The 144179-nt window shown below is 48.4% G+C and overlaps 1 protein-coding gene across 3 annotated transcripts; it reads right to left on the reverse strand.

Moving 5' to 3' along the window:
- Nucleotides 1–639: 639 nt before the first annotated feature.
- On the reverse strand, nucleotides 640–77240 carry LOC115120451 (anoctamin-5-like). 3 transcript variants are annotated; one of them, XM_065022220.1, is made up of 22 exons: nucleotides 76983–77240; nucleotides 64372–64451; nucleotides 27589–27696; nucleotides 23804–23872; nucleotides 22864–22986; nucleotides 22426–22587; nucleotides 22076–22189; nucleotides 19280–19395; nucleotides 18698–18832; nucleotides 17413–17518; nucleotides 17213–17273; nucleotides 13773–13924; nucleotides 10409–10483; nucleotides 7926–8154; nucleotides 6622–6797; nucleotides 5245–5342; nucleotides 4837–4967; nucleotides 4055–4260; nucleotides 3370–3566; nucleotides 3146–3251; nucleotides 2507–2626; nucleotides 640–1933 (listed from the first exon to the last, which is right to left on the reverse strand). In XM_065022220.1, exons 1-22 carry the CDS (start codon nucleotides 77059–77061, stop codon nucleotides 1826–1828), a joined length of 2751 nt encoding a protein of 916 aa, XP_064878292.1. In that variant the 5' UTR covers nucleotides 77062–77240; the 3' UTR covers nucleotides 640–1825. The 3 variants fall into 3 exon arrangements, with proteins under 3 accessions (XP_064878292.1, XP_064878291.1, XP_064878293.1); XM_065022219.1 differs by lacking the exon at nucleotides 10409–10483 and adding an exon at nucleotides 10989–11069; XM_065022221.1 differs by lacking the exons at nucleotides 10409–10483; nucleotides 64372–64451; nucleotides 76983–77240 and adding exons at nucleotides 10989–11069; nucleotides 45614–45930.
- Nucleotides 77241–144179: the final 66939 nt, after the last annotated feature.

The following is a 144179-nucleotide window of genomic DNA, read 5'->3' on the forward strand; positions in this document are numbered from 1 at the left end:
TGGTATCAATGGTGACTCCTGTGAAAGAAACCCTGGTATCAATGGTGATGAAAGAAACCCTGGTATCAATGGTGACTCCTGTGAAAGAAACCCTGGTATCAATGGTGACTCCCTGTGAAAGAAACCCTGGTATCAATGGTGACTCCCTGTGAAAGAAACCCTGGTATCAATGGTGACTCCCTGTGAAAGAAACCCTGGTATCAATGGTGACTTCCTGTGAAAGAAACCCTGGTATCAATGGTGACTCCCTGTGAAAGAAACCCTGGTATCAATGGTGACTCCCTGTGAAAGAAACCCTGGTATCAATGGTGACTCCCTGTGAAAGAAACCCTGGTATCAATGGTGACTCCCTGTGAAAGAAACCCTGGTATCAATGGTGACTTCCTGTGAAAGAAACCCTGGTATCAATGGTGACTTCCTGTGAAAGAAACCCTGGTATCAATGGTGACTCCCTGTGAAAGAAACCCTGGTATCAATGGTGACTTCCTGTTTCTGTACAGCACTTTGAGATATCAGCTGATGTACGAAGGGCTATATAAATACATTTGATTTGATTTGAAAACCTCTGACAAGATTGTTTTCATACAACATCATCTGCTTGTTTTGTTGTAGCAACTAATACCAAAGGGGAAACCTGACCTCGATCCTTGATATAGGCTTTATTGCATATTTGTTGAATTATGAACATTTTTTAAAGAAAGATTTAACATATAAGAACACAAAAGATTAAAAAATAAATAAAAAAAACTACTAAAAAAAGACAACCTTTACACAAATAAAAGGGATTGCAGTCAGAGCGCAGTATAACTGCAATCTCTTCTCGCAAAGGGACATTTAACAAACTATAGCCTCTTTACTCAGTTAACAATTAATTTGTAAAATATTAAGGCATTTTTGTCTTTGGTTGCTTATAATAGTGGCACTTATCAACATAACATTACTTATCAACATGAACAGGGTAGTGTGTAGTGGGCTAAGCGCTAGTCATTAACACAGTGTGTAGTGGGCTAAGCGCTAGTCATTAACACAGTGTGTAGTGGGCTAAGCGCTAGTCATTAACACAGTGTGTAGCGGGCTAAGCGCTAGTCATTACCACAGTGTGTAGCGGGCTAAGCGCTAGTCATTAACACAGTGTGTAGCGGGCTAAGCGCTAGTCATTAACACAGTGTGTAGTGGGCTAAGCGCTAGTCATTAACACAATGACTAGCAGAGTATAACTACTTCTTCAGAGTAAAATCACTAAAATAGACAGTGAACAGAGAGAGAGAAAGAGAAAGAGAGAGACATTTAAAATATAAAATGAACGTACGGTAAGAGTATAATAACTAGCAGCAGCCATGTTTCCCTGCTTCCCCCATGCTGTTAGAGTAGATGTAGTGGTTGGCGGGTGGTTGATTGAAGAGAAGATCTGAAATCTATAGACCATGGAAGGACCTAAAGACATACTTGAATGTAGTATCTTCATGTATTTGATGATGATGATGATGATGATGGATTGTATTAGGTGAGGATTGCTCTCCACTCCACCAGCAGACTGAGCCCTTTGTATTACAGATCGCCCACCTCTCAGGGTAGTTTTATAGAGAATCTCCTTAAGACCAGCCCAGGCCCCAGCCCAACCTGAACCAGGGTCCTGTTCATCAGGCACCAAACGGAACAAAACAGATTCAAACAGGGAGTAACTACCTGGATTTGTCCAATGAAAAAAAAAAAAAAAAAACTAATTTAAATTTCCTGTTGAAAAACATTTTAAAACGTTTTCCGTGGTGTGACCTAATGAACACGAGCCAAAATCAAATGAGTGGGCGGAGGGCTCGGACGGGTGCTAGAGACACTCGGACAGCACCACGTGCCGGGATATGTCGGGGTAGATCATAGGGGTGCAGCAGCAGTCGTCGCTCCTCTGGCTCAGCTGGATCTTCAGCTTCTCCACCTGAAGGGGAAAGGAACAAACACCCAGAAAAACACAGGATGAATATATCTGGGGTTTTATTATGCGTTTTGAATGTGTGTGTGTGTGTGTCAGCTTACCTGGTTTTAAATAAAGGCAAATAAATATATGTGTTATTATGTGTTTTGAATGTGTGTGTGTGTGTGTGTGTGTGTGTGTGTGTGTGTGTGAGTGTGTGTGTGTGTATCAGCTTACCTGGTTTTAAATAAAGGCAAATAAATATATGTGTTATTATGTGTTTTGAATGTGTGTGTGTGTGTGTGTGTGTGTGTGTGTGTGTGTGTGTATCAGCTTACCTGGTTTTAAATAAAGGCAAATAAATATATGTGTTATTATGTGTTTTGAATGTGTGTGTGTGTGTGTGTGTGTGTGTGTGTGAGTTGTATCAGCTTACCTGGTTAAATAAAGGCAAATAAATATACACTGCTCAAAAAAATAAAGGGAACACTAAAATAACACATCCTAGATCTGAATGAAATATTCTTATTAAATACTTTTTTTCAAATAAATATATGTGTTATTATGTTGAATGTTTTTATGTGGGGGGAAAAACACCTCGTAGTTGTGGAGGTACTCCTGGATGAGGTAGCGTTCTCGTTTAATCCTGGCCTTCACCTCGGAGGGAACGTCAGGAATCATCCACGCCACGAAGAACTTCACCATAAACGCCACATGCTGAAAAGAGGCGAGAGGAGGAAACAGGAAGTGATGAAACAGGAACTTAAACAGGTCAGTACAGCACCAGCACGGGTTGTAACCTCTGCACCTTTAAAATAAATAAATAATAAATAAATAAAAATAATAATAATAAATAAAATAAAAAATATTGTGGGATTAGATACAAATCCAGAAATAGGCAAATTGACATAGATTCCCCTGCTACATCACAAAAAATCCAGCAACTCCTATTTACTAAGTAAAAAGACAGATCTGTTTTCTATCCGCACTGTAAATATAGACCTGTAAATGTAGATTAAAGATGGTCATGATCGGGGATGTTGAAGGAATTGAAGTATTCCAATGAAGTGACTAGATCTGGTTGAAATGACTGGTGGTTCTATAGAAATAGAATGTATAGATCGGGCCTCCCCATTCAAGAGTTCACCAGCCAAATTGCAAGGGTCAGAGGTTCCAAGTTCTTTTCTATAGGTTGTATTTCTATGGCTGGTTGCAGTAGGGAAGCTACATTCTTACCTCCATGATAATGATGAAGGCCAGTTTGGCAGCCAGGATGTGCCAGAACTGCATGGTGTGAGAGTACTCCTTCTCATGGCCCGATGGGTAGCGGTAGTCACGGTACCTGGAGAACACAGGAAGTAGTAGTAGAGGAGTGGTTATACACTGAAACACACACACACACACACACACACACACACACACACACACACACACACACACACACACACACACACCCCTACCTGCAGGTAGTGATGACTGAGCTGTTGAACCATCCAGGGTTCTCTCCGTCATCAGGCCGGTTGTCCTCAGAGAACCCAGAGATGTTGAACACTGACAGGCTATTGTTGATGTAGCCCTTCATAGAGAGATCGTTGCTGTAGGCATACATGTACACCAGCCGGGGAATCATGTCTGATGTGAAGGCTACGATGAACGCCTGTGGGGGGGGTGAGAAAACAGGGAGATTATTTGTTTATAGATAGACATAGGAGTTGTGACCATGGGACTTGGTAAGACAGTACCAACAGATCTGGGACCAAGCACTCGTTGATTAAGTGTAAACTTCCAGTAACTTTTCCAGAAATCCCAGATGTACAATTCCAGGAATAAGGAGGGAATAAGAAGGAAATCCCTAAAATATCTCCTCTCCTCTCCTCTCCTCTCCTCTCCTCTCCTCTCCTCTCCTCTCCTCTCCTCTCCTCTCCTCTCCTCTCCTCTCCTCTCCTCTCCTCTCCTCTCCTCCCCTCCCCTCCCTCCCCTCCCTCTCCTCGTCTCTCCTCTCCCTCCCCGCCTCTCCTCTCCTCGCCTCTCCTCGTCTCCTCTCTCCTCGTCTCTCCTCTCCTCATCTCCTCTCCTCCCTTCTCCTCCCTTCTCCTCCCCTCCCCTCCTCTCTCCTCGTCTCTCCTCTCCAACAGCCATACTCACGTTGGTGACGACAGACAGGACGGCCACCCCGTTGAGTATTTCCTGCCAGGCACCGATGCTGTGGGCCTTAGATGCTACGGGCCGGCGGAACTGGGTGGTGAACTTCCAGGCGTCCACTCTGACTTCTATGATGTTGTTCAACAGCGCCAGCAGGGGGGCCAGAGGGAAGGAGGCCACGAACAGAGTGATGAAACCAAACTGGATCACTGTGGAGGAGGAGAGGGGATGAGAAAGAGGAGAGGGGAGGGATGGAGAGGAGTGGAGAGGGGATAGGAAAGTGGAGAGGAGAGGGGAGGGGATGGGAAAATGGAGAGGGGATAGGAAAGTGGAGTGGAGAGGGGAGGGATAGAGAGGGGAGGGGAAAATGGAGAAGAAAGGAGAGAAAGTGGAGAGAAGAAGAGAGAGACTATGATGGTAAATTATATGGAAACAGCCGGAAGTAATGCAATGGGTATCTATATGAACGTCTTTGTGGACAGACTACTTAACATAAATGGGTATCGAGCATCTGACCAAATTAAGATTTTATTTCTGGGTTAACAGAGAGATTATATATTTCTATAGAGAGTTCGATTCTTTCTCAATTTGTCAACCCATCTTCTATCCTCACCTCTTTCTTAATAAAACACATTGGAAGGAAAAATCTGTGATTCCTCCCTTCAGACCTCTTCAAATATGTTTTTTAGTAAAGAGGTGAGGAAAGAGAGACAGGAAAGAGAGACAGGAAAGAGAGAAAGCGCCTCCAGGTATTGGTCTGCGTGTCCCTGGCTAAAAAAACTCACCCATCTCCAGGTACTCATAGAAGAGTCCCAGATGTCCAAAGTTCTGCAGGTCGTGGTCCTGCTCCCAGCGACTGTAGCGACTCTCTGGGTGGCTGCGGGCTTTACGGCTCCCCCATCGGTTCATTACCCACCTGGAGGTCCAGTTCAGACACAAAGGGGTCAGAGGTTCTGCACTTCACATTTGTGACAAAATTGTCGAGAAAGTTTTTAAAAAAGGCCTTTCGGCGGAAGTTAAAAATCTTGCGAAATTCAGGTTTTAACACAAATCTTTCATTGACATCAATGCATGATTTAAGCTAAAGTCAGAGGTAAGTTATTTTTTATGAATTTAAATTAGGATTTTGTCTCCAAGAGAACACGTTTACTGACCTTTAGGTAATAGTGACAATGTCAGAATGAACAACTTACGGAACCAGAGCCTCCTGGACGTTACCCCACACCTGTTTCCCTGACATCACTATGACCAGCTGAGTGGTCAGCTCAATCAGGCAGCCACCTGGGTCACACTGCCCAGAGAAACAGAAGGTCAAGTTTTCATCTTACTCACGTCATTTCATCTTAACGTCATTTCATCTTAACGTCATTTCATCTTAATAATGTCATTTCATCTTAACGTCATTTCCTCTTACTCACATCATTTCATCTTACTCACGTCATTTCATCTTAACGTCATTTCATCTTACTCACATCATTTCATCTTACTCACGTCATTTCATCTTAACGTCATTTCATCTTAATAATGTCATTTCATCTTAACGTCATTTCATCTTAACGTCATTTCATCTTAACGTCATTTCATTTTACTCACGTCATTTCATCTTATTAACGTCATTTCATCTTAACGTCATTTCATCTTACTCACGTCATTTCATCTTAACGTCATTTCATCTTAATAATGTCATTTCATCTTAATAATGTCATTTCATCTTAACGTCATTTCATCTTACTCACGTCATTTCATCTTAACGTCATTTCATCTTACTCACGTCATTTCATCTTACTCACGTCATTTCATCTTAACGTCATTTCATCTCAACGTCATTTCATCTTACTCACGTCATTTCATCTTACTCACGTCATTTCATCTTACATCTTAACGTCATTTCATCTTAACGTCATTTCATCTTAACGTCATTTCATCTTAACGTCATTTCATCTTAACGTCATTTCATCTTAACGTCATTTCATCTTAACGTCATTTCATCTTACTCACGTCATTTCATCTTAATAATGTCATTTCATCTAACGTCATTTCATCTCACGTCATTTCATCTTACTCACATCATTTCATCTTAACGTCATTTCATCTTACTCACATCATTTCATCTCACGTCATTTCATTTTACTCACATCATTTCATCTTAACGTCATTTCATCTTAACGTCATTTCATCTTACTCACGTCATTTCATCTCACGTCATTTCATCTTACTCACATCATTTCATCTTACTCACATCATTTCATCTTAACGTCATTTCATCTTACTCACGTCATTTCATCTTAACGTCATTTCATCTCACGTCATTTAATCTCACGTCATTTTATCTTACTCACATCATATTAGTAATGAGACATTATTCTTTTTTTGTTCTGGTTGGAACCAGGACATCTGACCAGATAAAATCCAAAATAGGAAGTATTTTTATTTTATTTTTTCATGCCGTTTTAATCTCGTCGTTACTGGTTGTAACCCGAGAGTAGTTTGTTATAGTCCGGTGACAGGACATCAGCCCTCTGGACTGTGATGAGATTGTGATGTCAGACAGGGAAGGCTAGGCATTCTACCTCCTCGTTCCTCAGCTTGCTCCAGCCGAACATGTAGATGTAGTCTCCGGGATGGCCGACGAACTTCCCCTTGAAGAAGGCCACGTAGAAACAGGAAGAGTAGTAGTTGACGAACTGGAACAGAAACATCTTCACAGTCAGCTTGTTCTCGTACTCCAGGTGTGTTTTGGGGATCTCTGAATGGGATGAAAAAAAAGCAAACATTCACAACAAGGAGAGTCTACAATAAGGAATTGATGAATTAGCTTGTTAGTCATTATGTTCGTAATAGATCCGCATTGATTCACTTAAGCAAATGCTGCAAAATGCTTTTAAAAAACAATGTACGACGTAACTCACAATGTCACGGTCAGATTGCAAACTGGTTATAATTTAAAAAAAACATTTTGTTATTGTCTCTTTAGCAACACCAGAAATAAGTGATCCAGCTGGCCACTATCTTACCCATGTCAGTGATCCAGCTGGCCACTATCTTACCCATGTCAGTGATCCAGATGGCCACTCTCTATCTTACCCATGTCAGTGATCCAGATGGCCACTATCTTACCCATGTCAGTGATCCGGCTGGCCACTATCTTACCCATGTCAGTGATCCGGCTGGCCACTATCTTACCCATGTCAGTGATCCAGATGGCCACTCTCTATCTTACCCATGTCAGTGATCCAGATGGCCACTCTCTATCTTACCCATGTCAGTGATCCGGCTGGCCACTCTCTATCTTACCCATGTCAGTGATCCAGATGGCCACTCTCTATCTTACCCATGTCAGTGATCCAGATGGCCACTCTCTGTCTTACCCATGTCAGTGATCCGGCTGGCCTCTATCTTACCCATGTCAGTGATCCGGCTGGCCACTCTCTATATTACCCATGTCAGTGATCCGGCTGGCCACTCTCTATCTTACCCATGTCAGTGATCCAGATGGCCACTATCTTACCCATGTCAGTGATCCGGCTGGCAACTCTCTATCTTACCCATGTCAGTGATCCGGCTGGCCACTCTCTATCTTACCCATGTCAGTGATCCAGATGGCCACTCTCTATCTTACCCATGTCAGTGATCCAGATGGCCACTCTCTATCTTACCCATGTCAGTGATCCGGCTGGCCACTCTCTGTCTTACCCATGTCAGTGATCCGGCTGGCCACTCTCTGTCTTACCCATGTCAGTGATCCGGCTGGCCACTCTCTATCTTACCCATGTCAGTGATCCGGCTGGCCACTCTCTATCTTACCCATGTCAGTGATCCGGCTGGCCACTATCTTACCCATGTCAGTGATCCAGATGGCCACTCTCTATCTTACCCATGTCAGTGATCCAGATGGCCACTCTCTCATACATCAGATTGAGGATCATGATGATGACGAAGTTGATGCAGGAGGCGGTGACGGAGGTGGCGAGCTGTGGGGTGATGAGGGAGCCCACCATGTGGATGTTATTGGTGGGGCTGTCCTTCATGATGCTAGCGAATGCAGCGTACACCGCCAAACGGTAGGCTATCACCCCGATGATACACGCTATGATCAGGGAGATCTGAGGCAGAGGAGGGGTGGTAGAGAGGAGACAGGAGAAAGAGGGAGGAACGAGGAGAGAGGAGACAGAGGGAGGAACGAGGAGAGAGGAGACAGGAGAAAGAGGGAGGAACGAGGGGAGAGGAGACAAGAGAGAGGGAGGAACGAGGAGAGAAGAGACAAGAGACAGAGGGAGGAACGAGGAGAGAGGAGACAAGAGACAGAGGGAGGAACGAGGAGAGAGGAGACAGGAGAAAGAGGGAGGAACGAGGGGAGAGGAGACAAGAGACAGAGGGAGGAACGAGGAGAGAGGAGACAGGAGAAAGAGGGAGGAACGAGGAGACAGAGAGGGAGGAAAGAGAGAAGAGACAAGAGACAGAGGGGAGAGAGGAGACAAGAGACAGAGGGAGGAACGAGGAGAGAGGAGACAGGAGAAAGAGGGAGGAACGAGGAGACAAGAGAGAGGGAGGAAGGAGGAGAGAGGAGACAAGAGACAGAGGGAGGAACGAGGAGAGAGGAGACAAGAGACAGAGGGAGGAACGAGGAGAGAGGAGACAGGAGAAAGAGGGAGGAACGAGGGGAGAGGAGACAAGAGACAGAGGGAGGAACGAGGAGAGAGGAGACAGAGGGAGGAACGAGGAGAGAGGAGACAGGAGAAAGAGGGAGGAACGAGGGGAGAGGAGACAAGAGAGAGGGAGGAACGAGGAGAGAAGAGACAAGAGACAGAGGGAGGAACGAGGAGAGAGGAGACAAGAGACAGAGGGAGGAACGAGGAGAGAGGAGACAGGAGAAAGAGGGAGGAACGAGGGGAGAGGAGACAAGAGACAGAGGGAGGAACGAGGAGAGAGGAGACAGGAGAAAGAGGGAGGAACGAGGAGACAAGAGAGAGGGAGGAACGAGGAGAGAAGAGACAAGAGACAGAGGGAGGAACGAGGAGAGAGGAGACAAGAGACAGAGGGAGGAACGAGGAGAGAGGAGACACGAGGAGACAAGAGAGAGGGAGGAAGGAGGAGAGAGGAGACAAGAGACAGAGGGAGGAACGAGGAGAGAGGAGACAAGAGACAGAGGGAGGAACGAGGAGAGAGGAGACAGGAGAAAGAGGGAGGAACGAGGAGAGAGGGGAGGAATCTGTCAAGGATGTGGTCACTTTCGTTTCAATGCAGTCAATTCAGGACGTCAACTGATATTTATTGACTGAATTGAATAGGAACTGACCCCAACCCTGACTGTATATACAAATATAACAAACATACTAATACATTACAAATACATATGTTCACAGACACTGACAAATCACCACCAACAACACACTTCAAAACACGACAGTGTGGTGCAAACTCATTAAAAATAAAATCCAGAGAGAGGAGACAGGAGAAGGGAGGAGAGAGGAGACATGAGAAGGGAGGAGAGAGGAGACAGGAGGAGAGAGGAGACAGGAGGAGAGAGGAGACAGGAGAGGGGAGGAGAGAGGAGACAGGAGAAGGGAGGAGAGAGGAGACAGGAGAAGGGAGGAGAGAGGAGACAGGAGAAGGGAGGAGACAGGAGACAGGAGAGGGAGGAGAGAGGAGACAGGAGAAGGGATAGAGAGGAGACAGGAGAGGGGAGGAGAGAGGAGACAGGAGAAGGGATAGGGAGGAGAAAGGAGACAGGAGAAGGGATAGAGAGAGGAGACAGGAGAGGGGAGGAGAGAGGAGACAGGATAAGGGATAGGGAGGAGAAAGGAGACAGGAGAAGGGATAGAGAGGAGACAGGAGAGGGGAGGAGAGAGGAGACAGGATAAGGGATAGGGAGGAGAAATGAGAAGGGATAGAGAGGAGACAGGAGAAGGGATAGGGAGGAGAGAGGAGACAGGAGAAGGGGGAGGGAGGAGAGAGGAGAAGGGAGGAGAGAGGAGACAGGAGAGGGAGGAGAGAGGAGACAGGAGAAGGGGGAGGGAGGAGAGAGGAGAAGGGAGGAGAGAGGAGACAGGAGAGGGAGGAGAGAGGAGACAGGAGAAGGGATAGGGAGGAGAAAGGAGAAGGGATAGGGAGGAGAAAGGAGACAGGAGAAGGGGGAGGGAGGAGAGAGGAGACAGGAGAAGGGATAGGGAGGAGAAAGGAGAAGGGACAGGGAGGAGAAAGGAGACAGGAGAAGGGGGAGAGAGGAGTCAGTAGAAGGGAGTGGGAAGAGACAGGAGAAGGGGGAGGGAGGAGTCAGTAGAAGGGAGTGGGAGGAGACAAGAGAAGGAGGAGGGAGGAGTTAAGATGCAGAGTAAACCATCATGAATAAAAGCTCACCCAGAATATGACGGTGGCTCCAGACAGGAATGTACGAGCACACTGGGATGTTACGGGTAAGTATGGCTCCATCTCCTACAACACCGGACAACAACATGCACAGTCAGTCAGCATGATTACAGCTGTTAGTCTCCAGACCACCAGGGGGCAGTACCAACCAACACATAGCAGCTTGTTGTCATCATCTCAAACCACTGACCTGGGCCCAGACCAGTCCACGGACCACTGCAGCAGTTTCCTGGTGAATCTAGGCTTTTATTAGCCTGTGCCCAGATCAGTTTGTGCTCATAGTCGACATCTATGGTTCTAGTCATTGTTGGTACCATGACCACAACAATTGGCTATACAGCAGAAAAACTGATCTGGGACCAGACTCTAAACACACCAACCACTAAGGTTGTGTTTCTGTTTTAGCATTGTTAATTCATTACAGTTAAGTCCCATGATGCATCAGGTAAAATGATGCAGTCAGCATCAGATATCTTCCATCCAGACATGAGCAATCAACACAAGCCAGGCCTGCCAAATCCCTCCACATCACTTCACACTGGCATTCCTCTTCCCTCTGTGCCAGTCTTACCCACAGCACCACGGTGGCCCAACACAGGAGCATTTTGCCCACTTGTTCAGCTGCTGTCCTGTCAAGGACCAACTCCATTTCCTATAGTACAGTTACAGACAGGGGGGTGAGGAGGTGGAGGGTGAGGAGGGGGAGGAGGTGGAGGGTGCAGAGGATGTGGAGGAAGTGGAGGGTGAGGAGGTGGAGGGTGAGGAGGTGGAGGGTGGGGAGGATGTGGAGGATGTGGAGGGTGAGGAGGTGGAGGGTGAGGCGGTGGAGGGTGAGGAGGATGTGGAGGGTGAGGAGGTGGAGGGTGAGGAGGTGGAGGGTGCGGAGGTGGAGGGTGAGGAGGTGGAGGGTGCGGAGGTGGAGGGTGGGGAGGATGTGGAGGAGGTGGAGGGTGAGGAGGTGGAGGGGAGGATGTGGAGGGTGAGGAGGTGGAGGGTGAGGAGGTGGAGGGTGCGGAGGTAGAGGGTGAGGAGGTGGAGGGTGGGGAGGATGTGGAGGGTGAGGAGGTGGAGGGTGGGGAGGATGTGGAGGAGGTGGAGGGTGAGGAGGTGGAGGGGGAGGATGTGGAGGGTGAGGAGGTGGAGGGTGCAGAGGTAGAGGGTGAGGAGGGTGGGGAGGATGTGGAGGAGGTGGAGGGTGAGGAGGTGGAGGGTGGGGAGGATGTGGAGGAGGTGGAGGGTGAGGAGGTGGAGGGTGAGGAGGTGGAGGGTGAGGAGGTGGAGGGTGCGGAGTTGGAGGGTGGGGAGGATGTGGAGGAGGTGGAGGGTGAGGAGGTGGAGGATGTGGAGGGTGAGGAGGTGGAGGGTGCGGAGGTGGAGGGTGAGAATGTGGAGGGTGAGGAGGTGGAGGGTGCGGAGGTGGAGGGTGAGGAGGTGGAGGGGAGGAGGTGGAGGATGTGGAGGGTGAGGAGGTGGGGGATGTGGAGGTGGAGGGTGGGGAGGATGTGGAGGGTGAGGAGGTGGAGGGTGGGGAGGATGTGGAGGTGGAGGGTGAGGAGGTGGAGGGTGAGGAGGTGGAGGGGGAGGATGTGGAGGGTGAGGAGGTGGAGGGTGCGGAGGTGGAGGGTGGGGAGGATGTGGAGGGTGAGGAGGTGGAGGAGGTGGAGGGTGAGAATGTGGAGGGTGAGGAGGTGGAAGGTGAGGAGGTGGGGGATGTGGAGGTGGAGGGTGGGGAGGATGTGGAGGTGGAGGAGGTGGAGGGAGGATGTGGAGGGTGAGGAGGTGGAGGGTGAGGATGTGGAGGTGGAGGATGAGGAGGTGGAGGGTGAGAATGTGGAGGGTGAGGAGGTGGAGGGTGAGGAGGTGGATGGTGAGGAGGTGGAGGGTGTGGAGGTGGAGGGTGTGGAGGGTCAGGGCCCAGGAACAGACCCCTCTGATATCAGTTGCTAGATCCAGACATAAATCATTGGCTGTGGAATAGTTCCAATACAGGCTGGGCTAACCCCTAACCATAACCCCTAACCATAACCCCTAACCCCCTAACAATACAGGCTGGGCTAACCCCTAACCATAACCCCTAACCATAACCCCTAACCCTAACCCCCTAACAATACAGGTTGGGCTAACACCTAACCCCTAACCATAACCCTAACCCCTAACCATAACCCCCTAACCATAACCCCTAGCCATAACCCTAACCCCTAACCATAACCCTAACCATAACCCCTAACCCCTAACAATACAGGCTGGGCTAACCCCTAACCATAACCCTAACCATAACCCTAACCATTACCCCTAACCCCATAACAATACAGGCTGGGCTAACCCCTAACCATTACCCCTAACCCCTAACCATTACCCCTAACCCCTAACCATAACCCCTAACCATAACCCCCTAACCAGTCTGGACCCCTAACCATTACCCCCTAACCATAACCCCTAACCATAACCCCTAACCCCCTAACCATAACCCCTAACCCCTAACCATAACCCCTAACCCCTAACCATAACCCCTAACCCCTAACAATACAGGCTGGGCTAATCCTAACCATAACCCCTAACCATAACCCATAACCATTACCCTAACCATTACCCCTAACCATTACCCCTAACCATAACCCCTAAACCTAATAACCCCTAACCATAACCCCCTAACCCCTAACCATTACCCTAACCATTACCCCTAACCATAACCCCTAACCATAACCTAAACCTAACCCCTAACCTAACCCCTAACCATAACCCTAACCCTAACAATACAGGCTGGGCTAACCCTAACTATAACCCCTAATCCCTAACCATAACCCCTAACCATTACCCCTAACCATAACCCTAACCCCTAACCATAACCCCTAAACATGACCCCTAACTAACCATAACCCCTAACCATAACCCCTAAACATAACCCCTAACCATAACCCCCCCTAACCCTAACCCCTAACTATAACCCTAATCCCCCCTAACCCTAACCATAAGCCCTAACCCCTAACCATAACCCCTAAACATAACCCCTAACCCATAACCCCTAAACTATAACCCTAACCCCCTAACCCATAACCCCTAACCCCTAACCATAACCCCTAAACATAATCCCTAAACATAACCCTAAACCTAACCCTAATCCCTAACCATAACCCCTAAACATAATCCCTAAACATAACCCCTAAACCTAACCATAACCCCTAATCCCTAACCATAACCCCTAACCATAACCCCTAACCATAACCCTAACCATAACTAAACATAACCCCTAACCCATAACCCCTAACCATAACCCCTAACCATAACCCCTAACCATAACCCCTAACCCCTGACCCCTAACACCATGTTATAATGCAGGTAAGAGACAGAAAAACACCTGTGTGACGCGGTTTAGTCTGCGGGAGGTACACTTGGTCTCGTATTCTGGTCGAAGCTGAAGCTGTTGCTGCTCTTCCTCAAAGTCCACCAGGTCCCACTCGAACTCCAGCCGGGCCTGTCGACGCTTCCAGAACTCCAGGAACAGAGTCACTACAGGAGGATAGGATGAGGAGACAGAGTTAGGCCAAAAGGAGACTCGTACTCCAGAGTCACTACAGGAGGACAGGATGAGGAGACAGAGTTAGGCCAAAAGGAGACTCGTACTCCAGAGTCACTACAGGAGGACAGGATGAGGAGACAGAGTTAGGCCAAAAGGAGACTCGTACTCCAGAGTCACTACAGGAGGACAGGATGAGGAGACAGAGTTAGGCCAAAAGGAGACTCGTACTCCAGAGTAACTACAATGGAGAGTTAGGGAGGTAACTCTTCACAATAAAAAGGTCCATGGCATGATAGTGCAGACAGTAAGAACAGAGTTAAGAGGGAAGGGAAGGGAAGGCAGGAACAGAGTTAAGAGGGAAGGGAAGGGAAGGCAGGAACAGAGTTAAGAGGGAAGGGAAGGGAAGGCAGGAACAGAGTTAAGAGGGAAGGGAAGGGAAGGCAGGAACAGAGTTAAGAGGGAAGGGAAGGCAGGAACAGAGTTAAGAGGGAAGGGAAGGGAGGAACAGAGTTAAGGAGTAAGGGAAGGGAGGAACAGAGTTAAGAGGGAAGGGAAGGCAGGAACAGAGTTAATAGGGAAGGGAAGGCAGGAACAGAGTTAAGAGGGAAGGGAAGGCAGGAACAGAGTTAATAGGGAAGGGAAGGCAGGAACAGAGTTAAGAGGGAAGGGAAGGCAGGAACAGAGTTAATAGGGAAGGGAAGGCAGGAACAGAGTTAAGAGGGAAGGGAAGGGAAGGCAGGAACAGAGTTAAGAGGGAAGGGAAGGGAAGGCAGGAACAGAGTTAAGAGGGAAGGGAAGGCAGGAACAGAGTTAAGGAGTAGCCCTTTTCTGCAGTCAATGGCCAAAAGCGCCCTCTTTGTCCTTTTTAGTAATTTCATAATTAATAACGTTATTTTTTACGACGAAAACTCAGTGTAATATTGGGATGCACACTCAGAATTGAATACACTTCGACACTATATCTGACATCATACATGCATCTTCTTTTGTTAAGCCCATAAACCATGTGTGTGAAGAGTATACTTTCGTTTCAAAGTAGATTTGTTTAAGACCTACCAAGAATTGGCTCAGCTTATCCCATGGTCATTGGCTCAACTTCCCCAAGGCAAACATGTTGACTATATTAACCCACACAGCTACACGGATGGCCTTTTCATTCTAGGTTTAGGGCCTCGTATTGAAGCTGATAGAGACCCCCAGCTGATGTACAGAACAATCTTAAAAGCATCATGAAAACCTCAAACACAATCAATTCCATTTGACTTGGTGATAATCCGTTTTTTTTTACCTAAGTTGCTGACCACTTTTTCCGCCTGGTTTCCTTCTTCACAGACTCCATGAAATGTTGACCCCCTTTTTCCTTTAATACTTTAAATTAATTTTGTATATTTGTTTTCCTAGAAACAAGGGTGGCTCAACTAACCCTTTGGCTCACCTTACCTCCCCCCCTGTCCCTTATAGTATTGAGTAGCTGTCACTCATCCCTTCAGTGTCCACTATATTCAGCAGGAATTCACATTATGGAGTTTTCATAGGGATAGGATCTGATGTTATAAATTACAACAACAAAAAGGTATAAAGTTATACCACAACAATACTTGAAGATCACGCCTGTTTTCCAGTTGTATAGAGACTGGCAGCTTCCTTTAGGTGGAGCTCAGGACTAAGCCTGCACCTTTTTACACTTAATATTCACAGAGACTGTCACTTAATATTCACAGAGACTGTCACTTAATATTCACTGAGACTGTCACTTAATATTCACTGAGACTGTCACTTAATATTCACTGAGACTGTCACTTAATATTCACAGAGACTGTCACTTAATATTCACTGAGACTGTCACTTAATATTCACAGAGACTGTCACTTAATATTCACAGAGACTGTCACTTAATATTCACTGAGACTGTCACTGAATATTCAGAGACTGTCACTTAATATTCACTGAGACTGTCACTTAATATTCACTGAGACTGTCACTTAATATTCACTGAGACTGTCACTTAATATTCACTGAGACTGTCACTTAATATTCACTGAGACTGTCACTTAATATTCACTGAGACTGTCACTGAGACTGTCACTTAATATTCACTGAGACTGTCACTTAATACTCACTGAGACTGTCACTTAATATTCACTGAGACTGTCGCTTAATATTCACTGAGACTGTCGCTTAATATTCACTGAGACTGTCACTTAATATTCACTGAGACTGTCACTTAATATTCACTGAGACTGTCACTTAATATTCACTGAGACTGTCACTTAATATTCACTGAGACTGTCGCTTAATATTCACTGAGACTGTCACTTAATATTCACAGAGACTGTCACTTAATATTCACAGAGACTGTCACTTAATATTCACAGACTGTCACTTAATAGTCACTGAGACTGTCACTTAATAGTCACTGAGACTGTCACTTAATAGTCACTGAGACTGTCACTTAATAGTCACTGAGACTGTCACTTAATATTCACTGAGACTGTCACTTAATATTCACTGAGACTGTCACTTAATATTCACAGAGACTGTCACTTAATATTCACAGACTGTCACTTAATAGTCACTGAGACTGTCACTTAATAGTCACTGAGACTGTCACTTAATAGTCACTGAGACTGTCACTTAATATTCACTGAGACTGTCACTTAATATTCACTGAGACTGTCACTTAATATTCACTGAGACTGTCACTTAATATTCACAGAGACTGTCACTTAATATTCACTGAGACTGTCACTTAATATTCACTGAGACTGTCACTTAATATTCACTGAGACTGTCACTTAATAATCACTGAGACTGTCACTTAATATTCACTGAGACTGTCACTTAATATTCACTGAGACTGTCACTTAATATTCACAGAGACTGTCACTTAATATTCACAGACTGTCACTTAATAGTCACTGAGACTGTCACTTAATAGTCACTGAGACTGTCACTTAATAGTCACTGAGACTGTCACTTAATATTCACTGAGACTGTCACTTAATATTCACTGAGACTGTCACTTAATATTCACTGAGACTGTCACTTAATATTCACAGAGACTGTCACATAATATTCACTGAGACTGTCACTTAATATTCACTGAGACTGTCACTTAATAATCACTGAGACTGTCACTTAATATTCACTGAGACTGTCACTTAATAATCACTGAGACTGTCACTTAATATTCACTGAGACTGTCACTTAATATACACAGAGACTGTCATATAATATTCACTGAGACTGTCACTTAATATTCACAGACTGTCACTTACCCCAAATCCCCATGAATATGGCAAAGAACACCGTCCCCACGTTGTCAAACATATGTGATTGCTGATGGAAGAAAAAAACAAGAGCACGTTCATTGACTTGACCTGAAGTTCTGGTCATAAAATCAACATATCACAACAGTGTCTGTCTGTGTCCAGTCTCATAATCTTCACAGTGCAATTATAAAGCCTGGACTTCTTACCCAAGAGGAGTTACACGTTGAGTTGAGTTTCCAGTAGCCACATTTCTTATCACACAGTGGACACATGATGATGTTGCCTCCAATCTCCTCACTACAGATTTCTTTACTGAAACAAGATGTTATTTTATTTAAAAAAAAACATGATATTCTCATAACAAACTGCAAAATATTTTTTCCAGGAAACATATATTGAGGGACGGATTCCTGGACACGGAATCCCAGACATACAGTAGATTCTCCATTCAGTATGCCTTTCAGTCCAGCCAACAGATTCACTGTGTCTGGGAAACCAGCCTTTCAGTCCAGCCAACAGCTTCACTGTGTCTGGGAAACCAGCCTTTCAGTCCAACCAACAGCTTCACTGTGTCTGGGAAACCAGCCGTTCAGTCCAGCCAATGGCTTCAGTCTGGGAAACCAGCCTTTCAGTCCAGCCAACGGCTTCAGTCTGGGAAACCAGCCTTTCAGTCCAGCCAACGGCTTCACTGTGTCTGGGAAACCAGCCTTTCAGTCCAGCCAACAGCTTAACTGTGTCTGGGAAACCAGCCTTTCAGTCCAGCCAACAGCTTAACTGTGTCTGGGAAACCAGCCTTTCAGTCCAGCCAACAGCTTAACTGTGTCTGGGAAACCAGCCTTTCAGTCCAGCCAACGGCTTAACTGTGTCTGGGAAACCAGCCTTTCAGTCCAGCCAACGGCTTGACTGTGTCTGGGAAACCAGCCTTTCAGTCCAGCCAACGGCTTCACTGTGTCTGGGAAACCAGCCTTTCAGTCCAGCCAACGGCTTCACTGTGTCTGGGAAACCAGCCTTTCAGTCCAGCCAACGGCTTCACTGTGTCTGGGAAACCAGCCTTTCAGTCCAGCCAACGGCTTCACTGTGTCTGGGAAACCAGCCTTTCAGTCCAGCCAACAGCTTCAGTCTGGGAAACCAGCCTTTCAGTCCAGCCAACGGCTTCAGTCGGGGAAACCAGCCTTTCAGTCCAGACTTAATTAACCTGTGTCCGATTTCTAGGCTGGGGGGGTACAGGATAGTGCCTAGGATTTTTAGGCTGGGGGTACGGGATAGTGCCTAGGATTTTTAGGCTGGGGGGGTACGGGATAGGGCCTAGGATTTTTAGGCTGGGGGGTATTGGATAGTGCCTAGGATTTTTAGGCTGGGGGTACGGGATAGTGCCTATGATTTTTAGCCTGGGGGGGGGGGGGTACGGGATAGTGCCTAGGATTTTTAGGCTGTGAGTTAAGGGGTAGGGGATAGTGCCTAGGGGTTGAATTGGGATTCAGGGGCACTCACCTCCAGACGTTGTCATCGAAGGTGAACAATCCATAGAGAAAACAGATCAGGCCGACTACCGCAGCGAAGAACAGCATCTCAGTGTAGAAACCCAGCCAGGCAAAGTAGATCCCAATCTTCTCCCCGTAATACTTCCTGTTATGGGAAATACAACACAACCAATCAAACATCTTCTCCACGTAATACTTCCTGTTATGGGAAATACAACACAACCAATCAAACATCTTCTCCTCGTAATACTTCCTGTTATGGGAAATACAACACAACCAATCAAACATCTTCTCCACGTAATACTTTCTGTTATGGGAAATTACAACACAACCAATCAAACAACAACAAGTCTGTTTAGTGTCTAGAAAAAAAGAGGACGACGTGGAGACTTGATTCAAACAAACGCAGATAAATGACCTGTGCACTGCGCAGTTCACATAGAAAGGGGATTTCTGCTTGAGCTGAAAATCCTTGGAGTTAACAGGCAATGTGAGATCCGCAAACATTAGAGACACTGGCTTAGAAGTACAGTATATCAGTGTGCACAGGTTGTTAATCTGAGTTGGATTGAACGTCTGGCTTGGTTCTCACCGTATCAAGTTGAGGGGCTGCTCTTTGAAGAAACTGAAAAACTGGGCCCAGTGTTTGTAGAGGTTGAATCTCTCACTCTCACTCTTGGAATCCCTGGATGGTTTCCAGTATCGAGACTTTATACAAACAGAGGGAGACAGACCGTTTATCATGTCATGGTCCTACTGTTCATCCTTATCCATAACATGGTTGCAAAATTCAGATAAACCCCCTCCCCCCCAAAAAAATGTATTTGTTTTTTTCTCTCCAGAAAATCCCAGTTGAAAGATTCCCAGAATCAAGAGGTAAATAAGCAGGGAATCTGGAATCCTCTCGCCAGGATTTCTGGAAAACCTGGGGATTCTGGGAAAGTTACCTGGAGTTGTGCAACCTTATGCCTGTTTTATTTTTTATTTAACCTTTATTTAACTAGGCAAATCAGTTAAAGAACAAATTCGTATTTACAATGACGGCCTATCAGGGAACAGTGGGTTAACTGGCTTGTTCAGTAGGCTACCTGCCGCCCCTCCACTCTAACCACTAGGCTACCCGCCACCCCTCCACTCTAACCACTAGGCTACCCGCCGCCCCTCCACTCTAACCACTAGGCTACCCGCCTTACCCCCTCCACTCTTACCACTAGGCTACCTGCCGCCCCTCCACTCTAACCACTAGGCTACCCGCCGCCCCTCCACTCTAACCACTAGGCTACCCGCCGCCCCTCCACTCTAACCACTAGGCTACCCGCCGCCCCTCCACTCTAACCACTAGGCTACCCGCCGCCCCTCCACTCTAACCACTAGGCTACCCTGCCGCCCCTCCACTCTAACCACTAGGCTACCCTGCCGTCCCTCCACTCTAACCACTAGGCTACCCTGCCGCCCCTCCACTCTAACCACTAGGCTACCCTGCCGCCCCTCCACTCTAACCACTAGGCTACCCTGCCGCCCCTCCACTCTAACCACTAGGCTACCCTGCCGCCCCTCCACTCTAACCACTAGGCTACCCTGCCGCCCCTCCACTCTAACCACTAGGCTACCCTGCCGCCCCTCCACTCTAACCACTAGGCTACCCTGCCGCCCCCTCCACTCTAACCACTAGGCTACCCTGCCGCCCCTCCACTCTAACCACTAGGCTACCCTGCCGCCCCTCCACTCTAACCACTAGGCTACCCTGCCGCCCCTCCACTCTAACCACTAGGCTACCCTGCCGCCCCTCCACTCTAACCACTAGGCTACCCTGCCGCCCCTCCACTCTAACCACTAGGCTACCCTGCCGCCCCTCCACTCTAACCACTAGGCTACCCTGCCGCCCCTCCCTCTAACCACTAGGCTACCCTGCCGCCCCTCCCTCTAACCACTAGGCTACCCTGCCGCCCCTCCACTCTAACCACTAGGCTACCCTGCCGCCCCTCCACTCTAACCACTAGGCTACCCTGCCGCCCCTCCACTCTAACCACTAGGCTACCCTGCCGCCCCTCCACTCTAACCACTAGGCTACCTGCCGCCCCTCCACTCTAACCACTAGGCTACCTGCCGCCCCTCCACTCTAACCACTAGGCTACCTGCCGCCCCTCCACTCTAACCACTAGGCTACCTGCCGCCCCTCCACTCTAACCACTAGGCTACCTGCCGCCCCTCCCTCTAACCACTAGGCTACCTGCCGCCCCTCCACTCTAACCACTAGGCTACCTGCCGCCCCTCCCTCTAACCACTAGGCTACCTGCCGCCCTCCCTCTAACCACTAGGCTACCTGCCGCCCCTCCACTCTAACCACTAGGCTACCTGCCGCCCCTCCACTCTAACCACTAGGCTACCTGCCGCCCCTCCACTCTAACCACTAGGCTACCTGCCGCCCCTCCACTCTAACCACTAGGCTACCTGCCGCCCTCCACTCTAACCACTAGGCTACCTGCCGCCCCTCCACTCTAACCACTAGGCTACCTGCCGCCCCTCCACTCTAACCACTAGGCTACCTGCCGCCCCTCCACTCTAACCACTAGGCTACCTGCCGCCCCTCCACTCTAACCACTAGGCTACCTGCCGCCCCTCCCTCTAACCACTAGGCTACCTGCCGCCCTCCACTCTAACCACTAGGCTACCTGCCGCCCCTCCACTCTAACCACTAGGCTACCTGCCGCCCCTCCACTCTAACCACTAGGCTACCTGCCGCCCCTAACCCACTACCTGCCGCCCCCCACACTAACCACTACCACTACCTGCCGCCCCTCCACTCTAACCACTAGACTACCTGCCCCCCTCCACTCTAACCACTAGGCTACCCCCCCCCCCCCCACTCAAACCACTAGGCTACCTGCCGCCCCACAATGTGGAATGTCTCATTCCAAAAGGGGATGATAATAGGGTTCATTTTGATAAAGATACCCCCTTTTTTAGGGGGGGGGGATTACTATATGAACGACACATTGTGCACAAAATAATTCCTTGCCCATTTCCACCACTAGATGAATGACTTCACGGATGTCTGTACGTCGATATGAAACAACCTCACAAGAGCCCAGAGAGTAAAGCTGGTTAAAATGACATCACAACCAGTTTTCCCAGCTAGGAGAGAAGGTCACTTTCAGAGTTTTTTGGGGGGGTCAATTCCATTTCGAATCCAGTCATTTCAGAAAGGAAATCAAATTCCAATTACACATTTTTTTCTCATTTGAAAAAGCATAGAATACAAATTGTAATTGTAATTTCAGTTTCCGTCCTAAATTGTAATTGTAATTTCAGTTTCCGGCCTAAATTGACAGGAATTTAAAACGGAATTGACCCCAACCCTGGTCACTGTTGGACAGTAGCCTCTTACATCATGTAGTGGGAAGGCAGACCCGTAGGTGCCGTTGTTGAGCAGGCGCTTGATGCCCTTCTTGTCCTCTCTGTCCGTCTTGTGGTAGGGACAACGGGCTAAGATGTAGTACACCTGGAGGGAGGAGAGAGAGAAATACATACATAGAGATTCACACTTCTACAAATAGAGAACTGTCTACAAGTCACTATACTGCCATTACTACATTCCAAATTAATTTATAAAGCCATTTTTACATTGACGGTTGCTTCACAGCCAGGAAGAAACCGTGAAGAGAGAACTCAGAAGAGAAGTCAATTCTTCTCCTTTGATTCTCTTATACAAAAAAAACTTTACGTTGGCCTACTTACTATCCTGTTGCGGACGGAAGGTGGGAAGAATGTCTCCTTGTCATCGATGAGGAAGAAGTCAATCTTTCCCTTGTTGAAAGGTGAGGTGAAATAGTCAGGTTCAGGATTCATAATGTGGTCCGGTAGACGGAAAGGAGTGAACAACCAGTCCATGGGAATGTCCTGGATGAAGAACATATTAAGAAAAACAACACTTCACTTTCCAAGCTAGTCTGTTTTGTGCCGTGATGCAAACACCTTGTCACCACAAACATGTTTTCGGATGACAATGACAACAATGTAGTTGGCATGAACACAAACAGATCTGGGATCAGGCTACCGTTTGAACCTACAGTCCAAAGACTGGCCAGATATTTTCTTTCAGTTCTGGTATTGGAATTAATCCGTTTTGCTTGGCCCGCCTCGCTAACCGCTAGGCTACCTGGCTGACTACTGTACCTGGTGAACGGGGATGTCGTTTTCCTTGAAGGGAACCTTGATCTTGAGGACATCGGCGTAAGTGGCCAGAACCTCCCATGGAGCGTGGATCTTCACAAAGTACGTCTTCCTGTCATCTGACACCTGATTGGAGGAGAGAGATGGAGAAATGGAGAGATAGATAGAAGTGGAGATGGATGGACAGACAGGAAGACGGACAGACAAACAGACATAGCCTGTCAATTATTTAACCAATAGCCAAGTTTAGCTACTTAAGTTCACCTCCACCACCACAAACAAACCATTTTCCTGTACTGTGGTATAAAGTTGATAAACCAGAGTATTTCTATTGATCTATTGCCCCCCCCGGTGGTGAGAAAGAGTAATTGGTATCCCCCTGTACAAAAACACTGCCAGGACAGTCTGTCCTTGTATACTAAATATCTCTCCCCCCGGTGGTGAGAAAGAGTAATTGGCATCCCCCTGTACAAAAACACTGCCAGGACAGTCTGTCCTTGTATACTAAATATCTCTCCCCCCGGTGGTGAGAAAGAGTAATTGGCATCCCCCTGTACAAAAACACTGCCAGGACAGTCTGTCCTTGTATACTAAATATCTCTCCCCCTGGTGGTGAGAAAGAGTAATGGCATCCCCCTGTACAAAAACACTGCCAGGGCAGTCTGTCCTTGTATACTAAATATTTCTCCCCCCGGTGGTGAGAAAGAGTAATGGCATCCCCCTATACAAAAACACTGCCAGGACAGCATGTCCCTGTATACTAAAAATCTCTTGTTTCAGACCTATATTCATTCACTAGCCTGGTCTCAGATCTGTTTATGCTGCGTTGCTAACTCCTCTGGTCCAATGGTGTTAGAAACACAGACATATCTGGGACCAGGCTATTTATTCACCAGAACTTGGCTAGATGTAATCAGATAAACCTTCAGGGCAGGAATCTTACCGATTTATCCTCTGTCTCCAGCTCCAGCCCTGCTTTCTGTAGGTTAGCCTCGTACTCCCTCCGCCTCTCCTGTTGACACAACATAGAAGGAAGAAAAGAGAAGAGGAGAGAGAAGCATAGAGGGGAAGAGAGGAGAGGAGAGACAATGAGAGAGGATATGAGAGGAGAGACGATAGGAGAGGAGAGATGATAGGATAGGAGAGAGGATAGGAGAGGAGAGATGATAGGAGAGGAGAGAGGATAGGATAGGAGAGAGGATAGGAGAGGAGAGACGATAGGAGAGGAGAGACGAGAGATGATAGGAGAGGAGAGATGATAGGAGAGGAGAGAGGATAGGAGAGGAGAGACGATAGGAGAGGAGAGGAGAGAGGATATGAGAGGATACCCCAACATGTCTCCCTACTCCCCATCCCATTACCCCAACATGTCTCCCCATCCCATTACCCCAACATGTCTCCCTACTCCCCATCCCATTACCCCAACATGTCTCCCTACTCCCCATCCCATTACCCCAACATGTCTCCCCATCCCATTACCCCAACATGTCTCCCTACTCCCCATCCCATTACCCCAACATGTCTCCCTACTCCCTATCCCATTACCCCAACATGTCTCCCTTCTCCCCATCCCATTACCCCAACATGTCTCCCCATCCCATTACCCCAACATGTCTCCCTACTCCCCATCCCATTACCCCAACATGTCTCCCTACTCCCCATCCCATTACCCCAACATGTCTCCCCATCCCATTACCCCAACATGTCTCCCTACCCCATCCCATTACCCCAACATGTCTCCCTACTCCCCATCCCATTACCCCAACATGTCTCCCTTCTCCCCATCCCATTACCCCAACATGTCTCCCTCCCCATCCCATTACCCCAACATGTCTCCCTACTCCCCATCCCATTACCCCAACATGTCTCCCATTACCCCAACATGTCTCCCATCCCATTACCCCAACATGTCCCATTACCCCCTCTCCCCTCCCCATCCCATTACCCCAACATGTCTCCCTACTCCCCATCCCATTACCCCAACATGTCTCCCATTACCCCAACATGTCTCCCTATCCCATTACCCCAAACATGTCTCCCATTACCCCAACCTCCCATTACATCCCATTACCCAACATGTCTCCCTACTCCCATTACCCCCAACATGTCTCCCCATGTCTCCCTACTCCCATTACCCCAACATGTCTCCCCATCCCATTACCCCAACATGTCTCCCCATCCCATTACCCCAACATGTCTCCCATCCCATTACCCCAACATGTCTCCCCATCCCCCAACATCCCATTACCCCAACATGTCTCCCCATCCCATTACCCCAACATGTCTCCCTACTCCCATTACCCCAACATGTCCCCCTACTCCCCATCCCATTACCCCAACATGTCTCCCTACTCCCCACATTACCCCAACATGTCTCCCTACTCCCATTACCCCAACATGTCTCCCTACTCCCATTACCCCAACATGTCTCCCTACTCCCATTACCCCAACATGTCTCCCTACTCCCCATCCCATTACCCCAACATGTCTCCCTACTCCCCATCCCATTACCCCAACATGTCCCCTACTCCCATCCCATTACCCAACATGTCTCCCTACATCCCATTACCCCAACATGTCTCCCATTACCCCAACATGTCTCACTCTCCCATTCCCCAACATGTCCCCTACTCCCATTACCCAACATGTCTCCCAACATTCCCAACATGTCCTACTCCCCATCCCATTACCCCAACATGTCTCCCTACTCCCCATCCCATTACCCCAACATGTCCCCCTACTCCCCATCCCATTACCCCAACATGTCTCCCTCCCATTACCCCAACATGTCCCCATCCCATTACCCCAACATGTCCCCTACTCCCCATCCCATTACCCCAACATGTCCCCCTACTCCCCATCCCATTACCCCAACATGTCTCCCTACTCCCCATCCCATTACCCCAACATGTCTCCCTACTCCCCATCCCATTACCCCAACATGTCTCCCTACTCCCCATCCCATCCAACATGTCCCCCCTACTCCCCATTCCCCATCCCATTACCCCAACATGTCTCCCTACTCACCCATCCCATTACCCCAACATGTCCCCATCCCATTACTCCCCCATCCCATTACCCCAACATGTCTCCCTACTCCCATTACCCCAACATGTCTCCCTACTCCCATTACCCCATCATGTCTCCCTACTCCCCATCCCATTACCCCAACATGTCCCCCTACTCCCCATCCCATTACCCCAACATGTCTCCCAGTGGCCTCCATAATTATAAAATGAAGAAGTTTGGAACCACCTAAACTTTTCCTAGAGCAGGCTGCCCGGCCAAACTGAGCAATCAGAGGATAAGGGCCTTGGTCAGGGAGGTAACCAAGAACCCGATGGTCACTCTGACAGAGCTCTTTGCAGCACTCCACCAATCAGGCCTTTATGATAGAGTGGCCAGACAGTAGCCCCTCCTCAGTAAAAGGCACATGACAGCCTGCTTTATTTGCTAAAAAGGCACCCAAAGGACTCTCAGACCATGAGAAACAAGATTGAACCCTTTGGCCTGAATGCCAAGTGTCACGTCTGGAGGAAACCTGATACCATCCCTACGGTGAAGCATGGTGGTGGCAGCATCATGCTGTGGGGATGTTTTTCAGCGGCAGGGACTGGGAGACTAGTCAGGATCTAGGGAAAGATGAACGAAGCAAAGTACAGAGAGATCCTTGATGAAAACCTGCTCCAGAGCGCTCAGGATCTCAGACTGGGTCGAAGATTCACCTTCCAACAGGACAACGACCCTAAGTACACAGCCATGAGTGGCTTCGGGACAAGTCTCTGAATGTCCTTGAGTGGCTCAGCCAGAGCCCGGACTAGAACCCGGTCAAACATCGCTGGAGAGACCCTGAAAATAGCTGCGCAGCAACGCTCCCCATCCAACCTGACGGAGCTTGAGAGAATCTGCAGAGTAGAATGGGAGAAATTCCCCAAATACAGGTGTGCCAAGCTTGTAGCGTCAAACCCAAGAAGACTCTAGGCTGTAATCACTGCCAAAGGTGCTTCAACAAAGCACTAAGTAAAGTGTCTCAATACTAAATGTGATATTTCTGGGGTTTTTTTTTTATACATTTGCTAAAATTTCAAAAAAACATTTTTGCTTTTTCATTATGGGGCATTGTGTGTAGATTGATGAGGGAAAAAATACTATTCGATCAATTTTAGAATAAGGTTGTAATATAACAAAATCAAGGGGTCTGATTACTTTCCGAATGCACTGTATATCATTATACACCACTTTATCATGTGGACTTTGTGAAGCTTCACCTCAAAATGGCTACTTCTCCCACACAGCAAATAGTACTCACATATACTTAAATAACAAAGTTACCAAGGAAACTAAGGGTCAATTCAAGGCTAGCTCAAAGCAGGAGGCAGATGATAAGGACATTCCATTCCATGGGGCTCGGTCACTGGCTAGGAATGAGGAATTATAGGTACTGTAGCTTAGCTTAGCTTAAATGTTTCATCTTGTTTCAAGGTATTTGTGTCATGTAGCTTATTTCAGAAATATGAACACTATCAACAGTCAGTGCTTGCTATTATGAACAGCTAGGCAAGAGACATACCTAGCTGGTGCTGACAAGTGAGGTGAGTAAGTAAGGTGAGTCAAGTAAAGTGAGTCAATTACAATGAAACCCCTGCGATGACAATGCACTTGACAACTATTTGCAGTAGAAGGAAGTGTAGTTGATAGTGAGGTGTGTTTCTGAAGGTTGTATTTGACCTGTTTCCTCTCTCCGTCTCGGTCATCCACATAGGACAGGACGAAGTCAATCCTCCTCTTTCCATCCCGGAAGAACACAGAGTCCTTACTCTGCTGATGCTTGTCAACCTGGGAGGAGACAGACAACACACACACAGACAAACAGTCAACACCCCGTCAAAACACCGTCAACACACACCAATACACAGTCAACACACACCAATACACAGTCAACACACACCAATACACAATCAACACACACCAATACACAGTCAACACACAGTCAACACACAGTCAACCACAGTCAACCACAGTCAACACAGACCAATACACAGTCAACACACAAACACAGTCACCTGACATTCCCAGATATAGGGCCCGTTTCCCAGACATAGCTATTTATTCCAGTTCTAGGCTTAATCTATGTAAATGGAGTCTCTGTCTGGGAAAATGGTCCATGAAGTACACCACCACCACACAGGAAAGCCTTGGATGCCTTGAAATGCAAACAGCCTTCAGTTCACTCCAACTTCAAGGTTTGAGTATCTCTCTACACAGGCGTTTCAAGGTAGAACCATAGCTGAACACATTATTGGAAAAAGCCAGACCTCTGAACCGAGCACAGCAACACCACTGCAAATCAATACCGTCACTGTAACAAGATTACATGGAACCAAGATGAAGAATCACACACAGCATCACAGTATTACCGCCCCTGCAGAGCCGGAGCCGGATGATGAGGACATGCAAGGAGCAGGAGCAACGCAATTCAACCATGGCTGAAATGTTCTATGTTCCATTAAGCATTGAGCTTATCAGGAGGTCTGAATCTTGTTTTATCCACATTAGAACTGACCATGGTTTGGTTATTATCTTAATACACTGAGTCATGGTCTGGTTATTATCTTAATACACTGAGACATAGTCTGGTTATTATCTTAATGCACTGAGTCATAGTCTGGTTATTATCTTAATACACTGAGTCATAGTCTGGTTATTATCTTAATACACTGAGTCATAGTCTGGTTATTATCTTAATACACTGAGTCATGGTCTGGTTATTATCTTAATACACTGAGTCATGGTCTGGTCATTATTTTAATACATTTATTTTGGTCTGGCCATTATCTTAAAACATTGATTTTGGTCTGGCCATTATCTTATTACACTGAGTCATGGTTTGGTCATTATCTTAAAACATTTATTATTGGTCTGGTCATTATCTTAAAACATTTATTATTGGTCTGGTCATTATCTTAAAACATTGATTTTGGTCTGGCCATTATCTTAATACACTGAGTCATGGTTTGGTCATTATTTTAATACATTTATTATTGGTCTGGTCATTATCTTAAAACATTGATTTTGGTCTGGCCATTATCTTATTACACTGAGTCATGGTCTGGTCATTATCTTAATACACTGAGTCATGGTCTGGTTATTATCTTAATAAACTGAGTCATGGTTTGGTCATTATTTTAATAAACTGAGTCATGGTTTGGTCATTATCTTAATACACTGAGTCATGGTTTGGTCATTATCTTAATACACTGAGTCATGGTCTGGTTATTATCTTAATACACTGAGTCATAGTCTGGTTATTATCTTAATACACTGAGTCATAGTCTGGTTATTATCTTAATAAACTGAGTCATGGTTTGGTCATTATTTCAATACACTGAGTCATGGTTTGGTCATTATTTTAATACACTGAGTCATGGTTTGGTCATTATTTTTAATACACTGAGTCATGGCCTGGGTCTTCAGTAATCTCGGTTAACCCAAAAATAAAATCATACAGAATCTGTTTACGTAGTATGTCCACGAGAAGTTAGGTCTTGAAAGGTTGGGTCTTAGTCTGTCATGATTATAGGTTGGGCCTGTGTCTCAAGGACATCGGTCTTGACTCTATCTCTGGTTAGTAACAGATTACAGTAGCCTCTGTCCAAGACCGCACACAAAGCATTCCCACTGGGCACACCATGTCATTTCAACATGGATAATATTTGGTTGAGATTACAAACTCTAAGCCTAAAGTTAGTTGAATTTCCTATGCTTTGTCACTATGCTTTCAACCATCTTAAAAACAACAAAATTCCAATGGAAAAAATAGCATCTGATTGTTGGTTTTAGTTCACCGAAATGTCTATCACTGCTAGGGGTGTGCCGAGAATTCAGACAAAATGAGTATCGCATTGGATATGGGTACATTTTTTGGATACGCGTAAGATCCGAGTATATTTTGTAATTATCTGTGATCGTAAAAATAAATAAAAAAAAGAAGTTATTTTCGGGTGCCAGCAAGCATCTTTCTCACGTCAGTCAGTCCCAGAGTTTCTAAAGCGTACTTGTACTGTCTTTGAGTCAGTCACGTGCGAGGTTCTACGTGCACTAGATAACTTAACTGGCTAGTTTGCCTGTCTGTAAAGAGATGGGCGGGTTGTACGTTGATCCTGCCGCTCTGATTGGATAGAGTGAAGCTGTATTTCTCTGTCCACTCGCTTCATCATTTCGATCACTTTTCCTCGCGTGTTTTCAGTCTGATCATTCAGACTGCTGCTGCCTGCTAGTATGATAAATCACAAGGTGAGGGTTTGTTGTCAAGCGATCAATGTGCATAATATCTAACAAGTGGGGCAAAGGGTAGGGAAAACATATGAAACCTCTGACTGAGTGACAGCAAACTTCGCTGCCCGCTGCAAATTGAGGACACACAGACACAACACTCCGCACACGGCTCCTAATTAATCTGCAGCTTTTTTTTTTGCAGTGAGAACGTGAAACTGTCCATTTCTGGAAACGATTATGAATACTAGCATGGCCATGTCGGCACACCCCGAATCATTGCGCTTTCAACCATTTAAAAGCACAGCAAAGTTCGGGGAATACAATGAAAAATCGTGTTTATTTATATAAAAAATTGCCAACTGGGAACACACTGGTTGAAGGCATTTATAGTGACAGTAACCTCAAAATGCCGCCATGCACGTTAACTCATTTTATAGTCCCAACCTCTCGTTATGTGTTGGTCTGGGTCTCAAGGACTTCGGTCTTGATTAGAGGCCATGTGTAACTGGAGAGAGATCTCAATTAAATGTCAACAAGACAAGACTGACTACTGAGCAGTAAAAGAAAACAACAAAGTGAAGTTCCATGACTGGCTGGCTTTGCTACTGACTGATTGTTTCTGTTTCAAAATCCACAGTCTAGTTAGCATATCACTCAGAATGAAGCGAGGTACTGGGCATGGTAGACCAATAGCAACAGTCTAGTTAGCATATCACTCAGAATGAAGCGAGGTACTGGGCATGGTAGACCTATCTATATATTGGAACGTGCTGTAACTTTTTGTAAATCTAGCCTTGTCCCAGAACTGTTTGTGCTGTCTATCTGGAAAGACCGTTCCAATATATAGATCAGAGATCAGGCTGGCCTGATCACCGACGACAATGAGACAGCCTATAGGGAGGGAGGAGGTCAGAGACCTGGCAGTGCTGTGCCATGACAACAACCTCTCCCTCAATGATGAGACAGCCTATAGGGAGGAGGTCAGAGACCTGGTGGTACCAGAACAACAACCTCTCCCTCAACGATGAGACAGCCTATAGGAAGGAGGTCAGAGACCTGGCAGTGTGGTGCCAGGACAACAACCTCTCCCTCAACGATGAGACAGCCTATAGGGAGGAGGTCAGAGACCTGGCAGTGCTGTGCCAGGACAACAACCTCTCCCTCAACGATGAGACAGCCTATAGGGAGGAGGTCAGAGACCTGGCCGTGTGGTGCCAGGACAACAACCTCTCCCTCAACGATGAGACAGCCTATAGGGAGGAGGTCAGAGACCTGGCAGTGCTGTGCCAGGACAACAACCTCTCCCTCAACGATGAGACAGCCTATAGGGAGGAGGTCAGAGACCTGGCAGTGTGGTGCCAGGACAACAATCTCTCCCTCAACGATGAGACAGCCTATAGGAAGGAGGTCAGAGACCTGGCAGTGCTGTGCCATGACAACAACCTCTCCCTCAACGATGAGACAGCCTATAGGGAGGAGGTCAGAGACCTGGCCGTGTGGTGCCAGGACAACAACCTCTCCCTCAACGATGAGACAGCCTATAGGAAGGAGGTCAGAGACCTGGCAGTGTGGTGCCAGGACAACAACCTCTCCCTCAACGATGAGACAGCCTATAGGGAGGAGGTCAGAGACCTGGCAGTGCTGTGCCAGGACAACAACCTCTCCCTCAACGATGAGACAGCCTATAGGGAGGAGGTCAGAGACCTGGCAGTGTGGTGCCAGGACAACAATCTCTCCCTCAACGATGAGACAGCCTATAGGAAGGAGGTCAGAGACCTGGCAGTGCTGTGCCATGACAACAACCTCTCCCTCAACGATGAGACAGCCTATAGGGAGGAGGTCAGAGACCTGGCAGTGTGGTGCCAGGACAACAACCTTTCCCTCACCGTCAGCAAGACAAAGGAGCTGATCGTGGACTACCGGAAACAGAGGGCCTAGCACGCCCCGTTCACATTGACGGGGCTGTAGTGGAGTGGGTTGAGAGCTTCAAGTTCCTCGGTGTCCAGATCACTAAGGAACTATCATGGTCCAAATACACCAAGATAGTCGTGAAGACGGCACGACAACACCTTTTCCCCCTCAGGAGACTGAAAATATTTGGCATGGGTCCTCAGATCTTCCTTAAAGTCCTACAGCTGCACAATTGAGAACATCTTGAATGGCTGCATCACCGCTTGGTATGGCAACTGCTCGGGCATCCAACCACAAGGCGCTACAGAGGGTAGTGCGTACATCATTGGGGCCGAGTTCTCTACGACCCAGGACCTCTATACCAGGCGGTGTCAGAGGAAGGCCATGAAAATAGTCAAAGACGTCAGCCACCCAAGTCATAGACTGTTCTCTCTGCTACCGCACGGCAAGCATAGCAATGTACCAAGTCTGGAATCAACAGGACCCTGAACAGCTTCTACCCCTAAGCCATAAGACTGCTAAATAAAATCTAATCAAATCAAAGTTTATTTGTCACGGTCGCCAAATACAACAGGTAATACCTTACAGTGAAATGCTTACTTACAGGCTCTAACCAGCAGTGCAAAAAAGGTATTAGGTGAACAATAGGTAGGTAAAGAAATAAAAACAACAGTAAAAAGACAGTGAAAAATAACAGTAGACAGGCTATATACAGTAGAGACGCTACATACAGTAGAGAGGCTTTATACAGTAGAGAGGCTATATACAGTAGAGAGGCTATATACAGTAGAGAGGTTATATACAGTAGAGGCTATATACAGTGTAGAGGCTATATACAGTAGAGAGGCTATATACAGTAGAGAGGCTATATACAGTAGAGAGGCTTTATACAGTAGAGAGGCTATATACAGTAGAGAGGCTATATACAGTAGAGAGGCTATATACAGTAGAGAGGCTTTATACAGTAGAGAGGCTATATACAGTAGAGAGGCTATATACAGTAGAGAGGTTATATACAGTAGAGGCTATATACAGTGTAGAGGCTATATACAGTAGAGCGGCTATATACAGTAGAGGCTACATACAGTAGAGGCTACATACAGTAGAGAGGCTACATACAGTAGAGAGGCTACATACAGTAGAGAGGCTATATACAGTAGAGAGGCTACATACAGTAGATGCTATATACAGTAGAGAGGCTATATACAGTAGAGGCTATATACAGTAGAGGCTATATACAGTAGAGGCTATATACAGTAGAGAGGTTATATACAGTAGAGAGACTATATACAGTAGAGAGGCTATATACAGTAGAGAGGCTATATACATTAGAGAGGCTATATACAGTAGAGAGGTTATATACAGTAGAGAGGCTATATACAGTAGAGAGGCTATATACAGTAGAGAGGCTACATACAGTAGAGAGGCTACATACAGTAGAGGCTATATACAGTAGAGAGGCTATATACAGTAGAGAGGCTATATACAGTAGAGAGGCTACATACAGTAGAGGCTATATACAGTAGAGGCTACATACAGTAGAGAGGCTATATACAGTAGAGAGGCTACATACAGTAGAGGCTATATACAGTAGAGAGGCTACATACAGTAGAGGCTATATACAGTAGAGAGGCTATATACAGTAGAGAGGCTATATACAGTAGAGAGGCTATATACAGTAGAGAGGCTATATACAGTAGAGAGGCTATATACAGTAGAGAGGCTATATACAGTAGAGAGGCTATATACAGTAGAGGCTATATACAGTAGAGAGGCTACATACAGTAGAGGCTATATACAGTAGAGAGGCTATATACAGTAGAGAGGCTATATACAGTAGAGAGGCTACATACAGTAGAGAGGCTATATACAGTAGAGAGGCTACATACAGTAGAGAGGCTATATACAGTAGAGAGGCTATATACAGTAGAGAGGCTATATACAGTAGAGAGGCTATATACAGTAGAGAGGCTATATACAGTAGAGAGGCTATATACAGTAGAGAGGCTATATACAGTAGAGAGGCTATATACAGTAGAGAGGCTATATACAGTAGAGAGGCTACATACAGTAGAGAGGCTATATACAGTAGAGAGGCTATATACAGTAGAGGCTATATACAGTAGAGAGGCTACATACAGACAGTTAGTCAGGCTATTGAGGTATTATGTACATGTAGCTATATACAGACAGTTAGAGGCTATTACAGTATGTACATGTAGATATATACAGACACCTGTTAGTCAGGCTATTATACAGTAGAGAGGCTATATACAGACAGTTAGTCAGGCTGATTGAGGTAGTATGTACAGCGAGGCTATATACAGACAGACCGGTTAGAGGCTATTAGGTAGTATGTACATGGCTATATACAGACACCTGTTAGTCAGGCTGATTAGGTAGTATGTACATGAGATATATATACACCGGTTAGTCAGGCTGATTGAGGTAGTATGTACATGTAGATATATACAGACACCGGTTAGTCAGGCTGATTGAGGCTAGTATGTACATGTAGAGGTTAAAGTGAGAGTAGCAGTAGAGTAAAAGAGGGGTTGGTGGGAGGACTACATGCAGGTAGCCCGGCTACATACAGGAGCACTGGAGGCTGCCCAATTGATACATGTACATGAATGTATAGTTAAAGTGACTATGCATATGATAAACAGTAGCAGCAGTGTAAAAGAGGGGTTGGTGGGTGGTGGGACACAATGCAGGTAGCCCGGTTAGCCAATGTGCAGGGGCACTGGTTGGTTGGCCCAATTGAGGTAGTATGTACATGAATGTATAGTTAAAGTGACTATGCATATATGATAAACAGAGAGTAGCAGTAGTGTAAAAGAGGGGTTGGTGGGTGGTGGGACACAATGCAGGTACAGTAGCCAAGCAGGGGCACTATATACATTAGAGATGTTCTGAATGTATAGTTAAAGAGAGCATATATGATAAACAGAGAGTAGCAGTAGTGCTATAAACAGGGGTTGGTGGGAGGCGGAACACAATGCAGTAGACACAAGGCTACATAGTATGTACAGTAGAGGCCCGGTTAGCCAATGTGCAGGGGCTACATACAGTAGTATGTACATGAATGTATAGTTAAAGTGACTATGCATATATGATAAACAGAGAGTAGCAGTAGTGTAAAAGAGGGGTTGGTGGGTGGCGGAACACAATGCAGATAGCCCGGTTAGCCAATGTGCAGGGGCACTGGAGGCTACATACAGTAGATGAATGTATATACAGTGACTATGCATATAGATAAACAGAGAGTAGCAGTAGTGTAAAAGAGGGGAGAGGCACACAATGCAGATAGTCCAGGTAACCATTTGATTACCTGTTCAGAGAGGCTTGGGGTAAAAACTGTTGAGAAGCCTTTGTAATAGACTTGGCAGAGCTTTGCTATATGCGGTAGTAGAGAGATACAGTCTCTGACTGGGGTGGCTGGGGTCATGTGTAGAGGTCCTGGATGGCAGGCAGCTTTGCCCCAGTGATGTACGGGAGGCTACACACTACCTTCTGAGTGCCTATACAGTCGGAGGCTGAGATTGCTACATACAGTGATGCAACCAGTCAGATACTATACAGTAGCAGCTGGAACCTATTGAGGTCTGAGAAGGCTGCCAAATCTTTTCAGTTTCCTGGGGGAAAGAGGCTTTGCCGTGCCCTTTTCACAAGTGTGTTTGGACCATTCTAGTTTGTTGGTGATGTGGACAGAGAACTTGGCTCTATATACAGTCGATGAGAATGGGCTACATACTAGAGGCTATATACAGTAGTCCAGAGAGGCTATATACAGTCTTGGTTACGCTGAGGGAGGCTGTTATACAGTAGAGCCAGGTCTCTGACCATACAGTAGAGGCTATCTCTGACCTCCTCCCAGTTGAGGGAGAGGTTGTTGTCCTGGCACCACCCGGCCAGGTCTCTGACCTCCTCCCTAGAGGCTGTATACAGTTGAGGAGAGGCTGTTATACAGCACCAGCCAGGCTGACCTACAGTATAGGCTGTATATACAGTGGGAGGGAGAGGCTACCTGGCACAGTAGAGGCTATATACAGTATAGAGGCTACATACGTTGAGGAGAGGCTATATGTCCAGTACCAGAGGCTATACCTACTCCCTAGAGGGCTACATACAGTGAGGGAGAGGCTATATGGCAGTAGCCAGGTCTCTGACCTGCTCCCTAGAGAGGCTATATACAGTAGGAGAGGCTGTATACACCCGGCGAGGCTACATACAGACACTCCCTATAGGTTAGTCAGGCTGATTGAGGTAGTATGTCATGGCACCTACATACAGACTGACCGGTTAGTCAGGCTGATTGAGGTAGTATGTGTCATGTAGCTACCACCCGGCCAGACACCGGTTAGTCGATTGAGGGAGAGGTTGTTGCTGACCCGGCCAGGTCTTGACCTCCTCCCTATAGGCTGTCTGTACATGTAGCTACATACAGACACCGGTTAGTCAGGCTGATTGAGGTAGTATGTACATGGCTACATACAGACCAGGTTAGTCAGGCTGATTGAGGGAGTATGTACATGTAGCTACATACAGACACCTGTTAGTCAGGCTGATTGTTGAGGTAGGTTGTATGTACATGGCACCACCCGGCCATACAGACACCTCCCCTTAGTCAGGCTGATTGAGGTTGTTGTATGTACATGTAGCTATATACAGACACCTCCTTAGTCAGGCTGTTGTTGTCCTGGCACCACCCGGCCAGGTCTCTGACCTGGCACCACCCCTATAGGCTGATTGTCTCGTAGTATGTACATGTTGTCCTACCATACAGACAGGTCTCTGACCTCCTAGTCAGGCTGATTGTCGGTAGTATGTACATGTAGCTGGCACCATACAGACAGGTCTCTGACCTCCCTTAGTCAGGCTGATTGTCGTTGAGGGAGAGGTTGTTGTCCTGGCACACACCAGGTCTCTGACCTCCTCAGGCTGCTGATTGAGGGAGTAGGTTACATGTCCTGGCTACACCCGGACAGGTCTTGACCTCCTCAGGCTGATTGTCGTTGAGGGAGAGGTTGTGTCATGGCTACACCCGGCCAGGTCTCTGACCTGTTAGTGAGGCTGATTGAGGAGAGGTTGTTGTCCTGGCACCACCCAGACACTCTGACCTTAGTAGGCTGGCTGATTGAGGAGAGGTACATGTCCTGGCTACCATACAGCCAGGTCCTGACCTCCTAGTCAGGCTGATTGAGGAGAGGTTGTATGTACATGGTAGCCACCCGGCCAGGTCTCTGACCTCCCTCCCTTAGGCAGTCTGATTGAGGGAGAGGTTGTTGTCCTGGCACCACCCAGACACCTGACCTCCTTAGTCAGGCTGATTGAGGTAGTAGGGACAGGTTGTTGTCCTGGCACCACCCAGCCAGGTCTCTGACCTCCTCCCTACAGGCTGTTAGTCTCTGACCTCCTCCCTATAGGCTGCTGATTGAGGGAGAGGTTGTTGTCCTGGCACCACCCGGCCAGGTCTCTGACCTCCTCCCTATAGGCAGGCTGATTGAGGAGAGGTTGTTGTCCTGGCACCAGCCAGGTATACAGACCTCCTGTTAGGCTGTCAGGCTGATTGAGGGAGAGGTATGTTGTCCTGGCACCACCCGGCCAGACTGACCTCCTTAGGCTGTCTCAGGCTGATTGAGGGAGAGGTTGTGTCCTGGCACCACCCGGCCAGACACTCTGACCTGCTCCCTATAGGCTGTCTGATTGAGGAGAGGTTGTTGTCCTGGCTACAGGTCTCTGACCTCCTCCCTATAGGTCGTTGAGGGAGAACCTGAGGGAGAGGTTGTCCTGGCACCACCCGGCCAGGTCTCTGATTGGCTGTAGTATGTGACAGAGGTTGTTGTCCTGGCACCAGACAGGTCTCTGACCTCCTCAGGCTGATTGTCGTTGAGGGAGAGGTACATGTCCTGGCACCACCCGGACAGGTCCTGTTAGTCAGGCTGATTGAGGGAGAGGTTGTTGTCCTGGCACCATGCCAGGATATGATTAAGGCTGTCTCGTCGTTGAGGAGCAGTTGTTGTCCTGGCAAAAGCCAGGTCTCTGGTTAGGTGGGTGAGGGAGAGGTTGGACACAATGCAGATAGCCCGGTTGACCTCCTCCCAAGGCTGTGCAGGGGCACTGGTTGTCCTGGCCCAATTGAGGCTGTATGTCGTTGATGGAGAGGTTGTTGTCCTGACTATGCAGGTCTCTGATAAGGCAGAGAGTAGCAGCAGTGTAAAGGGAGAGGTTGTTGTCCTGGCACCACAATGCCAGGTCCAGGTAACCATTTGATTACCTGTTCAGGAGAGGTCTTATGGCTTGGGGGTAAAAACTGTTGAGAAGCCTTTGTTGAGGGAAGGTTGTAGACTTGGCACTCCAGGTCTCTGACCTGCTCCCATGCGGTAGTAGAGAGGTTGTTGTCCTGGAACAGTCTCTGACTGCTCCCTATAGGGGTGGCTGGGGTCTTGTGTAGAGGTTGGTCCTGGATGGCAGGCAGCTTTGCCCCAGTGATGTCGTTGAGGGAGGGTTGTTGTCCTGGCACCACCCGGCCAGGTCTCTGACCTCCTCTGTAGTGCCTTGCGGTCGTTGAGGCTGAGTTGTTGTCCTGGCACCAGACAGGTGATGCATACCAGTCGTTGAGGATACTATCGATGTTGCAGCTGTAGAACCTTTTGAGGATCTGAGAACCCATGCCAAATCTTTTCAGTTTCCTGGGGGAAATAGGCTTTGTCCTGGTGCCAGGTCTCTTTCTATAGGCAACTGTCTTGGTGTGTTTGGACCATTCTGAGTTTGTTGGTGATGTGGAGGGAGAGGGTTGTCCTGCACCACCCGGCCAGGTCTCAACCTGCTCCACTGCAGCCCCGTCGATGAGAATGGGTGCATGCCAGGTCTCTGACCTCCTCCCTTTTCCTGTAGGTTGTTGTCCCACAATCACCTCTCCTTAGTCTTGGTTACGCTGAGGGATAGGTTGTTGTCCTGGCACCACCCGGCCAGGTTGTCTCTCTGACCTCCTCCCTATAGGCTGTCTCGTCGTTGAGGGAGAGGTTGTTGTCTCCTGGCACCACCCGGCCAGGTCTCTGACCTCCTCCCTATAGGCTGTCTCGTCGTTGAGGGAGAGGTTGTTGTCCTGGCACCACCCGGCCAGGTCTCTGACCTCCTCCCTATAGGCTGTCTCGTCGTTGAGGGAGAGGTTGTTGTCCTGGCACCACCCGGCCAGGTCTCTGACCTCCTCCCTATAGGCTGTCTCGTCGTTGAGGGAGAGGTTGTTGTCCTGGCACCACCCGGCCAGGTCTCTGACCTCCTCCCTATAGGCTGTCTCGTCGTTGAGGGAGAGGTTGTTGTCCTGGCACCACCCGGCCAGGTCTCTGACCTGCTCCCTATAGGCTGTCTCGTCGTTGAGGGAGAGGTTGTTGTCCTGGCACCACCCGGCCAGGTCTCTGACCTCCTCCCTATAGGCTGTCTCGTCGTTGAGGGAGAGGTTGTTGTCCTGGCACCACCCGGCCAGGTCTCTGACCTGCTCCCTATAGGCTGTCTCGTCGTTGAGGGAGAGGTTGTTGTCCTGGCACCACCCGGCCAGGTCTCTGACCTCCTCCCTATAGGCTGTCTCGTCGTTGAGGGAGAGGTTGTTGTCCTGGCACCACCCGGCCAGGTCTCTGACCTCCTCCCTATAGGCTGTCTCGTCGTTGAGGGAGAGGTTGTTGTCCTGGCACCACCCGGCCAGGTCTCTGACCTGCTCCCTATAGGCTGTCTCGTCGTTGAGGGAGAGGTTGTTGTCCTGGCACCACCCGGCCAGGTCTCTGACCTCCTCCCTATAGGCTGTCTCGTCGTTGAGGGAGAGGTTGTTGTCCTGGCACCACCCGGCCAGGTCTCTGACCTCCTCCCTATAGGCTGTCTCGTCGTTGAGGGAGAGGTTGTTGTCCTGGCACCACCCGGCCAGGTCTCTGACCTCCTCCCTATAGGCTGTCTCGTCGTTGAGGGAGAGGTTGTTGTCCTGGCACCACCCGGCCAGGTCTCTGACCTCCTCCCTATAGGCTGTCTCGTCGTTGAGGGAGAGGTTGTTGTCCTGGCACCACCCGGCCAGGTCTCTGACCTCCTCCCTATAGGCTGTCTCGTCGTTGAGGGAGAGGTTGTTGTCCTGGCACCACCCGGCCAGGTCTCTGACCTCCTCCCTATAGGCTGTCTCGTCGTTGAGGGAGAGGTTGTTGTCCTGGCACCACCCGGCCAGGTCTCTGACCTGCTCCCTATAGGCTGTCTCGTCGTTGAGGGAGAGGTTGTTGTCCTGGCACCACCCGGCCAGGTCTCTGACCTCCTCCCTATAGGCTGTCTCGTCGTTGAGGGAGAGGGTTGTTGTCCTGGCACCACCCGGCCAGGTCTCTGACCTCCTCCCTATAGGCTGTCTCGTCGTTGAGGGAGAGGTTGTTGTCCTGGCACCACCCGGCCAGGTCTCTGACCTCCTCCCTATAGGCTGTCTCGTCGTTGAGGGAGAGGTTGTTGTCCTGGCACCACCCGGCCAGGTCTCTGACCTCCTCCCTATAGGCTGTCTCGTCGTTGAGGGTTGTTGTCCTGGCACCACCCGGCCAGGTTGTCTCTGCACCACCCGGCCAGGTCTCTCTGAGGTTGTTGTCCTGGCACCACCCGGCCAGGTCTCTGACCTCCCTATAGGCTGTCTCGTCGTTGAGGGAGAGGTTGTTGTCCTGGCACCACCCGGCCAGGTCTCTGACCTCCTCCCTATAGGCTGTCTCGTCGTTGAGGGAGAGGTTGTTGTCCTGGCACCACCCGGCCAGGTCTCTGACCTCCTCCCTATAGGCTGTCTCGTCGTTGAGGGAGAGGTTGTTGTCCTGGCACCACCCGGCCAGGTCTCTGACCTCCTCCCTATAGGCTGTCTCGTCGTTGAGGGAGAGGTTGTTGTCCTGGCACCACCCGGCCAGGTCTCTGACCTCCTCCCTATAGGCTGTCTCGTCGTTGAGGGAGAGGTTGTTGTCCTGGCACCACCCGGCCAGGTCTCTGACCTGCTCCCTATAGGCTGTCTCGTCGTTGAGGGAGAGGTTGTTGTCCTGGCACCACCCGGCCAGGTCTCTGACCTGCTCCCTATAGGCTGTCTCGACCCCTCCCCTATAGGCTGTCTCGTTGAGGGAGAGGTTGTTGTCCTGGCACCACCCGGTCCAGGTCTCTGACCTGCTCCCTATAGGCTGTCTCGTCGTTGAGGGAGAGGTTGTTGTCCTGGCACCACCCGGCCAGGTCTCTGACCTCCTCCCTATAGGCTGTCTCGTCGTTGAGGGAGAGGTTGTTGTCCTGGCACCACCCGGCCAGGTCTCTGACCTCCTCCCTATAGGCTGTCTCGTCGTTGAGGGAGAGGTTGTTGTCCTGGCACCACCCGGCCAGGTCTCTGACCTCCTCCCTATAGGCTGTCTCGTCGTTGAGGGAGAGGTTGTTGTCCTGGCACCACCCGGCCAGGTCTCTGACCTGCTCCCTATAGGCTGTCTCGTCGTTGAGGGAGAGGTTGTTGTCCTGGCACCACCCGGCCAGGTCTCTGACCTCCTCCCTATAGGCTGTCTCGTCGTTGTCGGTGATCAGGCCTACCACTGTATTTTTTAACATTTTTATAATATGTTTATTATTTTCCAATAAAAAATAAAATAAAAAAGACAGCAATACAAACAATGACATTCATTGTACTGTTGAATGGGGTGGCCAATTTAGAAGACAAAACAAAACTCACATACACAAAATAAAACAAAATCCTATTAGGTGGTACATGTATAAGAAGACAGCATATAGTCATTACAAGCAGTGTAGTTAAGCCAAAAATAAATATTGAGTGGAGTACAGCACAGATTACCACTGTTGGGTCATCTGCAAACTTAATGATGGTGTGGAAGTCGTGCCTGGCCATGCAGTCGTGGGTGAACAGGGAGTACAGGAGGGGACTGAGTATGCACCCCTGAGGGGCTCCATTGCTGAAGATCAGCGTGGCAGATGTGTTGCCACCTGGAGGCGTCCTGTCAGGAAGTCCAGGATCCAGTTGCAGAGGGAGGTGTTTAGTCCCAGAGTCCTTAGCTTAGTAATGAGCTTTGAGGGAACTATGGTGTTGAACGCTGAGCTGTAGTCAATGAATAGCATTCTCACGTAGGTGTTTCAATGGTCCAGGTGGGAAAGGGCAGTGTGGAGTGTGATTGATATTGCATCATCTGTGGATCTGTTGTGGCGGCATGCCCGGAGCACACGTCCTGGTAATCCGTCTGGCCTGCAGCCTTGTGAATGTTGACCTGTTTAAAGGTCTTACTCATGTCGGCTACAGAGAGCGTGATCACACAGTCCTCCGGAACAGCTGATGCTCTCATGCATGCCTCAGTGTTGCTTGCCTCGAAGCGAGCATAGAAGTGATTTAGCTCGTCTGGTAGGCCCGTGTCACTGGGCAGCTTGCGGCTGTGCTTCCCTTTGTAGTCTGTAATAGTTTGCAAGCCCTGCCACATAAGACGAGCGGCTGAGACGGTGTAGTATGATTCAATCTTAGCCCTGTATTGACGTTTTGCCTGTTTGATGGTTCGTCGGAGGGCATAGCAGGATTTCTTATAAGCTTCCGGGTTAGAGTCCCGCACCTTGAAAGCGGCAGCTCTACCCTTTAGCTCAGTGCGAATGTTGCCTGTAGCCCATGGCTTCTGGTTGGGGTATGTACGTACAGTCACTGTGGGGACGACGTCCTCGATGCACTTATTGATGAAGCCATTGACTGATGTGGTGTACTTCTCAATGCCATCGGAGGAATCCCGGAACATATTCCAGTCTGTGCTAGCAAAACACTCCATTTAGCACGATATGTTACATTTGGTATGAAGACCAGGTTGCATATATGGATAAATTCACAATTTTTATGGGGCGAGATTGGTTGGCTTAACAGGGTAGAATGAGGTACGCAAATAAATATTGTAATTTTAATCAATAATCATAAAACAGTCCTGTAGTTTAGCATCTGCTTCATCTGACCACTTTTTTTATTGACAGAGAGCTTTTATTCACTGGTGCTTCCTGCTTTAATTTGAGCTTGTAAGCAGGAATCAGGAGGATATAATTGTGGTCGGATTTACCAAATGGAGGGCGAGGGAGAGCTTTGTAAACTTCTCTCTGTGTGTGGAGTACAGGTGATCTATAATTGTTTTTCCTCTGGTTGCCCATTTAACATTTAACATGTTGATAGAAATTAGGTAGAACTGATTTAAGTTTCCCTGCATTAAAGTCTCCGGCCACTAGGAGTGCCTCCTCTGGGTGAGCGGTTATCCTTTTGCCTGTCTAGTTGTTATGTTGTAGCTGCGTCTCTTCCTCTTGCCAACAACTGTGATGTTGGTCTTGTTATTTTGACTCATCACATACGCTGCTATTACTGTTTATTGTCTATCTTGTTGCCTAGTTACTATTTCCCTACCTATTGTGAGCTCAAAAAGTATTGGGAAGGTGACACATTTTTTGTTGTTTTGGCTCTGCACTTTGGACTTGAAATGATACATTCACTATGAGGTTAAAGTGCAAACGGTCAGCTTTAATTTACACAGACTACCTGTATTGACCCTTTTTGCACTAACCTTTCTTTGACAAATTTGTATTTATTTTATTTCACGTTTATTTAACCAGGTAGGCCAGTTGAGAACAAGTTCTCAATTACAACCCGTGACCTGGCCAAGATAAAGCAAAGCAGTGCGACACAAAACAACAACACAGAGTTACACATGAACAAACGTCAATAACACAAAAGAAAAGAAACATATAAAGATCTATGTACAATGCAAATGTAGAAGAGTAGGGAGGTAAAGAAATAAATAGGCCCTAGAGGTGAAAATAATTACAATTTAGCATTAATACTGGAGTGATGGATGTGCAGATGATGATGTGCAAGTAGAGATACTGGGGAGCAAAAGAGCAAGAGGATAAATAACAATATGGGGATGAGGTAGTCGGGTGTGCTATTTACAGATGGGCTGTGTCCAGGTAAGCTGCTCTGACGCATCACATACGCTGCTGCTACTGTTTACCTTCTTTATTCCTAGTTACATATCTCACGGTTAGTCCACACCCGTTGTTTACCAAGCATGTTGATGAATAACATTTGATTTGATCTCTACAGATGTATTGTTGTTTTTTAGAAACCGGAGCAGTTTTTTTTTTGTTGGAACACTGTCATGGGACAAATGAACCACCGCAATGGGTTAGTGGCCGACCCAGTAAAGCCTGCAGCTCTTCTCATTCATTTTAAATGCATGATTGGGATTCTTACTTCACCCGTCACCCCCCCCCAACCCCCATATCCCTTGTAACGCACCAGGGCCTATGTACTTTCCACTGTCTGACACACACACACACACACACACACACACACACACACACACACACACACACACACACACACACACACACACACACACACACACACACACACACACACACACACACACACACACACACACACACACAGGAAGCCATGTTGAGAAAGAGACCTGTTCCCTGTTCATTGCTGCTACAGCTGTTCATACACCTATAAATAACTAACTGCACCCCGCATATTCTAGAACCGGCCTAGCTGACATTGCTAAAGTAGCTGTCTGGACCATAGCTGCTCTTAGAATTAACACAACATAAAACACTGGGCGTAGTCGTCCCCCCAACACACTAGGTCCAGTCCCACTCTCTGTACCCCCTTACCCCTAAAAAAAAATTGACAGGACTCTAACTGCAGTAGTATTAGCACAACATAACAACAAGACAGGACTCTAGCTGCAGTAGAATGATCACAACAAAACAACTAGACAGGATTAGCTGCAGTAGAATGATCACAACATTTTTAAAAAACTAGACAGGATTAGCGGCAGTAGAATGATCACAACATTTTAAAAAACTAGACAGGACTCTAGCTGCAGTAGAATTAGCACAACATAAAAACTAGACCGGATTAGCTGCAGTAGAATGATTACAACATAAACAACTAGACAGGATTAGCTCCCGTAGAATGATCACAACATAACAACTAGACAGGACTCTAGCTGCAGAGAGAATGATCACAACAAAACAACTAGACAGGACTCTAGCTGCAGAGAGAATGATCACAACATAACAACTAGACAGGACTCTAGCTGCAGAGAGAATGATCACAACATAACAACTAGACAGGACTCTAGCTGCAGAGAGAATGATCACAACAAAACAACTAGACACGACTCTAGCTGTAGTACAATGATCACAACATAAAAACAAGACAGGATTACCTGTAGTAGACTGATCACAACATAACAACTAGACAGGACTCTAGCTACAGTAGACTGATCACAACATAACAACTAGACAGGACTCTAGCTACAGTAGACTGATCACAACAAAAACTAAACAGGATTAGCTGCAGTAGAATGATCACAACATAAAAACTATACAGGACTCTAGCTGCAGTAAAACAATCACGACAAGCACTATAGGCATAGCAGTCCCCACACCCTAGACCTCTCACAAACCTCTCACAAACCTCTCACAAACACATTGTTCTGTCCTGTTTGACCAGTAGCTACGAAGGGGGAGGGCGTGTTCGAATAGAAGAGCACTTTACCTCCTCTTCCATGGCCCTCTCTCCGAATAGTATGTCTGCCAAGCATCAGCTGTGACTCCCGCTATGTCTGCAATGAGCTGAAAGGCAGCAGGGCCTTTTACACAGCCAGAGTGGTTGCTTCTTCCCCGGGTGCACGGACGGACGGACGAGCCCCTAACTCACTTATTTCCTCTCTCTACTCCCTCTCTCCTTTACTCCCTCGTTCACAGTGGGGAGAGGGGCTTCGTCCAGTCCAGTTGCAGCCCAGGACAAGCCCACACTCGCTCAGACATCCAGAGGAAAGAGGGATGAGAGAGCAGAGGAGAGAGAGAGAGCCAGTGAGAGGAGAGATAGAGAGAGAGAGAGAGCCAGTGAGAGGAGAGAGAGAGAGAGAGAGAGAGAGAGAGAGAGAGAGAGAGCAGAGGAGGGGGAGAGCGAGAGAGAGAGAGAGGAGAGAGAGCAGAGAAGGGAGAGAGAGGGGGAGAGCGAGAGAGACACAGAGAGAGAGAGAGCCAGTGAGAGGAGAGAGAGAGAGAGAGAGAGAGCAGAGAAGGGAGAGAGAGGGGGAGAGCGAGAGAGACCGAGGAGGCTCCTAGATGACGTCAGCATATCAGCAGCAGAGCCTCCTGTCTGCCAGTAACCCACTAATGTAATGGTTGAGTTCCTGCCAGACTACAATTGTAGACACGTGTCAGATCTTACAATGGCTGGATAGGTATTTAACATATCAGCTAACCACAACATACGGTGCATTCAGAAAGTATTAAGACCCCTTCACCTTTTTCCACATTTTGTTACGTTACATCCTTATTCTAAAATTGACTAAATACATGTTTTTCCTCATCAGTATACTCTCAATACTCCATAGTGAAAAAACTAAAATACCTTATTTACATAAGTATTCAGACCCTTTGCTATGAGACTCGCTAATTGAGCTCAGGTGCATCCCGTTTCCATTTATCATCCTTGAGATGTTTCTACAACTTGATTGGAGTCCACCTGTGGTAAATTCAATTGATTGGACATGATTTGGAAAGGCACACAACTGTCTATATAAGGTCTCACAGTTGACGGTGCATGTCAGAGCAGAAACCAGGCCTGTCTATAGAAGGTCTCACAGGTGACGGTGCATGTCAGAGCCTAAACCAAGCCTGTCTATAGAAGGTCCCACGGTTGACGATGCATGTCAGAGCAATGTGCTGATGCCGCACTGCACAGTCGATGAAGTGGCATATGCAATCATTGTCTGATACAGTGCAACACAAGTCGACCAATAAACAGCTCTTTGTTTCAACACCAGGGGAGAACACCAGGAAGTGATGTCATAACAGGGGCAGAATGTAGCTAAGACGTCAGGGAGCATCTTAATGTAGAGAATGAAGAGAATACTGAACTGTGAGAGTATAGAGGTATGAAAAATGCATTGCGACTTCTCTGATTTCCTCAATGCATGTAAAAAAAAAAAAAAAAATCTATACATGAAACATCCGTTCACTTCATTCGCCTGATGATAGAAAGCAGAGGATCCCGACAGGGCATCAAAACAGAAAGCCATTTTGTTTTCTTGGAGAGAAAAAAACTCGTTGAGCACTGCAAAATAACCTAGAGGTCCTAGAACTCACTGACAACTCTGTCTGACAACGTTCAGAGATACATGTTGCTGACAAAGCAATTCAAGGAGCCTATATCCGACACTATAGTACACAATGAACACAAACACTATGGCTATTCATCGTTCAACCAAATCAATACAAAAACAAACTTTAAGACCTGAAAACAACACCAGAGAACAAAGTACAGACAGCCGTAGCATCAGACTGATGTTTCTGTTATTGACTGGGTCATGTGTCATGTAATCTACAGATGAACCCTGAGGAGAGTCAACAAACCATACACTCGTGAGGAAACCAATGTGTTCCCTATATTCACGTTTCCCTTGGCCCTAACCCTTCAATGTTTACAGATCTGTAAGGTGGAAATCAATATGGTACAGACAAAAAGGTTCTATCCAGAACAAAAGAGGCGTCTTCGGGTGTCCACATAGGAGAATCTTTTGAAGAACCCTTTTTGGTTCCAGGTAGAACCCGTTCCAGAGTTTTCACACACATGGTACCCAAATGAGTTCTACCCGGAACCAAAAATATATTATACTGTCCTGTATATAGACTTCACCATGTTGTAAATATATTATAATGTATATAGACTTCACCATGTTGTAAATATATTATATACTGTATATAGACTTCACCATGTTGTAAATATAATATATTATACTGTATATAGACTTCACCATGTTGTAAATATATTATACTGTATATAGGCTTCACCATGTTGTAAATATATTATACTGTATATAGACTTCACCATGTTGTAAATATATTATACTGTCCTGTATATAGACTTCACCATGTTGTAAATATATTATACTGTATATAGACTTCACCATGTTGTAAATATATTATACTGTCCTGTATATAGGCTTCACCATGTTGTAAATATATTATACTGTATATAGACTTCACCATGTTGTAAATATATTATACTGTCCTGTATATAGGCTTCACCATGTTGTAAATATATTATACTGTATATAGACTTCACCATGTTGTAAATATATTATACTGTCCTGTATATAGACTTCACCATGTTGTAAATATATTATACTGTATATAGACTTCACCATGTTGTAAATATATTATACTGTATATAGACTTCACCATGTTGTAAATATATTATACTGTCCTGTATATAGACTTCACCATGTTGTAAATATATTATACTGTCCTGTATATAGGCTTCACCATGTTGTAAATATATTATACTGTATATAGACTTCACCATGTTGTAAATATAATATATTATACTGTATATAGACTTCACCATGTTGTAAATATATTATACTGTCCTGTATATAGACTTCACCATGTTGTAAATATATTATACTGTATATAGACTTCACCATGTTGTAAATATATTATACTGTCCTGTATATAGACTTCACCATGTTGTAAATATATTATACTGTATATAGGCTTCACCATGTTGTAAATATATTATACTGTATATAGACTTCACCATGTTGTAAATATATTATACTGTCCTGTATATAGACTTCACCATGTTGTACATATATTATACTGTATATAGACTTCACCATGTTCTACATATATCCTATTTAATTCAGATGTCGACCATGGGTCTATGCCAACACGCCCTGACTGTGGAGGGGAGGGTTGCAGTGTACAGAACATACATAGGGATTCCATATGTGTAATCTATAATTACTGGAAATGAGAGAGAGAGAGAGTTGTTGTAACTAACGACGTCTCGGTCTCAAAGACAGCAGCCTCCCAGCTTCCTCCCTGCCGTGGATAACATAGGCTGGGCCTCCCCATCATGGGTCTCTGGGCTGTTCTAGTGGGTAGCTCAGATAAATGCTTAGAGGAGCTAATTCAGGCACCAGGGAAGGTTAAACAGGGTTAGTGAGGAATTACGGGTAAAAGGCAGTTCTCTTTTCTTTTCCTTCAAAGTAGTAAGGATATGTAATTTTCCCTCTGATGAGATGATGAGCGGTAGCCTAATGTTAACTCCCTGTAAAGATGAGTGAAACCACTGGATCGCACACACTCTTAGAAACAAGGGTTCCAAGAGGGTTGTTAGGTTGTCTCCAATAGGGTAACCCTTTTTGGTTCCAAGTAGAACCCTTTTGTAGTTCTAGGTAGAACTAAACAATTTTGGGCTCCATGTAGAACCCTCTGTGAAAAGGGTTCTACATGGAACCCAAAATGATTATACCTAGAACCCAACAGGTTTTTTTTATACCTGGAACCCAAAGGGTTCTACCTGGAACTGAAAAGGGTTCTTCAAATGCATCTCCTATGGGGACAGCGAAAGAACCCTTTTCGGTACTAAATAGCTCCTTTTTTTTCTAAAAGTGTAGAAGCTATTAGATAACCATACTGCTCATTGGAAGACTGTACAAAACCTACTCTGAAGTGATAGGTTTCTTAACTAGAAAAAAATCTCGCTCTGAAATATAAAATCTAAATTGATTTACAACTTTAGACAACCCTTTCTACGGTATTTTAAGAATTGATCACATAAAGCAAGATTGTCCCGCCCTGATCTGTTTCAACTGTCTTTGTGATTGTCTCCACCCCCCTCCAGGTGTCTCCCGTTTTCCCCATTAGTCTCTGGGTATTTGTTCCTGTGTTCCCTGTTCGTCTGTTGCCAGTTCGTCTCCTCAAGTCAACCAGCGTGTTTTTGCCGTGCTCCTGCTTTTTCCCTTATCTCTGTTTGCTAGTCTTCCCGGTTTTGACCCCAGCCTGCCTTGACTCTGAACCCGCCTGCCTGACCTGACCACGAGCCTGTCTGCCACTCTGTATCTCCTGGACTCTGACCTTGTTATGATCTTTTGCCTGTCCACGACCATTCTCTTGCCTGCCCCTTGGATTATGATAAATATCAGAGACTCGAACCATCGGCCTCTCGTGTCTGCATCTGGGTCTCGCCCTGTGCCCTTAGAGCAGATAACATTAAAAGCCCAGTGCAGTCAGAAATGTGATTTGCCTGTTTTGTGTATATATATGTATATATATGTGTGTATATATATGTATATATATATATATGTCCACACTATGAGGTTGGAATAATACTGAAATTGTGAAGATGATGATAGTGTCCTTTTAGTGTTAAGAGCTGTTTGAAAAGACAGCCGTGAAATGTCAGTCTGTTTTGGTGGGATGGAGCTTTGGGCTGCCTTGTGAAATCACCGGACGGTAAATTAGTTAATAGACCAATAAGAAAGAGCGTTCCGAACCTCTCTGCCAATAACAGCTAGTTTCAAGTTTTTCCCTCCCCACTCAAATCCTTCCCAGACAGTCCCAGCTAAATTCTTGCTTGAGAAAATGCTCTATGCTAAGAAGCTATTTATGATCATTGCAAACAATCACAGTAAGGTACTTAATTGTTACCCAGACATGATTTGATATTGAGATTTTTTTTTTAAATGTCTGCATTGGAGCTTTAAGTAAAGTATGAGTCAAACACGGAAACGTTTTAGAATGCAGTGCAGTGGTCTAATAGGAAGGGGTTTAGAATGCAGTGCAGTGGTCTAATAGGAAGGGGTTTAGAATGCAGTGCAGTGGTCTAATAGGAAGGGGTTTAGAATGCAGTGCAGTGGTCTAATAGGAAGGGGTTTAGAATGCAGTGCAGTGGTCTAATAGGAAGGGGTTTAGAATGCAGTACAGTGGTCTAATAGGAAGGGGTTTAGAATGCAGTGCAGTGGTCTAATAGGAAGGGGTTTAGAATGCAGTACAGTGGTCTAATAGGAAGGGGTTTAGAATGCAGTACAGTGGTCTAATAGGAAGGGGTTTCGAATGCAGTACAGTGGTCTAATAGGAAGGGGTTTAGAATGCAGTACAGTGGTCTAATAGGAAGGGGTTTAGAATGCAGTACAGTGGTCTAATAGGAAGGGGTTTAGAATGCAGTACAGTGGTCTAATAGGAAGGGGTTTAGGATGTAGTACAGTGGTCTAATATGAAGGGTTTAGAATGCAGTACAGTGGTCTAATAGGAAGGGGTTTAGAATGCAGTACAGTGGTCTAATAGGAAGGGGTTTAGAATGCAGTGCAGTGGTCTAATAGGAAGGGGTTTAGAATGCAGTGCAGTGGTCTAATAGGAAGGGGTTTAGAATGCAGTGCAGTGGTCTAATAGGAAGGGGTTTAGAATGCAGTACAGTGGTCTAATAGGAAGGGGTTTAGAATGCAGTGCAGTGGTCTAATAGGAAGGGGTTCAGAATGCAGTGCAGTGGTCTAATAGGAAGGGGTTTAGAATGTAGTACAGTGGTCTAATAGGAAGGGGTTTAGAATGCAGTACAGTGGTCTCATAGGAAGGGGTTTAGAATGCAGTACAGTGGTCTAATAGGAAGGGGTTTAGAATGTAGTACAGTGGTCTAATAGGAAGGGGTTTAGAATGCAGTACAGTGGTCTAATAGGAAGGGGTTTAGAATGCAGTACAGTAGTCTAATAGGAAGGGGTTTAGAATGCAGTGCAGTGGTCTAATAGGAAGGGGTTTAGAATGCAGTGCAGTGGTCTAATAGGAAGGGGTTCAGAATGCAGTGCAGTGGTCTAATAGGAAGGGGTTTAGAATGTAGTACAGTGGTCTAATAGGAAGGGGTTTAGAATGCAGTACAGTGGTCTCATAGGAAGGGGTTTAGAATGCAGTACAGTGGTCTAATAGGAAGGGGTTTAGGATGCAGTACAGTGGTCTAATAGGAAGGGGTTTAGAATGCAGTACAGTGGTCTAATAGGAAGGGGTTTAGAATGCAGTGCAGTGGTCTAATAGGAAGGGGTTTAGAATGTAGTACAGTGGTCTAATAGGAAGGGGTTTAGATTGCCGATTAGATGCTGTTGAAGGGTAGACTGATTAGACATCCTCATAAAAACTGGTCACATGATGCTGAAACCTGACCACTACTGAGAGAGGAAGGAGAGAGAGGCAGTGAGGGGGGATGGGTGACCTACACTACACAAGAAGCAACACACTTCACTGCAGCACTGTCATGACGATAGGACAGGGTCATGAGGATGGGACAGGGTCATGAGGATAGGACAGGGTCATGAGGATGGGACAGGGTCATGAGGATGGGACAGGGTCATGAGGATAGGACAGGGTCATGAGGATAGGACAGGGTCATGAGGATAGGACAGGGTCATGAGGATAAGACAGGGTCATGACGATAGGACAGGGTCATGAGGATAAGACAGGGTCATGAGGATGGGACAGGGTCATGACGATAGGACAGGGTCATGAGGATAGGACAGGGTCATGACGATAGGACAGGGTCATGACGATAGGACAGGGTCATGAGGATAAGACAGGGTCATGACGATAGGACAGGGTCATGAGGATAGGACAGGGTCATGAGGATAAGACAGGGTCATGACGATAGGACAGGGTCATGAGGATAGGACAGGGTCATGAGGATAGGACAGGGTCATGACGATAGGACAGGGTCATGAGGATAGGACAGGGTCATGACGATAGGACAGGGTCATGAGGATAGGACAGGGTCATGAGGATAAGACAGGGTCATGAGGATAGGACAGGGTCATGAGGAAAGGACAGGGGATAGGACAGGGTCATGAGGAAAGGACAGGGTCATGAGGATAGGACAGGGTCATGAGGATAGGACAGGATCATGACGATAGGACAGGGTCATGAGGATAGGACAGGGTCATGAGGATAGGACAGGGTCATGAGGATAAGACAGGGTCATGAGGATAGGACAGGGTCATGAGGATAAGACAGGGTCATGAGGATAGGACAGGGTCATGAGGAAAGGACAGGGGATAGGACAGGGTCATGAGGAAAGGACAGGGTCATGAGGATAGGACAGGGTCATGAGGAAAGGACAGGGTCATGAGGATAGGACAGGGTCATGAGGATAAGACAGGGTCATGAGGATAGGACAGGGTCATGAGGATAAGACAGGGTAATGAGGATAGGACAGGGTCATGACGATAGGACAGGGTCATGGGGATAGGACAGGGTCATGGGGATAGGACAGGGTCATGAGGATAGGACAGGGTCATGAGGATATGACAGGGTCATGAGGATAGGACAGGGTCATGAGGATAGGATAGGGGATAGGACAGGGCCATGAGGATAAGACAGGGTCATGGGGATAGGACAGGGTCATGAGGATAAGACAGGGTCATGAGGATAGGATAGGGGATAGGACAGGGCCTTTAGGATAAGACAGGGTCATGAGGATATGGTAATTTACTGCTACCATAGAGTCATATACTGCTACCATAGGGTATTATACTGTTACCATAGGGTAATATACTGCTACCATAGGGTAATATACTGCTACCATAGGGTAATATACGGCTACCATAGGGTATTATACTGCTACCATAGGGTAATATACTGCTACCATAGGGTAATATATGGCTACCATAGGGTATTATACTGTTACCATAGGGTAATATACTGCTACCATAGGGTATTATACTGCTACCATAGGGTATTATACTGCTACCATAGGGTAATATACTGCTACCATAGGGTAATATACGGCTACCATAGGGTAATATATGGCTACCATAGGGTATTATACTGCTACCATAGGGTAATATACGGCTACCATAGGGTAATATATGGCTACCATAGGGTATTATACTGCTACCATAGGGTATTATACTGCTACCATAGGGTAATATACTGCTACCATAGGGTAATATACGGCTACCATAGGGTAATATATGGCTACCATAGGGTATTATACTGCTACCATAGGGTAATATACTGCTACCATAGGGTATTATACTGCTACCATAGGGTATTATACTGCTACCATAGGGTAATATACTGCTACCATAGGGTAATATATGGCTACCATTGTGTGTGTGTGTGTGTGTGTGTGTGTGTGTGTGTGTGTGTGTGTGTGTGTGTGTGTGTTAGAGGTCGACCGATTAATCGGAATGTCCGATTAATTAGGGCCAATTTCAAGTTTTCATAACAATCGGAAATCGGTATTTTTGGACACCGATTTGGACAATTTTTTTTTTTTACACCTTTATTTAATGTTTATTTAACTTGGCAAGTCAGTTAAGAACACATTCTTATTTTCAATGATAGGAACAGTGGGTTACCTGCCTTGTTCAGGGGTAGAACGACAGATTTTTACCTTGTCAGCTCGGGGATTCGATCTTGCAACCTTACAATTAACTAGTCCAAGGCTCTAACCACCTGCCTCTCATTGCACTCCACGAGGAGCCTGCCTGTTACGCGTATGCAGTAAGAAGCCAAGGTAAGTTGCTAGCTAGCATTAAACTTATCTTATAAAAAACAATCAATCAATCATAATCACTAGTTATCACTACAAATGGTTGATGATATTACTAGTTTATCTAACGTGTCCTGCGTTGCATATAATCGATGCGGTGTGTATTAGCGAAAAAGGACTGTCTTGCTCCAATGTGTACCTAACCAAAAACATCAACGCCTTTCTTAAAATCAATACACAAGTATAGATATTTTTTTTAACCCTGCATATTTAGTTAATATTGCCTGCTAACCTGGCTCGTTGCGAACTGTGTGAAGACTATTTCTTCCTAACAAAGACAGACAACTTCGCCAAAAGGGGGATGATTTAACAAAAGCGCATTTGCGAAAAAAGCACAATCGTTGCACGACTGTACCTAACCATAAACACCAATGCCTTTCTTAAAATCAATACACAGAAACCTGCATATTTTGCTAAAAGAAATCCAGGTTAGCAGGCAATATTAACCAGGTGAAATTGTGTCACTTCTCTTGCGTTCATTGCACACAGAGTCAGGGTATATGCAACAGTTTGAGACGCCTAATTTGCCAGAATTTTACGTAATTATGACATAACATTGAAGGTTGTGCAATGTAACATAAATATTTAGACTTATGGATGCCACCGTTAGATAAAATACGGAACAGTTCCGTATTTCACTGAAAGAATAAACGTCTTGTTTTCGAAATGATAGTTTCCGGATTCGACCATATTAATGACCTAAGGCTCGTATTTCTGTGTGTTATTATGTTATAATTAAGTTAATTAAGTATGATTTGATAGAGCAGTCTGACTGAGCGATGGTAGGCACCAACAGGCTCGTGAGCATTCATTTAAACAGCACTTTCGTGCGTTTTGCCAGCAGCTCTTCGTTGTGCTTCAAGCATTGAGCTGTTTATGACTTCAAGCCTATCAACTCCCGAGATTATGCTGGTGTAAATTATGTGAAATGGCTAGCTAGTTAGCGGGGTGCGTGCTAATAGCGTTTCAAACGTCACTCGCTCTGGGACTTGGAGTGGTTGTGTCACGCCCTGGTCGAAGTATTTTGTGTTTTTCTTTATGTTTTGGTCAGGCCAGGGTGTGACATGGGTTTTTGTATGTGGTGTGTAGCTTAGTGGGATTGTAGCTTAGTGGGGTGTTCTGGGAGAGTCTATGGCTGTCTGAAGTGGTTCTCAATCAGAGGCAGGTGTTTACCGTTGTCTCTGATTGGGAACCATATTTAGGCAGCCATATTCTTTGGTTGTATTGTGGGTGATTGTCCTGTGTGTCTTGATGTCCTTGTTAGAGGTTTGTAGACACATGTATAGGCTGTTTTCGGTTTTCGTTTCGTTTATTGTTTTGTTGAGTTTGTGTGTTGATTCGTGTTAAGTTGTTTTATTAAACATGGATCGAAATCTACACGCTGCAGTTTGGTCCGACTTTCCTTCACCAGTAGAAAGCCGTTACAGAATCCCCCACCACAGGACCAAGCAGCGTGTCAACAGGCAGGAGCCACAGGAGAAGCGACAGGTGCAGCAGGAGCAGCAGCAAAGGCAGCAGCAGGAGAAGCAACAGAAGCAGCAGCAGCAGTGGGAGAGGCTGCACTCTTTGGATAAATGGACTTGGGAGGAGATCCTTGAGGGAAAAGGACCCTGGGCAGAGCCATGGATGGAATTGGAGCTGTCGGCGAAGCAGAGTGCTGAGTCTGAGAGTGTGGAGGATGTAGTGGACAGAGTAGAAAGAAAGCTGTTGGCGTGGCATAGTATGCACGGCATACCAGTGCCAGCACCACGCATCAGGCCTACAGTGCGTCCCGCCTGTCCAGCGCTGCCGGAGCCTCCCGCCTGTCCGGCGCTGCTGCCGGAGCTTCCCGCCTGTCCGGCGCTGTCAGAGCTACCGCCCCTCATGCCAGAGGCGCCAGAGCCCCTCATTCCAGAGGCACCAGTACTCCTCAGTCCAGCGCTGCCAGAGCCTTTTTCTCCAGTCTGCCCAGCGCCGTCTGAGCTACCCGTCTGCCCAGCGCCGCCAGTACCGCCAGTCTGCCCACCGCCGCCAGTCTGCCCTGTGCCACCTCCACACTCCAGTCCTCCGGTAGCAGCTCCCCGCACCAGGCTTCCTGTGCGTGTCCTCGATCCAGTGCCACCAGTTCCAGCACCACGCACCGGGCCTTCAGTGCGGCTCGCCTGTTCAGCGCAGCCAGCGCTTTTCTCCTCTCCTGCGCTGTTGGAGTCTCCCGCCTGTTTAGCGCAGCCAGAGCCTTTCTCCTCTACAGCGCTGCCGGAGTCTCCCGCTTGTTCAGCGCAGCCAGAGCTGTCAGTCTACATGGAGCAGCCAGAGCTGCCAGTCGGCAAGGAGCAACCAGAGCTGTCAGTCAACATGAAGCAGCCAGAGCTGTCAGTCTGCAAGGAGCTGTCAGTCTGCATGGAGCTGTCAGTCTGCATGGAGCTGCCAGTCTGCATGGAGCTGCCAGTCTGCATGGAGCTGCCAGTCTGCATGGAGCAGCCAGTCTGCAAGGAGCAGCCAGAGCTGTCAGTCAACATGAAGCAGCCAGAGCTGTCAGTCTGCAAGGAGCTGTCAGTCTGCAAGGAGCTGTCAGTCTGCAAGGAGCTGTCAGTCTGCAAGGAGCTGCCAGTCTGCCCAGCGCCGCCAGTGCTCCCAGTCTGCCCAGCGCCGCCAGTCTGCCCAGCGCCGCCAGTCTGCCCAGCGCCACCAGTCTGCCCAGCGCCGCCAGTCTGTCAGGATCAGTTAGATCCATCAGTCAGCCAGGATCCGCCAGAAGTGCCAGTCGGCCAGGATCTGCCAGTCGGCCAGGATCTGCTAGTGTGCCAGGATCCGCCAGTCAGCAAGGATCCGCCAGTCTGCCAGGATCCGCCAGAAGTGCCAGTCAGCCAGGATCCGCCAGTCAGCCAGGATCTGCCAGAACCGCCAGTCAGCCAGGATCCGCCAGTCAGCCAGGATCCGCCAGTCAGCCAGGATCTGCCAGAACCGCTAGTCAGCCAGGATCCGCCAGTCAGCCAGGATCCGCCAGTTAGCCAGGATCTGCCAGAACCGCTAGTCAGCCAGGATCCGCCAGTCAGCCAGGATCCGCCAGTCAGCCAGGATCTGCCAGATCCGCTTGTCAGCCAGGATCCGCCAGTCAGCCAGGATCCGCCAGTCAGCCAGGATCTGCCAGATCCGCCAGTCAGCCAGGATCCGCCAGTCAGCCAGGATCTGCCAGATCCGCCAGTCAGCCAGGATCTGCCAGTCGGCCAGGATCTGCCGGATCCGCCAGTCGGCCAGGATCCGCCAGTCAGCCAGGATCTGCCAGTCAGCCAGGATCTGCCGGAACCACCAGCCAGCCAGGATCTGGTAGATCCATCAACCTGCCTGAACTTCCTCTCACTCCTGAGCTTCCTCTCACTCCCGAGCTTCCTCTCACTCCTGAGCTGCCTCCGTCCCGAGCTGTCCTTCAGTCCCGATCTGCTCCTCAGTCCAGTGGGGTTCTGGGTGAGGACTACTAGGCCATGGTCGGCGGCGAGGGTGGACTATCCAGGGACGCGAGGAAGAGGGACTAAGACAGTGTTTGAGTGGGGTCCGCGTCCCGCACCGGAGCCGCCACCATGGACAGACGCCCACCCGGACCCTCCCTGTTGTTTTGAGGTGCGTTCGGGAGTCCGCACCTTGGGGGGGGGTTCTGTCACGCCCTGGTCGAAGTATTTTGTGTTTTTCTTTATGTTTTGGTCAGGCCAGGGTGTGACATGGGTTTTTGTATGTGGTGTGTAGCTTAGTGGGATTGTAGCTTAGTGGGGTGTTCTGGGAGAGTCTATGGCTGTCTGAAGTGGTTCTCAATCAGAGGCAGGTGTTTACCGTTGTCTCTGATTGGGAACCATATTTAGGCAGCCATATTCTTTGGTTGTATTGTGGGTGATTGTCCTGTGTGTCTTGATGTCCTTGTTAGAGGTTTGTAGACACATGTATAGGCTGTTTTCGTTTCGTTTATTGTTTTGTTGAGTTTGTGTGTTGATTCGTGTTAAGTTGTTTTATTAAACATGGATCGAAATCTACACGCTGCAGTTTGGTCCGACTCTCCTTCACCAGTAGAAAGCCGTTACAGGTTGTTCCCTTTGCTCTGCAAGGGCCGGCTTTCGTGGAGCGATGGGTAACGCTGCTTCGAGGGTGGCTGTTGTCGATGTGTTCCTGGTTCGAGCCCAGGTAGGGGCGAGGAGAGGGACGGAAGCTATACTGTTACACTGGCAATACTAAAGTGCCTATAAGAACATCCAATAGTCAAAAGTATATGAACTACAAATCGTATAGAGAGAAATAGTACTATAATTCCTATAATAACTACAACCTAAAACTTCTTCCCCGGGAATATTGAAGACTCGTGTTAAAAGGAACCACCAGCTTTCATATGTTCTCATGTTCTGAGCAAGGAACTTTTTTACACGGCACATATTGCACTTTTACTTTCTTCTCCAACACTTTGTTTTTGCATTATTTAAACCAAATTGAACATGTTTCATTTTATTTGAGGCTAAATTGATTTTATTGATGTATTATATTAAGTAAAAATAAGTGTTCATTCAGTATTGTTGTAATTGTCATTATTACAATTTTTATTAATATTTTTAAATCGGCCGATTAATCGCTATCGGCTTTTTTGGCCCTCCAATAATCGGTATCGATATCGGCGTTGAAAAATCATAATCGGTCGACCTCTAGTGTGTGTGTGAGAGAGAGAGAGCTCATTTATAACATTATGTTATTGCACCTAACCCTGACTGTATAATTACAGGTGAGAACAAAACAACTGTTTTTCATTTTTAATGAGGAACACATGAGTTCATGTCTCATTGTTTCCATGCTCAAGGTCCACAGCAGAAGGGTTTTAGAATACTTTGCAGAATGAGAACACAATATCTTCCACACGTGCACTATTCTAACAGTATGTTGCAAAATAAAATAAAAAATGTCCTAATTTCTCATATGATGTTTTTTCACTAAAAGTCCTGGATAAAAGATTAGGGGAAGGAACGAAGTCAGGGTTGGACCGTTGTTTTACAACAGCTACGTCATTCTAACAGTTGATGCACTATCTGACGTAAGACAACGGAGGAAAACAATGGCGCCACATATACAGTACCGGTCAAAAGTTTGGACACAAGGTTGTTTTTATTTTTATTTTTTACATTGTAGAATAATAGTGAAGACATCAAAACTATGAAATAACACACATGGAATCATGTAGTAACCAAGAAAATGTGTTAAACAAATTCTTCAAAGTAGCCACCTTTGCCTTGATGACAGCTTTGCACACTCTTGGCATTCTCTCAACCAGTCATGAGGTAGTCACCTGGAATGCATTTCAATTAACAGGTGTGCCTTGTTAAAAGTTAATTTGTGGAATTTCTTTCCTTCTTAATGCGTTTGAGCCAATCAGTTGTGTTATGACAAGGTAGGGTTGGTATACAGAAGACAGCCCTATTTGGTAAAAGACCAAGTCCATATTATGGCAAGAACAGCTCAAATAAGCAAAGATAAATGACAGAACATCATTTCTTTAAGACAGGAAGGTCAGTCAATACTGAAAATTTCAAGAACTTTGAAAGTTTCTTCAAGTGCAGTCGCAAAAAACATCAAGTGCTATGATGAAACTGGCTCTCATGAGGACCGCCACAGGAAAGGAAGACCCAGAGTTACCTCTGCTGCAGAGGACAAGTTCACTAGAGTTACCAGCCTCAGAAATTGCAGCCCAAATAAATGCTTCACAGAGTTCAAGTAACAGACACATCTCAACATTAACTGTTCAGAGGAGAATGCGTGAATCAGGCCTTTATGGTCAAATTGCGGCAAAGAAACCACTACTAAAGGACTGTTAGAGCCGATTTGGAAATTTTTGTATGAACGACAGAACATACAGAGCTCCATGTACGTGTGTGTAAATATATTAAATATGAATGTATATGACTAAATATTAGGTACCTTTATGATTTATATTACCTGATTGAGATGTATTCATTTGTTATAAGTGTATCTTAGTTTTTGTCCCCCCCCCATTCATTGTACTGTGGTCAGTGTGTTGTGATAGGATAAAGGCAGGAAGTTGGGGCTTCGGGGGGAGGGGAGACATATATATGTCAAGTAATCTATGATTTAAGTTGAATCATTTTTTTGTTAGATATAAGCCTTTTTGCTGCACCATATCCCTGGATCTCATAGAATGTTTTTGCCGTTTGGGAACTTCAAATGTGGACCGTATGTGTACGAAACAAGCTTCAGGCTCCAACCACCGTGTCTTTGCGAGACGCAGAGTAGGTGAACGGATTATCTCTGCATGTGTAGTTCCCATCGTGAAGCATGGAGGAGGAGGGGGTGTTGATGGTGCTTTGATTTATTTGTAATTCAAGTCACACTTAACCAGCATGGTTACCACAGCATTCTGCAGCGATACGCCATCCCATCTGGTTTGCGCTTAGTGCGACTATCATTTGTTTTTCAACGGGACAATGATCCAACACACCTCCAGGATGTGTAAGGGCTAATTGACCAAGAAGGAGAGTGATGGAGTGCTGCATCAGGCTGAAATAAATACACTCCATTAGTTTTCTTCATCACTCTTCATTTTTCTTCATTTTTTTCATCAGATATACTTGTATTTTCTTTTTTTACATTGTATAACTGATGTGAAACACTGTCTTCACCAAAAAACTTGCATCTGTGAATAAGGGCCTAATGTGCAGTTTCTACGTAACAGGGATTCCCCCGAGAGCGCACGTGCTCAGTTGTTACCCATCTCCACTGCTGTGGCAGTCGGCTACATAAAAAATGAGATAAAATCATCGCATTTCCTGACTCAAAACAGATAGTACTTTGGCAAAAATAGCTAATTCAATCAAAAACAACCGGTTGTCCACACATTGCAGATTTCTGAATCATGAATTCACTGGTAATGGAGCACAGCTAGGCCTGCATCCAGCAATGTCATGAGTCACGTGACCTCCTTTCGCAGCCGTTTCAGTACAGCACTAGAGGGGACAGAAAGTGGGAGAGAGCCAACTCCAATGGACTAATTTCAATGTATGAAATCACTTGGGCGTTTTGGGATTCGGGGTAAACTTCTCCTTTATTAACAATGGTGGAAAGTCCCCCCACCCCCAGTTGAACCATTGAAATCCGCGATGAGAAGTGTAGAGAATCAGGACATAGCCAGCCACACAGGACCGGTAGCAGGAAGAGAACTCTCTGGCAATGACACTCTCATTTCACACAACAACAACAACAACACAGTACTCCCACCAAGTATGGCATGAAAAACATAGGTAAGACAAGCAGCATCCATATCTACTCTATGGCCTTAAGTAAGACCATATGATACGTACCCTCCAATATGTGACTAGCACAAAATAACCACTGGATGCTCCAGTACACACCGACAACAATTACAGCACGTGGTGATGTATGAGTGTGTCAACAACACTCATATACACACAGAGATGATTAGGTATTTAACCGACAGCTGCAGGTTTGTGTAAAGACTGTAAGGCGACGCTAAACAAACAACACAACTTCATTAAATGTATCGAAAATGGAAAAAACACACACACACACAAACACGCACAAACACGCACATGCAAACACAAACGCTCCTGGGCATAGAGGAGTGGTGCTGGGTTAAAGGGGTGGGGTGTTTAAAGGGGTGGTGTGGTTAAAGGGGTGGTGTGGTTAAAGGGGTGGGGTGTTTAAAGGGGTGGTGTGGTTAAAGGGGTGGTGTGGTTAAAGGGGTGGTGTATTTAAAGGGGTGGGGTGGTTAAAGGGGTGGTGTGGTTAAAGGGGTGGTGTGGTTAAAGGGGTGGTGTGTTTAAAGGGGTGGTTAAAGGGGTGGTGTGGTTAAAGGGGGGTGGGGTGTTTAAAGGGGTGGGGTGTTTAAAGGGGTGGTGTGGTTAAAGGGGAGGGGTGTTTAAAGGGGTGGTGTGGTTAAAGGGGAGGGGTGTTTAAAGGGGTGGTGTGGTTAAAGGGGAGGGGTGTTTAAAGGGGTGGTGTGGTTAAAGGGGAGGGGTGTTTAAAGGGGTGGTGTGGTTAAAGGGGAGGGGTGTTTAAAGGGGTGGTGTGGTTAAAGGGGAGGGGTGTTTAAAGGGGTGGTGTGGTTAAAGGGGTGGTGTGGTTAAAGGGGAGGGGTGTTTAAAGGGGTGGTGTGGTTAAAGGGGTGGTGTGTTTAAAGGGGTGTTTAAAGGGGCGGGGTGTTTAAAGTGGTGGTGTGTTTTTAACCACTACTGTACACTGAAAGAGATAATCAGTGTTGCTATGACACTTCAGGAAGGGAAAGAAACGAAGGACATTCCTAAACACAAACATCCCAAGAGACATCATGAAAATCACAACTGCCTGTTGCCGGGTGTTGACTCAAACTGGTCAGGACAACATGTTTAAGTTTTACACTGTGGACTGGAAAATGTAACAAGTGAGTTGGAAAGCCCATTAGACAATGGAAATTAAATGACTGCACCTTAATACATTTGCATAAACCCAATAACATGCAAACTGGTCTAGCGCAGGAAGGAGAAGAAGCAACACAGCACTGAATAGACTTGTACTGGGGTATATGCACACTACACACGACACACTACACACTACACACTACACACTACACAGCACTGAATAGACTTGTACTGGGGTATATGCACACTACACACTACACACTACACACTACACAGCACTGAATAGACTTGTACTGGGGTATATGCACACTACACACTACACACTACACACTACACACTACACAGCACTGAATAGACTTGTACTGGGGTATATGCACACTACACACTACACACTACACACTACACACTACACAGCACTGAATAGACTTGTACTGGGGTATATGCACACTACACACTACACACAGCACTGACATACACTTGCACTACACACTACACACTACACACTACACACTACACAGCACTGAATAGACTTGTACTGGGGTATATGCACACTACACACTACACACTACGCACTACACACTACGCACTAACACACTACACACTACACACTACACACTACGCACTACGCACTGCACACTACACACTACACACTACACACTGCACACTACACACTACACACTACACAGTATTGAATAGACTTGTACTGGGGTATATGCACACTACACACTACACACTACACACTACACACTACACAGCACTGAATGGTGAACAACTGGTGTAGAGGAGAGGACACACTGTTACCATGACACCCCGGCAGATGTAACAGCATTTTGAAGATCAACACACTGTTACCATGACACCCCGGCAGATGTAACAGCATTTTGAAGATCAACACACTGTTACCATGACACCCCGGCAGATGTAACAGCTGTTTGAAGATCAACACACTGTTACCATGACACCCCGGCAGATGTACCAGCTGTTTGAAGATCAACACACTGTTACCATGACACCCCGGCAGATGTACCAGCTGTTTGAAGATCAACACACTGTTACCATGACACCCCGGCAGATGTAACAGCTGTTTGAAGATCAACACACTGTTACCATGACACCCCGGCAGATGTAACAGCTGTTTGAAGATCAACACACTGTTACCATGACACCCCGGCAGATGTACCAGCTGTTTGAAGATCAACACACTGTTACCATGACACCCCGGCAGATGTAACAGCTGTTTGAAGATCAACACACTGTTACCATATCAAACTGTACCGTTTTGGTCTTTTATATTATGTATTGTGTACATCCCACTCAATCAATCAATCAATCAATCAATCATCAAAATCTATCAAATCAATCCATATTCCCACTCAAGATCCCATTCTTCAATTGATATTTCAATGATTAGCGAAGTGTCTCCACATCTACAGTGTGATTGAAGTGAGAACTGAACCCTTGCAGGAGAATGTGGTGTGTCTGTCTGTCTGTGTGTGTGTGTGTGTGTGTGTGTGTGTGTGTGTGTGTGTGTGTGTGTGTGTGTGTGTTTACCTCTGAAGGGTCAGGCTGGGAGTGTGGATACTCGTCAAGGTCGATGTCATGGTGATGATGGTGGCAGCCGTTGTTGTCCTCTGAAACGCATAGAGAACCAATCAATCAATTATTGAGGGGATAACCCTGTCAATCTCACTAGCTGATAACACTGCTGAGCGAATAACCCAGGTAGCATGTGTCCAGCTGGCATAGTCCCTATCTATGTTAATCTATAGTCCCTTGTGTAAAATATAACCAATCAATGAAATGTTTTTAGAAAGCCGTTTTAACATCCTTTTCAGAAAGCCCTTTTTACATCCTTTTTAAAAAGCCCTTTTACATCCTTTTTAAAAAGCCTTTTTACATCCTTTTTAAAAAGCCCTTTTACATCCTTTTTAAAAAGCCCTTTTACATCCTTTTTAAAAAGCCCTTTTACATCCCTTTTGAAAGCCCTTTTTACATCATTTTTTTGAAAGTCCTTTTTACATCCTTTTTAAAAAGCCCTTTTTACATCCTTTCTAGGTTTCTCTTATAACAGAAACCCTGCCTAAAACCCCAAACAGCAAGTAATGCAGATGTAGAAGCTTGGAAGAACGGCATTTCACTGTACTTTTGTATGTGACATCAGAACCGGAAACTCAAGATGTTCAAATGTTCATAGATGACTAGCAGGGTCAAATGATAATAATCACAGTGGTTATAGAGGTTGCAACAGGTGTACTTTTCAAAGCGGAGCATTCAGAGGTCAAGACAGCAGGTGTGGTAGTAGGAGCAAGAGAGAGGGAGAGAGAGAGGGAGAGAGAGAGAGTGAGAGAGGGAGAGAGAGAGGGAGAGAGAGAGCGAGAAAGAGAGGGAGAGAGAGAAGGGGAGAGAGAGAGAGAGAGAGGGAGAGAGAGAGAAGGAGAGAGGGAGGGAGAGCAAGAGAGAGAGAAGGAGAGAGCGAGGGAGAGCAAGCAAGAGAAAGAGAGAGAGAGAGAGAAGGGGAGAGAGAGAGAGAGAGCGAGACAGAGAGAGATGGTCGTAACAGCAGGCGAATGTCTGGTGAACCACCATGCTCTGTGCCAGGCGGAAGGATATCCCAGTAGTGAGTCAGTCTAATATAGTCCCTAAACTAAAGCAGGGTTCCCCAACTGACAGCCCTAATTTGGCCTGCGGTTGATTTGATTTGGCCCCCCAAGTTTTAAGACTGTAAAAACACCAGTAAATCAGCGCAGAGTGATTTTAATTCAGGAAATCGGTTCCAAAGTATTCCCACGCATAATAAAGAGACACATGGGGAATTAACGGAATTGGACTGAAGGGGACTGAAGGGGATGTTTACATGGAAAATGATACAACTTCAGACAGTCTGTCTTCAGTCAGTCCCGTAATCAATCAAAATCATTACTAGTCAGTCCCATAATCAATCAAAATCATTACCAGTCAGTCCCATAATAAACCAGAATCATTACCAGTCAGTCCCATAATAAACCAGAATCATTACCAGTCAGTCCCATAATAAACCAGAATCATTACCAGTCAGTCCCGTAATAAACCAGAATCATCATTACCAGTCAGTCCCATAATAAACCAGAATCATTACCAGTCAGTCCCATAATAAACCAGAATCATTACCAGTCAGTCCCATAATAAACCAGAATCATTACCAGTCAGTCCCATAATAAACCAGAATCATTACCAGCCAGTCCCGTAATCAATCAGAATCATTACCAGTCAGTCCCATAATAAACCAGAATCATTACCAGTCAGTCCCATAATAAACCAGAATCATTACCAGTCAGTCCCATAATAAACCAGAATCATTACCAGTCAGTCCCATAATAAACCAGAATCATTACCAGCCAGTCCCGTAATCAATCAGAATCATTACCAGTCAGTCCCATAATAAACCAGAATCATTACCAGTCAGTCCCGTACCATAATCAATCAGAATCATTACCAGTCAGTCCCGTAATCAACCAGAATCATTACCAGTCAGTCCCATAATCAGAATCATTACCAGTCAGTCCCGTAATCAACCAGAATCATTACCAGTCAGTCCCATAATCATTATCGGTCAGATAAAGTGCTTACACTCCTAATATAACACAAACACTGGATGCCTCTATAAATAAACCATGTAAACTCAATCAAAACAATGTAACAGATATACCTACTCAATCAAAACAATGTAACAGATATACCTACTCAATCAAAACAATGTCAATAGATCAATCAAAACAATGTAACTAAAATCAAAACAATGTTAAACCAATCTAAAGAATGTCAAAGATATCTAAAAGTTTTCTCAAGTAGTTCAAATGAATAGAGAGTGGAGAGTGTTTCTACGGCAACAGTTGCGTAACGTATCTCGTCAGCCAACCCGCTACTCAATGGTGTAAAGTACTTCAATCAAAAAATACTTTAAAGTACTACTTAAGTATTTTCTTTTGTGTATCTGTATTTTACTATTTATATTGTTGTACTTCAGTACATTCCTAAAGAAAATAATATACTTTTTTTCTCCGTTCATTTTCCCCTGACACCCAAAAGTAGTCGTTACAAACTGTGGTTGAATGGTGAGTTATTAAGGATTAGGAGATTAAGAATAAAAAATTGGTATTCTGTCATTTAACTAAACAGCAGTAGGGATTTACTGGAGTAATTATCTCAAAATATGTTTTTGGGGGGCATTGTTGTAACATGGCATATTGTGTCATGTAGAGTGTAGACACACACACACACGCACACACACACACACACACACACACACACACACACACACACACACGCACACACACACACACACACACACACACACACACACACACACACACACACACACACACACACACACACACACACACACACACACACACACACACACTTCAGAAGCTAGAGAGAAGGTGTCTGCCATTCAACTGGAGTGACACTGTTTTCAACCAATCACATTTTGAATTGCAATCACTACTGAGCGTTCAAAGGAAAGGTATCAGTGATGCAAGCAGTAGTTTTCCCATGCTAAGTTAGTAATGCTAGCTAGTTTGTGTTGTAGCAGTGTGGCGGCTGCAGTAGTTTTCCCATGCTAAGTTAGTAATGCTAGCTAGTTTGTGTTGTAGCAGTGTGGCGGCTGCAGTAGTTTTCCCATGCTAAGTTAGTAATGCTAGCTAGTTAGTGTAGTAGTAGTGTGGTAGTGTAGTAGTGTGGCGGCTGCAGTAGTTTCCCCATGCTAAGTTAGTAATGCTAGCTAGTTTGTGTTGTAGCAGTGTGGCGGCTGCAGTAGTTTTCCCATGCTAAGTTAATAATGCTAGCTAGTTTGTGTTGTAGCAGTGTGGCGGCTGCAGTAGTTTTCCCATGCTAAGTTAGTAATGCTAGCTAGTTTGTGTTGTAGTAGTGTGGCGGCTGCAGTAGTTTTCCCATGCTAAGTTAGTAATGCTAGCTAGTTTGTGTTGTAGCAGTGTGGCGGCTGCAGTAGTTTTCCCATGCTAAGTTAGTAATGCTAGCTAGTTTGTGTTGTAGCAGTGTGGCGGCTGCAGTAGTTTTCCCATGCTAAGTTAGTAATGCTAGCTAGTTTGTGTTGTAGCAGTGTGGCGGCTGCAGTAGCTGATAGGTGCATTTTGTTGCTCATTTGTTAGCATCACTCTTTTCAAGATTAACTTTCAAACTTCTTTTAAAACTTCATTTACAAATTATCATCATCTAGTGGCACTTGTTTTTGTTGCATCTTGCTTGCTGTTAGCTATCTCTTCGAAAATAAAGACTGTGAAACATTTGTTGCATCTCATTTGCTGTTAGCTATCTCTTCGAAAATAAAGACTGTGAAACATTTGTTGCATCTCGTTTGCTGTTAGCTATCTCTTCAAAAATAAAGACTGTGAAACATTGTTGCAGCTCGCTTACTGTTATCTATCTCTTAGAAAATAAAGACTGTGAAACATTGTTGCAGCTCGTTTGCTGTTATCTATCTCCTAGAAAATAAAGACTGTGAAACATTGTTACAGCTCGCTTACTGTTATCTATATCTTAGAAAATAAAGACTGTGAAACATTGTTGCAGCTCGCTTACTGTTATCTATCTCTTAGAAAATAAAGACTGTGAAACATTGTTGCAGCTCGCTTACTGTTATCTATCTCTTAGAAAATAAAGACTGTGAAACATTGTTGCAGCTCGCTTACTGTTATCTATCTCTTAGAAAATAAAGACTGTGAAACATTGTTGCAGCTCGCTTACTTTTATCTATCTCTTAGAAAATAAAGACTGTGAAACATTGTTGCAGCTCGCTTAGTGTTATCTATCTCTTAGAAAATAAAGACTGTGAAACATTGTTGCATCTATCTCTTAGAAAATAAAGACTGTGAAACATTTTTATCTATCTCTCTAGAAAATAAAGACTGTGAAACATTGTTGCAGCTCGCTTACTTTATCTATCTCTTAGAAAATAAAGACTGTGAAAGCTCGCTTACTGTTATCTATCTTGAAAATTGAAACAGCTCGCTTACTGTTATCTATCTCTTAGAAAATAAAGACTGTGAAACATTGTTGCAGCTCGCTTACTGTTATCTATCTCTTAGAAAATAAAGACTGTGAAACATTGTTGCATCTCGCTTACTGTTATCTATCTCTTAGAAAATAAAGACTGTGAAACATTGTTGCATCTCGTTTGCTGTTAGCTATCTCTTCGAAAATAAAGACTGTGAAACATTGTTGCAGCTCGCTTACTGTTAGCTATCTCTTAGAAAATAAAGACATTGTTACAGTCTAAACTGTTTTTTTGTTTGTTGTTTTTGTTTTGCTGGTGGCATTATTGAATGTGTCACATGACGGTTCTGTCTCTGTGTGTACGCCGGTCCAAAGCGTGACCAGGCCTGTTTGATTCATTCATAATGTCATCAAAAAGCATTGCTCCTCCTGCACTACAACTACAGTGGCCCGACTACAGACCATATAAATGTCGGGCGCATCTAGTGATGCTATGTTTTCTGTTATTTTCATGATTTTTTTGTTCGATTTTTTTGTTCCCTCTGAAAGCCTAGGTCCTAAGGTCAAAGTTCACCACTGGTGGAAACAGTTCGGATTGGCAGGCTGCTACTGCAGTGCTTCAGTAGCCGGTATTCTACTTGAAGATAATCTACTCAGCAACTCTTGGTAACGCAACAAAAGTTTGCTTTAAAACTGTTGTTCTACTGAGCAGGCTGAGCCCTCAAAACACTTATTTTACCACTTTAGGAAAGAGATGTGTTGTGTACCCTGACCTGTTTTCATGTCACAGTGAGTCTGGGACATCTACTTCTACGATTCCCTTTTACTCTACAGCTGCTGGCAGACTCAGTGGAATAGAGTACTGGACCACTACTACAGTACTAACTCTGCTCTGCTGCAACAGATAGCTCCTTATTCTCTATGACTGACTCTCTACTCAACAGGATGGACTTTCTATCCACCACCAAAACACCAGAGTACTGAGATAGAGTAGCTAGCTCCTTTTGCCCAGAGCTGCTCAGAGCCCCCAGACAACCTCCGGAACAGCCTCCCACAGAACAGTCTTTGTTCCCCACAGTGAACAGCTGATTACTAGGGAAATAACACAAGGACACTGGCCTCTCAAGACTCTCTGATTAACACAAGGATATGTCTGACTCCATAGAGTTTTCTATCGCTACGCATGACGCTCTACTCAACAGGCTCTTATAGGCTCCTATAAAGGAGTGGGCAGTGGGTTATCTATAGACTAACGATGGTAAATAGGCTCCTATAAAGGAGTGGGTAGTGGGTTATCTATAGACTAACGATGGTATATAGGCTCCTCGTGTATCTTAAAGCATAATTGAGAAATAATTAAATCAAAGTTGGCCTTTCCCAGGCCTCCTTTAAGACACCATAGTTTTCAACCGTAAGGCTCTCCAGAGGGTAGTGAGGTCTGCACAACGCATCACCGGGGGCAAACTACCTGCCCTCCAGGACACCTACACCACCCGATGTTACAGGAAGGCCATAAAGATCATCAAGGACATCAACCACCCGAGTCACTGCCTGTTCACCCCGCTATCATCCAGAAGGCGAGATCAGTACAGGTGCATCAAAGCTGGGACCGAGAGACTGAAAAACTGCATCTCAATGCCATCAGACTGTTAAACAGCCACCACTAACATTGAGTGGCTGCTGCCAACACACTGACACTGACACTGACTCAACTCCAGCCACTTCAATAATGGGAATTGATGGGAAATGATGTAAATATATCACTAGCCACTTTAAACAATGCTACCTTATATAATGTTACATACCCTACATTATTCATCTCATATGCATACGTATATACTGTACTCTATATCATCTACTGCATCCTTATGTAATACATGTATCACTAGCCACTTTAACTATGCCACTTTGTTTACATACTCATCTCATATGTATATACTGTACTCGATACCATCTACTGTATCTTGCCTATGCTGCTCTGTACCATCACTCATTCATATATCCTTATGTACATATTCTTTATCCCCTTACACTGTGTATAAGACAGTAGTTTTGGAATTGTTAGTTAGATTACTTGTTGGTTATTACCGCATTGTCGGAACTAGAAGCACAAGCATTTCGCTACACTCGCATTAACATCTGCTAACCATGTGTATGTGACAAATAAATTTGATTTGATTTGATAGTGTTTAATCTGTAGGTGCTACAGGCCTCCTTTAAGACTCCATAGTGTTTAATCTGAAGGTGCTACAGGTCTCCTTTAAGACTCCATAGTGTTTCATCTGTAGGTGCTACAAAGCCAAAATTGGTGTCATATGAAGCTTTACCGCTTGCTCTGTAATACGAGTAGTATTTTTGATTTGAATAACATTTTATTTACATTAATTTATAATATTCATTTTTCAATACATTGATGAACATTCACTGAACAAAAATATAACATGCAAGTATAGTAGAATAGTGAACTACTTTTGACCAAAGGCCAAGCAGGGCTGGCATAATTACCGTGTAACTGATGGTTACGGATGAAGACTGTCATGAAACAAAATAACTGTCATAGCTGTAAAAAAAAAAAAAAGTTTTACATTTTATATATATATATATATATATATGGCATTGGTGTGGTTGAGTCCGACTCTGAACAACGTGATGAAACTCTGTCGCTGAAAAAAGCAAAGGAGTCTTTGATTCCCTAGGACCTGGGCAACACCCCCCACAATGCAACAGCAGCACACATAGAAATACCATGAATAAAACAGGCTTGGAACCTCTAACCCTGGTAATATGACTGGTAAATAGAATGAATAGAACCTCTAACCCTGGTAAATAGAATGAATAGAACCTGTAACCCTGGTAATATGACTGGTAAATAGAATGAATAGAACCTCTAACCCTGTTAATATTACTGGTAAATTGAATGAATAGAACCTCTAACCCTGGTAATATTACTGGTAAATAGAATGAATAGAACCTCTAACCCTGGTAATATGACTGGTAAATAGAATGAATAGAACCTCTAACCCTGGTAATATTACTGGTAAATAGAATGAATAGAACCTCTAACCCTGGTAATATGACTGATAAATAGAATGAATAGAACCTCTAACCCTGGAAAATAGAATGAATAGAACCTCTAACCCTGGTAATATGACTGGTAAATAGAATGAATAGAACCTCTAACCCTGGTAATATGACTGGTAAATAGAATGAATATAACCTCTAACCCTGGTAATATGACTGGTAAATAGAATGAATAGAACCTGTAACCCTGGTAATATGACTGGTAAATTGAATGAATAGAACCTCTAACCCTGGTAATATGACTGGTAAATTGAATGAATAGAACCTCTAACCCTGGTAATATTACTGGTAAATAGAATGAATAGAACCTCTAACCCCTGGTAAATAGAATGAATAGAACCTCTAACCCTGGTAATATGACTGGTAAATAGAATGAATAGAACCTGTAACCCTGGTAATAAGACTGGTAAATAGAATGAATAGAACCTCTAACCCTGGTAATATGACTGGTAAATAGAATGAATAGAACCTCTAACCCTGGTAATATGACTGGTAAATAGAATGAATAGAACCTGTAACCCTGGTAATATGAAAAAGGTAAAAGTCATATATTAGGGTTAGAACTTCTACAGTAATTACTGCACTAGGGTTAGAACTTCTACAGTAACTACTACACTAGGGTTAGAACTTCTACAGTAACTACTGCACTAGGGTTAGAACTTCTACAGTAACTACTACACTAGGGTTAGAACTTCTACAGTAACTACTACACTAGGGTTAGAACTTCTACAGTACCTACTACACTAGGGTTAGAACTTCTACAGTAACTACTACACTAGGGTTAGAACTTCTACAGTAACTACTGCACTAGGGTTAGAACTTCTACAGTAAACTACTGCAGTAACTACTGCACTAGAGTTAGAACGTCTACAGTAACTACTACACTAGGGTTAGAACTTCTACAGTAACTACTACACTAGGGTTAGAACTTCTACAGTAACTACTACACTAGGGTTAGAACTTCTACAGTAACTACTGCACTAGAGTTAGAACTTCTACAGTAACTACTGCACTAGAGTTAGAACGTCTACAGTAACTACTACACTAGGGTTAGAACTTCTAAAGTAACTACTGCACTAGGGTTAGAACGTCTACAGTAACTACTGCACTAGAGTTAGAACGTCTACAGTAACTACTACACTAGGGTTAGAACTTCTACAGTAACTACTACACTAGGGTTAGAACTTCTACAGTAACTACTACACTAGGGTTAGAACTTCTACAGTAACTACTACACTAGGGTTAGAACTTCTACAGTAACTACTGCACTAGAGTTAGAACGTCTACAGTAACTACTACACTAGGGTTAGAACTTCTACAGTAACTACTACACTAGGGTTAGAACTGCTACAGTAACTACTACACTAGGGTTAGAACTTCTACAGTAACTACTACACTAGGGTTAGAACTTCTACAGTAACTACTACACTAGGGTTAGAACTTCTACAGTAACTACTGCACTAGGGTTAGAACTTCTACAGTAACTACTACACTAGGGTTAGAACTTCTACAGTAACTACTACACTAGGGTTAGAACTTCTACAGTAACTACTGCACTAGAGTTAGAACGTCTACAGTAACTACTACACTAGGGTTAGAACTTCTAAAGTAACTACTGCACTAGGGTTAGAACTTCTACAGTAACTACTGCACTAGAGTTAGAACTTCTACAGTAACTACTACACTAGGGTTAGAACTTCTACAGTAACTACTGCACTAGAGTTAGAACGTCTACAGTAACTACTACACTAGGGTTAGAACTTCTAAAGTAACTACTGCACTAGGGTTAGAACTTCTACAGTAACTACTACACTAGGGTTAGAACTTCTACAGTAACTACTGCACTAGAGTTAGAACTTCTACAGTAACTACTGCACTAGAGTTAGAACGTCTACAGTAACTACTACACTAGGGTTAGAACTTCTAAAGTAACTACTGCACTAGGGTTAGACCTTCTACAGTAACTACTACACTAGGGTTAGACCTTCTACAGTAACTACTGCACTAGGGTTAGAACTTCTACAGTAACTACTACACTAGGGTTAGCACTTCTACAGTAACTACTACACTAGGGTTAGCACTTCTACAGTAACTACTACACTAGGGTTAGACCTTCTACAGTAACTACTACACTAGGGTTAGACCTTCTACAGTAACTACTACACTAGGGTTAGAACTTCTACAGTAACTACTACACTAGAGTTAGGACTTCTACAGTAACTTCTACACTAGGGTTAGAACTTCTACAGTAACTACTACACTAGGGTTAGAACTTCTACAGTAACTACTACACTAGGGTTAGAACTTCTACAGTAACTACTACACTAGGGTTAGAACTTCTACACTAGGGTTAGAACGTCTACAGTAACTACTACACTAGGGTTAGAACTTCTACAGTAACTACTACACTAGGGTTAGAACTTCTACAGTAACTACTACCCTAGGGTTAGAACTTCTACAGTAACTACTGCAGTAGGGTTAGAACTTCTACAGTAACTACTACACTAGGGTTAGAACTTCTACAGTAACTACTACACTAGGGTTAGAACTTCTACAGTAACTACTGCACTAGGGTTAGACCTTCTACAGTAACTACTACACTAGGGTTAGAACTTCTACAGTAACTACTACACTAGAGTTAGGACTTCTACAGTAACTTCTACACTAGGGTTAGACCTTCTACAGTAACTACTACACTAGGGTTAGAACTTCTACAGTAACTACTGCACTAGGGTTAGACCTTCTACAGTAACTACTACACTAGGGTTAGAACTTCTACAGTAACTACTACACTAGAGTTAGGACTTCTACAGTAACTTCTACACTAGGGTTAGACCTTCTACAGTAACTACTACACTAGGGTTAGACCTTCTACAGTAACTACTACACTAGTTAGACTTTAGAACTTCTACTAGGGTTAGTAACTACTACACTAGGGTTAGACACTTCTACAGTAACTACTACACTAGGGTTAGACCTTCTACAGTAACTACTGCACTAGGGTTAGAACTTCTACAGTAACTACTACACTAGGGTTAGAACTTCTACAGTAACTACTGCACTAGGGTTAGAACTTCTACAGTAACTACTGCACTAGGGTTAGAACTTCTACAGTAACTACTGCACTAGGGTTAGAACTTCTACAGTAACTACTGCACTAGGGTTAGAACTTCTACAGTAACTACTACACTAGAGTTAGAACTTCTACAGTAACTACTGCACTAGGGTTAGAACTTCTACAGTAACTACTGCACTAGGGTTAGAACTTCTACAGTAACTACTGCACTAGGGTTAGAACTTCTACAGTAACTACTACACTAGGGTTAGAACTTCTACAGTAACTACTGCACTAGGGTTAGAACTTCTACAGTAACTACTGCACTAGGGTTAGAACTTCTACAGTAACTACTGCACTAGGGTTAGAACTTCTACAGTAACTACTGCACTAGGGTTAGAACTTCTACAGTAACTACTACACTAGGGTTAGAACTTCTACAGTAACTACTACACTAGAGTTAGAACGTCTACAGTAACTACTACAGTAACTTCTACAGTAACTACTGCAGTAGGGAACATGGTTACAGACGGCCATCTAAAAGAATGCTGGGGATTCGGGGCAACAGTCAAAGTAATCCATCTCTTTTGATATAGAACCATAGATGTTAGACTGTAAAACAGTTCTTTGCTCAGCTGTACTGCTATTTGTATTGTAGTCACTCTAAGGCTAACGCAGGCAGAGTATTTCTCCCAGCTCAGAGAGAGAGAGTGACATTTAGGTAGGTCCCTCCCTGTCAACTGAGTCTGAACGGAACGGATACACCCCTGGATGCCCTCCTTCAGTTTCCACAAGCCGAGGCCAGCTGTCCTGACGGGAGGCTGGGGGCGGAAGGGCCTAGGCTGTGTGTATGAGGGAGGGAGGTTAACACAGAGAGAGAGAGAGAGAGAGGGATGGAGGTAACAGAGAGAGAAAGAGAGAGGGAGGTTAACAGAGAGAGAGAGAGAGAGAGGGAGGTTAACAGAGAGAGAGAGGGAGGTTAACAGAGAGAGAGAGAGAAAGAGAGAGAGAGAGATAGAGAGAGGGGGAGAGGGAGGTTAACAGAGAGAGAGAGAGGGAGGGAGGTTAACAGAGAGAGAGAGAGAGAGAGAGGGAGGTTAACAGAGAGAGACAGAGAGAGAGAGAGAGAGAGAGAGATAGAGAGAGAGGGGGAGAGGGAGGTTAACAGAGAGAGAAAGAGGGAGGGAGGTTAACAGAGAGAGAGAGAGAGAGAGAGACAGAGAGAGAGAGAGAGAGAGAGAGAGAGAGGTTAACAGAGAGAGACAGAGAGAGAGAGAGAGAGAGAGGGGGATAGGGAGGTTAACAGAGAGAGAAAGAGGGAGGGAGGTTAACAGAGAGAGAGAGAGAGAGACAGACAGAGAGAGAGAGAGAGAGAGAGAGAGAGAGAGGAGGTACTGACTAACATATTCAATCTAAAGTGGAGTCCCAAGTCAGGCCATGAGGCAGAGACTATTAGGATGAAAGGAGAAGTTGAATAAAGCAACACTGTACTCTCTGGATGGATTTATCCATGACTATTGTCTTACTAAAACATACACCTGGGGTCAGTAAGGTTATTGATGGATTGAATAAACACCATTAGGATGTGATATATTGGTATATCACTTTAAGTATCCTGTACTTGTATTTTTTAAATCATGAAGAAATTACTGAGATTATGAGTGGGTCTACAGATCTTCAACGGAGCTTTAACTATTCTTCCATAATTGTCATGGACCAATCATATGGATTTGTGGTGACAAAAATGTTTTAGAAAATTGTTATTGATTTTGACTAACCGAATATTGTCTGTGAGCTTATTATTTTTTCCGTCAATAGTACAGAGTGAGCTAAATTGTTTCTATGTGTAAACAAGTCATACAACAATTCCTATGAATAATCATCCACCCGACCTCATATCTAAAGACAATTTATAGCCTTTCATAATTGTATTATCCTGACGAAGTTGTAGCATAAACAAGCAAGACAATCGAACATAAAGCGGTTCAATGCAACGCATCATAAATGGTCTGACACAAGTAGCCGAACAATTTACCATCACAGAGGGAATCCGGGCTCATCTCTATCAAAGTTGCGTCTCCAATCTTTCCCGTTAGTCGACTCATGTCACTCATGATGCCGAGCCCGTGCGGGTCGCCGGTCGGCCCGGTAAAAACAAGGAGGCTGGAGCGGGTACAAGGGCACTCTGTTCGTCTCAGCCCACGCCCTTGGCTACGGACTCACTTTAAGAGGGAAACGTAGCGCTACCTTCACACGACGAATGTTGAAACTGTGCTCAAGATACATCACCAAACCCACAACGTCCACTGAGGGAAAACTCGTCATTAAAGGGGAGGGGTTTGAATCCAACAACTCAGTCGGCGAACTGCTACTACAGCGGATGGTTACAGTACATCCTAATGATGATAGTATGATATTATTAGGTCTACTATATAGAATCATTGCAATTGTCATTTTTTAAAGTGGCAAAAAATAACATTTATATGACAGCATTTGCGATTTAATCTGCTTGGAAATGAATTGGCATTTACTTATTATATTCCACTTATTATATTCTAGGCTATATTCTAGGCTATTCTATTCTATTCTAATCCGGTTTTACTGTATTCTCCGGTTTTACTGTATTCTGCAATAGGCTACTGCGTTTACACAGGCAGCCCAATTCTGATGTTTTGCCAATTATTTGCATATCTGATACTTATCTGATCTTTCCCCTAATGAGTAAACAGCATAAAACCACTTGGAATCTGATCTTAATGATTTAAACCACCTCAAAATTGTGGATCCGAATCCTGATACTAACCCCATTCGCCATATCTGACCTCTGTCTGGAAGCTCAGGTCAGATTTTTTTTTTGCACGTGACCTGGCGTTACCGTGACAACCACCACAAAATTTTAATGAATAGTAACTAAGTTTCCATCCACAGTTTTTAATGTGACTAAAGTCATATTGTATTAAAACATATATATAACGACAGCTGTGATGGAAACAGGTAGTTTCGGTAAAATTGTATAAATGTCGACAGATATTTAGTTTGTTTTTTTCGACATGATGGGATTTCTTTTGTGTCTGTAAAATTATTTATGCGAGAAATGGTGGTGGAAGCGCAATAATAAATAACGAAGTCAACTTGGAATCACACGATGCCATGATGTGTGGTCTTCCCACTGTGACTTGGGAAACAATGCAGTTTATAAGGCTACAGATGCAGTATGATGAACTTCACAGGGTGGTGAAAGTGCACGGTGGCGATCTTGATGCTCCTTTACAATAAATATACAGGGTCTTATTCTGGTGACCAGATGATCGATGTCTGACGGCCCTTTCGACAAATACAAATAATTCTCACTCTTATCCATAATAATGTCATCGTGTAGAATAGCCTACACACACACACTGTATCTGCCAGCTGTTGGCTAGAAAGCAAGTGTCCAGACCAGAGGAGACACATTTGCTATTCAACGCACCAGTTTTTTGTGACAAAACTATCCGTAGAGTTGAAAATGCGATGGGAGGCACATTGAACTATCGATTTTTATTCGGTACATAACTTACATTTTGTGTGCACTATGTCATCACGTACTGATATACATTTTGTGTGCTCTACGTCATCACGTACTGATATACATTTTGTGTGCACTACGTCATCACGTACTGATATACATTTTGTGTGCTCTACGTCATCACGTACTGATATACATTTTGTGTGCTCTACGTCATCACGTACTGATATACATTTTGTGTGCACTACGTCATCACGTACTGATTTACATTTTGTGTGCACTACGTCATCACGTACCAAACATACCACTGGCGACAAAAATGCACATATTCCCTTATATGCAATTGTTTTTGAATATTTGCATGAAAAAAATCTGGTTGCCAATTTGATGGAAACCTAGCTAGTGATAGGACATGAGCATTTAATCTGTGTGCCCCTTCAAAGGCTACGGAATAATCTCATTATTATAATAATCTAATTTGCATACTCCTGGTGATAGAGGAGAAAGAACGTGAGGAGTTTGCGAATTTTGAGATTCCCCCTACATCAGCGTGAATGTGCCAATCGGATATGGGCCACATGTAAAAACTCAGTGTGGACAACCCAGAAGAAGAAAAAAGATTTGGATGTAAAATCCTGGTTGACAACTCCATTGTGTTCATGCCTCCTCCCAGAGAGCGCTCACAGGAAAGTCCTAATCCAGGCAATGCCTGGCCATTAAACCCCTACAATTATTTTAAAAATCAGATGTGGGTTGTTAGGGTGTGAACACAGCCTTTCATAAGGTCTTCGAGTGTTAAAGGTTTATTTATTATATATTATATTATATATATTATTTATTTTATTTTAAGGGTGGCTGTGTAAACAGATAAGTGAGAAATAGACAGGTTAGATTCAAGCAGGGATGTTTTAGTCCCACGAGGGCGGGAGATAAATGGAGGAGAATGAGCCGGTTTGGAAGCTGGATGTGTAGGCCTTGGCTGTGACAGGGCCTAGGTACTTCTTCCTTCTGTTGCTTAGCCTTTCATGGATGTGTAGGCCTTGGCTGTGACAGGGCCTAGGTACTTCTTCCTTTTGTTGCTTAGCCTTTCATGGATGTGTAGGCCTTGGCTGTGACAGGGCCTAGGTACTTCTTCCTTTTGTTGCTTAGCCTTTCATGGATGTGTAGGCCTTGGCTGTGACAGGGCCTAGGTACTTCTTCCTTCTGTTGCTTAGCCTTTCATGGATGTGTAGGCCTTGGCTGTGACAGGGCCTAGGTACTTCTTCCTTCTGTTGCTTAGCCTTTCATGGATGTGTAGGCCTTGGCTGTGACAGGGCCTAGGTACTTCTTCCTTCTGTTGCTTAGCCTTTCATGGATGTGTAGGCCTTGGCTGTGACAGGGCCTAGGTACTTCTTCCTTTTGTTGCTTAGCCTTTCATGGATGTGTAGGCCTTGGCTGTGACAGGGCCTAGGTACTTCTTCCTTTTGTTGCTTAGCCTTTCATGGATGTGTAGGCCTTGGCTGTGACAGGGCCTAGGTACTTCTTCCTTCTGTTGCTTAGCCTTTCATGGATGTGTAGGCCTTGGCTGTGACAGGGCCTAGGTACTTCTTCCTTTTGTTGCTTAGCCTTTCATGGATGTGTAGGCCTTGGCTGTGACAGGGCCTAGGTACTTCTTCCTTCTGTTGCTTAGCCTTTCATGGATGTGTAGGCCTTGGCTGTGACAGGGCCTAGGTACTTCTTCCTTCTGTTGCTTAGCCTTTCATGGATGTGTAGGCCTTGGCTGTGACAGGGCCTAGGTACTTCTTCCTTTTGTTGCTTAGCCTTTCATGGATGTGTAGGCCTTGGCTGTGACAGGGCCTAGGTACTTCTTCCTTCTGTTGCTTAGCCTTTCATGGATGTGTAGGCCTTGGCTGTGACAGGGCCTAGGTACTTCTTCCTTCTGTTGCTTAGCCTTTCATGGATGTGTAGGCCTTGGCTGTGACAGGGCCTAGGTACTTCTTCCTTTTGTTGCTTAGCCTTTCATGGATGTGTAGGCCTTGGCTGTGACAGGGCCTAGGTACTTCTTCCTTCTGTTGCTTAGCCTTTCATGGATGTGTAGGCCTTGGCTGTGACAGGGCCTAGGTACTTCTTCCTTTTGTTGCTTAGCCTTTCATGGATGTGTAGGCCTTGGCTGTGACAGGGCCTAGGTACTTCTTCCTTCTGTTGCTTAGCCTTTCATGGATGTGTAGGCCTTGGCTGTGACAGGGCCTAGGTACTCTTCCTTCTGTTGCTTAGCCTTTCATGGATGTGTAGGCCTTGGCTGTGACAGGGCCTAGGTACTTCTTCCTTCTGTTGCTTTAGCCTTTCATGGATGTGTAGGCCTTGGCTGTGACAGGGCATCTAAATCTTTTAAGGGGGGTGAGAAGGTACTTTATCCTTCCTAGGTATTTTTGTTTTGCTTAGCCTTTCATGGATGAGTTTGTTAGGCAGAGCAGCGAACAGTTTGGACTGTGACAGGGCCTCAGTGGTAGGGACGAGCAGGCCAGAGGTTCCTTCTGTTGCTTAGCCCTTTCATGGATGTGTAGGCCAACTGGAAGCCTGTGACAGGGCCTAGGTACTTCTTCCTTCTGTTGCGTTTGGATGAGTTGTAGGGGTTTAATGGCACATGGATGTGTAATCCAGACTGGAGATGACGCTTCCTGTGTGGCAGGGTTACTCATGCGGATGTTGTAGAGCATGAACCTGTGACAGGGCCCTAGGTACAGGGTTTTCCTTTTGTTGCTTAGCCTTTCATGGAGTTGTAGGCGTTGGCTGTGACAGGGCCTAGAGCAGTACTTACTTCTTCCTTTTGTTGCTTAGCCTTTCATGGATGTGTAGGCCTTGGCTGTGACAGGGCCTAGGTACTTCTTCCTTTTTGTTTTAGCCTTTCATGGATGTGTAGGCCTTGGCTGTGACAGGGCCTAGGTACTTCTTCCTTTTGTTGCTTAGCCTTTCATGGATGTGTAGGCCTTGGCTGTGACAGGGCCTAGGTACTTCTTCCTTCTGTTGCTTAGCCTTTCATGGATGTGTAGGCCTTGGCTGTGACAGGGCCTAGGTACTTCTTCCTTCTGTTGCTTAGCCTTTCATGGATGTGTAGGCCTTGGCTGTGACAGGGCCTAGGTACTTCTTCCTTCTGTTGCTTAGCCTTTCATGGATGTGTAGGCCTTGGCTGTGACAGGGCCTAGGTACTTCTTCCTTCTGTTGCTTAGCCTTTCATGGATGTGTAGGCCTTGGCTGTGACAGGGCCTAGGTACTTCTTCCTTCTGTTGCTTAGCCTTTCATGGATGTGTAGGCCTTGGCTGTGACAGGGCCTAGGTACTTCTTCCTTCTGTTGCTTAGCCTTTCATGGATGTGTAGGCCTTGGCTGTGACAGGGCCTAGGTACTTCTTCCTTCTGTTGCTTAGCCTTTCATGGATGTGTAGGCCTTGGCTGTGACAGGGCCTAGGTACTTCTTCCTTCTGTTGCTTAGCCTTTCATGGATGTGTAGGCCTTGGCTGTGACAGGGCCTAGGTACTTCTTCCTTCTGTTGCTTAGCCTTTCATGGATGTGTAGGCCTTGGCTGTGACAGGGCCTAGGTACTTCTTCCTTTTGTTGCTTAGCCTTTCATGGATGTGTAGGCCTTGGCTGTGACAGGGCCTAGGTACTTCTTCCTTCTGTTGCTTAGCCTTTCATGGATGTGTAGGCCTTGGCTGTGACAGGGCCTAGGTACTTCTTCCTTTTGTTGCTTAGCCTTTCATGGATGTGTAGGCCTTGGCTGTGACAAGGCCTAGGTACTTCTTCCTTCTGTTGCTTAGCCTTTCATGGATGTGTAGGCCTTGGCTGTGACAGGGCCTAGGTACTTCTTCCTTCTGTTGCTTAGCCTTTCATGGATGTGTAGGCCTTGGCTGTGACAGGGCCTAGGTACTTCTTCCTTCTGTTGCTTAGCCTTTCATGGATGTGTAGGCCTTGGCTGTGACAGGGCCTAGGTACTTCTTCCTTTTGTTGCTTAGCCTTTCATGGATGTGTAGGCCTTGGCTGTGACAGGGCCTAGGTACTTCTTCCTTTTGTTGCTTAGCCTTTCATGGATGTGTAGGCCTTGGCTGTGACAGGGCCTAGGTACTTCTTCCTTTTGTTGCTTAGCCTTTCATGGATGTGTAGGCCTTGGCTGTGACAGGGCCTAGGTACTTCTTCCTTCTGTTGCTTATCCTTTCATGGATGTGTAGGCCTTGGCTGTGACAGGGCCTAGGTACTTCTTCCTTCTGTTGCTTAGCCTTTCATGGATGTGTAGGCCTTGGCTGTGACAGGGCCTAGGTACTTCTTCCTTCTGTTGCTTAGCCTTTCATGGATGTGTAGGCCTTGGCTGTGACAGGGCCTAGGTACTTCTTCCTTCTGTTGCTTAGCCTTTCATGGATGTGTAGGCCTTGGCTGTGACAAGGGCCTAGGTACTTCTTCCTTCTGTTGCTTAGCCTTTCATGGATGTGTAGGCCTTGGCTGTGACAGGGCCTAGGTACTTCTTCCTTCTGTTGCTTAGCCTTTCATGGATGTGTAGGCCTTGGCTGTGACAGGGCCTAGGTACTTCTTCCTTCTGTTGCTTAGCCTTTCATGGATGTGTAGGCCTTGGCTGTGACAGGGCCTAGGTACTTCTTCCTTCTGTTGCTTAGCCTTTCATGGATGTGTAGGCCTTGGCTGTGACAGGGCCTAGGTACTTCTTCCTTCTGTTGCTTAGCCTTTCATGGATGTGTAGGCCTTGGCTGTGACAGGGCCTAGGTACTTCTTCCTTCTGTTGCTTAGCCTTTCATGGATGTGTAGGCCTTGGCTGTGACAGGGCCTAGGTACTTCTTCCTTCTGTTGCTTAGCCTTTCATGGATGTGTAGGCCTTGGCTGTGACAGGGCCTAGGTACTTCTTCCTTCTGTTGCTTAGCCTTTCATGGATGTGTAGGCCTTGGCTGTGACAGGGCCTAGGTACTTCTTCCTTCTGTTGCTTAGTTGCTTAGCCTTTCATGGATGTGTAGGCCTTGGCTGTGACAAGGCCTAGGTACTTCTTCCTTCTGTTGCTTAGCCTTTCATGGATGTGTAGGCCTTGGCTGTGACAGGGCCTAGGTACTTCTTCCTTCTGTTGCTTAGCCTTTCATGGATGTGTAGGCCTTGGCTGTGACAGGGCCTAGGTACTTCTTCCTTCTGTTGCTTAGCCTTTCATGGATGTGTAGGCCTTGGCTGTGACAGGGCCTAGGTACTTCTTCCTTCTGTTGCTTAGCCTTTCATGGATGTGTAGGCCTTGGCTGTGACAGGGCCTAGGTACTTCTTCCTTCTGTTGCTTAGCCTTTCATGGATGTGTAGGCCTTGGCTGTGACATGGCCTAGGTACTTCTTCCTTCTGTTGCTTAGCCTTTCATGGATGTGTAGGCCTTGGCTGTGACAGGGCCTAGGTACTTCTTCCTTCTGTTGATACAGATCACCTCAACATCCTAAAATAGCCTACTGCTTTTTTTTTTGCATATGAAGTTACAGTAGTATCTATAGGCTGCTTTGTTACCTTCAGCACATCATTATAGCTCAGAACTACACCAACAAGTCTTCTGTTGATCTAGTGAGGTATTTACATCCAAAAGGGAAATATCACAGACTATTATGACATTGTCAAGGCAGCAGTGTCAGAATGGAAAGCAGCAACATCGTGCATTCACTGTTTGTTACAACTTTAAAGGGCGCTGAAATATCAGAACGTGACTGAGAGAGTTCCTCCTCAAAACACACACACACACACTGCTCTCTCCCCCTCAACCCAGAAACATCTGTCCGCCTGCCCTCTCCCAGCCACATCTCTGTTCAAGACGCTCCCGTCCCGTCTGGTCAGATGTAGTACCAGTTGGCTCCCAGAACCCTTCAAGTGGTCTGCCCGGTCCCTCGGACTTATAATTATCCTTCCAGGCTGGGCGCGGCAACAGGCAGAAAATACATCTGCTTATTTCCTCTGACCACTTTTCCTTACAGCCTCATGCCTCTCCTCTGCCTCAGCGTTGTCATTATATTGACATTTTAGTCATTTAGTCTTATCCAGAGCCATTTACAGTTAGTGCATTGATCTTCAGATAGCTAGGTGAGCCAACTACATATCACAGTAGTCAGTACATTCATCTTAAGATAGCTAGGTGAGCCAACTACATATCACAGTAGTCAGTACATTCATCTTAAGATAGCTAGGTGAGACAACCACATAGCCCAGTAGTCAGTACATTCGTCTTAAGATAGCTAAGTGAGACAACCACATAGCCCAGTAGTCAGTACATTCATCTTAAGATAGCTAGGTGAGCCAACTACATATCACAGTAGTCAGTACATTCATTTTAAGATAGCTAGGTGAGACAACCCGATATCACAGTCACAGTGTCACAAGAAGCAGACCAAGGTGCAGCGTGGTTAACATATTCCTTTTTATTTGAATGTCGCCAACAAAAACAATACGACCGTGATGCTTAACAGGGCTAGGATGCCTCTAACAAAGTCAACTACCCACAAAGAAAGGAGGGAAAAAGGGCTGCCTAAGTATGATTCCCAATCAGAGACAACGATAGACAGCTGTCCCTGATTGAGAACCATACCCGGCCAAAACATAGAAATAAAGAAACATAGAAATCAAAACATAGAATGCCCCCCCCACATCACACCCTGACCTAACCAATCAGAGACAACGATAGACAGCTGTCCCTGATTGAGAACCATACCCGGCCAAAACATAGAAATAAAGAAACATAGAAATCAAAACATAGAATGCCCACCCTAATCACACCCTGACCTAACCATATAGAGGAATAAAATGGCTCTCTAAGGTCAGGGTGCGACAAATAGTCAGGACATTTTTCCTCAATAAAGACGTTATCAGCAAAGTTAGTGTTAGTAGGGAAAGAGAAGTATAATTATATATATATATATATATATATATATATATCTACAGTATCTGTATTTTTTTCTCATGCGGAGGGTGTAGGTTTGGGTTGGGTGTGTTCTGTTGCTGTTACCACTACTTCTTTAGACTTGGGAAGTCCAAATGAATGGTGTCGCCTGTAATAACAGGGCATCGGGTGGTCCCACTTTGACCCAGTTTTTTGATTAAAGAGGGGCATGGAGAAGATGAGATGTCACTTCATGGTATAAATACACATGTATGCCTTCTGATTAGGTAGAAGTCATATCTTCAAACACCGTCTCAGAAGGCCAAGTCATGGAAACTGGGCCGATGTCTGAACCGTAACGTACCTGTTGTAGACTGGGCCGATGTCTGAACCGTAACGTACCTGTTGTAGACTGGGCCGATGTCTGAACCGTAACGTACCTGTTGTAGACTGGGCCGATGTCTGAACCGTAACGTACCTGTTGTAAACTGGGCCGATGTCTGAACCGTAACATACCTGTTGTAAACTGGGCCGATGTCTGAACCGTAACATACCTGTTGTAGACTGGGCCGATGTCTGAACCCAAACATACCTGTTGTAACCTGGGCCAATGTCTGAACCCAAACATACCTGTTGTAGACTGGGCCGATGTCTGAACCGTAACATACCTGTTGTAAACTGGGCCGATGTCTGAACCGTAACGTACCTGTTGTAGACTGGGCCGATGTCTGAACCGTAACATACCTGTTGTAAACTGGGCCGATGTCTGAACCGTAACATACCTGTTGTAACCTTGAATAGTAGACTAGCCTATATTTATGCTGTTATTCACAACCACAATCCATCCCGATGTCAAAGGTCGGCAGCAGAGCAAGAGAGAGCAATAAAAAAAAACATAGGTCATAGGTCATAGGTCTAGTGTTAATGTCAATGTGGCCTTGTGACATCATTGTGTAACAGGTAACATAGGTCATAGGTCATAGGTCACAGGTCTAGTGTTAATGTCAATGTGGCCTTGTGACATCATTGTGTAACAGGTAACATAGGTCATAGGTCATAGGTCACAGGTCTAGTGTTAATGTCAATGTGGCCTTGTGACATCATTGTGTAACAGGTTTACCAAACACGGTGTTTGAGTTCCTTGCTTTAAGGACGGCCCTAATTGTTAGCTACGCTATCCCTGATGCAGTAAAAAAAATAATGTTTCAACATAAAATAATGAGAGTAACCTTTATGGTACATATGTTAGAGTGCGAGCCCATTCCATCTCTTTGTCTGTGTGAATTGTTTGGTTTTACTCACAAGCCAGTGTTCTGGGAGAGCGCCATGCATCTCCTTCACCTACTAGTTAGCTGTACATGAAAAAGACATCGTTATGAGTTTTTCGTTTGCATTCTTTGGCATAACTTTGTGAAGGTCGTTCACATTGGTGATTGATTATTTGAGTAAATTTCGGTTAAGTGTAGACCTTACCGTGAAATGCTGTCTTACAAGCCCTTAACCAACAGTGTAGACCTTACCGTGAAATGCTGTCTTACAAGCCCTTAACCAACAGTGTAGACCTTACCGTGAAATGCTGTCTTACATGCCCTTAACCAACAGTGTAGACCTTACCGTGAAATGCTGTCTTACATGCCCTTAACCAACAGTGTAGACCTTACCGTGAAATGCTGTCTTACAAGCCCTTTAACCAACAGTGTAGACCTTACCATGAAATGCTGTCTTACATGCCCTTAACCAACAGTGTAGACCTTACCGTGAAATGCTGTCTTACATGCCCTTAACCAACAGTGTAGACCTTACCGTGAAATGCTGTCTTACATGCCCTTAACCAACAGTGTAGACCTTACCGTGAAATGCTGTCTTACATGCCTTTAACCAACAATTCAGTTCAAGAAGAATTAAGAAATATTTACCAAATAGACTAAAGTAAAAAATAGTAATAAAAAGTAACACAATAAGAATAACAATAACGCGGCTATATTCAGGGTGTTACGGTACAGAGTCAATGTGGAGGCTATATACAGGGGGTACCGGTACAGAGTCAATGTGGAGGCTATATACAGGGTGTTACGGTACAGAGTCAATGTGGAGGCTATATACAGGGTATTACGGTACAGAGTCAATGTGGAGGCTATATACAGGGTGCTACGGTACAGAGTCAATGTGGAGGCTATATACAGGGTATTACGGTACAGAGTCAATGTGGAGGCTATATACAGGGTGCTACGGTACAGAGTCAATGTGGAGGCTATATACAGGGTATTACGGTACAGAGTCAATGTGGAGGCTATATACAGGGTATTACGGTACAGAGTCAATGTGGAGGCTATATACAGGGTGCTACGGTACAGAGTCAATGTGGAGGCTATATACAGGGTATTACGGTACAGAGTCAATGTGGAGGCTATATACAGGGTGTTACGGTACAGAGTCAATGTGGAGGCTATATACAGGGTGTTACGGTACAGAGTCAATGTGGAGGCTATATACAGGGTGTTACGGTACAGAGTCAATGTGGAGGCTATATACAGGGTATTACGGTACAGAGTCAATGTGGAGGCTATATACAGGGTGCTACGGTACAGAGTCAATGTGGAGGCTATATACAGGGTATTACGGTACAGAGTCAATGTGGAGGCTATATACAGGGTGTTACGGTACAGAGTCAATGTGGAGGCTATATACAGGGTGTTACGGCACAGAGTCAATGTGGAGGCTATATACAGGGTATTACGGTACAGAGTCAATGTGGAGGCTATATACAGGGTGCTACGGTACAGAGTCAATGTGGAGGCTATATACAGGGTATTACGGTACAGAGTCAATGTGGAGGCTATATACAGGGTGTTACGGTACAGAGTCAATGTGGAGGCTATATACAGGGTATTACGGTACAGAGTCAATGTGGAGGCTATATACAGGGTGTTACGGTACAGAGTCAATGTGGAGGCTATATACAGGGTATTACGGTACAGAGTCAATGTGGAGGCTATATACAGGGTGTTACGGTACAGAGTCAATGTGGAGGCTATATACAGGGTATTACGGTACAGAGTCAATGTGGAGGCTATATACAGGGTGTTACGGTACAGAGTCAATGTGGAGGCTATATACAGGGTATTACGGTACAGAGTCAATGTGGAGGCTATATACAGGGTGTTACGGTACAGAGTCAGTGTGGAGGCTATATACAGGGTGTTACGGTACAGAGTCAATGTGGAGGCTATATACAGGGTGTTACGGTACAGAGTCAATGTGGAGGCTATATACAGGGTGTTACGGTACAGAGTCAATGTGGAGGCTATATACAGGGTGTTACGGTACAGAGTCAATGTGGAGGCTATATACAGGGTATTACGGTACAGAGTCAATGTGGAGGCTATATACAGGGTGTTACGGTACAGAGTCAATGTGGAGGCTATATACAGGGTATTAAGGTACAGAGTCAATGTGGAGGCTATATACAGGGTATTACGGTACAGAGTCAATGTGGAGGCTATATACAGGGTGTTACGGTACAGAGTCAATGTGGAGGCTATATACAGGGTATTAAGGTACAGAGTCAATGTGGAGGCTATATACAGGGTATTACGGTACAGAGTCAATGTGGAGGCTATATACAGGGTATTACGGTACAGAGTCAATGTGGAGGCTATATACAGGGTGTTACGGTACAGAGTCAATGTGGAGGCTATATACAGGGTATTACGGTACAGAGTCAATGTGGAGGCTATATACAGGGTATTACGGTACAGAGTCAATGTGGAGGCTATATACAGGGTGTTACGGTACAGAGTCAATGTGGAGGCTATATACAGGGTATTAAGGTACAGAGTCAATGTGGAGGCTATATACAGGGTATTACGGTACAGAGTCAATGTGGAGGCTATATACAGGGTATTACGGTACAGAGTCAATGTGGAGGCTATATACAGGGGTGTTACGGTACAGAGTCAATGTGGAGGCTATATACAGGGTATTACGGTACAGAGTCAATGTGGAGGCTATATACAGGGTATTACGGTACAGAGTCAATGTGGAGGCTATATACAGGGTATTACGGTACAGAGTCAATGTGGAGGCTATATACAGGGGTACCAGTACAGAGTCAGTGTGGAGGCTATATACAGGGGTACCAGTACAGAGTCAATGTGGAGGCTATATACAGGGTATTACGGTACAGAGTCAACGTGGAGGCTATATACAGGGTGTTACGGTAGAGAGTCAATGTGGAGGCTATATACAGGGTATTACGGTACAGAGTCAATGTGGAGGCTATATACAGGGTGTTACGGTACAGAGTCAATGTGGAGGCTATATACAGGGTATTACGGTACAGAGTCAATGTGGAGGCTATATACAGGGTATTACGGTACAGAGTCAATGTGGAGGCTATATACAGGGTATTACGGTACAGAGTCAATGTGGAGGCTATATACAGGGTGTTACGGTACAGAGTCAATGTGGAGGCTATATACAGGGTATTACGGTACAGAGTCAATGTGGAGGCTATATACAGGGTATTACGGTACAGAGTCAATGTGGAGGCTATATACAGGGTATTACGGTACAGAGTCAATGTGGAGGCTATATACAGGGGGTACCAGTACAGAGTCAGTGTGGAGGCTATATACAGGGGGTACCAGTACAGAGTCAATGTGGAGGCTATATACAGGGTATTACGGTACAGAGTCAACGTGGAGGCTATATACAGGGTGTTACGGTAGAGAGTCAATGTGGAGGCTATATACAGGGTATTACGGTACAGAGTCAATGTGGAGGCTATATACAGGGTGTTACAGGGTACAGAGTCAATGTGGAGGCTATATACAGGGTATTAAGGTACAGAGTCAATGTGGAGGCTATATACAGGGTATTACGGTACAGAGTCAATGTGGAGGCTATATACAGGGTGTTACGGTACAGAGTCAATGTGGAGGCTATATACAGGGTATTAAGGTACAGAGTCAATGTGGAGGCTATATACAGGGTATTACGGTACAGAGTCAATGTGGAGGCTATATACAGGGTATTACGGTACAGAGTCAATGTGGAGGCTATATACAGGGTGTTACGGTACAGAGTCAATGTGGAGGCTATATACAGGGTATTACGGTACAGAGTCAATGTGGAGGCTATATACAGGGTATTACGGTACAGAGTCAATGTGGAGGCTATATACAGGGTGTTACGGTACAGAGTCAATGTGGAGGCTATATACAGGGTATTAAGGTACAGAGTCAATGTGGAGGCTATATACAGGGTATTACGGTACAGAGTCAATGTGGAGGCTATATACAGGGTATTACGGTACAGAGTCAATGTGGAGGCTATATACAGGGTGTTACGGTACAGAGTCAATGTGGAGGCTATATACAGGGTATTACGGTACAGAGTCAATGTGGAGGCTATATACAGGGTATTACGGTACAGAGTCAATGTGGAGGCTATATACAGGGTATTACGGTACAGAGTCAATGTGGAGGCTATATACAGGGGGTACCAGTACAGAGTCAGTGTGGAGGCTATATACAGGGGGTACCAGTACAGAGTCAATGTGGAGGCTATATACAGGGTATTACGGTACAGAGTCAACGTGGAGGCTATATACAGGGTGTTACGGTAGAGAGTCAATGTGGAGGCTATATACAGGGTATTACGGTACAGAGTCAATTTGGAGGCTATATACAGGGTGTTACGGTACAGAGTCAATGTGGAGGCTATATACAGGGTATTACGGTACAGAGTCAATGTGGAGGCTATATACAGGGTGTTACGGTACAGAGTCAATGTGGAGGCTATATACAGGGTGTTACGGTACAGAGTCAATGTGGAGGCTATATACAGGGTGTTACGGTACAGAGTCAATGTGGAGGCTATATACAGGGTGTTACGGTACAGAGTCAACATGGAGGCGATATACAGGGTGTTACGGTACAGAGTCAATGTGGAGGCTATATACAGGGTGTTACGGTACAGAGTCAATGTGGAGGCTATATACAGGGTATTACGGTACAGAGTCAATGTGGAGGCTATATACAGGGGGTACCAGTACAGAGTCAGTGTGGAGGCTATATACAGGGGGTACCAGTACAGAGTCAATGTGGAGGCTATATACAGGGTATTACGGTACAGAGTCAACGTGGAGGCTATATACAGGGTGTTACGGTAGAGAGTCAATGTGGAGGCTATATACAGGGTATTACGGTACAGAGTCAATTTGGAGGCTATATACAGGGTGTTACGGTACAGAGTCAATGTGGAGGCTATATACAGGGTATTACGGTACAGAGTCAATGTGGAGGCTATATACAGGGTGTTACGGTACAGAGTCAATGTGGAGGCTATATACAGGGTGTTACGGTACAGAGTCAATGTGGAGGCTATATACAGGGTGTTACGGTACAGAGTCAATGTGGAGGCTATATACAGGGTGTTACGGTACAGAGTCAACATGGAGGCGATATACAGGGGGTACCGGTACAGAGTCAATGTGGAGGCTATATACAGGGTGTTACGGTACAGAGTCAGTGTGGAGGCTATATACAGGGGGCACCGGTACAGAGTCAGTGTGGAGGCTATATACAGGGGGCACCGGTACAGAGTCAATGTGGAGGCTATATACAGGGTGTTACGGTACAGAGTCAATGTGGAGGCTATATACAGGGGGTTACGGTACAGAGTCAATGTGGAGGCTATATACAGGGTGTTACGGTACAGTGTCAATGTGGAGGCTATATACAGGGTATTACGGTACAGAGTCAACGTGGAGGCTATATACAGGGTGTTACGGTACAGAGTCAATGTGGAGGCTATATACAGGGTATTACGGTACACAGTCAATGTGGAGGCTATATACAGGGTATTACGGTACACAGTCAATGTGGAGGCTATATACAGGGTGTTACGGTACAGAGTCAACGTGGAGGCTATATTCAGGGTGTTACGGTACAGAGTCAATGTGGAGGCTATATACAGGGTATTACGGTACAGAGTCAACGTGGAGGCTATATACAGGGTGTTACGGTACACAGTCAACGTGGAGGTGATATACAGGGGGTACCGGTACAGAGTCAATGTGGAGGCTATATACAGGGTATTACGGTACAGAGTCAACGTGGAGGCTATATACATTTACATTTAAGTCATTTAGCAGACGCTCTTATCCAGAGCGACTTACAAATTGGTGCATTCACCTTATGACATCCAGTGGAGCAGCCACTTTACAATAGTGCATCTAAATCTTTTAAGGGGGGGGGGGGTGAGAAGGATTACTTTATTCTATCCTAGGTATTCCTTAAAGAGGTGGGGTTTCAGGTATCGGTACAGAGGTACAGAGTCAATGTGGAGGCTATATACAGGGTGTTACGGTACAGAGTCAATGTGGAGGCTATATACAGGGTTTTACGGTACAGAGTCAATGTGGAGGCTATATACAGGGTGCTACGGTACAGAGTCAATGTGGAGGCTATATACAGGGTATTACGGTACAGAGTGGAGGCAATGTGGAGGCTAGGCTATATACAGGGTGTTACGGTACAGAGTCAATGTGGAGGCTATATACAGGGTATTACGGTACAGAGTCAATGTGGAGGCTATATACAGGGTGTTACGGTACAGAGTCAATGTGGAGGCTATATACAGGGTATTACGGTACAGAGTCAATGTGGAGGCTATATACAGGGTGTTACGGTACAGAGTCAATGTGGAGGCTATATCTGTGTGGGGGTACAGGGGGCATTACAGAGTCTGTGGAGGTACAGAGTCAATGTGGAGGCTATATACAGGGTGTTACGGTACAGAGTCAATGTGGAGGCTATATACAGGGGTGTTACGGTACAGAGTCAGTGTGGAGGCTATATACAGGGTGTTACGGTACAGAGTCAATGTGGAGGCTATATACAGGGTGTTACGGTACAGAGTCAATGTGGAGGCTATATACAGGGTGTTACGGTACAGAGTCAATGTGGAGGCTATATACAGGGTACCAGGTACAGAGTCAATGTGGAGGCTATATACAGGGTATTACGGTACAGAGTCAATGTGGAGGCTATATACAGGGTGTTACGGTACAGAGTCAATGTGGAGGCTATATACAGGGTATTAAGGTACAGAGTCAATGTGGAGGCTATATACAGGGTATTACGGTACAGAGTCAATGTGGAGGCTATATACAGGGTATTACGGTACAGAGTCAATGTGGAGGCTATATACAGGGTGTTACGGTACAGAGTCAATGTGGAGGCTATATACAGGGTGTTACGGTACAGAGTCAATGTGGAGGCTATATACAGGGTATTACGGTACAGAGTCAATGTGGAGGCTATATACAGGGTGTTACGGTACAGAGTCAATGTGGAGGCTATATACAGGGTGTTACGGTACAGAGTCAATGTGGAGGCTATATACAGGGTGTTACGGTACAGAGTCAATGTGGAGGCTATATACAGGGTATTACGGTACAGAGTCAATGTGGAGGCTATATACAGGGTGTTACGGTACAGAGTCAATGTGGAGGCTATATACAGGGTATTATCCGGTACAGAGTCAATGTGGAGGCTATATACAGGGTATTACGGTACAGAGTCAATGTGGAGGCTATATACAGGGTGTTACGGTACAGAGTCAATGTGGAGGCTATATACAGGGGTATTAAGGTACAGAGTCAATGTGGAGGCTATATACAGGGTATTACGGTACAGAGTCAATGTGGAGGCTATATACAGGGTATTACGGTACACAGTCAATGTGGAGGCTATATACAGGGTGTTACGGTACAGAGTCAACGTGGAGGCTATATTCAGGGTGTTACGGTACAGAGTCAATGTGGAGGCTATATACAGGGTATTACGGTACAGAGTCAACGTGGAGGCTATATACAGGGTGTTACGGTACACAGTCAACGTGGAGGTGATATACAGGGGGTACCGGTACAGAGTCAATGTGGAGGCTATATACAGGGTATTACGGTACAGAGTCAACGTGGAGGCTATATACATTTACATTTAAGTCATTTAGCAAACGCTCTTATCCAGAGCGACTTACAAATTGGTGCATTCACCTTATGACATCCAGTGGAGCAGCCACTTTACAATAGTGCATCTAAATCTTTTAAGGGGGGTGAGAAGGATTACTTTATCCTATCCTAGGTATTCCTTAAAGAGGTGGGGTTTCAGGTATCGGTACACCCTGTATATAGCCTCCACATTGACTCTGTAACAGGGTGTTACGGTACAGAGTGAATGTGGAGGCTATATACAGGGTATTACGGTACAGAGTCAATGTGGAGGCTATATACAGGGTGTTACGGTACAGAGTCAATGTGGAGGCTATATATAGGGTGTTACGGTACAGAGTCAATGTGGAGGCTATATACAGGGTGTTATGGTACAGAGTCAATGTGGAGGCTATATACAGGGTATTACGGTACAGAGTCAATGTGGAGGCTATATACAGGGTATTACGGTACAGAGTCAATGTGGAGGCTATATACAGGGTGTTACGGTACACAGTCAACGTGGAGGTGATATACAGGGGGTACCGGTACAGAGTCAATGTGGCGGCTATATACAGGGGGCACCGGTACAGAGTCAGTGTGGAGGCTATATATAGGGGGCACCGGTACAGAGTCAATGTGGAGGCTATATACAGGGGGCACTGGTACAGAGTCAATGTGGAGGCTATACACAGGGGGCACCGGTACAGAGTCAATGTGGAGGCTATATACAGGGGGCAACGGTACACAGTCAATGTGGAGACTATATACAGGGGGCACCGGTACAGAGTCAATGTGGAGGCTATATACAGGGGGCAACGGTACAGAGTCTGTGTGGAGGCTATATACAGGGGGCATCGGTACAGAGTCTGTGTGGAGGCTATATACAGGGGGTACCGGTACAGAGTCAGTGTGGAGGCTATATACAGGGGGTTCCGGTACCGAGTCAGTGTGGAGGCTATATACAGGGGGTACCGGTACCGAGTCAGTGTGGAGGCTATATACAGGGGGTACCGGTACAGAGTCAGTGTGGAGGCTATATACAGGGGGTACCGGTACCGAGTCAGTGTGGAGGCTATATACAGGGGGTACCAGTACAGAGTCAATGTGGAGGCTATATACAGGGGGTACCGGTACCGAGTCAGTGTGGAGGCTATATACAGGGGGTACCAGTACAGAGTCAATGTGGAGGCTATATACAGGGTGTACCGGTACAGAGTCAATGTGGAGGCTATATACAGGGGGTACCTGTACAGAGTCAATGTGGAGGCTATATACAGGGGGTACCTGTACAGAGTCAATGTGGAGGCTATATACAGGGGGTACCGGTACAGAGTCAATGTGGAGGCTATATACAGGGGGTACGGGTACAGAGTCAATGTGGAGGCTATATACAGGGGGTACCTGTACAGAGTCAATGTGGAGGCTATATACAGGGGGTACCTGTACAGAGTCAATGTGGAGGCTATATACAGGGGGTACCGGTACAGAGTTAATGTGGAGGCTATATACAGGGGGTACGGGTACAGAGTCAATGTGGAGGCTACAGTGAGGCAAAAATGTATTTAGTCAGCCACCAATTGTGCAAGTTCTCCCACTTAAAAAGAAGAGAGAGGCCTATAGGTACACTTCAACTATGACAGACAAAATTAGAAAAAAAATCTAGAAAATCACATTGTAGGATTTTGAATGAATTTATTTGCAAATTATGGTGGAAAATAAGTACTTGGTCAATAACAAAAGTTTATCTCAATACTTTGTTATATACCCTTTGTTGGCAATGACAGAGGTCAAACGTTTTCTGTAAGTCTTCACAAGGTTTTCACACACTGTTGCTGGTATTTTGGCCCATTCCTCCATGCAGATCTCCTCTAGAGCAGTGATGTTTTGGGGCTGTTGCTGGGCAACACGGACTTTCAACTCCCTCCAAAGATTTTCTATGGGGTTGAGATCTGGAGACTGGCTTGGACACTCCAGGAACTTGAAATGCTTCTTACGAAGCCACTCCTTCGTTGCCCGGGTGGTGTGTTTGGGATCATTGTCATGCTGAAAGACCCAGCCACGTTTCATCTTCAATGCCCTTGCTGATAGAAGGAGGTTTTCACTCAAAATCTCACTATACATGGCCCCATTCATTCTTTCCTTTACACGGATCAGTCGTCCTGGTCCCTTTGCAGAAAAACAGCCCCAAAGCATGATGTTTACACCCCCATGCTTCACAGTAGATATGGTGTTCTTTGGATGCAACTCAGCATTCTTTGTCCTCCAAACACGAGTTGAGTTTTTACCAAAAAGTTATATTTTGGTTTCATCTGACCATATGACATTCTCCCAATCTTTTTCTGGATCATCCAAATGCTCTCTAGCAAACTTCAGACGGGCCTGGACATGTACTGGCTTAAGCAGGGTGACACATCTGGCACTGCAGGATTTGAGTCCCTGGCGGCGTAGTGTGTTACTGATGGTAGGCTTTGTTACTTTGGTCCCAGCTCTCTGCAGGTCATTCACTAGGTCCCCCCATGTGGTTCTGGGAATTTTGCTCACCGTTCTTGTGATCATTTTTACCCCACGGGGTGAGATCTTGCGTGGAGCCCCAGATCGAGGGAGATTATCAGTGGTCTTGTATGTCTTCCATTTCCTAATAATTGCTCCCACAGTTGATTTCTTCAAACCAAGCTGCTTACCTATTGCAGATTCAGTCTTCCCAGCCTGGTGCAGGTCTACAATTTTGTAGACCTGGGTGTCCTTTGACAGCTCTTTGGTCTTGGCCAGAATTGAGTTTGGATTGTGACTGTTTGAGGTTGTGGACAGGTGTCTTTTATACTGATAACAAGTTCAAACAGGTGCCATTAATACAGGTAACGAGTGGAGAACAGAGGAGCATCTTAAAGAAGGTAGGTAGGTCTGTGAGAGCCAGAAATCTTGCTTGTTTGTAGGTGACCAAATACTTATTTTCCACCATAATTTGCAAATAAATTCATAAAAATCCTACAATGTGATTTTCGGGATTTTTTTTCTAATTTTGTCTGCCATAGTTGAAGTGTACCTATGATAAAAATTACAGCCTCTCTCATTGTTTTAAGTGGGAGAACTTGCACAATTGGTGGCTGACTAAATACTTTTTTGCCCCACTGTATATACAGGGGATACCGGTACCGAATCAGTGTGGAGCCTATATACAGGGGGCATCGGTACCGAGTCAGTGTGCTGGGGGTACAGGCTAGTTGAGGTAATATGTACATGTAGGTGGGGGTGAAGTGACTATGCATAGATAATAAACAGTGAGCAGCAGTAGTGTACAAAAGGGAGGGGGGGTCAATGTAGATAGTCCAGTGGCGATTTTATGAATTGTTCAGCAGTCTTATGGCTTGGGGGCAGAAGCTATTGAGGAGCCTTTTGGTCCTAGACTTGGCGCTCCGGTACCGTTTGCCGTGTGATAGCAGAGAGAACAGTCTATAACTTGGGTGACTGGAGTCTCTGACAATTTTATGGGCTTTCCTCTGACACCGCCTATTATATAGGTCCTGGATGGAAGGAAGCTTGGCCCCAGTGATGTACTGGGCTGTACGCACTACCCTCTGTAGCGCCTTCAGATCCCGAGAAGTTGCCATAGCAGGCGATGATGCAGCCAGTCAGGATGCTCTCGATGGTGCAGCTGTAGAACCTTTTGAAGATCTGAGGACACATGCCAAATATTTTCAGTCTCCTGAGAGGGAAAAGGTTTTTTAGTGCCCTCTTCACGACTGTCTTGGTATGTTTGGACCATGATAGCTCGTCGGTGATGTGGACACCAAGGAACTTGAAACTCTCGACCCGCTCCACTCCTATTCGGCCCGCCTTTTCCTTTTGTCCACGATCAGCTCCTTTGTCTTTCTCACAAGCAGGACCACCTTGCTTTGTGGTCCTGAGTTCTCATCCTGTGGTAGGCCAGCATTGAACTCCTGGAGCTGATTGGTAGGCTAGCAACGAATTCCTGGAGCTGATTGGTAGGCCAGCATTGAACTCCTGGAGCCGATTGGTAGGCCAGCATCGAATTCCTGGAGCTGATTGGAGTGTTGAAGAAAAACGGGTGCCATTCTGAAAGTCATCACCTCCACTTCCCACCAGTGGCCCATGTTGACTCCAACGCTTCACACTGTTGTGTCAAGTTGGCGGGATGTCCTTTGGGTGGTGGAGTTCACCCACAGGGCTGTAAAACCCACCAGCAGCCCAGGTGACAGGCTCAGACCGATAGTGGTCAAGTTCCTGAGGTTCAAGGACAAGGTAGCTGTTCTGGAAAGAGCCAAGAACTTGAGAGGAACGTATATCTTCCTCAACGAGGACTATCCTGAAGCTGTGCGCCAGAAGAGGACAGAACTGATCCCAGCCATGAAAGCTGCCAGAACGAGTGGGGACATTGCTTACATCCGCTATGACAGGCTCATTGTCCACCCTCCCTCCCAGAAGCCTGGAAGAGACGGGAGAGCCAAGCCTATGGGTTCGTAGCTTCAACCCCGCAGCACACACACACACACACACACTTACACACAACTAATTAATGGACTGCTGACTGTATAATCCATCCATCCCCCTCCTCCTCTTCCTCATTCATTCATCCATCCTCCCTCCTCCTCCTCATCCATCCATCCTCCCTCCTCCTCATCCGTCCATCTTCCCTCCTCCTCATCCGTCCCTCCTCCTCATCCGTCCATCCTCCATATCTGTCCATCCTTCCTCCTCCTTATCCGTCCATCCTGACAGAGAACCTGTGGGAACTCATGAAGAAGAACGTGTTTGAAGCATGAGGTAAAGACAGTAGTCTACTGTAGAACTACTTGAATGCTAAAAAGAACATGCTTCTTGTCCCATTTTCCTGGGACCATAGGACCCTGGTGAAAAGTAATGCAATATGTCTGGTAAACAGCTTCTATCTCCAGGCCATCAGACTAGCCAGCTTCTGCCCAGTACTCTGCCCTGAACCTTAGTCACTGTTACTAGCCGGCTACCACCCGGTACTCTACCCTGAACCTTAGTCACTGTTACTAGCTGGCTACCACCCGGTACTCTACCCTGAATCTTATTCACTGTTACTAGCCGGCTACCACCCGGTACTCTACCCTGAACCTTAGTCACTGTTACTAGCCGGCTACCACCCGGTACTCTACCCTGAACCTTAGTCAATGTTATTAGCCGGCTACCACCCGGTACTCTACCCTGAACCTTAGTCACTGTTACTAGCTGGCTACCACCCGGTACTCTACCCTGAAACTTAGTCACTGTTACTAGCTGGCCACCACCCGGTACTCTACCCTGAAACTTAGTCACTGTTACTAGCTGGCCACCACCCGGTACTCTACCCTGAACCTTATTCACTGTTACTAGCCGGCAACCACCCGGTACTCTACCCTGAACCCTAGTCACTGTTAGTTTGAGCACACCTACTCATTTCAGGGTTTTTCTTTATTTTTAATACTTTCCACATTGTAGAATGATAGTGAAGACATCAAAACTATGAAATAACACATATGGAATCATGTAGTAACCAAAAAAGTGTTAAACAAATCAAAATACATTTTAGATTTGAGATTCTTCAAAGTAGCCACCCTTTGCCTTGATGACAGCTTTGCATAAACATGGCATTCTCTCAACCAGCTTCACGAGGAATGCCTTTCCAACAGTCTTGAATGAGTTCCCACATATGCTGAGCACTTGTTAGTTGCTTTTCCTTCTCTCTGTGGTCCAACTCATCCCAAACCATCTCAATTGGGTTGAGGTCGGGTGATAGTAGAGGCAAGGTCATCTGATGCAGTACTCCATCACTCTTCTTCTTGGTCAATTAGCCCTTTACACAGCCTGGAGAAGAGTAGCTAAAGTGCCTGGCTGGCAGTGATCCAAGGGTTCAATCAAACGAGCCACTGATTTACAAAAGTCACCCGTGCCCTCATACGACTTATTGTGAAAAGTAAAGGCATACCTGTGAGGGAGAGTCTACCTGGTCGTTTAAAGGCATACCTGTGAGGGAGAGTCTACCTGGTCATTTAAAGGCATCCCTGTGAGGGAGAGTCTACCTGGTCGTTTAAAGGCATACCTGTGAGGGAGAGTCTACCTGGTCATTTAAAGGCATACCTGTGAGGGAGAGTCTACCTGGTCGTTTAAAGGCATACCTGTGAGGGAGAGTCTACCTGGTCGTTTAAATGCATACCTGTGAGGGAGAGTCTACCTGGTCGTTTAAAGGCATACCTGTGAGGGAGAGTCTACCTGGTCGTTTAAAGGCATACCTGTGAGGGAGAGTCTACCTGGTCATTTAAAGGCATACCTGTGAGGGAGAGTCTACCTGGTCATTTAAAGGCATACCTGTGAGGGAGAGTCTACCTGGTCGTTTAAAGGCATACCTGTGAGGGAGAGTCTACCTGGTGGTTTAAAGGCATACCTGTAAGGGAGAGTCTACCTGGTCATTTAAAGGCATACCTGTGAGGGAGAGTCTACCTGGTCGTTTAAAGGCATACCTGTGAGGGAGAGTCTACCTGCTCATTTAAAAGCATACCTATGAGGGAGAGTCTATCTGGTCGTTTAAATGCATACCTGTAAGGGAGAGTCTACCTGGTTGTTTAAAGGCATACCTGTGAGGGAGAGTCTACCTGGTCATTTAAAGGCATCCCTGTGGGGGAGAGTCTACCTGGTCGTTTAAAGGCATACCTGTGAGGGAGAGTCTACCTGGTCGTTTAAAGGCATACCTGTGAGGGAGAGTCTACCTGGTCGTTTAAAGGCATACCTGTGAGGGAGAGTCTACCTGGTCGTTTAAAGGCATACCTGTGAGGGAGAGTCTACCTGGTCATTTAAAGGCATACCTGTGAGGGAGAGTCTACCTGGTCGTTTAAAGGCATACCTGTGAGGGAGTGCCTACCTGGTCGTTTAAAGGCATACCTGTGAGGGAGAGTCTACCTGGTCGTTTAAAGGCATACCTGTGAGGGAGAGTCTACCTGGTCGTTTAAAGGCATACCTGTGAGGGAGAGTCTACCTGGTCATTTAAAGGCATACCTATGAGGGAGAGCCTACCTGGTCGTTTAAATGCATACCTGTAAGGGAGAGTCTACCTGGTCGTTTAAAGGCATACCTGTAAGGGAGAGTCTACCTGGTCGTTTAAAGGCATACCTGTGAGGGAGAGTCTACCTGGTCATTTAAAGGCATACCTGTGAGGGAGAGTCTACCTGGTCGTTTAAAGGCATACCTGTGAGGGAGAGTCTACCTGGTCATTTAAAGGCATACCTGTGAGGGAGAGTCTACCTTGCCGTTTAAAGGCATACCTGTAAGGGAGAGTCTACCTGGTCATTTAAAGGCATACCTGTAAGGGAGAGTCTACCTGGTCATTTAAAGGCATACCTGTGAGGGAGAGTCTACCTGGTCATTTAAAGGCATACCTGCGAGGGAGAGTCTACCTGGTCGTTTAAAGGCATACCTGCGAGGGAGAGTCTACCTGATCATTTTTAAATGACACCCTATTCTCTATATAGTGGCTCTTGGCAACGTGTGTGGACTATATAAGGCAGGGTTAGGGTCAATTCCATTTCAATTCCTGTCAATGTCTATGTTCCAAATTACAATTATACATTTGCCTCATTGAAAAGCACTGTAGATGACTGGAGTTGGTGTGCTTTCTGAACTGCCCCTAACCCTGACATTAAGAATAGGTGCCGTTTGGGATGTAGACTATACAAGATCAGTCTGAGTTTATCCAATGTGGTTAACAAGCCTCTGTGTAAATACTGAAGGTCCCATCACCTCGCTACAAAAAGACGCCTCACAATTTTATCCAATCACAACACTTTTTTTACAGTATGAAAATCGCTCAATCAAGAAACCTGTTTTGGGGAGCGAGGAATTGAGAATGTGGAGTTCTACTACCTGGGCTGGTTAGAAGGTGGAGCTCTACTACCTGGGCTGGAGAGAAGGTGGAGCTCTACTACCTGGGCTGGAGAGAAGGTGGAGCTCTACTACCTGGGCTGGTTAGAAGGTGGAGCTCTACTACCTGGGCTGGAGAGAAGGTAGAGCTCTACTACCTGGGCTGGAGAGAAGGTGGAGATCTACTACCTGGGCTGGAGAGAAGGTGGAGCTCTACTACCTGGGCTGGAGAGAATGTGGAGCTCTACTACCTGGGCTGGAGAGAAGGTGGAGCTCTACTACCTGGGCTGGAGAGAAGGTGGAGCTCTACTACCTGGGCTGGAGAGAATGTGGAGACCTACTACCTGGGCTGGAGAGAAGGTGGAGCTCTACTACCTGGGCTGGTTAGAAGGTGGAGCTCTACTACCTGGGCTGGAGAGAATGTGGAGCTCTACAACCTGGGCTGGAGAGAAGGTGGAGCTCTACTACCTGGGCTGGAGAGAATGTGGAGCTCTACTACCTGGGCTGGTTAGAATGTGGAGCTTTACTACCTGGACTGGTTAGAAGGTGGAGCTCTACTACCTGGGCTGGAGAGAAGGTGGAGCTCTACTACCTGGGCTGGAGAGAATGTGGAGCTCTACTACCTGGGCTGGAGAGAATGTTGAGATCTACTACCTGGGCTGGAGAGAAGGTGGAGCTTTTCTACCTGGGCTGGAGAGAAGGTGGAGCTCTACTACCTGGGCTGGAGAGAAGGTGGAGCTCTACTACCTGGGCTGGAGAGAATGTGGAGCTCTACTACCTGGGCTGGAGAGAATGTTGAGATCTACTACCTGGGCTGGAGAGAAGGTGGAGCTTTTCTACCTGGGCTGGAGAGAAGGTGGAGCTCTACTACCTGGGCTGGAGAGAAGGTGGAGCTCTACTACCTGGGCTGGAGAGAATGTGGAGCTCTACTACCTGGGCTGGAGAGAATGTTGAGATCTACTACCTGGGCTGGAGAGAAGGTGGAGCTCTACTACCTGGGCTGGTTAGAAGGTGGAGCTTTTCTACCTGGGCTGGAGAGAAGGTGGAGATCTACTACCTGGCCTGGTTAAAAGGTGGAGCTCTACTACCTGGGCTGGAGAGAATGTGGAGCTCTACTACCTGGGCTGGTTAGAATGTGGAGCTTTACTACCTGGACTGGTTAGAAGGTGGAGCTCTACTACCTGGGCTGGAGAGAAGGTGGAGCTCTACTACCTGGGCTGGAGAGAATGTGGAGCTCTACTACCTGGGCTGGAGAGAATGTTGAGATCTACTACCTGGGCTGGAGAGAAGGTGGAGCTTTTCTACCTGGGCTGGAGAGAAGGTGGAGCTCTACTACCTGGGCTGGAGAGAAGGTGGAGCTCTACTACCTGGGCTGGAGAGAATGTGGAGCTCTACTACCTGGGCTGGAGAGAATGTTGAGATCTACTACCTGGGCTGGAGAGAAGGTGGAGCTTTTCTACCTGGGCTGGAGAGAAGGTGGAGCTCTACTACCTGGGCTGGAGAGAAGGTGGAGCTCTACTACCTGGGCTGGAGAGAATGTGGAGCTCTACTACCTGGGCTGGAGAGAATGTTGAGATCTACTACCTGGGCTGGAGAGAAGGTGGAGCTCTACTGCCTGGGCTGGTTAGAAGGTGGAGCTTTTCTACCTGGGCTGGAGAGAAGGTGGAGATCTACTACCTGGCCTGGTTAAAAGGTGGAGCTCTACTACCTGGGCTGGAGAGAAGGTGGAGCTCTACTACCTGGGCTGGAGAGAATGTGGAGCTCTACTACCTGGGCTGGAGAGAAGGTGGAGCTCTACTACCTGGGCTGGAGAGAAGGTGGAGCTCTACTACCTGGGCTGGAGAGAAGGTGGAGCTCTACTACCTGGAATGGAGAGAAGGTGGAGCTCTACTACCTGGGCTGGAGAGAAGGTGGAGATCTACTACCTGGGCTGGAGAGAAGGTGGAGCTCTACTACCTGGGCTGGAGAGAAGGTGGAGCTCTACTACCTGGGCTGGAGAGAAGGTGGAGCTCTACTACCTGGGCTGGAGAGAAGGTGGAGCTCTATCATGTTAAACACTATTATTTTACAAAGAGTGAGTCCATGCAACTTATTATGTGACTTGTTAAGCACATTTTTACTCCTGAATTAATTTAGGCTTGCCATAACAAAGTGGTTGAATACTTGTTGACTCAAGACAGTTCAACTTTTAATTGTTATTCATTTTTATTTAAACATAATTCCAGTGTAAAAAAAAATATCTAAATGTAATCAACTTTAAATTCAGTCTGTAACACAACAAAATGTGGAAAAAGTCAAGGGATGTGAATACCTTCTGAAGGCAGTGTGTGTGGTCCCCGTATAGTCCGACCACAGTGGCTGCCTCCCATCCAGATGGCCATCATTATGCTTCTGAAATAAACCATCAGCCAATGTCTTGGAGGTCAGAGGCCCGTAAATCTATACAGTGTTGCATTGATACAGTGTTGATGAGGGAAAATGGTTACCCTTCTCTCAATTTTATGGACACAGACATAGAGCGCACAGACACAGACAGAGAGGCACAGGCAGAGAGGCACAGACAGACAGACAGACAGACAGACAGACAGACAGACAGACAGACAGACAGACAGACAGACAGACAGACAGACAGACAGACAGACACAGACAGAGGCAGAGAGACACAGACAGAGGCACAGACAGAGAGGCACAGACACAGACAGAGAGGCACAGACACAGAGGCACACACACAGAGACAGACACAGAGAGGCACAGACAAAGACAGACACAGAGGCACCGACGGAGACAGACACAGGGGCACAGACGGAGACAGACACAGGGGCACAGACAGAGACAGACACAGAGAGGCACAGACACAGGGGCACAGACAGAGACAGACACAGAGGCACAGACAGAGACAGAGAGACACATAGCTTCTTTCCCAGTTTATGATTTCCAACAGCTAAAGACCTACTATCCTTCACACTACTCAACACTTGACAGAGTTCAAATGTCACGTTCACAAGACGCAAGGCTTTCACATTTACACATTTTATTGTAGAAGATAATCATGGAATAATTCACATTGGGGACGATATCAAGCATGTTTTGGGAGCCCGTACGACTATTGGAAGTCAAACACTGCTTTCACATTTCACAAATTCTTCACTGATATTCCTATAGAGGAATCCCCGAACTTCCTGATAATATAAGGATGTCACACCCTGACCTGTTTCACCTGCCTTGTGCTTCTCTCCACCTGCCACCAGGTGTCGCACCCTGACCTGTTTCACCTGCCTTGTGCTTCTCTCCACCTGCCACCAGGTGTCGCACCCTGACCTGTTTCACCTGCCTTGTGCTTCTCTCCACCTGCCACCAGGTGTTTCACCCTGACCTGTTTCACCTGCCTTGTGCTTCTCTCCACCCCCCACCAGGTGTCTCACCCTGACCTGCTTCACCTGCCTTGTGCTTCTCTCCACCTGCCACCAGGTGTCGCACCCTGACCTGTTTCACCTGCCTTGTGCTTCTCTCCACCTGCCACCAGGTGTCGCACCCTGACCTGTTTCACCTGCCTTGTGCTTCTCTCCACCTGCCACCAGGTGTCGCACCCTGACCTGTTTCACCTGCCTTGTGCTTCTCTCCACCTGCCACCAGGTGTCGCACCCTGACTTGTTTCACCTGCCTTGTGCTTCTCTCCACCTGCCACCAGGTGTCGCACCCTGACCTGTTTCACCTGCCTTGTGCTTCTCTCCACCTGCCACCAGGTATCGCACCCTGACCTGTTTCACCTGTCTTGTGCTTCTCTCCACCTGCCACCAGGTGTCGCACCCTGACCTGTTTCACCTGCCTTGTGCTTCTCTCCACCTTTCACCAGGTGTCACACCCTGACCTGTTTCACCTGCCTTGTGCTTCTCTCCACCTGCCACCAGGTGTCACACCCTGACCTGTTTCACCTGCCTTGTGCTTCTCTCCACCTGCCACCAGGTGTCGCACCCTGACCTGTTTCACCTGCCTTGTGCTTCTCTCCACCTGCCACCAGGTGTCACACCCTGACCTGTTTCACCTGTCTTGTGCTTCTCTCCACCTTTCACCAGGTGTCACACCCTGACCTGTTTCACCTGTCTTGTGCTTCTGTCTACCCCCACCAGTTTAAAAAAAACTTTATTTAACCAGGTAGGCTAGTTGAGAACACCTTTATTTAACCAGGTAGGCCAGTTGAGAACAAGTTCTCATTTACAACCCGTGACCTGGCCAAGATAAAGCAAAGCAGTGCGACAAAAACAACACAGAGTTACACATAAACAAACATACAGTCAATGACACAACAGAAAAATATATGTACAGTGTGTGCAAATGTAGAAGTGTAGGGAGGTGAGGGCCAGCCAACGAGAGCATACAGGTCGCAGTGGTGGGTAGTATATGGGGCTTTAGTAACAAAATGGATGGCACTGTGATGGCACTACATCCAGTTCGCTGAGTAGAGTGTTGGGGGCTATTTTGTAAAAATGAGAGTTTACAGTCTAACCAGACACCTATATATTTGTAGTTGTCCACATATTCTAAGTCAGAACCGTCCAGAGTAGTGATGCTAGTCGGGCTTGCGGGTGTGGGCAGCAATCGGTTGAAGAGCATGCATTTAGTTTTACTAGCATTTAAAAGCAGTTGAAGGCCATGGAAGGAGAGTTGTATGGAGTTGAAGCCCGTTTGGAGGTTAGTTAACACAGTGCAGGGAAGGTGTCTCTCAGGTATCCCAGGTATCTCCTGTGTCAGTGGACTGACCCCACTCTATCTCTTGTGTCAGTGGCCTGACCCCACTCTATCTCCTGTGTCAGTGGACTGACCCCACTCTATCTCCTGTGTCAGTGGACTGACCCCACTCTATCTCCTGTGTCAGTGGACTGACCCCACTCTATCTCCTGTGTCAGTGGACTGACCCCACTCTATCTCTTGTGTCAGTGGCCTGACCCCACTCTATCTCTTGTGTCAGTGGACTGACCCCACTCTATCTCCTGTGTCAGTGGACTGACCCCACTCTATCTCTTGTGTCAGTGGACTGACCCCACTCTATCTCCTGTGTCAGTCTCCTATCTGTGTCAGTGGACTGACCCCACTCTATCTCCTGTGTCAGTGGACTGACCCCACTCTATCTCCTGTGTCAGTGGACTGACCCCACTCTATCTCCTGTGTCAGTGGACTGACCCCACTCTATCTCCTGTGTCAGTGGACTGACCCCACTCTATCTCCTGTGTCAGTGGACTGACCCCACTCTATCTCCTGTGTATTTATACCTGCGTTTTCTGTTTATCTGTTGCCAGTTTGTCTTGTCCCGTCAAGTCCTACCAGCGTGTTCCCGTGTTCCCTGTGCTCTAGTTTTTCCTAGTCTTCCCATTTCTGACCTTTCTGCCTGTCCTGATCCTACCTGCCTGTCCTGAACCTGCCTGTCCTGATCCTACCTGCCTGACCTGATCCTACCTGCCTGTCCTGATCCTACCTGCCTGTCCTGATCCTACCTGCCTGTCCTGAACCTGCCTGTCCTGATCCTACCTGCCTGTCCCGAACCTGCCTGACTCTAATTTGGATCTCAACTCTTTGCCTGCCTTGACTTACCTTTTGCCTGCCCCTTGTTCTATAATAAACTCTGAGACTCGTACTATCCACCTCCTGTGTCTCCATCTGGGTCTTAGCCTGAGCCGTGATACAGGATTTCAAACAAACATGAATACAATGCAGTGTGAAAGAAGTCACAGAGAGAATGCAGGGTTAGGGGCAGGGTCAGGTCAGGGTCAGGGTCAGGTCAGGGTCAGGTCAGATCAGGGTCAGGGTCAGGGTCAGGTCAGGGTCAGGTCAGGGTCAGGTCAGGTCAGGTGCAGGATCAAGGTCAGGGTCAGGGTCAGGTGCAGGGTTTAGCCAGTTGAGAGAATGCTTTAAAGGGTCAGTCTGCGATTGCTACATCAATGTTTTTTTTAAAACTATTAAATGAATGATATATATACCCATTGTTTCTTGAAGAATATAGTGTTGTTTCTTGATTGTTTTTTGTTATTTCAGTGTTCAGTTTAGATTTTTATTAAATAAGATGAACACGCAGCGCTTTGGTCCGATCCCTGCTACACCTCCTCAGACGAAGAGGAGGAAATCCGTTACAGAAACACCCACCACCAAAGGACCAAGCAGCGTGGTAACGGGCAGCACAAGCAGCAATCGCAGGACTCCAGGACATTGGAGGAGATTCTGGACGGCAAGGGACCCTGGGCAAGCAGGGGATTATCGCTGCCCCAAAGCAGAGCTGGAGGCAGCGAAAGCAGAGAGGCGCCGGTATGAAGAGGCAGCACAGCAGCGCGGCTAGAAGCCCGAGAGGCAGCCCCAAAAATGTATTGGGGGTGGCACACGGGGAGTGTGGCAGAGTCAGGAGTCAGACCTGAGCCAACTCCCCCTGCTTACCGTAAGGAGCCAAGGATGGAACTTGAGCCGGTCAGGGCGGTATTGGAGGTGAGCGAAGGGAGCGAAGCAGAGACAGTGAAGGAGTTAATGGGGAGATTGGAGGAGAGAGTTATGAGGGAGTTGCTGTGTTGGTGCATGAGGCACGACATCCGCCCAACGGAGCGTGTCAGGGATTTAATGTCACCTGGGTCAGCTCTCCATACTCGTTCTGAGGTACGGGCAAGCTTCTGGTGAAGACTGTGCCAGCCCCACGCACCAGGCCTCCTGTGCGCCTCCCTAGCCCTGCACGTCCTGTGCCAGCTCGGTGCTACAGCTCTCCAAGCCGTGCTTACCGTGGCGGGCATCGTACTGGTCAGGCACCATGTTATGCGGTGGAGCGAACGGTGTCCCCAGTATGTGTGCTTAGCCCGGTGCGCTACATCCCAGTTCCCCGCATCTGCCGAGCTAGGGTGAGGATCCAGCCAGGGAGGATGGTGCCTGCCCTGCTCTCCAGACCTCCAGTGCGCCTTCACGGTCCGGTCTATCCAGTGCCACCTAAACGCACCAGCCTTCCGATGGCAGCCCCCCGCACCAGGCTGTCTCTCCGTCTCCTCCCTCCAGGTTCTCCTGCCTGTCCAGCGCTTCCAGAGTCTCCCTCCAGCCCAGAGCTGCCAGAGTCTCCCTCCAGCCCGGAGCTGCCGGAGTTTCCCTCCAGCCCAGAGCTGCCGGAGTCTCCCGTCTGTCCTGAGCCGCCGGAGGCTCCCGTCTGTCCTGAGCCGTCGGAGTCTCCCGTCTGTCCTGAGCCGCCTGAGCCGCCAGTCTGTCCTGAGCCGCCAGCGCCGCCAGTCTGTCCTGAGCCGCCAGAGCCGCCAGTCTGTCCTGAGCTGCCAGAGCCGCCAGTCTGTCCTGAGCCGTCAGTCAGCCAGGAGCTGCCAGAGCCGTCAGTCAGCCAGGAGCTGCCAGAGCCGTCAGTCAGCCAGGACCTGCCAGAGCCGTCAGTCAGCCAGGAGCTGCCAGAGCCGCCTGTCACTCCGGAGCTGCCGGAGTCTCCCGCCTATCCGGAGCTGCCGGAGTCTCCCGCCTGTCTGGAGCTGCCGTAGTCTCCCGCCTGTCCGGTGCTGCCGGAGTTGTCTTTCACTCCGGTGCTGCCAGAGTCTCCCTCCTGTCCAGCGCTGCTGGAATCTCCCGTCCATTCGGGACCCGTGGCGAGGGTCCCGAATGGTCCCTTCGTTTTGTCTTTATTTAGTATGTTCAGGGCGTGAGTTGGGGTGGGCAGTCTACGTTATTTTTTCTATGATTTTCTATTTCTGTGTTTGGCCTGATATGGTTCTCAATCAGAGGCAGCTGTCAATCGTTGTCCCTGATTGAGAACCATATTTAGGTAGTCTGTTTTCAATTGTGTTTTGTGTGTGGTTGTTTTCAATTGTGTTTTGTGGGTGGTTGTTTTCAATTGTGTTTTGTGGGTGATTGTTTTCAATTGTGTTTTGTGGGTGGTTGTTTTCAATTGTGTTTTGTGGGTGGTTGTTTTCAATTGTGTTTTGTGGGTGGTTGTTTTCAATTGTGTTTTGTGGGTGGTTGTTTTCAATTGTGTTTTGTGGGTGGTTGTTTTCAGTCTTTGTTTCTTTGTTGTTATTGTTATTACAGTCTGGATTTTTATGAAATAAGATGAACACCAACCACGCTGCGCTTTGGTCCTCTCCTTCCACCGACGACACCCTTACGAAAGGCTACTCTCCTCAATGTTATCCTCACAAATAATCTTGATAGGTATCAGTCTGGTGTTTTCTGTAATGGCCTTAGTGATCACTGTTTTAACAGCCTATGTTCATAATGGCTGCTCAGTGAAACGACCTGGCCTGATTTGTCATAGACGCTTGCTAAAAAACTGATGAGCAAGCCACCCTTCATGACCTGGCCTCTGTAAAATGGTATAGAATCAGCGTGATCCCCTCTGTCGAAGACGCTTGGACCTTATTTTTTAATATTTTCAGTGGTATTGTTAACAAACACGCCCCCATAAAGAAAATTTGAATTAAAAACAGGTTCAGCCCCTGGTTTGACCGTGATCTTGCAGAGTTACTCCACCTCAAGAATTGCATTTGGCAAAAGGCTCAGCACAAGCATACTCAGGTTAACTGGCTCTTGTTCAGGCAAATGAGAAAGAAGTGCACTCAGGCTATCCGGAAGCCCAAAGTTAGTTACTTTCAGGAGCAGTTCTCTCTCTGTAGGTCTAACTCCAAGAAGTTCTGGAAAAAGGTTAAAGACCTGGAGAATAAACACTCCTCCTCACAGCTGCCCTTGTCCCTTAATGTTGACGATGTGGTTGTTACTGACAAGAAGCAAATGGCTAGGCTCTTTAATCACCACTTCATTAAGTCAGGATTCCTATTTAACTCAGCCATGCCTCCTTGCCCGTCCAATTTTTCCTCATCTCCCACCCCTTCTAATGCGACTATCCCCAATGCTTCTCCCTCTTTCTCCCTTGCCCCACTACAAAGTTTCTCCCTGCAGGCAGTCACTGAGTCCGAGGTGCTAAACGAGCTCCTGAAACTTGCCCTCAAAAAACCATCTGCGTCAGATGGTTTAGACCCTTTCTTCTTTAAGGTTGCTGCCCATATCACTGCCAAGCCTATCTCTGACCTTTTTTAAAAACAGGGGCACAAACTATGCAGTTGTTGAACTACTGTATTTTTTTTAAAGGGGCATTATACTGAAGTTCTGCACTTTAATATGTTGTTCAGTACTGTAAAGAGCACTTAATCTAATTTAATAACAGGCTTTTAAAATATAATATACAGTGCATCATTTCTACTTAAAATGTCAAAGGGACGCAAAAGGCACCCATTTTGTGGAACGGACCTTTAACATTTGCATCACAGTGGTGGGGAAAGTACGCAAATGTCATACTTGAGTAAAAGTAAAGATACCTCAATAGAAAATTACTCAAGTAAAGGTGAATCACCCAATAAAATACTACTTGAGTAAAAGTCTAAAATGTACTTAAGTATAAATAATTTCAAATTCCTTATATTAAACAAACCAGATGGTGCCATTTTCTTGTTTTTAATTTTTTTATTTACGGATAGCCAGGGACACACTCCAACTCTCTGACAATCTACAATTGAAACGTTTAGTGAGTCCGCCAGATCGGAGGCAGTAATGATTACCGGGATGTTCTCTTAATTAATGCGTGAATTGGACCATTTTCCTGTCCTGTTAAGCATTTGATGTTCTCGTTCACACAGGAGAGATACATGACTATCGTGGATCCTCTGGGGAGCCTCAACAACCTCATGATGCTGAAGAGGCAGAGAAGAGTCTCTCCAGATCAGAACACCAGATGGTACAGCTTGGTCTGGTCTAGCATACAGCTTGCTCTATCGGGCTCTGGGCTGGATTTCTGTAAAGCACTTTGTCAACAGTGACATCAGCATCCATAATGATATGTGTCTGTGTCCCCTCTTTATGGTTACCAGGACAACGCTAGCCCTTCCTCCCTCCCAGAGTCCCCGTGTTATGCCTCTCCCGGTGGCGCCTCACTGCTGGGTATGAAGAGGTTGTCTGTGCAGCTGGTGGACTGCAGGAAAACAATGGGGCTGAGTGGAACTGTGAGAGGAGGAGAAGAGAAGAAAGGATCAGATTTGACACATCAAAGTAAGTGCTGTAGTTTAGTTTGAACAAATACAATAGATCTTCCCACTGGTATCTGTTACTAGGACAACCAGCAGAGTTCTGTTAGTTGATATGAAGATGGACTAATAAAAATCTTGTTTGACTTAGTCACCTGTTCTTTTGACCAATCGATTGGTACACATTTAAAACGTGTATTTCTATATATACACTACTTTTGAAAAGTTTGTGGTCACTTAGAAATGTCCTTGTTTGTGAAAGAAAAGCACATTTGTTGTCCATTAAAATAACATCAAATTGATCAGCAATACAGTGTAGACATTGTTAATGTTGTAAATGACTATTGTAGCTGGAAACTGCAGATTTGTTAATGGAATATCTAAATAGGCGTACAGAGACCCATTATCAGCAACCAGTGGGAGGCCCCGGTGCACAACTGAGCAAGAGTACAAGTACATAAGTGTCTAGTTTGAGAAAGACGCCTCACAACTGGCAGCTTCATTAAATAGTACCCACAAAACACCACCCTCAACGTGAGAGTTCCTCTGTCCAGTCTCAACATCAACAGTGAAAAGGCAACTCCAGGATGCTGGCCTTCTAGGCAGAGTTGCAAAGAAAAAGCCTTATCTTAGTCTGGCCAATAAAAATAAAATATTAAGATGGGCAAGACAACACAGACACTGGACAGAGTAACTCTGCCTAGAAGGCCAGCATCCAGGAGTCGCCTCTTCACTGTTGATGTTGAGACTGGACAGAGTAACTCTGCCTAGAAGGCCAGCATCCCGGAGTCGCCTCTTCACTGTTGATGTTGAGACTGGTGTTTTGCGGGTACTGTTGAGGACTTGTGAGGCGTCTGTATCTCAAACTAGACACTCTAATGTACTTGTGCTCTTGCTCAGTTGTGCACCGGGGCCTCCCACTCCTCTTTCTACTCTGGTTAGAGTCAGGTTGTGCCGTTTTGTGAAATGAGAAGTACACAGCTATGTACGAGAACTTCAGTTTCTTGGCAATTTCTCGCATGGAATAGCCTTTATTTCTCAGAACCAGAATACACTGACAAGTTTCAGAAGAAAGTTATTTGTTTCTGGCCATTTTGAGCCTGTAATCAAACCCACAAATGCTGATGCTCCAGATACTCAACTAGTCTAAAGAAGGCCTGTTTTTAACTGTGCTAACATAATTGCAAACGGGTTTTCTAATGATCAATTGCCTTTTAAAATGATAAACTTGGATTAGCTAACACAACGTGCCATTGGAACACAGGAATGATGGTTGCTGATAATGGGCCTCGGTAGATAATAATGGGCCTCTGTAGATAATAAATGGGCCTCTGTAGATCATAATGGGCCTCGGTAGATAATAATGGGCCTCTGTAGATAATAAATGGGCCTCTGTAGATCATAATGGGACTCTGTAGGTAATAATGGGTCTTACAGAACACCTTCAGGTTGTCTTACAGAACACCTTCTGTCTCTACACAGGGCCTTGTAGACTGGCCTAACCAGTCTCTACACAGGGCCTCGTAGACTGGCCTAATCAGTCTCTACACAGGGCCTTGTAGACTGGCCTAACCAGTCTCTACACAGGGCCTCGTAGACTGGCCTAATCAGTCTCTACACAGGGTCTTCTGTAGACTGGCCTAATCAGTCTCTACACAGGGCCTTGTAGACTGGTCCAATCAGCACTATGGGGACATGGTCAGTGATTGGGTGGATAAAGAGAGCACTCTTGTCTGGGTTTTTGCCTTTATTAACACTTGTAATACAGATGTATAGATTTATTACTGCATTATTATAAGATGAAACGTCAGATGCTGGCTGGAATGATTTCTGGCCCTAGATAGAGTGATTTCTTATGATGGCAGGAGACTTTTAAAAGTACATTTTTATTTTATATGAAGTTACGCTGTTGTATTTCTGCTTAATCGCCGCAGGTTGAATTATAAATCGCAAGTCACATGATGTTTTGTCATATTATGATAGGCCTATGTAATGTTATGTTTTGTTTTATGTTGTGTTTGTTAATTGCGGATGTGGAATGCAGTAGCCTAGCGATTAGAGCTTTATGCCAGTAACCAGGAAGGTCACTAGTTCAAATCCCTATGCCAACAAGGTGAAAAATGTGTCGATGTGCCCTTGAGCGAGGCACTTAACCCTGATTTCTCCAGGGTCGCAGGTTGATAATAATGTCTGACCCTGGCCATGACCCCACTCTCTGAGGGTGTACCAGGGGGAGTTGGGATAATGACTGACCCTGGGAGTGACCCCACTCCCTGAGGGTGTCTCAGGGGGAGTTGGGATAATGTCTGACCCTGGGAGTGACCCCACTCTCTGAGGGTGTACCAGGGGGAGTTGGGATAATGTCTGACCCTGGGAGTGACCCCACTCTCTGAGGGTGTACCAGGGGGAGTGGGGTAATGTCTGACCCTGGGAGTGACCCCACTCTCTGAGGGTGTACCAGGGGGAGATGGGATAATGTCTGACCCTGGGAAAGACCCCACTCTCTGAGGGTGTCTCAGGGGGAGTTGGGATAATGACTGACCCTGGGAGTGACCCCCACTCTCTGAGGGTGTACCAGGGGGAGTGGGGTAATGTCTGACCCTGGGAGTGCCCCCACTCTCTGAGGGTGTACCAGGGGGAGTTGGGATAATGTCTGACCCTGGGAGTGACCCCACTCTCTGAGGGTGTACAAGGGGGAGTTGGGATAATGTCTGACCCTGGGAGTGCCCCCACTCTCTGAGGGTGTACCAGGGGGAGTTGGGATAATGTCTGACCCTGGGAGTGACCCCACTCTCTGAGGGTGTACCAGGGGGAGTTGGGATAATGTCTGACCCTGGGAGTGCCCCCTCTCTCTGAGGGTGTACCAGGGGGAGTTGGGATAATGGCTGACTCTGGGAGTGACCCCACTCTCTGAGGGTGTCTCAGGGGGAGTTGGGATAATGAATGACCCTGGGAGTGACCCCCACTCTCTGAGGGTGTCTCAGGGGGAGTTGGGATAATGTCTGACTCTGCGAGTGACCCCACTCTCTGATGGTGTCTCAGGGGGCGTTGGGATAATGACTGACCCTGGGAGTGACCCCCACTCTCTGAGGGTGTACCAGGGGGAGTTGGGATAATGTCTGACCCTGGGAGTTACCCCACTCTCTGAGGGTGTCTCAGGGGGAGTTGGGATAATGACTGACCATGGGAGTGACCCCCACTCTCTGAGGGTGTCTCAGGGGGAGTTGCGATAATGTCTGACCCTGGGAGTGACCCCCACTCTCTGAGGGTGTACCAGGGGGAGTTGGGATAATGTCTGACCCTGGGAGTGACCCCACTCTCTGAGGGTGTACCAGGGGAGTTGGGATAATGTCTGACCCTGGGAGTGACCCCACTCTCTGAGGGTGTACCAGGGGGAGTTGGGATAATGTCTGACTCTGGGAGTGACCCCACTCTCTGAGGGTGTACCAGGGGGAGTTGGGATAATGTCTGACCCTGGGAGTGACCCCACTCTCTGAGGGTGTACCAGGGGGAGTTGGGATAATGTCTGACCCTGGGTGTGACCCCACTCTCTGAGGGTGTACCAGGGGAGTTGGGATAATGACTGACCCTGGGAGTGACCCCACTCTCTGAGGGTGTCCAGGGGAGTTGGGATAATGACTGACCCTGGGAGTGACCCCACTCTCTGAGGGTGTCTCAGGGGAGTTGGGATAATGTCTGACCCTGGGAGTGACCCCACTCTCTGAGGGTGTACCAGGGGAGTTGGGATAATGTCTGACCCTGGGAGGACCCCACTCTCTGAGGGTGTACCAGGGGAGTTGGGATAATGTCTGACCCTGGGTGTGACCCCACTCTCTGAGGGTGTACCAGGGGAGTTGGGATAATGTCTGACCCTGGGAGTGACCCCACTCTCTGAGGGTGTCTCAGGGGAGTTGGGATAATGACTGACCCTGGGAAAGACCCCACTCTCTGATGGTGTCTCAGGGGAGTTGGGATAATGACTGACCCTGGGAGTGACCCCACTCTCTGAGGGTGTACCAGGGGAGTTGGGATAATGTCTGACTCTGGGAGTGACCCCACTCTCTGAGGGTGTACCAGGGGAGTTGGGATAATGTCTGACCCTGGGAGTGACCCCACTCTCTGAGGGTGTACCAGGGGAGTTGGGATAATGTCTGACCCTGGGAGTGACCCCACTCTCTGAGGGTGTACCAGGGGGAGTTGGGATAATGACTGACTCTGAGGGTGTACCAGGGGAGTTGGGATAATGACCCCTGGGTGTGACCCCACTCTCTGAGGGTGTACCAGGGGAGTTGGGATAATGTCTGACCCTGGGAGTGACCCCACTCTCTGAGGGTGTCTCAGGGGAGTTGGGATAATGGACCCTAAGACCCCACTCTCTGATGGTGTCTCAGGGGCGTTGGGATAATGACTGACCCCCCACTCTCTGAGGGTGTCCAGGGGGAGTTGGGATAATGTCTGACCCTGGGAGTGACCCCACTCTCTGAGGGTGTACCAGGGGAGTTGGGATAATGACTGACCCTGGGAGTGACCCCACTCTCTGAGGGTGTCCAGGGGAGTTGGGATAATGTCTGACCCTGGGAGTGACCCCTCTCTGAGGGTGTCTCAGGGGAGTTGGGATAATGACTGACCCTGGGGTGACCCCACTCTCTGAGGGTGTCTCAGGGGAGTTGGGATAATGACTGACCCTGGGAAAGACCCCACTCTCTGAGGGTGTCTCAGGGGAGTTGGGATAATGTCTGACCCTGGGAGTGACCCCACTCTCTGAGGGTGTACCAGGGGAGTTGGGATAATGTCTGACCCTGGGAGTGACCCCACTCTCTGAGGGTGTACCAGGGGAGTTGGGATAATGTCTGACCCTGGGAGTGACCCCACTCTCTGAGGGTGTCTCAGGGGAGTTGGGATAATGACTGACCCTGGGAGTGACCCCACTCTCTGAGGGTGTCTCAGGGGAGTTGGGATAATGTCTGACCCTGGGAGTGACTCTCTGAGGGTGTACCAGGGGAGTTGGGATAATGACTGACCCTGGGAGTGACCCCACTCTCTGAGGGTGTACCAGGGGAGTTGGGATAATGTCTGACCCTGGGAGTGACCCCACTCTCTGAGGGTGTCTCAGGGGAGTTGGGATAATGACTGACCCTGGGAGTGACCCCACTCTCTGAGGGTGTCTCAGGGGAGTTGGGATAATGACTGACCCTGGGAGTGACCCCACTCTCTGAGGGTGTACCAGGGGAGTTGGGATAATGTCTGACCCTGGGAGTGACCCCACTCTCTGAGGGTGTACCAGGGGAGTTGGGATAATGTCTGACCCTGGGAGTGACCCCACTCTCTGAGGGTGTCTCAGGGGAGTTGGGATAATGACTGACCCTGGGAGTGACCCCACTCTCTGAGGGTGTCTCAGGGGAGTTGGGATAATGACTGACCCTGGGAGTGACCCCACTCTCTGAGGGTGTACCAGGGGAGTTGGGATAATGTCTGACCCTGGGAGTGACCCCACTCTCTGAGGGTGTACCAGGGGAGTTGGGATAATGTCTGACCCTGGGAGTGACCCCACTCTCTGAGGGTGTACCAGGGGAGTTGGGATAATGTCTGACTCTGGGAGTGACCCCACTCTCTGAGGGTGTACCAGGGGAGTTGGGATAATGACTGACCCTGGGTGTGACCCCACTCTCTGAGGGTGTACCAGGGGAGTTGGGATAATGTCTGACCCTGGGTGGACCCCACTCTCTGAGGGTGTCTCAGGGGAGTTGGGATAATGACTGACCCTGGGAAAGACCCCACTCTCTGATGGTGTCTCAGGGGCGTTGGGATAATGACTGACCCTGGGAGTGACCCCACTCTCTGAGGGTGTACCAGGGGAGTTGGGATAATGTCTGACCCTGGGAGTGACCCCACTCTCTGAGGGTGTACCAGGGGAGTTGGGATAATGTCTGACCCTGGGAGTGACCCCACTCTCTGAGGGTGTCCAGGGGAGTTGGGATAATGTCTGACCCTGGGAGTGACCCCACTCTCTGAGGGTGTACCAGGGGGAGTTGGGATAATGACTGACCCTGGGAGTGACCCCACTCTCTGAGGGTGTCTCAGGGGAGTTGGGATAATGTCTGACTCCTGGGAGTGACCCCACTCTCTGAGGGTGTACCAGGGGAGTTGGGATAATGACTGACCCTGGGAGTGACCCCACTCTCTGAGGGTGTCTCAGGGGAGTTGGGATAATGTCTGACCCTGGGAGTGACCCCACTCTCTGAGGGTGTACCAGGGGGAGTTGGGATAATGTCTGACTCTGGGAGTGACCCCACTCTCTGAGGGTGTACCAGGGGGAGTTGGGATAATGACTGACCCTGGGTGTGACCCCACTCTCTGAGGGTGTCCAGGGGGAGTTGGGATAATGACTGACCCTGGGAAAGACCCCACTCTCTGAGGGTGTCTCAGGGGGAGTTGGGATAATGACTGACCCTGGGAAAGACCCCACTCTCTGATGGTGTCTCAGGGGGCGTTGGGATAATGACTGACCCTGGGAGTGACCCCCACTCTCTGAGGGTGTACCAGGGGGAGTTGGGATAATGTCTGACCCTGGGAGTGACCCCACTCTCTGAGGGTGTACCAGGGGAGTTGGGATAATGTCTGACCCTGACTCTCTGAGGGGTACCAGGGGAGTTGGGATAATGTCTGTGACCCCACTCTCTGAGGGTGTCCAGGGGAGTTGGGATAATGTCTGACCCTGGGAGTGACCCCACTCTCTGAGGGTGTCTCAGGGGAGTTGGGATAATGACTGACCCTGGGAGTGACCCCACTCTCTGAGGGTGTCTCAGGGGGAGTTGGATAATGACTGAATGACCCCACTCTCTGAGGGTGTCCAGGGGGAGTTGGGATAATGACTGACCCTGGGAAGTGACCCCACTCTCTGAGGGTGTACCAGGGGAGTTGGGATAATGTCTGACCCTGGGAGTGACCCCACTCTCTGAGGGTGTACCAGGGGAGTTGGGATAATGACTGACCCTGGGAGTGACCCCACTCTCTGAGGGTGTACCAGGGGAGTTGGGATAATGTCTGACCCTGGAGTGACCCCACTCTCTGAGGGTGTCTCAGGGGAGTTGGGATAATGACTGACCCTGGGAAAGACCCCACTCTCTGATGGTGTCTCAGGGGGCGTTGGGATAATGACTGACCCTGGGAGTGACCCCACTCTCTGAGGGTGTACCAGGGGGAGTTGGGATAATGTCTGACCCTGGGAGTGACCCCACTCTCTGAGGGTGTACCAGGGGAGTTGGGATAATGTCTGACCCTGGGAGTGACCCCACTCTCTGAGGGTGTCCAGGGGAGTTGGGATAATGTCTGACCCTGGGAGTGACCCCACTCTCTGAGGGTGTCTCAGGGGGAGTTGGGATAATGACTGACCCTGGGAGTGACCCCACTCTCTGAGGGTGTCTCAGGGGGAGTTGGGATAATGACTGACCCTGGGAGTGACCCCACTCTCTGAGGGTGTCTCAGGGGGAGTTGGGATAATGACTGACCCTGGGAGTGACCCCACTCTCTGAGGGTGTCCAGGGGAGTTGGGATAATGTCTGACCCTGGGAGTGACCCCACTCTCTGAGGGTGTACCAGGGGGAGTTGGGATAATGTCTGACCCTGGGAGTGACCCCACTCTCTGAGGGTGTACCAGGGGGAGTTGGGATAATGTCTGACCCTGGGAGTGACCCCACTCTCTGAGGGTGTACCAGGGGGAGTTGGGATAATGTCTGACCCTGGGAGTGACCCCACTCTCTGAGGGTGTCTCAGGGGGAGTTGGGATAATGACTGACCCTGGGAAAGACCCCACTCTCTGGGTGTCTCAGGGGAGTTGGGATAATGACTGACCCTGGGAGTGACCCCACTCTCTGAGGGTGTACCAGGGGAGTTGGGATAATGTCTGACCCTGGGAGTGACCCCACTCTCTGAGGGTGTACCAGGGGGAGTTGGGATAATGTCTGACCCTGGGAGTGACCCCACTCTCTGAGGGTGTCTCAGGGGGAGTTGGGATAATGACTGACCCTGGGAGTGACCCCACTCTCTGAGGGTGTACCAGGGGGAGTTGGGATAATGTCTGACTCTGGGAGTGACCCCACTCTCTGAGGGTGTACCAGGGGGAGTTGGGATAATGACTGACCCTGGGAGTGACCCCACTCTCTGAGGGTGTACCAGGGGGAGTTGGGATAATGTCTGACCCTGGGAGTGACCCCACTCTCTGAGGGTGTCTCAGGGGGAGTTGGGATAATGACTGACCCTGGGAAAGACCCCACTCTCTGATGGTGTCTCAGGGGGAGTTGGGATAATGACTGACCCTGGGAGTGACCCCCACTCTCTGAGGGTGTACCAGGGGGAGTTGGGATAATGTCTGACCCTGGGAGTGACCCCCACTCTCTGAGGGTGTACCAGGGGGAGTTGGGATAATGTCTGACCCTGGGAGTGACCCCACTCTCTGAGGGTGTACCAGGGGGAGTTGGGATAATGTCTGACCCTGGGAGTGACCCCACTCTCTGAGGGTGTACCAGGGGAGTTGGGATAATGTCTGACCCTGGGAGTGACCCCACTCTCTGAGGGTGTCTCAGGGGAGTTGGGATAATGACTGACCCTGGGAGTGACCCCACTCTCTGAGGGTGTACCAGGGGGAGTTGGGATAATGTCTGACCCTGGGAGTGACCCCACTCTCTGAGGGTGTCTCAGGGGGAGTTGGGATAATGACTGACCCTGGGAGTGACCCCACTCTCTGAGGGTGTCTCAGGGGGAGTTGGGATAATGACTGACCCTGGGAGTGACCCCACTCTCTGAGGGTGTACCAGGGGGAGTTGGGATAATGTCTGACCCTGGGAGTGACCCCACTCTCTGAGGGTGTCCAGGGGAGTTGGGATAATGTCTGTCTGGAGTGACTCTCTGGTGTCTCAGGGGAGTTGGGATAATGACTGTGACCCCACTCTCTGAGGGTGTCTCAGGGGAGTTGGGATAATGTCTGACCCTGGGAGTGACCCCCACTCTCTGAGGGTGTCTCAGGGGAGTTGGGATAATGACTGACCCTGGGAGTGACCCCACTCTCTGAGGGTGTCTCAGGGGAGTTGGGATAATGTCTGACCCTGGGAGTGACCCCACTCTCTGAGGGTGTACCAGGGGGAGTTGGGATAATGTCTGACTCTGGGAGTGACCCCACTCTCTGAGGGTGTACCAGGGGGAGTTGGGATAATGACTGACCCTGGGTGTGACCCCACTCTCTGAGGGTGTACCAGGGGGAGTTGGGATAATGTCTGACCCTGGCCGTGACCCCACTCTCTGAGGGTGTCTCAGGGGGAGTTGGGATAATGACTGACCCTGGGAAAGACCCCACTCTCTGATGGTGTCCAGGGGCGTTGGGATAATGACTGACCCTGGGAGTGACCCCACTCTCTGAGGGTGTACCAGGGGATAATGTCTGGGATACTCTCTGAGGGTGTACCAGGGGAGTTGGGATAATGTCTGACCCTGGGAGTGACCCCACTCTCTGAGGGTGTACCAGGGGAGTTGGGATAATGACTGACCCTGGGAGTGACCCCACTCTCTGAGGGTGTCTCAGGGGAGTTGGGATAATGACTGACCCTGGGAGTGACCCCACTCTCTGAGGGTGTACCAGGGGGAGTTGGGATAATGACTGACCCTGGGAGTGACCCCACTCTCTGAGGGTGTCTCAGGGGGAGTTGGGATAATGACTGACCCTGGGAGTGACCCCCACTCTCTGAGGGTGTCTCAGGGGGAGTTGGGATAATGTCTGACCCTGACCTCTGAGGGTGTACCAGGGGAGTTGGGATAATGACTGACCTGGGAGTGACCCCACTCTCTGAGGGTGTACCAGGGGAGTTGGGATAATGTCTGACCCTGGGAGTGACCCCACTCTCTGAGGGTGTACCAGGGGAGTTGGGATAATGTCTGACCCTGGGAGTGACCCCACTCTCTGAGGGTGTCCAGGGGAGTTGGGATAATGACTGACCCTGGGAGTGACCCCACTCTCTGAGGGTGTCTCAGGGGGAGTTGGGATAATGTCTGACCTGGGAGTGACCCCACTCTCTGAGGGTGTCTCAGGGGAGTTGGGATAATGACTGACCCTGGGAGTGACCCCACTCTCTGAGGGTGTCTCAGGGGAGTTGGGATAATGACTGACCCTGGGAAAGACCCACTCTCTGAGGGTGTACCAGGGGAGTTGGGATAATGTCTGACTCTGGGAGTGACCCCACTCTCTGAGGGTGTACCAGGGGGAGTTGGGATAATGACTGACCCTGGGAGTGACCCCACTCTCTGAGGGTGTACCAGGGGAGTTGGGATAATGTCTGACCCTGGGAGTGACCCCACTCTCTGAGGGTGTCTCAGGGGAGTTGGGATAATGACTGACCCTGGGAAAGACCCCACTCTCTGAGGGTGTACCAGGGGAGTTGGGATAATGTCTGACCCTGGGAGTGACCCCACTCTCTGAGGGTGTACCAGGGGAGTTGGGATAATGTCTGACCCTGGGAGTGACCCCACTCTCTCAGGGGGAGTTGGGATAATGTCTGACCCTGGGAGTGACCCCACTCTCTGAGGGTGTCTCAGGGGAGTTGGGATAATGACTGACCCTGGGAGTGACCCCACTCTCTGAGGGTGTCTCAGGGGAGTTGGGATAATGTCTGACCCTGGGAGTGACCCCACTCTCTGAGGGTGTCTCAGGGGAGTTGGGATAATGACTGACCCTGGGAGTGACCCCACTCTCTGAGGGTGTCTCAGGGGAGTTGGGATAATGTCTGACCCTGGGAGTGACCCCACTCTCTGAGGGTGTACCAGGGGAGTTGGGATAATGTCTGACCCTGGGAGTGACCCCACTCTCTGAGGGTGTCTCAGGGGAGTTGGGATAATGTCTGACTCTGGGAGTGACCCCACTCTCTGAGGGTGTCTCAGGGGAGTTGGGATAATGACTGACCCTGGGAGTGACCCCACTCTCTGAGGGTGTCTCAGGGGAGTTGGGATAATGTCTGACCCTGGGAGTGACCCCAGGTGTCTCTCTGAGGGTGTCTCAGGGGAGTTGGGATAATGACTGACCCTGGGAAAGACCCCACTCTCTGAGGGTGTACCAGGGGAGTTGGGATAATGTCTGACTCTGGGAGTGACCCACTCTCTGAGGGTGTACCAGGGGAGTTGGGATAATGACTGACCCTGGGTGTGACCCCACTCTCTGAGGGTACCAGGGGAGTTGGGATAATGTCTGACCCTGGGAGTGACCCCACTCTCTGAGGGTGTCTCAGGGGAGTTGGGATGTGACCCTGGGGACTCTCTGAGGGTGTCTCAGGGGAGTTGGGATAATGACTGACCCTGGGAGTGACCCCACTCTCTGAGGGTGTACCAGGGGAGTTGGGATAATGTCTGACCCTGGGAGTGACCCCACTCTCTGAGGGTGTACCAGGGGAGTTGGGATAATGTCTGACCCTGGGAGTGACCCCACTCTCTGAGGGTGTACCAGGGGAGTTGGGATAATGTCTGACCCTGGGAGTGACCCCACTCTCTGAGGGTGTCTCAGGGGAGTTGGGATAATGACTGACCCTGGGGTGACCCCACTCTCTGAGGGTGTACCAGGGGAGTTGGGATAATGTCTGACCCTGGGAGTGACCCCACTCTCTGAGGGTGTCTCAGGGGAGTTGGGATAATGACTGACCCTGGGAGTGACCCCACTCTCTGATGGTGTCTCAGGGGAGTTGGGATAATGACTGACCCTGGGAGTGACCCCACTCTCTGAGGGTGTACCAGGGGAGTTGGGATAATGTCTGACCCTGGGAGTGACCCCACTCTCTGAGGGTGTACCAGGGGAGTTGGGATAATGTCTGACCCTGGGAGTGCCCCCACTCTCTGAGGGTGTACCAGGGGAGTTGGGATAATGTCTGACTCTGGGAGTGACCCCACTCTCTGAGGGTGTCAGGGGAGTTGGGATAATGACTGACCCTGTGACCCCACTCTCTGAGGGTGTCCAGGGGAGTTGGGATAATGTCTGACTCTGGGAGTGACCCCACTCTCTGATGGTGTCCAGGGGAGTTGGGATAATGACTGACCCTGGGAGTGACCCCACTCTCTGAGGGTGTCTCAGGGGAGTTGGGATAATGACTGACCCTGGGAGTGACCCCACTCTCTGAGGGTGTACCAGGGGGAGTTGGGATAATGTCTGACTCTGGGAGTGACCCCACTCTCTGAGGGTGTACCAGGGGGAGTTGGGATAATGACTGACCCTGGGTGTGACCCCACTCTCTGAGGGTGTACCAGGGGGAGTTGGGATAATGTCTGACCCTGGAGTGACCCCACTCTCTGAGGGTGTCTCAGGGGGAGTTGGGATCATGACTGACCCTGGGAAAGACCCACTCTCTGAGGGTGTACCAGGGGAGTTGGGATAATGTCTGACTCTGACCCCACTCTCTGAGGGTGTACCAGGGGGAGTTGGGATAATGACTGACCCTGGGTGTGACCCCACTCTCTGAGGGTGTACCAGGGGGAGTTGGGATAATGTCTGACCCTGGCCGTTACCCCACTCTCTGAGGGTGTCTCAGGGGGAGTTGGGATAATGACTGACCCTGGGAAAGACCCCACTCTCTGATGGTGTCTCAGGGGGCGTTGGGATAATGACTGACCCTGGGAGTGACCCCACTCTCTGAGGGTGTACCAGGGGGAGTTGGGATAATGTCTGACTCTGGGAGTGACCCCACTCTCTGAGGGTGTACCAGGGGGAGTTGGGATAATGTCTGACCCTGGGAGTGCCCCCTCTCTCTGAGGGTGTAACAGGGGGAGTTGGGATAATGTCTGACTCTGGGAGTGACCCCACTCTCTGAGGGTGTCTCAGAGGGAGTTGGGATAATGAATGACCCTGGGAGTGACCCCCACTCTCTGAGGGTGTCTCAGGTGGAGTTGGGATAATGTCTGACTCTGCGAGTGACCTCACTCTCTGATGGTGTCTCAGGGGGCGTTGGGATAATGACTGACCCTGGGAGTGACCCCACTCTCTGAGGGTGTCTCAGGGGAGTTGGGATAATGACTGACCCTGGGAAAGACTCCACTCTCTGAGGGTGTACCAGGGGGAGTTGGGATAATGTCTGACTCTGGGAGTGACGCCACTCTCTGAGGGTGTACCAGGGGGAGTTGGGATAATGACTGACCCTGGGTGTGACCCCACTCTCTGAGGGTGTACCAGGGGGAGTTGGGATAATGTCTGACCCTGGAGTGACCCCACTCTCTGAGGGTGTCTCAGGGGAGTTGGGATAATGACTGACCCTGGGAAAGACCCCACTCTCTGATGGTGTCTCAGGGGGCGTTGGGATAATGACTGACCCTGGGAGTGACCCCACTCTCTGAGGGTGTACCAGGGGGAGTTGGGATAATGTCTGACCCTGGCCGTGACCCCACTCTCTGAGGGTGTCTCAGGGGGAGTTGGGATAATGACTGACCCTGGGAAAGACCCCACTCTCTGATGGTGTCTCAGGGGAGTTGGGATAATGACTGACCCTGGGAGTGACCCCACTCTCTGAGGGTGTACCAGGGGAGTTGGGATAATGTCTGACCCTGGGAGTGACCCCACTCTCTGAGGGTGTACCAGGGGAGTTGGGATAATGTCTGACCCTGGGAGTGACCCCACTCTCTGAGGGTGTCTCAGGGGAGTTGGGATAATGTCTGACTCTAGTGACCCCACTCTCTGAGGGTGTCTCAGGGGAGTTGGGATAATGACTGACCCTGGGAGTGACCCCACTCTCTGAGGGTGTACCAGGGGAGTTGGGATAATGACTGACCCTGGGAAGTGACCCCACTCTCTGAGGGTGTCTCAGGGGAGTTGGGATAATGTCTGACCCTGGGAGTGACCCCACTCTCTGAGGGTGTACCAGGGGAGTTGGGATAATGTCTGACCCTGTGACCCCACTCTCTGAGGGACCCCAGGGGACTGACTGACCCTGGGGTGACCCCACTCTCTGAGGGTGTACCAGGGGAGTTGGGATAATGTCTGACCCTGGGAGTGACCCCACTCTCTGAGGGTGTACCAGGGGAGTTGGGATAATGTCTGACCCTGGGGTGACCCCACTCTCTGAGGGTGTACCAGGGGAGTTGGGATAATGTCTGACCCTGGAGTGACCCCACTCTCTGATGGTGTCTCAGGGGCGTTGGGATAATGACTGACCCTGGGAGTGACCCCACTCTCTGAGGGTGTACCAGGGGAGTTGGGATAATGACTGACCCTGGGAAAGACCCCACTCTCTGAGGGTGTACCAGGGGAGTTGGGATAATGTCTGACTCTGGGAGTGACCCCACTCTCTGAGGGTGTACCAGGGGAGTTGGGATAATGACTGACCCTGGGTGTGACCCCACTCTCTGAGGGTGTCTCAGGGGAGTTGGGATAATGTCTGACCCTGGGAGTGACCCCACTCTCTGAGGGTGTCTCAGGGGAGTTGGGATAATGACTGACCCTGGGAAAGACCCCACTCTCTGATGGTGTCTCAGGGGAGTTGGGATAATGACTGACCCTGGGAGTGACCCCACTCTCTGAGGGTGTACCAGGGGAGTTGGGATAATGTCTGACTCTGGGAGTGACCCCACTCTCTGAGGGTGTACCAGGGGAGTTGGGATAATGTCTGACCCTGGGAGTGACCCCCTCTCTGAGGGTGTACCAGGGGAGTTGGGATAATGTCTCTGACCCCACTCTCTGATGGTGTCTCAGGGGCGTTGGGATAATGACTGACCCTGGGAGTGACCCCACTCTCTGAGGGTGTACCAGGGGAGTTGGGATAATGTCTGACCCTGGGAGTGACCCCACTCTCTGAGGGTGTACCAGGGGAGTTGGGATAATGTCTGACCCTGGGACCCCACTCTCTGAGGGTGTACCAGGGGAGTTGGGATAATGTCCCCCACCTCTCTGAGGGTGTACCAGGGGAGTTGGGATAATGACTGACCCTGGGTGTGACCCCACTCTCTGAGGGTGTACCAGGGGAGTTGGGATAATGTCTGACCCTGGAATGACCCCACTCTCTGAGGGTGTCTCAGGGGAGTTGGGATAATGACTGACCCTGGGAAAGACTGACGCCACTCTCTGAGGGTGTACCAGGGGAGTTGGGATAATGTCTGACTCTGGGAGTGACCCCACTCTCTGAGGGTGTACCAGGGGAGTTGGGATAATGACTGACCCTGGGTGTGACCCCACTCTCTGAGGGTGTACCAGGGGAGTTGGGATAATGTCTGACCCTGACCCCACTCTCTGAGGGTGTCTCAGGGGAGTTGGGATAATGACTGACCCTGGGAAAGACCCCACTCTCTGATGGTGTCTCAGGGGAGTTGGGATAATGACTGACCCTGGGAGTGACCCCACTCTCTGAGGGTGTACCAGGGGGAGTTGGGATAATGTCTGACTCTGGGAGGACCCCACTCTCTGAGGGTGTCTCAGGGGAGTTGGGATAATGTCTGACCTGGGAGTGACCCCACTCTCTGAGGGTGTCTCAGGGGAGTTGGGATAATGACTGACCCTGGGAGTGACCCCCACTCTCTGAGGGTGTCTCAGGGGGAGTTGGGATAATGACTGACCCTGGGAAAGACTCCACTCTCTGAGGGTGTACCAGGGGGAGTTGGGATAATGTCTGACTCTGGGAGTGACGCCACTCTCTGAGGGTGTACCAGGGGGAGTTGGGATAATGACTGACCCTGGGTGTGACCCCACTCTCTGAGGGTGTACCAGGGGGAGTTGGGATAATGTCTGACCCTGGCCATGACCCCACTCTCTGAGGGTGTCTCAGGGGGAGTTGGGATAATGACTGACCCTGGGAAAGACCCCACTCTCTGATGGTGTCTCAGGGGGAGTTGGGATAATGACTGACCCTGGGAGTGACCCCACTCTCTGAGGGTGTACCAGGGGAGTTGGGATAATGTCTGACCCTGGGAGTGACCCCACTCTCTGAGGGTGTCTCAGGGGAGTTGGGATAATGTCTGACCCTGGGAAAGACCCCACTCTCTGAGGGGTGTCTCAGGGGCGTTGGGATAATGACTGACCCTGGGAGTGACCCCACTCTCTGAGGGTGTACCAGGGGAGTTGGGATAATGTCTGACCCTGGAGTGACCCCACTCTCTGAGGGTGTCTCAGGGGAGTTGGGATAAATGACCCTGACCCCACTCTCTGATGGTGTCCCTGGGGACTGACCCTGGGAGTGACCCCACTCTCTGAGGGTGTACCAGGGGGAGTTGGGATAATGTCTGACCCTGGGAGTGACCCCACTCTCTGAGGGTGTACCAGGGGGAGTTGGGATAATGTCTGACCCTGGGAGTGACCCCCACTCTCTGAGGGTGTCTCAGGGGGAGTTGGGATAATGTCTGACTCTGCGAGTGACCCCACTCTCTGATGGTGTCTCAGGGGGCGTTGGGATAATGACTGACCCTGGGAGTGACCCCCACTCTCTGAGGGTGTACCAGGGGAGTTGGGATAATGTCTGACCCTGGGAGTGACCCCACTCTCTGAGGGTGTACCAGGGGAGTTGGGATAATGTCTGACCCTGGGAGGACCCCACTCTCTGAGGGTTACCAGGGGAGTTGGGATAATGTCTGACTCTGGGAGTGACCCCACTCTCTGAGGGTGTACCAGGGGAGTTGGGATAATGACTGACCCTGGGTGTGACCCCACTCTCTGAGGGTGTACCAGGGGAGTTGGGATAATGTCTGACTCTCTAAGGGTGTCTCAGGGGAGTTGGGATAATGACTGACCCTGGGAAAGACCCCACTCTCTGAGGGTGTACCAGGGGAGTTGGGATAATGTCTGACCCTGGGAGTGACCCCACTCTCTGAGGGTGTACCAGGGGAGTTGGGATAATGACTGACCCTGGGTGTGACCCCACTCTCTGAGGGTGTACCAGGGGAGTTGGGATAATGTCTGAGGGTGACCCCACTCTCTGAGGGTGTCTCAGGGGAGTTGGGATAATGACTGACCCTGGGAAAGACCCCACTCTCTGATGGTGTCTCAGGGGCGTTGGGATAATGACTGACCCTGGGAGTGACCCCACTCTCTGAGGGTGTACTAGGGGGAGTTGGGATAATGTCTGACTCTGGGAGTGACCCCACTCTCTGAGGGTGTACCAGGGGGAGTTGGGATAATGACTGACCCTGGGTGTGACCCCACTCTCTGAGGGTGTACCAGGGGGAGTTGGGATAATGTCTGACCCTGGGAGTGACCCCACTCTCTGAGGGTGTCTCAGGGGAGTTGGGATAATGACTGACCCTGGGAAAGACCCACTCTCTGGGATGTCTGGTGTGACACTCTCAGGGGGGGAGTTGGGATAATGACTGACCCTGGGTGTGACCCCACTCTCTGAGGGTGTACCAGGGGGAGTTGGGATAATGTCTGACCCTGGCCATGACCCCACTCTCTGAGGGTGTCTCAGGGGGAGTTGGGATAATGACTGACCCTGGGAAAGACCCCACTCTCTGATGGTGTCTCAGGGGGCGTTGGGATAATGACTGACCCTGGGAGTGACCCCACTCTCTGAGGGTGTACCAGGGGGAGTTGGGATAATGTCTGACTCTGGGAGTGACCCCACTCTCTGAGGGTGTACCAGGGGGAGTTGGGATAATGTCTGACCCTGGGAGTGCCCCCTCTCTCTGAGGGTGTACCAGGGGGAGTTGGGATAATGTCTGACTCTGGGAGTGACCCCACTCTCTGAGGGTGTCTCAGAGGGAGTTGGGATAATGAATGACCCTGGGAGTGACCCCCACTCTCTGAGGGTGTCTCAGGGGGAGTTGGGATAATGTCTGACTCTGCGAGTGACCCCACTCTCTGATGGTGTCTCAGGGGGCGTTGGGATAATGACTGACCCTGGGAGTGACCCCCACTCTCTGAGGGTGTCTCAGGGGGAGTTGGGATAATGACTGACCCTGGGAAAGACTCCACTCTCTGAGGGTGTACCAGGGGGAGTTGGGATAATGTCTGACTCTGGGAGTGACGCCACTCTCTGAGGGTGTACCAGGGGGAGTTGGGATAATGACTGACCCTGGGTGTGACCCCACTCTCTGAGGGTGTACCAGGGGAGTTGGGATAATGTCTGAGTGACCCCACTCTCTGAGGGTGTCTCAGGGGAGTTGGGATAATGACTGACCCTGGGAAAGACCCCACTCTCTGATGGTGTCTCAGGGGAGTTGGGATAATGACTGACCCTGGGAGTGACCCCACTCTCTGAGGGTGTACCAGGGGGAGTTGGGATAATGTCTGACCCTGGGAGTGACCCCACTCTCTGAGGGTGTACCAGGGGGAGTTGGGATAATGTCTGACCCTGGGAGTGACCCCACTCTCTGAGGGTGTACCAGGGGGAGTTGGGATAATGTCTGACCCTGGGAGTGACCCCACTCTCTGAGGGTGTACCAGGGGAGTTGGGATAATGTCTGACCTGGGAGTGACCCCACTCTCTGAGGGTGTACCAGGGGGAGTTGGGATAATGACTGACCCTGGGTGTGACCCCACTCTCTGAGGGTGTACCAGGGGGAGTTGGGATAATGACTGACCCTGGGAAAGACCCCACTCTCTGATGGTGTCTCAGGGGGCGTTGGGATAATGACTGACCCTGGGAGTGACCCCACTCTCTGAGGGTGTACCAGGGGGAGTTGGGATAATGTCTGACTCTGGGAGTGACCCCACTCTCTGAGGGTGTACCAGGGGGAGTTGGGATAATGTCTGACCCTGGGAGTGACCCCACTCTCTGAGGGTGTACCAGGGGGAGTTGGGATAATGTCTGACTCTGGGAGTGACCCCACTCTCTGAGGGTGTCTCAGAGGGAGTTGGGATAATGAATGACCCTGGGAGTGACCCCCACTCTCTGAGGGTGTCTCAGGGGGAGTTGGGATAATGTCTGACTCTGCGAGTGACCCCACTCTCTGATGGTGTCTCAGGGGGCGTTGGGATAATGACTGACCCTGGGAGTGACCCGCACTCTCTGAGGGTGTCTCAGGGGGAGTTGGGATAATGACTGACCCTGGGAAAGACTCCACTCTCTGAGGGTGTACCAGGGGGAGTTGGGATAATGTCTGACTCTGGGAGTGACCCCACTCTCTGAGGGTGTACCAGGGGGAGTTGGGATAATGACTGACCCTGGGTGTGACCCCACTCTCTGAGGGTGTACCAGGGGGAGTTGGGATAATGTCTGACCCTGGCCGTGACCCCACTCTCTAAGGGTGTCTCAGGGGGAGTTGGGATCATGACTGACCCTGGGAAAGACTCCACTCTCTGAGGGTGTACCAGGGGGAGTTGGGATAATGTCTGACTCTGGGAGTGACCCCACTCTCTGAGGGTGTACCAGGGGGAGTTGGGATAATGACTGACCCTGGGTGTGACCCCACTCTCTGAGGGTGTACCAGGGGGAGTTGGGATAATGTCTGACCCTGGCCGTTACCCCACTCTCTGAGGGTGTCTCAGGGGGAGTTGGGATAATGACTGACCCTGGGAAAGACCCCACTCTCTGATGGTGTCTCAGGGGGCGTTGGGATAATGACTGACCCTGGGAGTGACCCCACTCTCTGAGGGTGTACCAGGGGGAGTTGGGATAATGTCTGACTCTGGGAGTGACCCCACTCTCTGAGGGTGTACCAGGGGGAGTTGGGATAATGTCTGAGTGCCCCCCACTCTCTGAGGGTGTAACAGGGGGAGTTGGGATAATGTCTGACTCTGGGAGTGACCCCACTCTCTGAGGGTGTCTCAGGGGAGTTGGGATAATGAATGACCCTGGGAGTGACCCCCACTCTCTGAGGGTGTCTCAGGGGAGTTGGGATAATGTCTGACTCTGCGAGTGACCTCACTCTCTGATGGTGTCTCAGGGGGCGTTGGGATAATGACTGACCCTGGGAGTGACCCCCACTCTCTGAGGGTGTCTCAGGGGGAGTTGGGATAATGACTGACCCTGGGAAAGACTCCACTCTCTGAGGGTGTACCAGGGGGAGTTGGGATAATGTCTGACTCTGGGAGTGACGCCACTCTCTGAGGGTGTACCAGGGGGAGTTGGGATAATGACTGACCCTGGGTGTGACCCCACTCTCTGAGGGTGTACCAGGGGGAGTTGGGATAATGTCTGACCCTGGTAGTGACCCCACTCTCTGAGGGTGTCTCAGGGGAGTTGGGATAATGACTGGGACTCTCTGATGGTGTCTCAGGGGAGTTGGGATAATGACTGACCCTGGGAGTGACCCCACTCTCTGAGGGTGTACCAGGGGAGTTGGGATAATGTCTGACCCTGGGAGTGACCCCACTCTCTGAGGGTGTCTCAGGGGAGTTGGGATAATGACTGACCCTGGGAAAGACCCCACTCTCTGATGGTGTCTCAGGGGAGTTGGGATAATGACTGACCCTGGGAGTGACCCCACTCTCTGAGGGTGTACCAGGGGGAGTTGGGATAATGTCTGACCCTGGGAGTGACCCCACTCTCTGAGGGTGTACCAGGGGGAGTTGGGATAATGTCTGACCCTGGGAGTGACCCCACTCTCTGAGGGGTGTCCAGGGGAGTTGGGATAATGTCTGACTCTGGGAGTGACCCCACTCTCTGATGGTGTCTCAGGGGGAGTTGGGATAATGACTGACCCTGGGAGTGACCCCCACTCTCTGAGGGTGTACCAGGGGGAGTTGGGATAATGACTGACCCTGGGAAAGACCCCACTCTCTGATGGTGTCTCAGGGGGCGTTGGGATAATGACTGACCCTGGGAGTGACCCCACTCTCTGAGGGTGTACCAGGGGGAGTTGGGATAATGTCTGACCCTGGCCGTGACCCCACTCTCTGAGGGTGTCTCAGGGGGAGTTGGGATAATGACTGACCCTGGGAGTGACCCCACTCTCTGAGGGTGTACCAGGGGGAGTTAGGATAATGTCTGACCCTGGGAGTGACCCCACTCTCTGAGGGTGTACCAGGGGGAGTTGGGATAATGTCTGACCCTGGGAATGACCCCCACTCTCTGAGGGTGTCTCAGGGGGAGTTGGGATAATGTCTGACTCTGCGAGTGACCCCACTCTCTGATGGTGTCTCAGGGGGCGTTGGGATAATGACTGACCCTGGGAGTGACCCCCACTCTCTGAGGGTGTACCAGGGGGAGTTGGGATAATGACTGACCCTGGGAAAGACTCCACTCTCTGAGGGTGTACCAGGGGGAGTTGGGATAATGTCTGACTCTGGGAGTGACCCCACTCTCTGAGGGTGTACCAGGGGGAGTTGGGATAATGACTGACCCTGGGTGTGACCCCACTCTCTGAGGGTGTACCAGGGGGAGTTGGGATAATGTCTGACCCTGGCCGTGACCCCACTCTCTGAGGGTGTCTCAGGGGGAGTTGGGATAATGACTGACCCTGGGAAAGACCCCACTCTCTGATGGTGTCTCAGGGGGCGTTGGGATAATGACTGACCCTGGGAGTGACCCCACTCTCTGAGGGTGTACCAGGGGGAGTTGGGATAATGTCTGACTCTGGGAGTGACCCCACTCTCTGAGGGTGTACCAGGGGGAGTTGGGATAATGTCTGACCCTGGGAGTGACCCCACTCTCTGAGGGTGTACCAGGGGGAGTTGGGATAATGTCTGACCCTGGGAAAGACCCCACTCTCTGATGGTGTCTCAGGGGGAGTTGGGATAATGTCTGACCCTGGGAGTGACCCCCACTCTCTGAGGGTGTACCAGGGGGAGTTGGGATAATGTCTGACCCTGGGAGTGACCCCACTCTCTGAGGGTGTACCAGGGGGAGTTGGGATAATGTCTGACCCTGGGAGTGACCCCACTCTCTGAGGGTGTACCAGGGGGAGTTGGGATAATGTCTGACTCTGGGAGTGACCCCACTCTCTGAGGGTGTACCAGGGGGAGTTGGGATAATGACTGACCCTGGGTGTGACCCCACTCTCTGAGGGTGTACCAGGGGGAGTTGGGATAATGTCTGACCCTGGCTGGGAAAGTGACCCCACTCTCTAAGGGTGTCTCAGGGGGAGTTGGGATAATGACTGACCCTGGGAAAGACTCCACTCTCTGAGGGTGTACCAGGGGGAGTTGGGATAATGTCTGACTCTGGGAGTGACCCCACTCTCTGAGGGTGTACCAGGGGGAGTTGGGATAATGACTGACCCTGGGTGTGACCCCACTCTCTGAGGGTGTACCAGGGGGAGTTGGGATAATGTCTGACCCTGGCCGTGACCCCACTCTCTGAGGGTGTCTCAGGGGGAGTTGGGATAATGACTGACCCTGGGAAAGACCCCACTCTCTGATGGTGTCTCAGGGGGCGTTGGGATAATGACTGACCCTGGGAGTGACCCCACTCTCTGAGGGTGTACCAGGGGGAGTTGGGATAATGTCTGACTCTGGGAGTGACCCCACTCTCTGAGGGTGTCTCAGGGGGAGTTGGGATAATGTCTGACTCTGCGAGTGACCCCACTCTCTGATGGTGTCTCAGGGGGAGTTGGGATAATGACTGACCCTGGGAGTGACCCCCACTCTCTGAGGGTGTCTCAGGGGGAGTTGGGATAATGACTGACCCTGGGAAAGACCCCACTCTCTGAGGGTGTACCAGGGGGAGTTGGGATAATGTCTGACTCTGGGAGTGACCCCACTCTCTGAGGGTGTACCAGGGGGAGTTGGGATAATGACTGACCCTGGGTGTGACCCCACTCTCTGAGGGTGTACCAGGGGGAGTTGGGATAATGTCTGACCCTGGGAGTGACCCCACTCTCTGAGGGTGTCTCAGGGGGAGTTGGGATAATGACTGACCCTGGGAAAGACCCCACTCTCTGATGGTGTCTCAGGGGCGTTGGGATAATGACTGACCCTGGGAGTGACCCCACTCTCTGAGGGTGTACCAGGGGAGTTGGGATAATGTCTGACCCTGGGAGTGACCCCACTCTCTGAGGGTGTCTCAGGGGGAGTTGGGATAATGACTGACCCTGGGAAAGACCCCACTCTCTGATGGTGTCTCAGGGGGCGTTGGGATAATGACTGACCCTGGGAGTGACCCCACTCTCTGAGGGTGTACCAGGGGGAGTTGGGATAATGTCTGACCCTGGGAGTGACCCCACTCTCTGAGGGTGTCTCAGGGGGAGTTGGGATAATGACTGACCCTGGGAAAGACCCCACTCTCTGATGGTGTCTCAGGGGGCGTTGGGATAATGACTGACCCTGGGAGTGACCCCACTCTCTGAGGGTGTACCAGGGGGAGTTGGGATAATGTCTGACCCTGGGAGTGACCCCACTCTCTGAGGGTGTACCAGGGGGAGTTGGGATAATGTCTGACCCTGGGAGTGACCCCCACTCTCTGAGGGTGTCTCAGGGGGAGTTGGGATAATGTCTGACTCTGCGAGTGACCCCACTCTCTGATGGTGTCTCAGGGGGCGTTGGGATAATGACTGACCCTGGGAGTGACCCCACTCTCTGAGGGTGTACCAGGGGAGTTGGGATAATGTCTGACTCTGGGAGTGACCCCACTCTCTGAGGGTGTACCAGGGGAGTTGGGATAATGTCTGACCCTGGGAGTGACCCCACTCTCTGAGGGTGTACCAGGGGGAGTTGGGATAATGTCTGACTCTGGGAGTGACCCCACTCTCTGAGGGTGTACCAGGGGAGTTGGGATAATGACTGACCCTGGGAGTGACCCCACTCTCTGAGGGTGTACCAGGGGAGTTGGGATAATGTCTGACCCTGGGAGTGACCCCACTCTCTGAGGGTGTCTCAGGGGAGTTGGGATAATGACTGACCCTGGGAAAGACTCCACTCTCTGAGGGTGTACCAGGGGAGTTGGGATAATGTCTGACTCTGGGAGTGACCCCACTCTCTGAGGGTGTACCAGGGGAGTTGGGATAATGACTGACCCTGGGTGTGACCCCACTCTCTGAGGGTGTACCAGGGGAGTTGGGATAATGTCTGACCCTGGGTGACCCCACTCTCTGAGGGTGTCTCAGGGGAGTTGGGATAATGACTGACCCTGGGAAAGACCCCACTCTCTGATGGTGTCTCAGGGGCGTTGGGATAATGACTGACCCTGGGAGTGACCCCACTCTCTGAGGGTGTACCAGGGGGAGTTGGGATAATGTCTGACTCTGGGAGTGACCCCACTCTCTGAGGGTGTACCAGGGGAGTTGGGATAATGACTGACCCTGGGTGTGACCCCACTCTCTGAGGGTGTACCAGGGGGAGTTGGGATAATGACTGACCCTGGGTGTGACCCCACTCTCTAAGGGTGTCTCAGGGGGAGTTGGGATAATGACTGACCCTGGGAAAGACTCCACTCTCTGAGGGTGTACCAGGGGGAGTTGGGATAATGTCTGACTCTGGGAGTGACCCCACTCTCTGAGGGTGTACCAGGGGGAGTTGGGATAATGACTGACCCTGGGTGTGACCCCACTCTCTGAGGGTGTACCAGGGGGAGTTGGGATAATGTCTGATACCCCACTCTCTGAGGGTGTCTCAGGGGGAGTTGGGATAATGACTGACCCTGGGAAAGACCCCACTCTCTGATGGTGTCTCAGGGGGCGTTGGGATAATGACTGACCCTGGGAGTGACCCCACTCTCTGAGGGTGTACCAGGGGGAGTTGGGATAATGTCTGACTCTGGGAGTGACCCCACTCTCTGAGGGTGTACCAGGGGGAGTTGGGATAATGTCTGGGGAGTGCCCCTCTCTCTGAGGGTGTACCAGGGGAGTTGGGATAATGTCTGACTCTGGGAGTGACCCCACTCTCTGAGGGTGTCTCAGGGGAGTTGGGATAATGAATGACCCTGGGAGTGACCCCACTCTCTGAGGGTGTCTCAGGGGAGTTGGGATAATGTCTGACTCTGGGAGTGACCCCACTCTCTGATGGTGTCTCAGGGGAGTTGGGATAATGACTGACCCTGACCCCACTCTCTGAGGGTGTCTCAGGGGAGTTGGGATAATGACTGACCCTGGGAAAGACTCCACTCTCTGAGGGTGTACCAGGGGGAGTTGGGAAAATGTCTGACTCTGGGAGTGACCCCACTCTCTGAGGGTGTACCAGGGGGAGTTGGGATAATGACTGACCCTGGGTGTGACCCCACTCTCTGAGGGTGTACCAGGGGGAGTTGGGATAATGTCTGACCCTGGCCGTGACCCCACTCTCTGAGGGTGTCTCAGGGGGAGTTGGGATAATGACTGACCCTGGGAAAGACCCCACTCTCTGATGGTGTCTCAGGGGGCGTTGGGATAATGACTGACCCTGGGAGTGACCCCACTCTCTGAGGGTGTACCAGGGGGAGTTGGGATAATGTCTGACCCTGGGAGTGACCCCACTCTCTGAGGGTGTACCAGGGGGAGTTGGGATAATGTCTGACCCTGGTAGTGACCCCACTCTCTGAGGGTGTACCAGGGGGAGTTGGGATAATGTCTGACTCTGGGAGTGACCCCACTCTCTGAGGGTGTACCAGGGGGAGTTGGGATAATGTCTGACTCTGGGAGTGACCCCACTCTCTGAGGGTGTACCAGGGGGAGTTGGGATAATGACTGACCCTGGGTGTGACCCCACTCTCTGAGGGTGTACCAGGGGGAGTTAGGATAATGTCTGACCCTGGAGTGACCCCACTCTCTGAGGGTGTCTCAGGGGAGTTGGGATAATGACTGACCCTGGGAAAGACCCCACTCTCTGATGGTGTCTCAGGGGGCGTTGGGATAATGACTGACCCTGGGAGTGACCCCACTCTCTGAGGGTGTACCAGGGGGAGTTGGGATAATGTCTGACTCTGGGAGAGACCCCACTCTCTGAGGGTGTACCAGGGGGAGTTGGGATAATGTCTGACCCTGGGAGTGCCCCCTCTCTCTGAGGGTGTACCAGGGGGAGTTGGGATAATGTCTGACTCTGGGAGTGACCCCACTCTCTGAGGGTGTCTCAGAGGGAGTTGGGATAATGAATGACCCTGGGAGTGACCCCCACTCTCTGAGGGTGTCTCAGGGGGAGTTGGGATAATGTCTGACTCTGCGAGTGACCCCACTCTCTGATGGTGTCTCAGGGGGCGTTGGGATAATGACTGACCCTGGGAGTGACCCCCACTCTCTGAGGGTGTCTCAGGGGGAGTTGGGATAATGACTGACCCTGGGAAAGACTCCACTCTCTGAGGGTGTACCAGGGGGAGTTGGGAAAATGTCTGACTCTGGGAGTGACCCCACTCTCTGAGGGTGTACCAGGGGGAGTTGGGATAATGACTGACCCTGGGTGTGACCCCACTCTCTGAGGGTGTACCAGGGGGAGTTGGGATAATGTCTGACCCTGGCCGTGACCCCACTCTCTGAGGGTGTCTCAGGGGGAGTTGGGATAATGACTGACCCTGGGAAAGACCCCACTCTCTGATGGTGTCTCAGGGGGCGTTGGGATAATGACTGACCCTGGGAGTGACCCCACTCTCTGAAGGTGTACCAGGGGGAGTTGGGATAATGTCTGACCCTGGGAGTGACCCCACTCTCTGAGGGTGTACCAGGGGGAGTTGGGATAATGTCTGACCCTGGTAGTGACCCCACTCTCTGAGGGTGTACCAGGGGGAGTTGGGATAATGTCTGACTCTGGGAGTGACCCCACTCTCTGAGGGTGTACCAGGGGGAGTTGGGATAATGTCTGACTCTGGGAGTGACCCCACTCTCTGAGGGTGTACCAGGGGGAGTTGGGATAATGTCTGACCCTGGGTGTGACCCCACTATCTGAGGGTGTACCAGGGGGAGTTGGGATAATGTCTGACCCTGGCCGTTACCCCACTCGCTGAGGGTGTTTCAGGGGGAGTTGGGATAATGACTGACCCTGGGAAAGACCCCACTCTCTGATGGTGTCTCAGGGGGCGTTGGGATAATGACTGACCCTGGGAGTTACCCCACTCTCTGAGGGTGTACCAGGGGGAGTTGGGATAATGTCTGACTCTGGGAGTGACCCCACTCTCTGAGGGTGTACCAGGGGGAGTTGGGATTATGTCTGACCCTGGGAGTGCCCCCTCTCTCTGAGGGTGTACCAGGGGGAGTTGGGATAATGTCTGACTCTGGGAGTGACCCCACTCTCTGAGGGTGTCTCAGAGGGAGTTGGGATAATGAATGACCCTGGGAGTGACCCCCACTCTCTGAGGGTGTCTCAGGGGGAGTTGGGATAATGTCTGACTCTGCGAGTGACCCCACTCTCTGATGGTGTCTCAGGGGGCGTTGGGATAATGACTGACCCTGGGAGTGACCCCCACTCTCTGAGGGTGTCTCAGGGGGAGTTGGGATAATGTCTGACCCTGGGAGTGACCCCCACTCTCTGAGGGTGTACCAGGGGGAGTTGGGATAATGACTGACCCTGGGAGTGACCCCCACTCTCTGAGGGTGTACTAGGGGGAGTTGGGATAATGTCTGACCCTGGGAGTGACCCCACTCTCTGAGGGTGTACCAGGGGGAGTTGGGATAATGTCTGACCCTGGGAGTGACCCCACTCTCTGAGGGTGTACCAGGGGGAGTTGGGATAATGTCTGACTCTGGGAGTGACCCCACTCTCTGAGGGTGTACCAGGGGGAGTTGGGATAATGACTGACCCTGGGTGTGACCCCACTCTCTGAGGGTGTACCAGGGGGAGTTGGGATAATGTCTGACCCTGGCCGTGACCCCACTCTCTAAGGGTGTCTCAGGGGGAGTTGGGATAATGACTGACCCTGGGAAAGACTCCACTCTCTGAGGGTGTACCAGGGGGAGTTGGGATAATGTCTGACTCTGGGAGTGACCCCACTCTCTGAGGGTGTCTCAGGGGGAGTTGGGATAATGACTGACCCTGGGAAAGACCCCACTCTCTGATGGTGTCTCAGGGGGCGTTGGGATAATGACTGACCCTGGGAGTGACCCCACTCTCTGAGGGTGTACCAGGGGGAGTTGGGATAATGTCTGACTCTGGGAGTGACCCCACTCTCTGAGGGTGTCTCAGGGGAGTTGGGATAATGTCTGACTCTGGGAGTGACCCCACTCTCTGAGGGTGTCTCAGGGGGAGTTGGGATAATGTCTGACCCTGGGAGTGCCCCCTCTCTCTGAGGGTGTACCAGGGGGAGTTGGGATAATGTCTGACTCTGGGAGTGACCCCACTCTCTGAGGGTGTCTCAGAGGGAGTTGGGATAATGAATGACCCTGGGAGTGACCCCCACTCTCTGAGGGTGTCTCAGGGGGAGTTGGGATAATGTCTGACTCTGCGAGTGACCCCACTCTCTGATGGTGTCTCAGGGGGCGTTGGGATAATGACTGACCCTGGGAGTGACCCCCACTCTCTGAGGGTGTACCAGGGGGAGTTGGGATAATGTCTGACCCTGGGAGTGACCCCACTCTCTGAGGGTGTACCAGGGGGAGTTGGGATAATGTCTGACCCTGGGAGTGACCCCACTCTCTGAGGGTGTACCAGGGGGAGTTGGGATAATGTCTGACTCTGGGAGTGACCCCACTCTCTGAGGGTGTACCAGGGGGAGTTGGGATAATGTCTGACTCTGGGAGTGACCCCACTCTCTGAGGGTGTACCAGGGGGAGTTGGGATAATGACTGACCCTGGGTGTGACCCCACTCTCTGAGGGTGTACCAGGGGGAGTTGGGATAATGACTGACCCTGGCCGTGACCCCACTCTCTGAGGGTGTACCAGGGGGAGTTGGGATAATGACTGACCCTGGGAAAGACTCCACTCTCTGAGGGTGTACCAGGGGGAGTTGGGATAATGTCTGACTCTGGGAGTGACCCCACTCTCTGAGGGTGTCTCAGGGGGAGTTGGGATAATGACTGACCCTGGGAAAGACCCCACTCTCTAATGGTGTCTCAGGGGGCGTTGGGATAATGACTGACCCTGGGAGTGACCCCACTCTCTGAGGGTGTACCAGGGGGAGTTGGGATAATGTCTGACTCTGGGAGTGACCCCACTCTCTGAGGGTGTCTCAGGGGGAGTTGGGATAATGTCTGACTCTGGGAGTGACCCCACTCTCTGAGGGTGTCTCAGGGGGAGTTGGGATAATGTCTGACCCTGGGAGTGCCCCCTCTCTCTGAGGGTGTACCAGGGGGAGTTGGGATAATGTCTGACTCTGGGAGTGACCCCACTCTCTGAGGGTGTCTCAGAGGGAGTTGGGATAATGAATGACCCTGGGAGTGACCCCCACTCTCTGAGGGTGTCTCAGGGGGAGTTGGGATAATGTCTGACTCTGCGAGTGACCCCACTCTCCGATGGTGTCTCAGGGGGCGTTGGGATAATGACTGACCCTGGGAGTGACCCCACTCTCTGAGGGTGTACCAGGGGGAGTTGGGATAATGTCTGACCCTGGGAGTGACCCCACTCTCTGAGGGTGTACCAGGGGGAGTTGGGATAATGTCTGACCCTGGGAGTGACCCCACTCTCTGAGGGTGTACCAGGGGGAGTTGGGATAATGTCTGACCCTGGGAGTGACCCCACTCTCTGAGGGTGTACCAGGGGGAGTTGGGATAATGTCTGACTCTTGGAGTGACCCCACTCTCTGAGGGTGTACCATGGGGAGTTGGGATAATGACTGACCCTGGGTGTGACCCCACTCTCTGAGGGTGTACCAGGGGGAGTTGGGATAATGTCTGACCCTGGCCGTGACCCCACTCTCTAAGGGTGTCTCAGGGGGAGTTGGGATAATGACTGACCCTGGGAAAGACTCCACTCTCTGAGGGTGTACCAGGGGGAGTTGGGATAATGTCTGACTCTGGGAGTGACCCCACTCTCTGAGGGTGTCTCAGGGGGAGTTGGGATAATGACTGACCCTGGGAAAGACCCCACTCTCTGATGGTGTCTCAGGGGGCGTTGGGATAATGACTGACCCTGGGAGTGACCCCACTCTCTGAGGGTGTACCAGGGGGAGTTGGGATAATGTCTGACTCTGGGAGTGACCCCACTCTCTGAGGGTGTTTCAGAGGGAGTTGGGATAATGAATGACCCTGGGAGTGACCCCCACTCTCTGAGGGTGTCTCAGGGGGAGTTGGGATAATGTCTGACTCTGCGAGTGACCCCACTCTCCGATGGTGTCTCAGGGGGCGTTGGGATAATGACTGACCCTGGGAGTGAGCCCCACTCTCTGAGGGTGTACCAGGGGGAGTTGGGATAATGTCTGACCCTGGGAGTGACCCCACTCTCTGAGGGTGTACCAGGGGGAGTTGGGATAATGTCTGACCCTGTGAGTGACCCCACTCTCTGAGGGTGTACCAGGGGGAGTTGGGATAATGTCTGACTCTGGGAGTGACCCCACTCTCTGAGGGTGTACCAGGGGGAGTTGGGATAATGTCTGACTCTTGGAGTGACCCCACTCTCTGAGGGTGTACCATGGGGAGTTGGGATAATGACTGACCCTGGGTGTGACCCCACTCTCTGAGGGTGTACCAGGGGGAGTTGGGATAATGTCTGACCCTGGCCGTGACCCCACTCTCTAAGGGTGTCTCAGGGGGAGTTGGGATAATGACTGACCCTGGGAAAGACCCCACTCTCTGAGGGTGTCTCAGGGGGAGTTGGGATAATGACTGACTCTGGGAGTGACCCCCACTCTCTGAGGGTGTCTCAGGGGGAGTTGGGATAATGTCTGACCCTGGGAGTGACCCCACTCTCTGAGGGTGTACCAGGGGGAGTTGGGATAATGTCTGACCCTGGGAGTGACCCCACTCTCTGAGGGTGTACCAGGGGGAGTTGGGATAATGTCTGACTCTGGGAGTGACCCCACTCTCTGAGGGTGTACCAGGGGGAGTTGGGATAATGACTGACCCTGGGTGTGACCCCACTCTCTGAGGGTGTACCAGGGGGAGTTGGGATAATGTCTGACTCTGGGAGTGACCCCACTCTCTGAGGGTGTACCAGGGGGAGTTGGGATAATGACTGACCCTGGGTGTGACCCCACTCTCTGAGGGTGTACCAGGGGGAGTTGGGATAATGTCTGACCCTGGCCGTGACCCCACTCTCTGAGGGTGTACCAGGGGGAGTTGGGATAATATCTGACCCTGGCCGTGACCCCACTCTCTGAGGGTGTCTCAGGGGGAGTTGGGATAATGTCTGACCCTGGGAGTGCCCCCTCTCTCTGAGGGTGTACCAGGGGGAGTTGGGATAATGTCTGACTCTGGGAGTGACCCCACTCTCTGAGGGTGTCTCAGAGGGAGTTTGGGATAATGAATGACCCTGGGAGTGACCCCCACTCTCTGAGGGTGTACCAGGGGGAGTTGGGATAATGTCTGACCCTGGGAGTGACCCCACTCTCTGAGGGTGTACCAGGGGGAGTTGGGATAATGTCTGACCCTGGGAGTGACCCCACTCTCTGAGGGTGTACCAGGGGGAGTTGGGATAATGTCTGACTCTGGGAGTGACCCCACTCTCTGAGGGTGTACCAGGGGGAGTTGGGATAATGTCTGACTCTTGGAGTGACCCCACTCTCTGAGGGTGTACCATGGGGAGTTGGGATAATGACTGACCCTGGGTGTGACCCCACTCTCTGAGGGTGTACCAGGGGGAGTTGGGATAATGTCTGACCCTGGCCGTGACCCCACTCTCTAAGGGTGTCTCAGGGGGAGTTGGGATAATGACTGACCCTGGGAAAGACCCCACTCTCTGAGGGTGTCTCAGGGGGAGTTGGGATAATGACTGACCCTGGGAGTGACCCCCACTCTCTGAGGGTGTACCAGGGGGAGTTGGGATAATGTCTGACCCTGGGAGTGACCCCACTCTCTGAGGGTGTACCAGGGGGAGTTGGGATAATGTCTGACCCTGGGAGTGACCCCACTCTCTGAGGGTGTCTCAGGGGGAGTTGGGATAATGACTGACCCTGGGAGTGACCCCCACTCTCTGAGGGTGTCTCAGGGGGAGTTGGGATAATGTCTGACCCTGGGAGTGACCCCCACTCTCTGAGGGTGTACCAGGGGGAGTTGGGATAATGTCTGACCCTGGGAGTGACCCCACTCTCTGAGGGTGTACCAGGGGGAGTTGGGATAATGTCTGACCCTGGGAGTGACCCCACTCTCTGAGGGT

The sequence above is a fragment of the Oncorhynchus nerka genome, linkage group LG9a (assembly GCF_034236695.1).
Source record: "Oncorhynchus nerka isolate Pitt River linkage group LG9a, Oner_Uvic_2.0, whole genome shotgun sequence".
In the NCBI taxonomy this organism is placed as follows: domain Eukaryota; kingdom Metazoa; phylum Chordata; class Actinopteri; order Salmoniformes; family Salmonidae; genus Oncorhynchus; species Oncorhynchus nerka.

Coding starts and splice junctions, on each gene's coding strand:
- LOC115120451 (XM_065022219.1), bottom strand. CDS start 77,061: ATGAGTGACATGAGTCGACTAACGGGAAAGATTGGAGACGCAACTTTG. Junction 5,343..6,621: donor GCAAGCTGAGGAACGAGGAG/GTAGAATGCCTA, acceptor TTCTCTGGGCAG/TGTGACCCAGGTGGCTGCCT. Junction 4,968..5,244: donor GTCCAGGAGGCTCTGGTTCC/GTAAGTTGTTCA, acceptor CTGGACCTCCAG/GTGGGTAATGAACCGATGGG.